At 42.8% G+C, this 125,438-nt stretch overlaps 1 protein-coding gene across 1 annotated transcript; it reads right to left on the minus strand.

Annotated features, from left to right (window-relative positions):
* Positions 1-22,621: 22,621 nt before the first annotated feature.
* Positions 22,622-113,911, minus strand: ATH9 (ABC2 homolog 9). Its single transcript, XM_087398510.1, has 12 exons — positions 113,600-113,911; positions 89,317-89,471; positions 35,703-35,828; positions 35,191-35,286; positions 34,965-35,065; positions 34,752-34,788; positions 28,926-29,144; positions 28,669-28,783; positions 27,653-27,747; positions 26,543-26,722; positions 23,650-23,763; positions 22,622-23,538 (listed from the first exon to the last, which is right to left on the minus strand). The coding sequence occupies exons 1-12, from the start codon at positions 113,895-113,897 to the stop codon at positions 23,287-23,289; spliced, it is 1,788 nt and encodes a 595-aa protein (XP_087254636.1). The 5' UTR covers positions 113,898-113,911; the 3' UTR covers positions 22,622-23,286.
* Positions 113,912-125,438: the final 11,527 nt, after the last annotated feature.

Raw genomic sequence — 125,438 nt, forward strand, 5'->3', positions numbered from 1 at the left:
ATGTACATATAAGAAATGGGTTGAAGATGCTATCTAGTTCATTCTTTTCTTGAAAAAGAAGAAGAATTCATAATCCATTAAACTAGTATTCTTGAAAAAGAAGAATCCATTATTGATTCTTCTTCCCTCTTGAAAAAGAAGAAGAATCCATAATCCATTGAAGAGTATGAATGCGGTGAGCATGAACCTCATGGTCTATTGGAGCAAGAATGAAATACATGATAGCTTATGATAGCATATACCCAATTTAATGCTATTATATATCGTATATCGCTTGTTATTTTTGTCCCATTGAGGTCCCACTTTACTTGTATACTTACTAGAGATATTTCAAACTTTATTTAAGCAAACTTGAATTTTGGTTAGAGATATTTGTCTAGCATAAGTTTTTTTTTAGGGTAGGAAAAGAGGGACAATCCTGCTTAAAATTATTTGGTAAGGGTGGTCCTACCACTAAAAAATGAATGGAATAAACAACAATTTCCAAATAGGAGCATATACCAAACAAAGAGCTTTAGTTACATCATTAAACTCACCATGTTGTTATTCTACTGCATCTAATGGAAACCCTACTCCCAACTAGCAGTAGTAGCTCCAAGGACTTAGGCTCCCAATCCTTGTACTCCATAGGGGAGGGAATAACTCATATGTTTAAGAAAAACACTTGAAATATGCCAAAACATACTAGCCATTCTGCCTTCCTTGTCTTGCAGTCTATCTACATCTTTGTTTTTTCTCCTCACACTTTATATATTTAAAGAAATGTGATGGGCATCCTCTACATACCAACCACCTCTACCTCCTTCTGAATCTAGCTCGCTTCAAACTCTAACTTTACCAACATGCATTATTCATATTGATGCATAATTTGTTGGCACCTATGGACCATACATGGTTTAAAATTATCAAGGATGCATGCCCCACCATAAAAACAACATTGTATCCACATGAAACTTTGGAGTATACTCAACATTGGATCCACATGAAATTTTGGGAGTGTACTCAATCATTGAACAAACATGTATCCAAGTGTAATCATGCTCGTGCAATTTCTTGACACTTTGTGTACCATGCATAGAAAATGACAAGCTTTGTACACCCCACCATTAGAATGGATGACACTTATGTAGATCCTTTGCATGATGCATTCAAGAAATCATCATCCCAACAGCAGGCAAGCACATGCACATCTTGTGAGTTAATTACTAAATTAGACATGGAACATGCATGTCTTTTGTCTGCAAAAGCTTGTAAACTTAGGCTATGACCCTACCTTCCACAATGAAAAATAGTGTTGCAATCGAAAATCTTGGCTTTTACATGAGCACTTAGGAAGATCATCAACTATAAAAGAGGGAAGCCCGCCTTAAAACCACACAATGAAGTCCTTATGCTCCCATTGTTGCATATTCTCTTATCAAAAGAGGACTTTAATAACTCTATTACTATGGAAGAGAAGCTTGACCTGATCTTCTACCAACTCCTCTTCATCACAGTTCTCTCATTGTCCTCTTTATTCATTTTGCTGCAATGTACTCGTCTAAGCTTTAACCCATTCATGACTCGCGTGGTTCTGAAGCCTGACTGCTTTCCACATGATAGAGCTCAGAAGGTATTAAGCACTTGGGTTTGTAGCAACCTATCTTAATACAACGAGTGGCATTGTATCGGAGTCCTTACTTTAGCATCATAATGGAAACATGGCACATGATGGTTATTTGTTTTACCGTATGGAATTGTATGAACTATCAACATTTCTCATACGAGTGTGTAAAAGGTATTAGCTACTGATCCAAAATGGTTTGTTCCATTGTTGATGAAATAAGTAGCTCATCAAATGATGATGCAAATAAAGATGTGCTTGGTGGATTATCAGCAGCAGTAGCAGTTAAAGACTTACATGGTGAACTGCGATTCGAACTTTGCAAAGTGTCCACTAAATGACACCTCCAATGGGTTATATGGGGCTTGTTGGGTTGATTACAGTGCATGTTGGGATCCTCATCAAATAAATTTCATCGCTTGGTGCACCCAGCATTAAAGATAACTCTCCAAATTTGCAAATCCAAAAAAAAGAAAACTCGCTTTAGTGAGCACACACTTTTCAAGAAATCTCAAACGTTAGGTTTATTGAATTTATATGCCTTGCTCAATTAAATTTACGATTCATGAAGAGAAGCCATTTTTGCAAATAAACTTGTATATGAAAATGATGGTGGTCCACTCTTTTTGCAAACATAGTTGAATTTATTAAATGATGTGACCCCTGTCAAAGAGTGGCAATTCCCCAACAAAAGGATTATATGCCCCTTACTGGTGTACTGAGACTTGCCAGTCTTTCACAAAATGGGGCATTGATTTCATTGGTTCAATAGTTTCAGTAGTAAAGGGTTCAAGAGCATGATATATAATCATTACTACCAACTATTTTACCAAGTGGGCCAAAGCTAATGCCACACTGAGAGATCTCAAAAATGGAAGCGGAAATCAATGGACTACTTCAGAATGATATTAAATATTTGGCTATCTTAAGCAAAATATAAAAATAAAAACTTACCAGAGTCCTATAAGGATGATCGTATCTATAACTTCTCCTTCCCTCTTCCTTAGTGCTACATTTGAGTAGCTACATCTGACCATGGGATCTAGGATGATTCGGAGCAAGCCCTCAGTCCTGCATGAGATAGTACAGGTAGAGTTCACCATGACAGTACTATAGATTGATGCAAGTCTGGGACTTACCCCATTGGAGACTACCAAGACTGGCTCTGGAATCATCTAGACAACTAGCTAAGGGTGGGGCAGACACATGGTATGCATGTATATCCACATGGTTTTCCAAAAATAGGGTCCAGATGGACAGGCTCCCCCCCTTTCAGTATAGTTTGGATGCACTTGCCATTTCTTTGACAAAATCTACACCCTGCATTAGTTGTGTGGTTTCCTCCATGTGATCAATTCTATTCATGCAATTCCCCTCTAGTTTCCTATTATAGTTCTATCAAATTGTTGTCACTATAGATTGTTCAATTGTTCAATGGGATATCTAAAGGACAGCATATCTCAATCCTAATATTCACACCTGCCAAACCCACCATGCTTTTGGGAGGATTCGCATATCAGCCTTGACAAGCTCATACTACCTACTTCTTTTCTCCATGCATGAAGATGTTGCATTGACCTTCGATACATCAACTCCTCACTCTTGTTAATGCTTTATAGCACCTTCAAAAGTAGGTGACTGTATTAACATATGCATAAAATATTAACCTATGCGTAAAATAAATTAATCCATAGACCAACATAGGTTAATTAGCCTCCACTAGAGTACATATCAGGATTCCATTGGACCTTCCTTGAGCCATATGTGGTAGTATTTTCCTAGTTGTTTTAAAAAAAAGAGGGGAAGAGAAACCACTATTAATATTTGAGCTGAGTAACTTTTCATTTGCATAAGAAGGACTCGCCAAGAGTCAAAGAAGAAGTGTTTGATATGATCTTAGAGCCTTAGTTTCATTATTTTCAAAAAATTCTCACTATTCTTTTTTGTGAAAAGTCTCGATGTATTTAGTACACGTCACTCACTCAATGCTATTTCATAGTAGGCATTCTTGTTGTAAGGGATTAAGCATCACCTTTCATCAAAAGGTAAGACCTTCTTAGAATTGTGTCTACTTCGAGAAAGATCAAGAAGATCAATCCCATGCATTTCACACTGGTAAACTCAGATTAAATTTACTCCTATGAGAAAAGGTTTGTTGAACATTGCCAACAGAAAAGAAACAAAGCCTTCAACTAGGGATTCCAAGCCAACATGGGTCCCTAAAGATGAGAAAGCCCTTGTTGTTATAGCATTGGGCTTAAGTGATGAATTAATCAATCATATAGATTGAAAATACACATCTTTTGAGGCTTGGTACGAATTGGATAAACTTTTTAGCACGAAAGCCAACAGTTTAAAGATTAGCCTCCTTATGCAATCCTTTGAGTTGAGAACCTGAACAAGGGAGAACCTCTTGCTACATATCTCAATGAGATTCATGAAGAATTTGACCACTCAAGGCTCACGTCTAAAAGTAAATATGGATGAAAATGAGCACATAGCAATTTTATCGAAGAGTTTTCCACAAGAAGACTAGGACAACATTGTTACAACACTTACTAATCTTTCTTCACTAAAGCTAGTGGATATTGTCAAATCACTCATGGAAGAAGAAAAGAAGATCAAGCAATGGCAAGGATACATTATAATGAAGATTATTTCACCAAGTAGATATCTAAGGAATCATCATCAATATCAGTTTTCAAGGAAGAAGGGAACCTAAAATGTCACTTTTGTGGAAAACCAAGACACTTTGAGAAGGAATCCTATACAAAGAAGAGACTCTTCAAACCTTCTCAAAGAAGCTAGAGATCAAGAAGAATCTAATGATGCTGAGATGTGTCAAACATGATAGGACCTTTTAGGCTGGAAGCCTCATCCTAGTAAATGTTGTCATCAACCCTAGGATTTATAAACCAATAGACCACATTTAGATTGAGATATTGTTGGGCTACAGTATCTGAATGAGTCTAATGCAACTAGATGACTTGTAGGTCAGGGTTATGTGTGTTGTCACTAGAGGTGGACAATCCAGGAAGCTTCTCATGGACTACTAATAGGGATGAGGTCATTTTTTTTAGGGGAATGTTGTACAATTTGATGTAATTGGGGATAGAGTGCTTAAAGTCTAGGGATTATATAAACATAGAAGTCTGAGTGTGACTACCATGGGTGTGAGTTGGTGTGACTTAGAAAATCAAGGAGTGATTCATGGGTGTGATTTAGAAAATCATGGAGAAAATGAAGGGTGATGGTGTCTATGGAGATCTCATCTTTGAGGTCAAGTACATTGCAAAACTTTCCTATTTAAGGCTCTCCTTCGAATAAACATAGTATAATTTTCTTGTGTCATCGAGCTCTCACTCGAATGTTGCCGTCCTTCATTTCTACACCCCTAGTTGAGCACTCTTACTACTTTGTGTCCTTTGATTTTCATATGGTCTTTCGGAACACCACACCCAATGCGATTTTTCACATGATCTTTAAGAACATCCAAGACATTTTTTAAATTATAAAACATTGGGCACTAAAAGGAATAGAAAGTTAGTTTGAGAGGGTGGGCCACTAATGGGTACTTGGGTAGTAGCAATGGCCTTAGGCACAACAATAGTATGTGATCCATTTTAACACTTGAGGGCATGACTTTGACATGGTTGCAGGTTGCTTATGCTATCCCGTTTAAAAGTTCATTCAAATTCTAGCCAGTTGTGTAGCTCACAATTGCCAGCTTGCATCAACCCATGAATTACACTACAAATCCCCACACGTGTAAAAAGCAATAATTTATAGACTTTAGGGATTGTCAAAATCAAAGAATTACTAGCAAACTGTTGGCTCTTTCCCACGGCTTTTGCAGCAGGAAGAGCAGGGTATTCTCAGTATGTAAGGTTTCGAGGCTTTTTGTCACGTACAGATATATCGGTGTTGTCGTTTGTAGTATAAGTGTAGCTTAGGACCTCGAGTCATATTCCAGTGAGAGACGTAGGCTTAAGTGTGGCAAGCAAACATAGTACATGCATGTGTGAAAGGAATGTGCATCATCATGGTTGGGGTAATGAAGGCTTTTGCCTTCATTAGGGGTTGAAGGGTTTAGGATGAGTTTAAGGGTTAGAGGGAGGTTTAGGGTTTAGAAGGAAGTTCTAAGATTAAGAGAGAGGTTCCAGAGTTTAGAAGAGGCTCAAGGGTTAGAAGAAGGATCCAAGGTTCATGGTAGAGTACATGGTAGAGAACTCATCTCCCTCGTAGATCATGGAGGTCAAGGGTTCAGGAACTAAGGGTTTAGGGGGAGCATAGGAGTGGGAGAGGAAGAAGGTGTAAGAGCATGGGGGGGAAGAAGAGAGAGAGAAGAAGGGAGGAGGAGGAGGGAGGAGGAGGGAGGAGGCGGAGGAGGAGGAGGAGGGGGGAGGAGGAGAGGGAGAGGATGGGTTGCAAGATTGGAGGATAGGGGAGAAGGAGTTGCAAGGTTAGGATATGCTTTTGGATGTGGAGTGCAAGGAAGCATGGACACTTGAGACAATTGCTTTTGGAATACCAAAGTAGAACTTAAGACAATGCCCCAAAGAGTGTGGTCTTCATTCCATTATGGGGTATTTATACAAGTTGGAGAGCTTCTCTCTCTGCATGTAGGAATTGTAAGATATTCTCTCTCTACATGTAGAACCTGCATATAGAAGTTGCATGTAGGAGTTGCATGTAGAACTTGCATGTTGCATGTAGGAGTTGCATGTAGAACTCGCATGTAGAATTTCTATGTAGAACATGGATGTAGGAGTTGCATGTTGCATATAGGAGTTGCATGTAGAACTTGCATGTTGCATGTAGGAGTTGCATGTAGAACTCGCATGTTGCATGTAGGAAATTACCCATCCTCAAGCTATGGCTTATTTTGACTTTGGAGTTGGGATGCCATGTGTGTAACCCAATGGCTCTTGAGCTTGTGGCATGCTAGTCGCTCCTGCTGTAATGATTTCACACCATACAATTTGTGGTATGCAGTTAAGAAGCTTATCTCCTCTTAAGGAGGGTTAGACGGCTGTGAATTTCGGAGGGGATCATGTTGCTGAGGCTGTAGACTCTTTCATCGAATCTTCTTGGGAAGAGGTTTGGCGGGGGTCTCATTGCTGAGGCTGGCATTTCTTGCTATTTTGCATATAGGTTGGATGCTATTGCACCCGTATCATTGAGCTTGTAGATCAGTTTATATGCAAGTCTGATATTTGTGCATTTAGGAGATGGCTGTGATGTTTGGCGAGGGTCTCGTTGTTACTGAGGTTGCAAACTCTTTTGCCAATTTATCTTGAGTTTTGGCATAGCTTCTTGTCCTGCATGTGAATTCATTGTATGCTTTGAGAGTATGGAATGAAAGTGTGTGATACTATTATTGATCAATCTATTATGTGCCTATGCAAAATTGTGTGAGTGCACGTGATCTGTCGATTAGGTAGGGACTAACTATATGCTTATTTGTGGGATTTCATAGGAAACTAAAACTCAATCATCCCTAAGTGGAAATTGATTAGGTCTTCCTAAATGTGACAAAATGTGCATGTGCCAGTGAGTGTGCATGTTGTTGAGAGTTGTGGTGCCATGAGCACATATTAGAGGAAAAGGTATGGTATAGGAAAGAATTAAAGTAGCCACCCTAGGATATGGACTACATGATGTGGAGATGTGGATCAAGGATATCCACAAGGAGAGATGTGGATCAGAGGATCCCACAAGTGTTGACTATTCTAAGGGCACTCTATATAAGAGGCCTATTATGTATTATTGATAGAGAGAAATGCACACTCACTCAAGATTATGTTTATGAGTCTAAGCTAATCTATCTTAGAACCTAATTGACTTGAGGTACATGTCATGAGCACTCACTTCATCATGTTTCCACACAGGCTCCATCCACCTTACAGTGCTCCATAGATCCTGAGGTTCACATGTTTTCTCATGTGTAACAATCTAGTGCAAACTATATGTACAAAAACGTGCATATGCTAGTGAGTGCGCGTGTAGCAATCTAGTGCTAACTATTGAAGACTTGGGGTTCCTAAAACTACATCATTATCGAGGATGGCTTGCGTGTTGATGTAGTATCGCTTCAATCAACTCTTGTTTATAGTTGTGTTAAATTGGACTCCATCCAATGTTTCTAGCAGCACAGCTCCGATGGGATTCATTTTTCTTACTCGATAGGGTCCTTGACCTAGATACTTGAGTTTTCCTTGTGTACTTTGGCATTGTTGGGGACACTACCACTTGTGTAATTCTTGAAGTACTCCAGTGCTTCTCGAAGATCAGTCTCTGATGGTGTTGAACTAGCCTGACATGTGCTATGCGTACTGAGTGGCATAGTATCATTAACCAATTTGTTAGGCTCTTGGGGACTTTCATTTTCTGAAGTCTCTTGATTGATCTTCATCCGCACATGTGGCTTATACTTCTGAAACTTCTTACGTTGGGAACTGTGGGGTAACTTTTCCACTAGTAAGGTGTTCCCAAGTAAGGGTTCATTTGCTATGCATACTCCTTCCAGTCCCTCAGGGGACCATTTAAGAGGAGGTGGCTCAGATTTTGAGGGTGCTAGCTTTGCAAGATACAATTCGATGATCCTTTTTTGGACTCGTTTGAATTCATTGAAGTATTCGGCCTTGGCTTTTCTGCGATTTCCTCCTTCAGCTTTCTTGTTGGATCTTCTGTTGTTATTCAACTTTGGAGGTTCAACTTTTGGAAGCTCGAGTGCCATTAGGGCATGCAGAATGGCTAAGTCATTGTCAAAGACTTGATCTTCAATTTCAGCATTCTCAGTCTCAGTTTCAAGGTCCCAAGGAAAATCTGAGTCATCATTGGTATGAGTACCTTCTTCAGGTTCATTATCCCACTCGAGGTCAGCCATAAAGAATGGCACCTCTAGATTGATTGGTTGTTCATGTGTGAGTGTTACCTACATGACCCTAGCATCTATCTGCGAGAAGATGGGGTCTAATGAATGGCAGTTGTCAATGATTGCCTATGTTTGTATCCAATTATTGACATTGCTTTGTCTATCGCCCACTATGGCATATTGTTGCAAGGGAACTGATTTGCTTGAGATCGTCATTGAAGAGGTTTCATCCAACACTCTAGGCACAATTGGTTTTATAGCTCCTGTCCACACATTCACCTTGACTACGGTGTTGCGATTTTGGATTGTTAGTCTATCAGTTCCCCAATCATGGAGGACTGATGCCTCCCACAACCAAGGATGTCCCACTAAGATTTGATAGGATCTCTTGGGGAGATCCAAGATTGTGAATTGTAGGGAAAAGCGGACTCCTGCGACTTTTGTTGACACACCATCCACTATTCCCAAGGGTTTTGCCTGTGAATCATCGGCAAGGCGTATGTTGAAATTAGCCTTTTACATTGGTGGGAGACCCCATTCATCGTAGAGCTCCTTTGATAAGACATTTACACCTACTCCACCATCCACTATGGCTTGGACTTCATTATATGCCTTGTGGATCAAAGGCACAGTAATGTTGCATATGTCATCTCTCTCACCCATTTGAACAGGGATATCTTCAATGTCTTCCATAGGTGGAGGGGGATTTTCCAATTCAATCCAGCCTTTGAAACTCTCCCAGAGATTGGGACAATTTCATAGTAGGATTCCAATGGGAATTGACATAGGGCAACTTAGGATGCTAAAGAGTGTGGCTCCTTCAAGTTGACGTGGTGGTACATTATGTTGCGGAGTTTGTTATTGGAACAGAGGCTCGAGTACAGTATCAATACTCTATGGGGCCAATTCATGGATTGGATCTTGAGCTTGCTTCTCAGCCTCAAATTGAGCTTGTTCCTTTTGTACCCATCGTTGAAGTGCCTAAAAACAAGCCTTCTCCACTTCTACATTTGCGTATGGAGCTTCTTTCATTTGAGGCTCGGGAGCTGATGTGGATGAGCTTGGCTCTGCTCATTGCTTGGCGGGGTAGAGGCACTTGTGCAGTCTTTTCAAGAAGTCGTCTTGGTTGGATTAGAATATTAGAGTCCTTGGTGGCCTCTTTTTACTGGCATGTAGTTACATCATGTAGTTACATCACAGGTTGTGATATTACATTTACCGACCCAAGACTTTGATGGTCCACCCCAATGATGCCGATTGGGACGTCAGGCTTAACCTCTGTTTGTTGTGGGATATTATTTTTTATGGAACAATCCATACAGGCATGTCCTATGCCACAATCTCTGCAGAGTGGTTGGAAAGTACCGGGGCTACCACGATGAGGGCACTCTGTGATCTGGGGATTTTCTTCACAACCGTAGCACTTGGCACTCGATATGTGTTGGATCGTACTTGATTTGCATAGACTGGTAATAAACCTTCTGCGCCTTCTACATAGTACACTGGGTACTCGGCTTCATACTTGAATGGCGAGTCTACTTTCTCGCTTGCAGTTGTTGTATTGGAACTGACTGAGAAGCAGGATTTGGCGCTCTTGGATATGGTCGTGGATTCGCATTCCTGAGTAATTGTAGGACGTGTCCGGACGAGAACAGGATTCAGCCTTGGAGATGGGAGCGCTTGTGCAAGTGCCAGTTGCATGTATACTGGCATGGGTGCCGGTTGGTATTGTTGAGGCCGAGGCGGGTTGTTGTGCATGTTGAAGATGCAACTATTTTCATCACGGCCACCGACTATGCACATATGGCACCACAACATTGGTGGTGGATTTGCTTGTGCAAATGTAGAACTCGCATATAGAAGTTGCATGTAGGAGTTGCATGTAGAACTTGCATGTTGTATGTAGGAGTTGCATGTTGCATGTTGCCTGTAGGAGTTGCATGTAGAACTCGCATGTAGAACTTGCATGTAGAACATGGATGTAGGAGTTGCATGTAGAACTCGCATGTTGCATGTAGGAGTTGCATGTAGAACTCACATGTTGCATGTAGCAATCGTATGTAGAACTTGCAGGTAGAACATGCAAGTTGGATTCCTAAGAGGGATTATTTGTAGCCTTATGCAAGTACAAGCGGAGCTTTGTTGCTACTCTACACACACATTCTGTACTACCTAAGTCCATGGTAGCACAGAGACAACACAAACTCCCAAGAATTATTAAATCCATGGATTATCAAAACTAAATGTCTTGAGGTTAATCAAGATGTGACTCAAAAAACAGGATTAATAACCTTAAGGACTATTAAGCATTAAGCATCAGAGTTAGACATACACAGCCTCTTGTAGAACTTGCAAGGGTCCTAAGGAATGACTTGGTTAGTGAGTTGCTAATCAGGGCCATAGTTTTAAAGTTAGTTCATTTGGTCAATTTGACCTTGCAAATTATGGTTAGTATGAAGCTTAAATATGGGTTAGTAGAAGTTTAACGGCTTTTAATGTGTTTAGGGTTTAAGGTTCTTGTTTGCTTGTGGAGGTCTTAAATGTTTTTGTCTTTTATCCTAAAGCTTTTGTCTTTCGTTAGGTATTTCTCTCTAAAGATGGAGGCTCTCTTTGTCTCTTATATGACACCATAGTTGTATTACTCTTGCCAAAAGAGGCATGTCCCCACTTTTATTTGATGGCCCATCTACCCCACACACACAGAGATACACCTTTTCACCTCTGTTCTCTCCCCTCTTTCACTCATCTTCCTTTCCCGATATTCCTTCACCTTCACTTGCTTTTTCTCTTTTCCTTTCCTTCTAATTTACACCTATCCTTTCCTTTCACAATTTATTCAAAATATGTATCGAGCTACTTACACTTGGACTTATAATGACAAGTCTCCAAAAGGCAAGGCCATAGTGGGATCCCCATCCTGTTTAGAATTCTTTTTTAGAATCCTTATAAGTCTTAAAAAGTGAAATGTTTTTTTACTTCTTTTAAATGGTTCTAGATACCCTAAATTAAGTATAAAAATTGTAAACTACTTTAGGCCTAAAAAACTGACTAGACCTCCAAAGAGGTCATCCTCTAGTTATGCAAGAAAAAACTAAAGCTACCACGTATCCCGTTGTCTCACTACATGGATTATGCCCTACCACATAGCCCCCTATATCACCATGCAGACCTTGCCATGTAGGATACCTTGTTCTCCACAAGGATTGGGCCTTGCGTCGTGCACCAATGACATCCCGACAAGCTCGGCCAACCTCCTCACAACACCGCCACTATGCCCTTGCTCCCTCATCGTTAGAAAAAAGCCTTAATGGCCTCTCAAGAAATCCTAACACAATCCTCTCCTCCAATGGTAGATATATTGAATTAAATTTACAAGGCTTGGTTAATATTTCTTTAACATTCCTACCCCAAATTGTTTTAGCATTCCCCTTCCAATTTTTTGTTGCGTCCACTATGGCCTACCCTCCTTCTATCTTATGATTTAATTCTAAACCCAAATCCCTATATCCTTAATGTGACTACAAACTAATTTCAAATTTGGATGAATAATAATCTTAAAAAAGTGTCTCTCATTTGTTGGAATTCAGCTATTGTATTATTCGATACAATTGTTAACACAATCAGAAGCTACAAACAAAAAAGCACCTAAAAAAGTGTCCCTTATCAAAATGAGGGCTTTGAAACTAATACATTAATACACAATTCAACTAGTGCAAAACAAGTGATTGATTTTAAAAGAGAAGCAAATTTTGTGTCTCTCTGTGAAAACCAAAAAACTCTCTAATAAAGAGCTAAACTTTCCAACGCTCTACTTTTGGTCAATAAGATCTAGATATTGTGACATGGGAGATAATGCATGTGTACTTAAAATTTGTTCATAATATACCAAATATATTTTTCAAATTAATAAAAGTGTTGATTCATGGATCCCTTTAAGAAAAGGAATGTTACAAAATAGAATGCTTATTGCTAAAGGTGTTATGAACAATACAAATATTGAGAGCATTTTGTAATCAAGAATGGATTACAGATATTTTGAATATTTGAGAGATTTCCTTGAACATAGAGAAAAATTTCATAAAGAAGCATTGCTACGATGTGACAATGGGGACCTCCTGCTTCTTCGTGACATAGCAAATGAAAGAAATCAATACTCAGACAAATTACTAAGATGGCTAATAAGAGAAAATCCCTCGGTACTATGTTCGCTAACTACAACACATGTTAAATATAATCCTAAAATATGAATCTCTGTTAGGAAACATTGTTGATTTTTTTATTATAACAAAATTTCTAAGTAGAGGAAGTTAACATGGAATTTTGTGGTTAAAGACAACAAAGAAGATGGAATTTTGTGGTTAAACATGCTCTCCGAAAAATGAATTCAACACAAACTTCTAAGTAGAGAAGTCAAACATGAACATGAAATTTGTGATTAAAGATGCTCTCCCAACAAAGAAGATAAAATAGTATTTTTATTGAAAAGCACATAACACGTGATAAAGATTCTTTAAATGATAATATGAAAGAGATTCTAACACACATCTATGTGCAAAATAAAATATCAAAATGTGTCATTTTCACAATCCAAAGCCTAGACTGAATGAAACTTTGATCATAGAATCCCCAAGGCAAGAGGAGTCTTCAGGAGAAGGAGGGAGTGATGAAGTAGTGCCATCTCATATGTGGCAGTGCTATGCAAATGATTTATGTTACAAGTCATCCTTGTTATGAGCTGGTCCTTGGTACTATTCATACGCTTTTCCTTCTCTTTATCCTTCTTGTCCTTGGGTTTTGTCTATTCCCTTATCGTTCTTCATTTCTCGAGCCATGTGAGGGGACCAAACTGGAAGGATAAAGTGGAAGGGATTGTGTCCACCTCTCCGATGCTCTGACATCTTAGCTCACCCTCTCTCGTACTTGGGGGGCCAAGGGGAAGGTGAGATTGGAAACTTCTCTACAAGGGGAGTGCTCCAAGAAGTGCGACTAGGGAATGCTACAGGGACGGCTATGAGGCAAGGGGAGAGTTATAGGTTGCAAGGGAGGACTCATACATGGAGGGAGCGAGCGAGAAAAAAGAAAGAAGAAATTTTATTAACATCTAAGATAGACCAAATGGTTTATGAGACTAAAAAGACCTAGATACAATGAAAGCTATGGATGGGGCCACTAAAGGGGTACCTCTTCCCCAGGATGATTTCTATGACAAGAAAAGTAATACAATGTACTATTGCTGCAAGAGAAACCCAAAAGGGGAGTCACCAAGCAGGAATCCCCTGGCCGTCTATAAATTGGTTAGTTGTCCGTCCAACTAGTTGGGCTATGTATGTTATCTATGGGACCAACTCCACCGAATGAATGATGAGAGATAAGAGGAGCTTATATGACTGAAGAGAGACAAGAGGAGCTGACATGACAATGGCTCAAGATCTGGGGAAGACTGCTGTCGAGAAAGAAAGTCAAGGATATATCAATACTGGCCCTTGACCTCTATAGGTTTATCCCTCGTACTCTATAGTTTCCATGATATGCTTGTTGTCTATCAAGTGCTATCATCACTCTAGTGGTTTGTTTCCCCATGTCAAAGAAAGAGAATATATTTGCGGTCCTCATAAGTATCTATCCAATATTGGATCTATCGAGTCATGCACTTTGACTTTTTACTACATTTGGTCCCTACTATCCTATCACCAGTGAAAAAATCTGTGATCGTGCTCTAGCTGGCTCATTCGGTCCCTTATGTGCCCTCCTTTGTGCTCGTATAAGCTAGTCTCTATGGCTTTGGGCCTCAATAAGTAAAGTGGCTACATGTTGCTCAAGATGTGCCAAGAACTCTCTAATTGGACAAAAACAGCTACTAAAAGATAATGATGTCATCCACATATAGTATACAGGGCATCTAAATATGAAGTGATCCTCTCTCTCGATCTATTGTACATCACATAAAGTGTTGATTCATGTCACATGGGATGCCCTCTATCCACCCTGTCTCACCCTCATAGCTTGTGTTGACACCCGGAACTAACCAATTGAGATCTTAGTGCATGTGGGAGATGAATTTGGATAGCCCGATAGTATGATAAAGCCCTCCACTGAGATCTGTAAGCAGTGATCTCTGTAGAAGCAGAGTTTAATCGAGAGCTCAAGTACTACTAACCAAGTCTTATCTATGATGAGCTACAAGAGAACCTCTTTGATGACCTGGAATGGATGGAGCCTCAAGGCTGTACTGAAACTATGGCAATCTATCAATCTGTAGACTCAAGCCTGCAAGCCATCTGTGTGCTCAAGCATAGCATCTCCTCTGACCCCCCTCTACCTCCAATGCCATAGATGAAGTCAAGGCTAGCCATGGCAATCTGCGTCATCCAAATGTCATGGCACCAAAATCATTGCATCAATCTGTAAACGAAGTAGCCCTACACTTTACTAGTACGACCTGATGTAGGATTGATGGCTTGCTACAAGTCTGAGCAAGAAGCAGAACCTAAACTCTCTATGCGGAACTACTATCTTTCCAGTAAGTCTAACCCCTAGAAGGGACCTGCTTGGCAAACAATTGAGTCAAAGAGGAGAGACTTGGTTCTGGGATTTTGAAAATGTGAGTGGAAGCACTAATGCTTGAGTCTGGCTCCTGCAGCATATCCCTTCTTAAGAAAACCCGTATAAAGGGTCACATCATAAGGATTGATCTTGAAAAGAGAACCCCTAGGTTTGTATTAAATGCATCAATCTCTATTGAAGCACCATCAAATGTAAATTGATCTATGTGTGCGGCCATTCAAGATGTGTTAAAAATGGCAGAAATACTAGAGCGCATCCAAATGCCGCTAGAGACCCTCAATTGAACAGAAGAGTAGAACCCCGTCATTTGCATATAATAGACTCAAGACCAAGGAGCCACCTAAGGGAGAACGTACACCCCCCAGAGTCATGATGGGTCCATGTAGAGGCCAAACAAGGTTGGTAATGGACAACCTTGCTTGACCCAATCACACTCATGATCTCCTCTGTCCACCCCATCAGAGTCTTGACTCTACCTGAACATATAATGTCTAAACTACCCAGATGATGTCCTAACTGTACCCTAGATCAAGGAGTCATTTGAATAGTTGAGCTCGTGATACAGTGTTGAAGGCTTTGATAAAATCTACAAAGCAACAATACACTCTGCTTCCATGCTCCGGCCTCCTCAATGATAGCTCTCAATATAAAAATGTGATCTAGTGTAGCATGATTTGTGTGAAAGCCCACCAGCCGCATTGCTCTGAATCTCACACACTCTGCCTCTCGGGTAACATGAGTGCCAAGTGATGCTACATAAATCTTAGACATAGCACATCCAATTGTGATGGTCCTGAAGCTTTTTGAGCTCATGGGGTCCCCTGTCTTGTGGATTGGAAAATGGTGTGAATGGTCTAGGTGTGAAGGAAACAGATGCAATGCTTTACCAAGATCGAGGCTTATATACTAATACGATGTGCAATGTACTCAATAAAAGTCCCTCATCATCTTTTGTTCAACCATTGTGTAGTTTGAGGGTTGTGTGTTTGATATCATCGGTATCAAAGGCTGAGCAAAAAGTTGGGTGCGATAGATGTGGGAGGCTTGGTGAAGGCTAATGAGGGATGTCATAGAGTGTGCGTGCGTAGGTGGTCAAATGGTCGGGTCAATGAGGGGCGATGCAGACATCCACTAGAGAAACTTCCTTCGAAAATCCTTGGAATTGTTATTAAACATAAAATTTAGTAGTTCTTCCTCACATTCTAGCAAATAAAGTCTCTCTTTTTTTAACAAAGTAGATTATGATACTCTCGTGTGGTCACTGTCTCAGTCAAAAGGTGATGCTTGGTCTCAAGTTTAAGCTGAAGGTGCAAGGCCTTACACTTGCCATTGTGCCAACTATTGCAAGGGACTGATCCAATGGGTGGTGGACAAGTGGATCTAGTGGTGTGAGGGAAGGACTAGATAACAACTTCATGTAGAAAACAGGTGATAAATGCGGCTCTGTCCTCTAGAAGAGGGATATTATCGAGGTCATCAAGCATAGTAAGGGAGGCAGATGGCATAGGCACAGACTAGTGTATGGTCGAAATGAATCTTGTCAAAAGTTGTATAAGTAGGTTGTGATGTGCCGGTGGTGGTAGTTGGATAGATAAACTAAAGAAGAGTTATGTATGATCGGCACTCGGAATAGAGAAATCGGTGATTTGGAAGGCAAAGAGAAGGGATCCCAAGATATTGTCAACTACACTGGTCCCTCCTCCATGTTGGAAACAAGTGAGCCCACCAAAAGATGGCCATCTCTCTACCATTGTTTATAATCAGGTCATGCATCTTGCCCATATCATTGAAGACACAATGTTGTAAATCCATGTTAGGCCATAATCAAGTTATGCTGAAAATAAATGATCAACACCTGGTGGTCAGAGGTCCTAACATTGAAGTCTCGAACAAGGGCTTCCCCGCAAGTCCATGATATCATGGTATAAGGCAAAGTATGGAGATGCCTCTCCCTCCCCTGAAGCTCCCTGGCAAAACGTGACGTCTTTGAAAAAAAGTAAGACTATAATAAAACTATCTAGTGATGATGTGCTCCTAGTCCGAATCCAAATGAATCTGACATTGGGGTTGTCTCTCTCAACACTGACCATCCCTATGAAGATGATTGCTACAAAACTACAACCTCACCAGATCCACGTAATCTCGACATTTTTTGAACTCCCATGTGTCTCCATAGACTTGTGTTAGCAAGCGCTCCCGACACTAATGCGTCTTTGCATATAAAACAATGTCTTGTCTTGTGTATGATTCCCATAAGTTCCATGGCTCTAACTATAGGTCTCAATTACAGTTCCAAATGGTACAAGCCAAGGTCTCGGTCCTAAGTGTCTCATAGGCCCTGCATCCTTATGCGGTTTTGTCAAAAAGCCCTCACCTAGATCCAATCAATAACTGACCCTCGCATACCAAAGCCTGCTTCCCCTCCTTCAACATCCCGCTGCAGTAAGATGACTCACCTCTCCTCTACCTATAGAGAAAGATCCTCATCCGTGTAAACATCCAAGTGGGCCCACACGGATGCGCACGTACGCGATGGTGTCAGGCAAGCCTGAGTGTCACTGAGATGTATCACAAGAGGTTGATCTCTACTAGGATCCCGTTTGACCCACCATGCTCACCTCAATACCATGCTCTAGTACTCCCAAGGTAGAGATAACAAAAGTGATAGTGCCTAAAGAGGTTGAGCCATAGTAGCTCTTGGCCACTTAGAGTGGCTGAAACAATTACCTTCAAAGGCCCCCATTTCACAGGTATTTTGTTTTCATGCTATGCATGATGTACTCTTGCCATGAAATTTTTCTCTTGCGGCTTTTTTAATTTCTTGAGACATCTGAAATGCTGAAATCAAGGGTCGAGGAAGAACATCCTGAAACCATGTGACGAACTTCGAACCATGCCCCGGAATGATCCTCTGTATGATGAAACGATGGTCCATCACCTCTTCCGAAGATCAACCACTGTTTGGGATTAAGACGTCATAATATAGGCTCTCTATCTTTCACTGCTGCTCGACCTCTCTACCCATGTGTATGTTCGTGAGGAGTTGCTATACTCTTATTGTAGCTGCTGCAAGATGTCTGAATCAACCATGGACTGTTTGTGGGGGATATGCATACTGGCTTGGGAGAGGAGAGGAGAGGAGAGGAGAGGAGGCACTGTGTGAGTAGGAAATGAGACAGGATTGAAGAATGGGATGGATCAAGAGAAGTTCTGAGTGGCCACAAGGCCAAGGAATTGCACATGGGTGGGTGAGCAAAGGTGGAGCCATACCAATATGTACTTTTACTATATGCCTCATTCACACTATGAATGTACCTCGCGTAAATTTGGTCCTTGATGTTGCCAGAAACAATAATTTTACCCTTTTCCTTCTCCTTTTCCTTTTTATCTCTGGCTTTAGTTTTCCTTTGTCCTTATCCATATCCCAAGCCATGGAAAGGAGCACGATAGTCCTAGATAAGAATAAAGTGAAGGGGAATAAAGCCCACCCATACGGGCTTTAGTTTTCTCAGCTTACCATCTAGAGCTTTGGCAAGAAAATGGCTAGAGAAGAGGCAAGAAACTCACTGAAATAGTCTAGAATCTAGGACAGGTACAATAGAGAATGGTGGAATGAGATGGAAAGGGAATAGTGAAGGACTTAACAAAGAAACAGTAGCCTGGAGCAGAGAATATCGAAGGCTAGTACTGAGGGCAGCAACGACAATCGCAAGCAATGGTGGACAGCCAACCGATGCATAGCACACAGGATGAGCACAAACAAAGGCACATTGAAGCAAATGGATGGCACACAGAGCAAAACTGGTTCAAGTGGTCGATCCAGGCTGGAGGACAAACAAATGGGAAGTCCTAGAGCACACTATAGCAAATTTAAACTCAAAGGTCGATGAAGCAATCACTAGACAAATATTGGAGAAGAGGTTGAATGGTACGGTTCTAAAACGCAGCTCAGCAGATCGACTAGAGATGGAGAGCGATGGTGCAACAAATCTTGAAGCAAACAAGCTAAGTTATAAGATGTAGCTGAAGCTTGGAATAGCTGCGTGCAACAATGACACACTAGGTCAGCTTGGGTGATGACACAAAAAACGTTAAAGCAGACGCGCAAGAGCAATGGGACTGGAGCAGGGCTGCTTGGCACGATGGACGAGGCACGACAATCAAGTAGGAGGGAGAGCTGCGAGAAGCGAGAAGGATAGCTACAATGAGAAAGAGCAAGCGCATGCACGAAAGGAGAGGGAAGCAAACGAGAAGAGCGACCCGCAAGGAGGAGGGGAAGCTACAAAAGTAGGGAGAGCAGGCAACAAGCTGTGAGCAAGGGAGCACCAAGGGGGACTGTAGGAGAGGGGGAAGAAGTGAGAAGCGGGAGCAAAGAGAGAGAGAGAGAGAGAGAGAGAGAGAAATAAAGTTTATTAAAGTCTTCGGAAGACCGATGGGTCTATGAGACTGCGAAAATCCTGATACAACAAGCTGTGGTAGTAGAACTACTAAACGAGCATCCATACCAATGCAAAATGCAAAAATGCAAAATGACAATACTAAGTCATAAGTACAACATAGTCATGTCCATGGTCGACTATATATCAATCTCAACATCATCATCATCAGCGACAGTAAGATATCAAGATGGATGAGGCAGTGGAGGCATGAAGTCGACAATAGAGTGCTATCAACCACTTAGAGGTATGATCCTGACACGTCTCTTGATCGTAGCTCTGCGTCCGACCAAGGCTACTGTGACTCGTCGGTCGGGCTCCGCGACTCGAAACAAGGAGGAGATATCCCCAAGTGTGATCTATGTGTCGACTCTCTGTCTGAGCTGTCTGGTCACAGACTCCGGGTCACGATCATATCGATGCCTCGTCTCGTAGAGGTCCATGTGATCTAGCTGAAAGAACTCCATGATAGAGCTCTGAGAGAGATCAGCCGAGGAAGAAGCCTGCTCTTGTCTCCATGCTCGAAGTATGCTCTCGCGATGTCTAAGTGCCTCATGCATGAAACCTGCCATGCGTCCGACCAGGGCTACTGTGACTCCCGTCGGTCGAACTCCGCGACTCGAAACAAGGAGGAGATATCGCCAAGTGTGATCTATGTGTCGATCCTCTGTCTGAGCTGTCCGATCACAGACTCCGGGTCATGGTCATATCGATGCCTCGTCTCGTGGAGGTCCATGTGATCTAGCTGAAAGAACTCCATGATAGAGCTCTGAGAGAGATCAGCCGAGGAAGAAGCCTGCTCCTGTCTCCATGCTCGAAGTATCCTCTCGCGATGTGCCTCATGAATGAAACCTGTCAAACATCGCTGGTTCAGGTAGGAGAGAAAACGAGCCAAAATCCCATAGCTATCCCTGAAAGACAGTGGAAACACCCTCATATCTCATAGTAAACAGGACACCTAAAGATGAAAAGCTCCTCTGTCTCAACCTCCTGCATGTCACACAGTGTGCATATGCGCCTCTCCCTGGGTAGTCGCTCTGCTCTACTGCTCTCGATGCGAAGTCTGTGTGAAGAGATCCAAAACTGCCCAAGAGAGACCCTCAACGAGGGGGGTAGGTGAATTTGCGTATATCCTGGTGGGTCAATGAAACCCTCCACTGTGATGTGTAAGAAGTGATCTCTGTAGAAGCTAAGCTTCACTGGGAATTCACTCGATCCCAACCAGGTCCGAAATATATGTAGCTATAATAGATCCTCACGAATAACTTGGTTGACCTCGTGTGATAAGAGAGAGAACGAACCATCCATGCTGTCCTGAAAGGGAGGTAGTTAATTCATGTAAAGCCCTAGTCGCTCAAACCATCTCTGTACGTGCATACCAGCACCTCTGGTCTCCTCTTGCTGCAAGTGCCATAGAAGAGGATAGAGCTATCCATGGTAGCCTGCTACGTCTGCAGGTGTAATCCCCATATTCCCTAACTCGATACAGGTACGTGATGACCTGAAATGTAGCATCTAGCTGTAAAGAGGGTGACTCAAACTCAACCTGAATGATCTGATGAGAAATGGATGACTTACCTCGAATCATCCATGATAACTTGAGAACCTGTAGCTGCTCCACACGGACCTACTCTGTATCCAACAAGTATGTTCCCAACAATGGCTACCGTACAATCTCGCTGAACGAACCAAGCAGTCAAAAAGCAAACCCTTGGTGCGTGGATCTTGAAAGTGCGAGCCAAAGCATTGCCTCTCTAGTCTCGCCAATCAAGTATACCCTCTACTCAAGCGTGCCTGCATCGTGTATCTCATAGTGAAGCTGGTCCAAAAAAGATAACCCAACATAAGTGTATGATGACACTATCTCAACATATGACCCCTCAAATGTAAACTACTCCTGACGCATGATGGCTCAAGATGTATTGAAGATCATGACCTTGATTTCACCCAGGTTACCCTTCAAATCATGAGACTCACAAAAGGACTGTAGTGCATCTAGGTGTCTCTAAAGCCCCTCTGCTGAGAAAGACGAGAGCCACGTCACCTGCGTAGAGCAAAATCTAGATCAACATGTCCGCAAGAGAGCAACCTACACCCCCCTGTGTCTTCATCTCACTGTCTCAAGCTCGTCAATGTAGAGGCCAAACAAGGTAGGCGACAAAGGACACCCTTGTTTGACCCCGATGGTGCTCATGATCTCGTCTGTCCACCCGGATCCTGTCCGAACTCTGACTGAAACTCTCTCGTGAAGTGCCATGAAAGCCCAAATGATTTCCTGATCATAACCCAAGTCCAGTAGGTACCGTATGAGACGAGCTCTCGGAACCGTGTCAAATGCCTTGCAAAAATTCACAAAGCAACAATAAACCCTCTGCTTCCGTGCCCTCGCCTCCTCGATGAAACATCTGAGCGTGAGAATGTGATCCATGGTTCCATGATCATGTCGGAATCTGACTTGTCCTGTTGTTCTAAGTCCCGGCCTGTCCTACTGCTCTAAGTCCTCGACACTCTGCAAATCTACTAACCTCATAGTCAAGTACTGATGCATAAATCTTGGAGATGACAAGTCCAATCATAATGGTCATGTAGTTCTCTGAGCTCATGGGATTCGTCGCCTTGTAGATGGGTGAGATAGTGTTAATGGTCCAAGTGTGGAAACCCCAAACAAGCAGCTTCATTAAAAAGCTTTGCTAAGATCGGGGTTAGGATGTTAATTCCATATGTAATGAACTCAGTGCATAACCTCTCATGATCCTTCGCTCAGCCATTATAAAGTTTCATTACGACATCCTTTATCCCTCCTCTTGAAGAGGGTGCAAGATGTGGGACGAGGCATGTGTGAGAGATTAGGGACTGGCTGATTTGGGATGTCATAAAGTATGCGTGTATAATCAAACCAAATCTGAGTGTCAGTGCTGACTACTCCTACATGGACACTGAACAAGGGGCATCAACTGCTACAAAAATGGATATCCTAACGCATGCATACATCCATTATCATTAGCACATAAGGTTGCAAATGGTTGATTCCTTGTAACACATACCTACTACTACACCAACTCTGAACAGTGCGTGTCATTGCTGCACAAATTCTCATACATGCACACAAACATACAATATACAAAGGTCTTGCAAGCTCCCCCATTGTGACCTTTATTAAAAATAGTATCATGAACAGTTCTGTAAAAACATTTCAAAAATAATTTTACACACATTGACCTAATGTCTACAACATCCCAGGGTCGTCAATATATTATCTATCCATTGACAAGACAGTTGAAAGTGCAACCTTATTGAAGGTTTAGTTTTGTTCTTGAGATCAGCCTTGTAAGATCTCCAAAGAACAAAGGCACCTCCACAAACCCGGCATTGATGATGCTGTAATGAGCAACTCATCAACACAGCTGTGTAAAATACACCTTGTAATGGTGACTTCAAGTCACAGAACCAAAGAGATAATCAACATCCGCAGAAGTACATGCTACAAAAACTGTTGGAGTACTCCCTTATATGTGAAAATGTACCCCATGTGTTTTATCAAAGGTGAAATGAATGTTGCAGGCTGAGTGTTGTTTTGCTTCCACGCAATCTAAGGCTATTACTGCTTTCTTCTGCATAATCTCAGGGGTTCCTGGTTCAGTGTTCTGTCAACTCAAACTCTGCATTATTGAAAGAATGGGGCTCTTCATACTGTTCCGACATTAAAGAAATCATTTTTCACCATGGCTACCTGCAAATGTCTCAGGACCCTGTCGCTCCAGATGAACTGAAATTTGTTTTAAAACTAAGTGCCACAGAACCCCCTGTCAAGGGACAGACTGCTTCCCATGCCAAAAGATTGATGCCTGTTTGATTTGCAGTCCCCATAAATGCATATTCTGCCGAATGCTTTGAAGCCATGCTACAAGTTGGAATGCAAATACACGGATCTCCACTTGAAGCATTTCCATCTCTACTCTCAGCCATGACAAGAATGTTGTGTGTTCAGAGAGCCTCAGCTCAGCCACAGCCCTAGATGATTCTCTTCCAATGATAACGAATGTATTGATAGATGAACCCTAAAAATGTCCAGGTTCGAAGCATGAATGAGAATCCTATCAGCAAATATTGTGTTTTTCTATTTGAGTATCTTGAGATTACCAAGAAAAAAATTAAAACAATGAGCGTACAAGAGCATGGTCCACAGCTCTTAGGCAGTCATTTGTCTTCAGCAGCAGCAGTATGACACGTGGTAGTCTTCTTAGCAACTCTGAAATCTCCAAAACATAATGTGAAGCGTACATCTGCAAATTTCCATGAACCCTCATCACAAATGCATTCGCCTATCTCTACAGTATGAGCAAATAGAGAGAAATCCATAAGATACTGTCACTATCAGGAAGATTATAACTTCAAATTTATTTCCAAACAATCACCATACCTGCAGATCCAGTTCCACATGCCTGCATTAATGGATCAAATATGAACAGCAAAGTAATTAATGACACTGAAAAGAAACAATAACTAATGCGTTTTTTCCTTAGGTGTGTTGCAGGTCTGCCCCCTCTTTCTCTACTCCTCTGCTCTGGTCCAACTACCCTCTCCCTCCATTGTGGGACCTTTTGGACGAATTTCTTTTGTCCTCTTGCCTACTGCAGGTCTACCCCCTTTCTCTGCTCCTCTGCTCTGGTCCAACTGCCCTCTCCCTCCATTGTGGGACATTTTGGACGAATTTCTTTTGTCCTCTAGCCTACTATAGGTCTGCCCCCTTTCTGTGCTCCTCTGCTCTGGTCCAACTTCCCTCTCCCTCCATTGTGGGACCTTTTGGATGAATTTCTTTTGTCCTCTAGCCTATTGCAAGCCTGCCCCCTCTCTCTCTTCTCCTTTGCTCTGATCCAGCTACTCTCTCCCTCCATTTTTCAAAATTTGGGTTGCAACACCTCCTACTGCTGGTCTTCTCTCTCCTGCTCTTCTCACTGTTTCTGTGCCTCCACAGTTGGATTGGACATGCTGTCCAAATATGGGATGACAGGCTGTAAGCCTATTTCAATTTCTTTGGAGCAGAATGTGAAGCTGAGCGCAGATGCAGGTGAGCTTCTGGAAGACCCTACTATGTACAGACGCATAGTAGAAAGTTTGATTTATATGACTATTGCCAGGCCAGATTTGAGCTAGCTTTTGGGTTGGTAAGTCAGTTTATGCAGCCTCCAAGGAAACCGCATTTGGATGCGGCTAGACGCATACTGAGGTATGTGAAGTCCACATTGCAGCATGGACTATTTTATGAGACTGGGGTTCAAATACAGTTGCATGGATACACTGATGCCTATTGGGCTGGTAGTATTTCTGATAGACGATCTACCAGTGAAATTTGCCTAGAGGAAGAGAGGAGGAAAAGCGCAAACAAAGATTATGCCACAAGGCACAAGCCCAATCTTGACAGCATACCTTTGCCCATTGATACAGAAAAAGTAATGGTCTATCATCAGGTTGTGAAAATCCAGGTTAAAAGCTAGAGACACTGTAGAAGAATGCTCGCAGTGTTTGAAACACAACTTTATGGAGAACCGAGAAAAGAAACATTGCATTTATGGGTTTGAACAAAAATCTTCAAAGGGGAATGTGTTAAGTACTCAATGACGCCTAAGCGTGAAAGTAGGCAATGCTGATAGAGTGTATCTGTTTACATCTAGCAGATACAAATGGACCTCATTCACACCCCATCCGGTGTACTATCCTCTCCAAAACTCTGCTCTGTGTGGATGATGTGAGTTATTCCTTTTTCTGATGTTGGACCTACCTGTTATTCTGCTCTCCTCTAACAGTAGCAAGCACCTTACCATGAGAAGAACAAATTTCTCTTGAACAAATTTTCATCTCACAAAGTTGCAGAACAGGATTGAATCACTCAAGAAAATGGCACAGTTAACCAAGCCCAAATATGGCTGCCTGCAATCGCTAATTCCTCAAATTATAGAGAACTGTAAAGAGTATTTAGAGTGGCCACCAGACACCAGCATGTGAGAGATGCACAAACACCACAATGCAAAGGAGAAGCCCACTTTCACATTCCACTGAAAAGGCAAGACAATAATGCCAAAAATATTGCCAGAGCTCCTCTGTACAGCGTAGCTAGAGTCCACCAGAAACCGTTATATGATATGCATATGCACCACAATGCAAAGAGGAAGCCTGTGTTCACATTCAATGGAAAGCAAGACAAGAATGCCCAAAATATCACCAGAACTAATCTAAAGAGGTGGATTTGCCTAACTGGACGCATAGGTTCCGATGCCCATGGTTATATATTAATAACCCCATGAACTCTAGATCTAGGCCAATGCAAGAAGGATAGGACGTTTCAATCCAAAACACTGAGAAGGAATTCTTGACATTCTCTGAGGAGTCGTCCATGAACTATTTTCGTGTCACTGGTGTTAGGGCCATTCCAGGCCAGGAGAAAGAGAGAGATTCAATCTTCTGTCACACTTGACCATTCCACTACGTTTTGTTTACCAAACACGCTAGTCAACAATCATAGGTACCGTAACTTATTGATGCTAGATGATCTCATGCCTACATTAAAAGTGACATTAGGTACATCCAAGGTGACCTAGAGTTGACTTATTAATGCTTACCCATTAGGCAATTGTCCTAACATTCTCTTGACAACACAAAATGGTTGAGACTCAGACTGAGAGCAACTCCATTCTTAGAGGCATCAAGCATTTCTTACGCACGTCATATGCTAATGCATGTGAGCTTCTACATATTCATTTCTAAATAGAGGTTGTCACTTTTTGCAGCATAGAAGGAGTAGCTAAGAACTCTTCATTTGCAGCTATTTGACCCTTGTATCCATCAGCCTATTTGGCAAATGAAAACAGGGGATTTGAAACACCAAAAGGCAGATCACACATCCTAACACCCAAAAATCACTGCAGGACTTACGCAGTAGGTAGCCTTCCAAAAACATGTTACCAAGTAGGCAAAAAAAAAAAAAGGGCGTTCAAAGTTTGCTACTGAAGAAATGACCCATGCAAAAAAGGAATGCACATAAAAGGCCAAGATGAAGAGTTTTACTTGGATTTCCGACTTATCCTCCTCGGTACCAGCCAGATGCAGATGGTTAATATCTTGTTTAATGATCCGGTCCCATGGGCGCATTGTCAGCATACCTGCAAATAGGACATACAAGTCTTCTCCGGCACCTAATCTCACACTTTGCTTCTTGATCTCATCTGCATCTGCAAAAACGAGAGCCTGCCCACACAAAATCATATCAGTACCTGAAGGCCTCTCATGACTTGAAGACAGATAAATCAGCTCCAGAATGGAAGGGAAACAAAGATTGTATTCATATCAACACCCAACCATCAGAATTTTGTAGCAAAATGAGCAATTGCACAAGTCTATCAAAAAAATTCAAGCCATACAAACTGTCTGATGATGCATATCAGGGCAGTACGCAAGTTAGCATGTCATTATATAATTACTCCAACACTGTCAAGCACACTGGATGAAAAAGAAGAAACACCCCAAAGCACTTTCTTGACAAATAGGCAGAACACAATAGTATTACCATGCCTTGAAATCAGGTTGCGATCCATAATTAAAGATCACAAAGGCAGGTCCAACATAAACATTATAGCTTTGCCTGGGGATATGAAAATAAGACTGTCTATTTGGAATTAGTTCCTCTGCAAACCTATATCTGTATGACTTCACCAACAAACTTATCTTGAAAATCAATGCTATACACTGCAGTAAAATCAAAACGTTTGGGGGATCCATACACCTGCTCATAACTTGAAACCCCCTTTTACTTTCTATACCAGTGCTATCTTCTTAAAGGATCATGTAGATCTCTTTGCAAACCCAGGGACGTGACATATGGAAATTGGGGTATACTCTCAAGAGAGTCTCCTGTGCAAATGTACATCTTAAAAGGGCTGGCAGCAACGCCAATAACTTGAACCCCCTTTTTTGCCTTCTATCAACAATCTTCTTACAAGATCAGGCAGATCTATTTGCAAAACAAGGGTACATGACAAATGGAAATAAGGGTACAGCTTCAAGCGGTATCTTGAAGGGGGCAAGCAACAAAAAATATTTGGTGGCATTCATCTTCACAAGCAGGACATCAAAGATGAAGGTGAATACTGGTGAGTGTTAAAAATGAACTATGCTTACCTTCCACAGTGCAGCATAATCTTGACGAAGTCTCAATGAAAGCTCTTTGTACAAACCATGGTCCAACAGCACCAATTGTGGACGCCTTCTCCTACCTATAATATGATACCCTTGTTGTCAAGCCGATCCGACTAAATGACAAGATTTGTACAATGCAAATGAAGTAGTTTGGAAGGGAATAAAATATGTGACCAAAAAAACTGGACAATCGAAAATAAATTAGGCAAGCAGCAAAATTATGTGACCAACAAGTATCGCACAAACTCTCAAAACCAATTCAATTATTACTTTCTGATCTCAAAAGGACTTTGGGTCAATGCTCCACATGAAATATTACCTGATTTCATATTGTCCAAGGATCTTGTAACTTATGGGATGACTGTCACGGGGACGTGAATTTCTAAGCTTTAGGAAATTACGGTGACTGCCCTAGCCTCCAATTGATTAAACACCTCAAAGGACACTTCAGTGCAATTAATTCCATGGGCCAAGGCAAGGGACTGAAGGTTAGAGAGGGAACTGCACTGTTTGTTTTGTTTTAGAGAATCAGTTTTGGCACCTTCCTCGATTCTTCTAGATATATAAACATTTAACCAACTAAACGCAGTAAAGGCTTTGCAGCAGGTACATTGGTACCAACTACATATGGACATGTTTTGCTCACTTGACTGATGTGGCAACTGGCTTCATCTGGTGCTAACAGGTGGCGTTTGAATGGTGTCTTGGACAGGGCATCTAATGTCTTGAGCATATGTTGAATTCCAGTGTCGTCTGCAGTTCTGAATGCTGTTCTTATTTGTCCAACCATTATAGATGTTGTGCTATCAAAAGCTCCTCCAAATCTTGATATCCCTCCCTTCCCTCAGCAAGTAGAGTCTTAGATTAACAAACGTCCTTGTGCAACGAACATTTAAAAAAACGTTAAGGTTGAGATTTTGTAAGGAGATCTCATTAACAACTAGCCTAATACTAAGACACATCTCCATGGCCAGAGAAAAAGGTTCAAACAAGCATACCAAAAAATGTACCATCGGTCAAGGACGTAGATGATTGCACCATCATATTAGCTGCATGAGGGTCACAGTGCACGAATCCATGTCGAAAAATCATCTCTGCAAATGCTTGGCTGATCTGTAAAAACCACATAATTTCTTATGTTGAATGGAAACTGAATGAGCCATCTTAAATATCAGTCATTGTCATTCCACGGGCTCAATTTACTCAAAAACAGAACTTATGCAACACCAGTCTTTTGTAGAGGCTCAAGGCTCACAAGTTTTGAGACATCATTTGGCTTCAGACCAAGCTGCTTGATTGATTTGACATCTGTAACCTTGACACCTTCCATGAACTCCATTGTTAGGAGCCTGGATGTGGTCAAATCCCAATAAACCTTTGGAACAATGATAAGAGGCGCTAGATGGGGTGACAAATTCTGGAAATTTCGGACGCACCTTTCTGCATTCTTTGCCTCAAGGATGAAGTCAAGTTCCTATCACTCATAACACAAGGTCAATGACTAGTGCATATACACATGAATAACTGTATACCATAATCAAGGGAAAATAGAATACAAGACTAAATGGCTTTGAAGCAGTAGCTTAGTCATTTAGAGACATTTATCAAAGTAGCCTTACAAGCAGCTGCAATAAATCTTGACTTTTTGGGGATTTTGTGAAACTTCCAAGCAGCACAAAGAAAAGGGATACTTGGATTGCAAACAAACCCTGAAGACTTGCAAAAACTTTGGTGTTTTCAGAACAGATCCCTTTGAGAAACTAAGGCAAGGGCGTAAGTTTTGGCAGACAAATTCACTTCTCTCAAAGACATTCTAAGTAAAACTTTCTGCAAATAAAAACAAAATTATTGGAACATTTATCCATACAAGATATGACAGCTTTCTTTTATATATATATATATATATATATATATATTATATATATATATATACCTAGATGAATCCAGGAACATTCCCAAACTCATTCTCTAAAAACACAACATAGTGCAATTTCAATCTCACGATAGTCAACTCATAAGATTGAAAACCATAAACTCCATCACGCATACCATATATATATATATATATATATATATATATACCTTCATAAGACTAGAATATATCCAATCTTACAAACTAAATAATAATAATAATAGAACAAGCAAATGAACAAAAGGAAAAAAAAATTGAAGAAATGAGTAAATGAGAAAAATAAAAGAGAAGAAAAAGAACTTAGTAACGAAAGCTACACTTATGCTCCCATCAGTACCCATCTGGGTTTCGAAAGATTCCGGAATCTCTTGGGTTTTTGAAGAAGAGTTTCATCTTTTTAAAAAGATAATTACTTTGCTTTGAGCAATTAACTAAAGAGACTTCTAGTTTCAAAGAAACTTTCAAGAAAGAAACTAGTAGAAAAATAGAAGGAGAAAAGCATAAAGAGAGAGAGAGAGAGAAAGAAAGAAAGAAATTTTATTAGAGTCTTCGGAAGACCGATGGGTCTATGAGACTGAAAGAAAACCTGATACAAATCACAGTAAGGGTGGAGCTACTGAAACGAGCATCATCACCCATGCTGAATCCTAAGTCTGATCATACATAATCAAATCAAATACATCTGGATGTAACAATGAAAAGAAAAGGACTGGAGCGGAGCGGAATCCTCTGTATGTCATGTCGCCCTCGTTGGTGCATAGTCGGTGATGGGACGCTGGTGCCCGTCAAGGGGTGCTGTACGTCTCAGTCTCTTGGACGAGACTCGACGCAAGACCAGAGCCACCGTGACTCCTGTGGGACGTATCCCGAGTCTAAACAATGACGGGAGATCCCCCAAAGTGATTTGTGTGTTCCCTTGATGTCTCGTGTGTCGTGTTGTGGTCGTCGGGTCGGAGTCTCTGTCACGTCTGCGGCTAGAGACTGGATGATCAATGTCACTCGATGAGAAGAACTCTGTGATCCTGTTGCTCTGAGAGATGTCTGATGATGTGGCCAAGCGAATTTGCCTGAGTAAGTACTCTCTGTGTCGGACCCCCTCGTGAATGAAGGCCGCGAGGCATCTCTGATCTGGGTAGGCGAGAAATCTGGAAAGGAGCCCGAAGCTGTCTCTGAAGAGGCAGTGGTAGCGACCTCAGATCTTGTAGTACACTAGGCACCTGAAAATAAAATGCTCCTCCGACTCGACCTCCTAACAGTTGCACAATATGCATAAGCGATGCTCCCTAGGAATCCCCTTTCCTTTGCCGCTCTCTATGCGGAGGCGCTGTGATGATACCTGAAACTGTCCGATGGAGATCCGTAGTGAGTGAGGCATATGAAGCTCACTGTACCCCGATCGTGTGATGAATCCGTCCTCCGAAATACGAAGACAGTAATCTCTGTAGAAACTCAACTTCACTGGAAGCTCCCTCGGCTCTAACCAGGTCCTAAAGGGGTGTAGCTACAGGAGATCTCACGAATGACCTGGTTGGTGTGTGGCCCGATCAGGATGGTGGGTGGGATTACCGAAGGAGCATCTAAACTGTACTGAAAAGGAGGTATCCTATCGATGTGAAACCCTAGTCTCACAAACCATCTGTGAGTCCGTGCATACCAGCATCGCTCGTCTCCCTCTGCTACCAACCTCATGGAGGAATCGAGAGCCAACCATAGCAACCTCTGTCTCCCTGATGTGCAGTCCCCATATGATCTAACCCGGTGTAGATATATAATGGTCTGAAAGGCTGCATCTAGCTGGAGTGAAGAAGCACCAAACTCGGCCTGAATGATATGATGTGGTACAGACAGTTTCCCCTGGATCATCCGTGAGAGCATGAGGATCTGCAGGCACTCCACCTGTGTCCACTCTATCTCTGACATGTCAGGCCCCCAACAAGAGCTGCCATACATACTGGCTGGTCGGACCAAGGAGTCGAAGAGAAGAGCCTTCGTCCGAGGGTCTTGGAAGTGGGAGTGGAAGCATTGTCTCTCTAGCCAAGCCAATGAGGCGTATCCCCTACTCAGTCTGGCCTGCATCGCTGGTCTCATCGTGAAGATCAGGCCGAAGAAGATGATCCCCAAGTAAGTGTATAAAGGATACGATCTCTAATGTGCTAACACAAGAAAACAAAGATAAACCAAAGTACATATAAGACAACAAATCAAACACCAACGTAAGCACAAGGAAACAATTATTACCCTTACTTTGTAATAAAAAACAAAATTATATTTACATTTATACACAAACACACATATAGCTAAACTAAACAGGTGCCTACGAGTACATGGACTCCAAAAATAGAACAAATCTAAGAATTAAAAAGAAAATGGGCTATGAAGCTCCCCACTTTGGATTTCGATAGTAAAATCAAGAGTTTCAAGCAAGATTGGGGTACACTGCTCTTCTGCACTCCGAGAGGAGTGGAAAAAATTTTATGACTGTAGAACTCCCACAAGTCTACTAGACAATCAGCTTTTCTCAATAAGTTCCTCCAAAGTTCATGGACAGTTGGTAAAATGTCTTGAAGCAATAACTCAACCACTTTGAGACATCCGTTAGAGAAGTCCTACAAGCCGTTGCAATGAATCTAGGTTACTTAGGATTTTTATGAAGCTTCCAGGCTGCACAAAGATAAGGAAGACTTGGGTTGCAAGTTAACCTAAAAGACTTACAAAAGTTTTGATGTTTCAAAATCAAATCCTTTTGAGATATAGAGCAACTAGCATGTGTCAAAAGACTTACAAAAGTTTTGATGTTTCAAAATCAAATCCTTTTGAGATATAGAGCAACTAGCATGTGTCTTTGCTGCAGAGTTAACTTCTCCACATAAGAAATCACAAACTTTTGCTGGAATTTACGCAAGGATATCTCATCCTCTCAAGAGAGAGAGCTACCACTATCAAAGGTGCAAACCAAAGGAACTTCTCTTAGTTTTGAAGCAACTAGATTTATTCAAAACTGTAGATTTCCAATGTAATAAGAGACCTTGGACCCCTAGTTTCTTCTACTTCAATAGCTAAATTGGAGACTCCTTTCTCTATGGCATTTAATAGGCATGAATCCTTAGAAGAGAAAGTCTACATTTTGTGCCTTTTAAGAAAAGTTCCCTTAGATAAATAGTATGAAGGACAAAAGTATCAGCAGTGTCAACATGTCCTAAAGAACTATCAATGAATGGCACAAACTTTTTACTAGTACAACAACAAGGGTTACTAAGAAGGGCTATCTTTCTATGCACGGTAAGGCTTCTACCAATTTTTGCATAATTGAAGGCCTTTTTCCTAGAGTTTTCACGTACTTCTAAGCAACCACACGATGCTTCCAAACTCCTCCAACCCAATGAGGAGAGCACTCCTAACTTGAGGTGACTTCAATATGGAACTTAAACCTATCTTATAGACTTGGGAGAAGTAAACATAGTAATCATAAGCTCTTTTCTTAGAGTGAGATCGCTTTTAAGGCCAAGAACTTGAGACTTGAAAAACTTCTCTAGCAATACTTTCAACTAAGAGTAATCAGATCAAGATCTTTACAAGAAGTTTTCTGCTATGTATGTTATGGACAACATAAATTACTAGTCACACTAGATCAATCTTCAGCACCCATCTAATACAAAAATAGTCACTTGAATAATTGTAAAGGATATCCTCCAATATGCAGAGAAAATTGACTAGTATTGCATCACTACCAATTGATCATTAGCACAAGGTACATGCATCCCATGCTATATCTCTATAATCACATATATGCACACAGACATACTTCTACACTCTTTAAGATCAACATCTATAAAGCTGTGTTATAAGGCGCTGGGAGTTGGAAAGGGGGGGGGGGGCGCGGGCGGGCGGGTTGGCGAGCGGGGAGGTGGGTGTTCCTTTGCGTAGTGGATCAGATATATAACACAACTCTCCATACAAAACATGACTGACTCGAAACAGAAGCCTAAAGCAACCATGTAGAATACCAACACTCTCAGATGAGCAACTGGACCCAAATACATTTCCCCTGGATAAAACTCTGAACACATGAACATATCATAATTAAACTTTAAAAACTATATACACTATCATGCAGAGCAAGAAATGCATGAACATATCGTAATTAGACAATACTAACTTTAAAAACTATATACACTATCATGAAACTCTTAACACATGAACCTATCATAATTAAACAATACTAACTTTAACACGTATATGCACTATCATGCAGAGCAAGAAATGGCTATTATCCAGCTTCATCAATGCCCCATATATGATGTCATTCACTTAAACCATGTATGCTCACACCTGTACACATTGACCTACTTCCACATTCTTGAGAATCGATGTGTACAACAGTCCCAATATGGAGGCATTTCTACTGATGGAACTCTACTGTGCATTACAGTACAAAGCTCTTCTAAGCTACACAACAAGATTGATTCCCATCCTTAACAACATCTAAATTTCCAAAACAAATACCATAAAGATGAAATCAGAAGGAACTGACTTGATGATAAAATTATCAATATTCAACAAGAAATATTATATGTGGTCCTCACCATGACTTTGACAATCAAAGGTATAGACTACCAAATGCAAATTGTACGTGTGATTCCATCTGCACATCCCATACAGCACGCACCAAACAAGACAGCCTTGTGGAAGAAATTTAGCTTCTCAATGAGTCTACAAGTCTTCCAAATCTTACAACAGCAAATATCCCAACTGGCAACAATAAGTACAATGATAAAGACTTATAGACGAGTCGAGTGATACAGCCTTTGGTGAAGAACAAAAGGGACAAATTGGTTGGTTGATAGCAGTTAATAATGGGACTCAATTTTCACTTTCATAACACCAGAATGCACTCACAAATATGCTTGCTAATGAAGATTACACAGCGAAATTCCAGAAGTAACAAAAGGATAGGACTTCCTACAATCCTTTTTCAGAGATACTTAGCCCAGCAATTTTCCACAATTAACTCCATTGCCTGGAATCAGGCTTGTACAGAAATTCGCATAGAAATGATTGATGATAATGCAAAAAACAACCAGAAGTTCCCTTCCACATCAGCTAAAAGGTAAAGGTTTTACTCTCTTTAGCGAAGTATAAGAGGCTGTCTTGTCAGAAAACTTTACTCACCTTGGGCAGACTCTCTTGCACTTCATCCACCAGCCACCTGCCATGCAGCAGCCAATGGGCACACTCGTCTAACATACCTGAACAAGTTGATGAGACCTTGTGACCCAAAAGAACCAAAATAAAATTTCTCCCTTTGCCTTCTACGCATCCTAGTACGATACACACATCTACCATCCCACTAATCTGATTGGAGGACTTGAGAGGGAGAAATACCGATAGTCAAAATTTGGAAATAACCAGTGCACTGCATTGACAACGAATTTCACAGTGGCTGTATCCACAGCTGCAGTGTTTGTAAGATGTGTGTGCTGAACCTGTTTCAGACACTTAATATCATTGCTGATCTGCTAAAATAAAACTTGCAGGTTTACAGAAAAGAAACAGAAAGGATCAAGAATTACCCTAACCGCGAGATTTAGGGTAAACGTTAAAAGAATACCTTTACAGCAACCTTGTTCCCATCAAAAGTGTGAGCGAGATGCACTTGGGCTAAAGAGGCACTTGCCAATGGAACAGGATCGAAGTCTTTGAAAACCTGGACACAGTAAGTAATACTAGGTTCTAAAACAGCTCCACAAGTCTTCTTGATTTTCTGGTGCAAGTATATGGGTGCAGACACATAGAGAAATGCGTGCACACACGTACGTATGTAGGGGTGTGTGTGTGTGTGTGCACGTGCGCACGCAAACATGTGTGCGTGTGTGAGGCCATGCATGCCCATGCCATTGCTATCAGTCTTCCCCGCATACAGAAAACTTTTCATAAACAGAAAGCCCAAATGTCCTTCGGATGAAAACTGCATTTAATGTGTGAACGAATTTGTGTGTAAATGTACATAAGTTGCCAAAAGGCCGTTGCCAAAAGGCCACAGCTTGAGCGAGATACCAGCTCTGCTTTGAATTTCAACCACTTAACAAGAGAATTTGATCTTTCCAGTATCTTCTCACATACCTCATGTGGAAGTTGTCCTAGCTCTGCTTTAAACAGATCACACACTTGATGATAGGAAGAAACTGGGCACTTATCCAGCATAGAATTTCTCATGGTTTCAACATACTCCTGGGGTAGCAGATATTCCTGAGATTAAAAATTACTTGTGTTAGCAACTGTCATATTAGCAACATCTGAAGTAGCACAAAGACAAAAAACGCCTATCAAGCCCAATGCCTATCCGTTCGCCCATGTTTCACTTTCTTCCAAGAAGATCGAAGAACTTTGAGGAGGTTTAAAGCCGCAGTCATGGAAACTAATTGAAGTATATCATGACGTCATGCAAGGCAGCCACCAAAGCTGGTTTGTCAATGGGACGCTCAGTACAGAGGCAATCACCACCATAACAGTAATTCAAAATGAATATAAATTATGTAAAGGAAATTGCAACTGTGAATTTGTACACCAATCCACAAGTGTATTCCTAGGTGCACAGTTCAATGATTTGAATTTGAGTCAATAAGTAGCAGAGTCAACTGACAAAGCTAAACTCAGGACCACACATATCAATTATCGCCAACAATGTTGAGTCGGCACAACTACCAAGAACGGTGAAAAGAACAGACCAAAACATCTCCCCTAAAGGAAAACAGTATGAAAAGACATCATTTTTACCAGGTATAACAGAATCTCAATCCTTCCTCCACATAGAACACATGGAGAAACAATGCAAGTAACTGCACTCTCGTCATTAGATGATGAAGATAAAGACACAAAATTAGTGTTCAGAAACTACTTGAATCAATGATTAAGGATTAAAAGAAGTAAAAACACAGAACAAAGCATGAGAAAAGAAGACAAGAACAGTATAAAAAAACTCGTTAAGAACTGGAAGAGACCTAATAAATCAATGGTACCCCCCCCTCCCCTCAAAAAAGGGAGAGGATAGCCTCAATGTCACTCCCAAAGAAATTATTTCAGATTCAAAAATTAAGAAATAGGACATCTTTGAACTATCTTAATAACAACACCTAGCAGATTGGATAAACCATCTAGTGTTAAATTGCATCACACTGAAGGAGATTCTGTTTTTGGCTGATGAAGCAAGGCCTCATTTGAAGACTGTAAGAGATCCACCATGCACATATGCATAAAGCAGCCCTAAGTAATCACAACTACCCACAAAAAATACTCTAGCTTAAGTACTGCTGCTTGAGTCTTACTAGAGGTCATTCATGATTTGTTTGGTGTTAATGTGACCTTGGTTTGACCAATGTTGACTTGTGTTGACTGAAGTGAAAGCATTTCCTTTACCTGGAGGTAAGCATTCCATCATGCAGGGGTTACTAATTAATCAATCTTAAAGGTTAATCTGCTTTTTCTTAATACTTGAATGCACTTCACATATTTCCTATTATGAAGGCCATCATTTTGCAACTTTTAAGATTACCATCTTGTCAACTAGGAATCACATTGCTTAGTATGACTCAACCATACAGAAGACTTATTACAGTAGTTTGCAACGGTTCCCTACCCCTTAAAAACAGTTAACCTCAACTGTTTAATGGGATCTGATGGCATGGAATGGTCATACTAAACCAAAACGATTGCATTCACTGCCACAATGATGGTCATAACCTTTTGGAAGGATATACCGAGTGCCAAAGGTAAGATAATTACAAAAAACAACAAATCTGTACTTCATAGCATAAGCATCATGTTAGAAATTTGGAGCTTACAAATAATATACCTAGATGAGTCCGGGCACATGCCCAAACTCATCCTCTAAAAACACATCGTAGTGCAGTTTCAATCTCATGATAGTCACTCATAAGGTTGAAAACCATAAACTCCATCACGCATAGCAGGGACTAGCTACTATGACATCCCCAGTAGCGTCATCAGCGCCCAACAGTGGGTGTAGACCATAGTATAAACATATGCTCTCACACATACATATCCACACACCCACACATACTTGAGCATCCATTTATACAAAGTCTTCGTACTGAGTTTCTGTCGGCACTTTGGAGGTGAAGGACAGACTCAACCATGACAAAGGCTAGCACTAAAGGAGAAGGCTAATCAAAAGATAGTCCGAAATCTCTTCATTCAAGCTACAACTCTTGTGAAGACTAAATGATTTCATTTTAGTCTCTCCCAAAGAATCTAGCCAATAGGGCAACGCACCACTTAAGATGGAAAGAATTATAAAAAAACCAACAGGCTGCAACATGGATGAAAACTTCACAAGGTGAAATTCATGTCCGCAAATACGGCAGAAGCATATACCTAGATGAGCCAAACTCATCCTCTAAAAACACAACATAGTGTAGTTTCAATCTCATGATAGTCACTCATAAGGTTGAAAACCATAAACTCCATCACACATAGCAGGGACTAGCTACTATGACATCCCCACTGACGTCATCAACGCCCAACACTGGGTGTAGACAATAGTATAAACATATGCTCTCACACATACAAATCCACACACTTACACATACTTGAGCATCCATTTATACAAAGTCTTCATACTGAGTTTCTATCGGCACTCCAGAGGTGGATGGCAGACTCAGCCATGATGAAGGCTAGCACTAAAGGAGAAGTCTAATCAAAAGGTAGTCCAAAATCTCTTCATTCAAGCTACAACTGCTTGTGAAGACTAAATGATTTCATTTTAGTCTCTCGAACATTTGAATCTGGCTGATATGGCAACGCACCACTTAAGATAGAAAGAATTATCGCAAAACCAGCAGGCCGCAACGTGGACGAAAACTTCACAAGGTGAAATTCGCATGTACGCTAATACGGCAGAAGCATATACCTAGAGGAATCCAGGCACATGCCCAAACTCATCCTCTAAAAACACAACATAGTGCAGTTTCAATCTCATGATGAGAATCACCAACAGTGGGTGTAGACCATAGTATAAACATATGCTCTCACACATACAAATCCACATCCCCACACATACTTGAGTATACAAAGTCTTTGTACAGAGTTTCTGTCGGCACTCCAAAGGTGAAGGAAAGACTCAGCCATGACAAAGGCTAGCACTAAAGGAGAAGAGGCTAATCAAAAGGTAGTCCAAAATCTCTTGATTATGAGAGAGAGAAAAAGCAAGAGAGCAAACCACACAAGTATATTGAAAGAGATAAGAAACAAGATACAAGACTAAGGTTTTGTCTTAGTAACAAAACCTTATCCTAACTACTAACTATAGTTAGGGGTCCTAACTGTGGTTAGGGGAGGAAAACCTCTAATGGCAGTGCCAATGTGATGATGTACAAGGAAAGGATCGATCACCAAAAGGAGAAGTTTATGGCACTCTGAAATGCCTCAAACTTCTCATGTGGAAGTGCTTTGTTAAAGATGTATGCAACATTGTCATGTGTGGAGACATAGATCATACTGATTTCCCCTGCATGCAACTTCTCTCTGACATAATGATAATGAACCTCAATGTGCTTCATGCGAGCATGAAACACAAGATTCTTTGTAACAACTATAGCACTCTATCAGTGAGAATTGGAGAAGGACCCTCCAATGATAGATGAAGATCAGCAAATAAGCATTGTAGCCACACACATTCAACTGTTGCTGTGAAAGCTCCCATGTACTCAGCTTCACATGAGAAAGTAGCCACAGTAGATTGTTTCTTACTTAGCCAAGGAATGCAAGCATGTCCCAAAAGGAAACAATTACCGCTTGTGGTCTACCTAGTGTCATAATCTCCAACCCAATCTGAGTCACTGTAAGCATGCATCTACAAGTCAAGACCCCCGCCCCAAGAAAGAGCCTGCCAATGTGCTATCTTTGGGCTGTGCATATATATGCTCACCTGTAATATTGCAAACTGAATATCCAGCCATGTATTGGACAAATAAATGACGCATCCTACAACCTCGCTGTAGAGTCTGGCGTCTACTCATTCACCTGCATCATACATAGTAAGCTTCAGCCCTTGCTCCATAGGAGTGGCTGTAGGCTTGCAATCTTGCATGTTGAACCGATCCAAGAGCTTTTGCACATACTTGGATTGAGACATAATGATGCCACATCTGTCTTGTATGAACTCGATCCCCAAATAGGTCTCGCCAGCGTGGCTACTCCCCCCCTTCTCACCATCCCCCTCAGTCGAGAGAGAATAGTGTCTGGGAGACGGTGGCCAGCATCACGGCCTGGAACATCTGGGTGGCCCGTTGCAACTAGGTCATGGGCCAACACCATGTTCCTCCGACGGCTACGCTGGTTGCCATTTGGCAAGATATCATTTATACGCTGCGATCCATTTGGGAGTGCGACGTTCCAAGTTCTCGAGCTACCGACGCTAGGCGGACACGTTTCTGCAAGGCTTGGCCTACAGGTGTATTCTATGATTTCACGCCGTGAGGGATTCGCTGGCTGTATAGTCCACCACCGTGGTTGTTAGCCCCTGTTATACAGAAACCCTAGGCAGTGAGCTGGGATCTCTGACACCAGGTGGGTTTTTGTTTTTTGTTTTTTGCCACGATTGGCATCTTTTCAATTTTGCCAATTTGTATGGTTGGATTTCAGCATTAATAGAAGTTCCTTTTCTCTATAAAAAGAAAAGGTACTTGTAGCTACAGTAGAGGTTCACGGCCTCTCTTGAGGACGAGGGTCCTTTCGACCAAGGTTGGGACTTTGGTTTGATGGTATTGACCGGCTAGTTCAAAGTAAGGGGGGGTGACGAGTGATGGTTTGCCCTTGCCAGACTGATGCTCGATGAGAAGCACACTGGCTTAGGGATCTGGAAGTGGTTGAATCAACTTATGCAGGTACTCTTCTTGATGAGGAAGAGCCTGATGCGTTTGAAGAAGCCAAAAACAATGTGCATTGGATGCATGCCATGCAAGATGAGTTGCAGTCTATTGAGAAAAATCAGACTTGGAATCTTGTCGATTTGCCACCGGGAAAGAATGCCATAGGTACCAGGTACCACATGGGTTTTCAAAGTAAATAGAAAGTCAGATGGGTCCATTGATAGGTACAAGGCACGGCTGGTTGCAAAAGGCTATGCTCAAAAGAAGGGCATCGATTATGAGGAGACATTTGCTTCTACTTTCAGGATGACCACTATCAGATTAGTTATTGCTATGGCTGCAAATTTTAATTGGAATGTTCATCAGTTGGACATAAAAACAGCCTTTCTTAATGGAGACTTGTTGGAAGAGGTTTATGTCAAGCAACCTCCTGGCTTTGAAATTTCGGGTAATGCATATAAAATTTGCAAGCTGAATAAAGCTTTGTACGGGCTGAAACAAGCCCCACGTGCATGGTACTCCAAGATTGATGCCTTTCTAACCAACAAGGGGCTTCATAACAGTCCAACTGAAAGTACCTTCTACATCAAGAAGAATGGGGGGGGATATTTTAGTCATCATTCTTTATGTAGATGACATGCTGTTCATAGGGTCATATGAATAAAAAATTGCAGATTTCAAAGCTGAATTGAAAGCTACATTTCACATGTCAGATTTGGGCATGTCACTCGTACACAAGTCCATCCAACGTAGCACTAGATGGCACCACCACCTTCAGCCGTGGTCCTGTCTATGAACTCGAGCAATCTAGATGCCACCATCTTCTAGCTGTTCCCGCATTATGAGTGAACAGCTTGGAGTCTTCCAAGCACCATGCTATCAGGTTCGTTTCAACCCCTCCTTCGTCTAGCAAGGTCTGCCACAAAAGAACCATCTCGAGAAATGATATCCCAAGAATATCTCAAAATAACCTGGTCCATGAGCTCCCGTTGAGCTCTCAAGCAAGTACTCTTTTGGCTTCAATACACCTTGTCCATGATCACCTCCCAACAATCTGCTTTCGAGATTTGAAGCAGCACCCACACTTCCCCTTCTGCCTTCCAGGAAGGCACATTCCTTCCAATCTCGCATTTCCTAAGACACATGAAGAGTAGATTCTCCCCACAGCATGACATAAAGGCTGAAATCAATGACATAAACCAAAAGGTCATCCTGTCTATGTGCTTGCTCTAAAAGCAAACCATGCACCTCATAGAGGCACACCTATAATGCCCCCGTCTGAACCACAGCATTGATTGACCCTAAAACCCTAGGGCACACTACATGGACTCCTTGTAGATCTAGATGAGCTCGTAGCATGGGAGAACAAGGATGCTCAGGCCCTTGCATTGATCATAGGGATGACAATACGTCCTGGATCTTAGCTCTGAATCATCAGTTGTTCAATATGAGCATGGATGAAAGAGATACGGTCCATGACCATCTCACTAAGGTGAAGGTGGTAAGAGATCACCGATTGGTCTTGTTGGTTCTTGGGATGTTACTACGGAGTTTCAAGGGCTTCATTACGACCATGACAGCAGGAGAGAGTAATAGATCTCTGACTTTTGACGAGCTGGGTCCCTTATGGCTACAGGAGGATAGGCTAAAAACCAAAGTCTTTAGTAAGTTTTAACATAGGAAAACCATAAACCATATCTCATAGCATCAAATAGGCAACTATCAAACTCAATTTCAAAACTTGACTTGGCAAATGGCACATGCTTACGTTGCATGTATGTGAGTTTCCTAGATTTAGATGTATCATGTGTGTGCTGTTACCTGACATTGTAAATCAAGAACATGGTCATATTTCCATATATACCTTCATAAGACTAGAATATATCCAATCATACAAATTAAGTTTTTTATAAAACAAGTGAAAGACCAAAGTATAAAAGGGAGTTTGTCAACGACTTTAAACAAAATTGTGAGTAAATGGGAAAAATAATAACTTAGTAAGCAAAGCTACAAGCTACCACGTAGGTTTCAAAAGATTTTCAGAAATCTCCAGTAAACCCAATGCTTACAAAGTTTCGAAATCCCAAGCTAAACAACAAAACCTTCAATAGCAAAAAGGAAGAAGCAAAGTAGAAAATAAGAAAAAGAAATTAGGAGAGAGAGAGAGAGAGAGAGAGAGAGAAAAGAAAGATGTATTAACGTCAACAAGAGGCAACACGGGTCTATGGGACAAAGTGCACAAAAAAGAAGACTCATACAAGCCTCAGTGTGCTAGAGAGAGAGAAAAAAAGAAAGAAAGAAAGAAAGTTTATTAAAGTCTTCGGAAGACCGATGGGTCTATGAGACTGAAAAACCTGATACAATGAGCTGTGGTAGTGGTGCTACTAAACGAGCATCCATACCAATGCAGAATGCAAAAAAATCCAAAATGGCAGTACTAAGTCCTAAGTACAACATAGTCATATCCTGACTATATATATATATATATATCCATCTCAGCATCATCGTCGGCATCACCATAACCATCATCATCATCATCATCTTCGTCAAGGCCATTGTGACCCCCATTGGTCGGGCTCTAACTCTAAACAAGGAGGGGATGTCCCCAAGTGATCTGTGAGTCAACCCTACAATCCAAATCCTTCTTGGAGTTTCAGTTTAGAAAAGACAATGAAAAACTTTGCAATACCAAGGGGAATGAAGTGTCTTATTTAAAGACAAGGTGGGATGCATGCTAGCCCATGGTATGGTTGGAGCGTTGGAGGGTTTTGTAGCACATTGTCCTAGGGTCTTGTGCATGGCTAGCTTGCGTTTGGAAAGTAGGCATTTGCATATGCATTTGCGTTTACAAATTCAAAAATATTTTATGCCTGCATTTTTCACTGCATATGTGTACATTTCTACAAACTTGATATAAAATTTTTTTGTAAACATGAGAACATAATAGCACTCTCTCTCTCTCTCTCTCTCTCTCTCTCTCTCTCTCTCTCTCTTCAGAGATAGTTATGGGATGTTGGCACATGTCCTCTCCTACCCACACCAGCGATGCTTGGCTGGTTTCATTCATGAGATGCTCAGACACCGCGATAGGATACTCCGAGCACGGAGATAGGAGCAGCCTTCTCCCTCGACTGATACCTCTCAGAGCTCTATCACGGAGTTCTTTCAGCCAGATCACATAGACTCCCTTGAGGCGAGACCCCTACACGATCGTGACCCGAAGCCTGTGACTCAACAGCTGTTATTTCAATTGATTGCTCACGATACCTTACACGTAACGATGATGGCTGTACTCATGTTTGAAGGGTACTGAAGGGGGAAGAAGAGCAAGAGGGAGAGAGTGAGAGAGAGAGAAGATTCAAGGTGTGCGGGTGTGAAGTGATGAGCCACACCACAAACTCAGGACGGAATGGAAAACTAGGATGCTTGACCACTCCATGACTCATATGTAGGAGTACTCAACCCGTGCTTTGCACTGGCAAAGATGCATGACCTGCATCCTCAGCCACTCCCATCTGAAGGTGAATCTTTGATTCTTAAATTTTGGCTGGGTTAAGCCATGGCTCTGAGACCTTCCATCTCCTCCTTTCATTCCATTAACCTTCCATCTCCTCCTTCCTCCCGAAGGTGACCTTCCATCTCCTCCATTCCATTGACCTTCTCTCTCCTTCTTGCCCCTAAAGCTACCTCTTGTCTTTCCACCTCCTCCCTAAAGCCTCCCTCTTGTCCTTCCACCTTCTCTAGCCTCCATCAAAGAGCTCCTTCTTTGTAACACGTGGCATGCTCTTCTCTTAGTTTTATTAGGATTAGGTTTACCCTATGACTGTCTTAAGACAGTCATAGGTGTCCTATCTTTAATGAAGGGTTGGCAATGTGCCTTTACCCCAACAACCTCCCACCTAAAGGCCAATGTGCCTAAAGGGGAGAAAAGAATAAAAATTACAGCAATATACAGTTACTGTATACAAGACCATAAAATAAGAATGGTCTCATCCTAATCCCATGATGTGGCGGCAATGTGCAAACCGCTCTGTAGGCAAGCTCTTAGTGAGCAAATCTGCAGGATTATCATCAGTATGCACTTTCACAAGCTCAAGTCGCTTGTCTTCCAGTACCTCCCTGATGAAATGATATTTCACTTCTATGTGCTTGGTCTTCTGATGAAAGACCGGATTCTTTGCCAACATGATAGCACTCTGACTATCACAATGCAAAACTGGCATATCTCCTGTAATGCCCAAATCTCCCACCAGCCGAGTAAGCCATATTGCTTCCTTGCAGGCCTCAATGGCTGCAACATATTCAGCTTCAGTGGTTGACAGTGCAACACATTTCTGCAACCGAGACACCCATGATATAGCACCTCCTGCAAATGTGAAAATATAACCGGTAGTAGACTTCCGGTTATCTGCATTCCCTGCATAGTCTGAATCTGTAAAACCATGCACCAATGCATCCTGCCTACCATAGCATATGCACAAGTCTTTGGTACCCTTGAGATACCTCAAGACACCTTTCACTGCTTCCCAATGCCGTTTGCCTGGATTTGCCATATACCTGCTGATGACTCCCACTGCAAAAGCAATATCCGGACGAGTGGCAACCATGGCATACATCAAAGATCCAACTGCAGATGCATACGGAACCTTGGCCATTTCAGCCTTATCATCATCTGATCTGGGGCTGTCCTTACTGCTGAGTTTTAAATGTGGAGGCAACGGGGTACTAATAGACTTCCCCCCCTCCATTTTAAACCTCTGCAGTACTTTGTCAATGTACTCCTTTTGTGACAGAAATAAAAGTCCCTTGGACCTGTCACGAGTAATCCGCATGCCAAGAATATGATTTGCATCACCCAAGTCTTTCATGTCAAAAGACTTATGCAGTTGTTTCTTCAAAGCACTAATCTCATGCTGAGATTTACTGGCAATAAGCATGTCATCCACATATAGAATGAGTAGCATCAAACTGCCATCCTTTGCCCGTTTGGTGTACAAGCAATGATCGGTCTCACACCTATGATACCCTTGGGACTGCATGAAGGCATCAAACTTCTTGTACCATTCTCTTGGCGCCTGCTTGAGTCCATACAAGCTTCTCTTGAGGTTACACACAAGCTGCTCTTTCCCTTTAACAGCATATCCCTCTGGCTGACTCATATAGATCTCATCATGGAGATCTCCGTGAAGAAAGGCTGTCTTCACATCCATCTGACATAAATCCATGTCGTCATGAGCAACAAGAGCTAACACTGCTCTCAAAGTAGTCATCTTGACTACAGGGGAAAAGATCTCATCAAAGTCAATGCCCTTCTCCTGCTTAAATCCCTTGGCAACCAATCTGGCCTTATACCTTGGTAAAGCATTTGAATCCACTTTGACTTTGTAAACCCACTTGCATGGCAAAACCTTTCTGCCTGCAGGTAGCTGCACCAAGTCCCATGTATCATTCTGAAGTAGGGAGTCCATTTCTGACTGCATGGCTTTCTCCCACTTCTTTTTCTCTGTTCTTCCCATAGCTTCCTTGAAGCTGGAAGGCTCACCACAATCTGTCAGCATGATAAAATCAGCCACATTATTGGCTCCTGGAACAAACCTGGCAGGAGGCCGTTGTGCACGGGTGCTCCTCCTAACAAAATGTTCCGGATTAGGCTGCTGTCCAGCCTGTTCTTCATGCATGACGGGTGGCTGTACCACTATATCTGGCTGTTCTACAGCCCCATCTGCTGGCATATCTAGTGGTGCATCATTGGCAAAATTATCTGGCTGATTTTCAGCCTGTATACCCTCTTGAACAGGGTTATCTGCAGCAGGCTGCTGCTGCATATAAATGGGCATTCTTTGCTGTCCAACTTCATCATAAATAACCCTCCTGTATTCCACAGGTTGCACGGGTTCCTTGTGTACACTATCCTCTTTAAAGATGACATCATTGCTGCGTATAATCTTCCGTTTAACGGGATCCCATAACCTATACCCCATTTCACCTTCGTCACCATAACCCATAAAGATGCATCTGATAGACTTTGGATCCAGTTTGGTGCGCAGTTCTTTGCGTACATGAGCAAAGCACTCGCAGCCAAATACACGTAAGTGCTTATATGAAGGTGGCTTGCCAGACCACACCTCCTCTGGCACTTTCAACTCCAAAGCCTTGTTTGGCGACCTGTTAATAATGTGAACTGCTGTTTGCACGGCTTCTGCCCAAAAGCCATGGGGTATTGCAGCATAAGACAACATACATCGAACCTTCTCCTGAATAGTTCGATTCATACGCTCACTTGCACCATTTTGAGATGCATTATGAGGGGCTGTGAGTTCCTGTTTGATGCCCTTAGCTTGGCAAAACTGCACAAAAGCATGTGACACATACTCACCCCCATTATCGGATCTGAGGCATTTCAGCTTGCGACCTGTTCGATTCTCAACTTGAGCGACAAACTTCTTGAAAGCATCTAAGGCATCGCCCTTATGCTTCAAGAAATAGACCCACACTTTGCGTGTGGCATCATCAATGAAAGTAATAAAATATTTTGCACCCCCTAGTGATAACTGTGGCATCTCACACAAATCAGTGTGCACTAGATCAAGTGGTGCTCTATTCTGGGGAGTTCTCCTCTTATGAGGAGTCACAGAATGCTTGCCAAATATACAATGATCACAAGTAGGCAAATCTGAAAAAGAAAGAGGCGGCAGATAACCCAAACGTGACAGTTCTTGCATTCCTTTAACAGACATGTGTCCCAACCGGCTATGTCACAATGAAACCTTTGGCAGCTCGGTTATGGCAACAACATGATTACCCACACTGGAAACATAAAGAGGGTACAAGGTATCACTCTTAAAACCCTCAGCCACTACAGTCTGGCCATCAGTAATCACCCATTTGGAATCCCCAAATGTGGTGTAGTAACCACTGTCATCCAATAAGCCAGTGCTAATCAGATTTTTCTTGATTTGCGGCACATGGCGGACACCATCAAGCATGAATATGCGTCCATCAGGAAATACTATCTGTATACTGCCAATCCCTGCAATCTGACATGCATAGTTGTTCCCAAGATGAACAACTCCATGAGTACCTGTGTAGGAAGTAAACCACTCCCTATGAGGAGTAACATGAAAAGAAGCACCTGAATCCAAGAGCCAGGTGTGCATGTCATGGCCATCAATAACCAAAGCATGTGCTATTACAGCAGAAGAGCATAAAACATCATGTATGTCACTGTCACTGTCCTCTGCTGCAACATTCACTGCATCCAAGTCATCTGCCTTTGCCTTTGCTTGCATTTCCTGCATCCTTTGTTTCAGCCTTCTTGGCTTTCTGATCCCGTATGAACTTGAAACACTTAGACTTCACATGTCCCTTCTTGCCACAATAAAAGCATTCAATATCCTTTTTGCCACGGGACTGACTACGGGATTTGGACTTACTAGCAGATCTCCCGTTCTGCTGAGTCCTGCCTCTATCCTGTACCTGCAAAGCATTTGAAGACTTGCTGCCCGCATTATTCTTCCTGCTCATCTCCTCCATAAGGAGAGAGCTCTCTACATCAGCATATATAAGAGTGACATTTGAATTAGACAGGGTGGTCTTGAAAGTGTCCCAACTCTCAGGGAGGGTACACAACAAGAAAGTAGCCTTGAACTCCTCATCAAGATTCAACCCCTGTGCAATCAGCTGTGTAAAGATGGCATTGAACTCACTCAAGTGTGAGGTCATAGCTGTACCTTCCTTCATGCGAAGATCAACCAGCTTCTTCAGCCAATAAACCTTACTGGCTGAGCTCTTTTGGGCATACAATTCTTCTAGTCTTTGCCATAGACCATAAGAGGTCTTTTCAGCCTGAACATTGAACACAAGAGTGTCTGAAATAGTGAGCATGATAGCTGCCCTTGCAGACAAATCAAGCTCTTCCCAGTCATCAGCTGCCATGTCAGATGGCTTGACACCCTTCACCCTTATGGGCTTAGCAATCTTCTTTAACAGAAGTACATTCAAGCACTGTTCTGCCCATAATGCATAGTTGTGTGCTCCTTCCAGTTTCTTTATGCCATATCAGATAAGGAAAGTACATGACTCCCTGGAAGTAAAAAGGACTGAATAAAAATTCTGATTTCTCAGAAAAAACCTGCTCTATTCAAGAGCCAGAAGCACTCTCAATGGTGCTGTTTTTTACTGTCAGAAAAATCTGCAGCAAAACAGTAAATGACCCTGCAAATACTGTACCTTCTGACACACTGTACCGTGCTCAAAGAGGCATAAAAACAGTAATTTCAGACTGCTGCAGCTGCTCAACAAGTGCTTAACAGTGCATAATCATCTGACAAAGCACAAACACTGCTGTAAACCCTGCTGTACTGACTGTACTGATCACTTCTCCCACCTCAGATGAGGTATTGCACTGAGTTAATATGCATAAACCACTTGGCAAACACCCCAAAAAGAAAAGACACTTCAGCCTGTCACACAACCTGCAACAGAAAATGGGATAAATCCCAAGCAATCACCCTTGTACCAAGGGGAGAAAATGCATCTGAAGATCTCTGTCGGTAACCCAAGTGCTATCAAACAAAGTCTGGGCAAAAGCCCCTTGATCTGACACCTGAATCAAGTGGAGAACACCTCAACACTGAGGTAGCATGCAATATGAAAATGTCTCTGACAAAATCATCCACCAGTGTAATGCATATACTGCCCTGTGTAGAAATGACATACACAGATCCCAACGTAGAAACACTCAATGAGGAACCTTTTGAGCACTGTCAACGATGGACAGTTAGGGACCGAGTAAACTCGATGCGCCCTGGCCAAGCGTGGCTCAACTGAGGTTCTCTGAGTGTTGCACAAGAAATGTGACCTGCAAGAAAATATCACCTCGACACTGCGGAAATCAAGACAAATGTGTGCTCTCTGGCACCACACTGCCTCAAGGCATACAATGCTTTTTATGAACAATACATAATTGACACAAAATGGCCATTTTCCTCAAACTTTGGCAACACAAGGTAATACTCCCCCCCAAAAAAAAGCCAACTCCTCCACCAATATCCACCACAACACACCCCCAAAAAAGTCTCTAAGCACAATGTTGGCTGAGTTTCTATTGCAACAATAAGGGCGAGAGAGACGTAGGTTAAATATCCACCACAACACACCTCCCAAAATAAATACAAATACATGTTACACCATTGGGTATAATATATAATAATGTTCAAATGTCTACTAATCACGGATTAGTGATTTCTCTTGTCATGACACCACATACAACACTTTGGATGTTACCGCACAGCTTTAAGGGATTCATCACCACATTGAAAGTAGGAGAAAGAACCAAGCCCTTGACATTCGAAGAGCTTGGGCCCTTATGAATGCAAGAGGAAACCTGGGAGAAGTTGTATAATAAGGACAATGATATAGTACTTCTGGCGAAGGACAAGCCCGGTAAGGGCAAGCCCAAGGACTCTAAACACAAGGCTGACGACTCAGAGTAGAAAAAGAAGGTTAAATGTTTCTATTGTGAAAAGCTTGGTCATTATATGAAAGATTGTCAGAAGAAGAAGGCGGGTCAAAAGGGTGGATCATCTAAGTAGGTAGGGCTAGTCAAGCTGGAGCCAGTGCTTCAGATGGCATCAAATTTGGACATGTGACACTAATTGTATTAATAAAGATGTGCGCCCATGTGTCTAAGGTCCTAGGGGCAATAGGAAGGGAAGGGTGCATTGAATGGTAGATGCACGGGTCATAGGATAAGGGTAGGTGTAAATGGGAAGATGGAGCTTGAGTGATCTCAAGGGACATTAATGAAAGGGTATCACCTTTGATTGTGAATCTCACGTACCATTCTCTATTCACATTGCATTCATCCACCATATCTCTCATACCTTGCATGTAGGTCAAAAACAGAAACAAGTACTCTCACGAGGGCACTCTTCCCCCATTGGAGGGTCAATTGGCATTCAAATTCTGCATTCATTGCACACATTTGCATTCTTGAGAAGTCCGTTCTTCACATTTGGTATCAGAGCAACAACAATCCTTGAGTATGATAACCCACGCATAGAATTACCTTCATCTCTCCTTCAAGAACCCCTTGATAGGGAAGGGAGAAACAAGTCCATCCCAAAGCAAGGCAGTGAGTTTACGCCTTTAACTCAATTTCCCGTACATATGGATTATAATCCTAATGCAAGAGGGAGAGAGGAGTCTCCCATTAATAAGCTGGTTTCTCAGCTTAGTAATATGATTGAACAGTCCATTATGACAAAATTTGGGACTAAGAGAGTATTGAATTTTAGGAATGAAGATTAAGTACCCCCTCGCAAAGAGCCAAATTCCAACCTCCAGAGAGAATAGAATTTCCAAAATATGATGGAGCAAGAAAGGTGGATAAAATCCTTAATTGGATTCGCCATTTTGAGCTATCTTTTGCCCATCAAGACAAGACAGATCACAAGAAGCTTGCTCTTGCCACACTGCATCTACAGAAGGATGCTTTGATGTGGTGGTCCTTATTACAAATGGGAAAAGTGTTAGAATTATTAATATATTCTAGGCAGTAGACAAGGTAATGTAATAAGTAGGTTAGGGCACTTTTTCCTCATTGAGGTTTTCTCTCCTAACCGCCGTCCAATCCCTAACTACGGTTAGTGGATAAGATAAGGGTTTTGTCACTTTGACAAAATCCCTCACTCTTTCTTGTACTACTCACTTCTTCTATTCAGTTATTCAATTCACTCTTGCTCTCGCTCTTGCATTCTGCTCCCATTGTTCTCACATTTGGTATCAAAGTAGGTTGCTCCTGCCCGTGCTTCTACTGCCCATTGCCCACAAGCTCGACCTCCTGCTCCTGCTTCTACCCGTCCGTGCAGATTTGACAACGTCCGTACACGCGTACAAATTCCGTACTTGCACGTCAGATCCGTACTCTTGCTGGAGCGCCGTATATCTGCTACCTCAACGCCGCCGTCTCATACAACGGCTGGAGCGCCGTACAATTATTGAAGTGTCATACGACAACCCAACATTTCCACGTCTTTACATCCCGTACAGCTCCGCACTGTACATTTTGTACCAACAGACAACTCGTCGTTCGTATATTCATAAGGCTCCCGTACAACCGACTATACTTTCGTTGTACAGCTCCCGTCAGCTGTCCGTACAACCGTACATTCCGTATTGTACGGACTGTTGCAGGTTTCTTGAGTAGGGTACTCTCGCAGGGTGGTTGTTTACAGGATCTTCTTGCAGGGTCCAATTTGCAGGCAATTTTTTTGTGCATTGTGCCATTACTTGGCTAGAGATTCGGAGCAAATCTGTGTGTGCTTTGCAAGCCACATTTTGTGAAATTGGGCATTTTGTCAATTTGGGGCTTTTTCATGAATTTGCCTCAATTTCTACTCAATTTCACTCCAAAATTTGGGGCTTTTGGTTTTGCACTGCAATTTATCGCATATTTGGGGCTTTCAATTAATTTGGCCTCTTTTGGATGCAATTTCCTGAAGAATTTGGGCTTTTGGCATTCGGATGCCATTTCCCTGAAGAATTGGAGCTTTTGACAGTTAAAAGATCATTTGGAAGATTTGCAAGTAGTTTTGGACTCAGTGTGATTCAAATTGTAGACTTTTGCCACTTTTTGCAGATATACGGTGCAGATTTTTGGGCATTTGTAGAGCATTGTGTGCATTTCAAGCCTTTGATAGGCTGTAGCAATAATTGTCACTATAAGAAGAATTTTTTGACAGACTCTAGTTGTGCATTTTACATCCTAGGAAGGGATTCTACTTGTCTATTTTGCTGCGTTTTTTTGCGTTTTCTGGCAGAAATGGCTCAGAACAACCCCAATGAGGTGTTTGGAGTCCTCACATAGGAGGATAAGTTGGATGACACCAACTACTCCTTGTGGAGTTTTATGGTTGGCAACATCTTGGTTGGCAGACATCTCTGGGATTATGTCAATGGAGATGAGGCAAGGCCAGAATCTAAGGTTACACGTTAGTGTATTTTTGTTGGGTATAGTGCACAAAGCAAAGGCTATCGTCTCTACAATCTTGCTTTTCGCAAGATTTTTGTAAGTAGAGATGTTATTTTTTCAGAGAATTCAGCACATACACATGCTGAATTTACTATTCCAGCTTCTTCAAATGATGTTTTTGAGGGGATGCTTCCTATAGCTTTTGGTTTCCCAGCTGAGTCTCATGCTGAAAATCAGAATTTACAGCAACCTCCTCCTGATCCACATGCCCCGATTCAGCCACATGCTGATTTTGTACCTCCACAGGGTGTGGATGAAGTTGTCTGGCAAGAGATTCAAGAGATACATGCAGCCAAAACAGTTCCGAATTGGTTGCTACAGACTCTCAGGGAGAGTAGGCTTGAGGCATCTTTGCCTGGCAGGGCTCATAGTGCAGTAAGGCACGCAAGGGGGGCTCTTTCTGTTGAGACAGCTTATGTAGGTACTCTTCTTGATGAAAAAGAACTTGACTCTTTTGAAGAAGCCAAGGACATGCCATGTACAATGAATTGCAGTCCATTGAGAAAAATCAGACTTGGGATGTTGTGGATTTGCCACCAGGAAAGCATGCCATTGGTACCAAATTGGTTTTCAAAGTGAAACGGAAGCCAAATGGGTCCATTGATAGGTACAAGGCAAGGCTGGTTGCCCAAGGCTATGCACAGAAGAAGTGCATAGATCATGAGGAGACTTTTGCTCCTACATTCCGGATGACCACCATAAGGTCAGTTATTGCCATGGCTGCAAACTTTGTTTGGAATGTCCATCAGTTGGACATAAAAACAGCTTTCCTTAATGGGGACTTGTAGGAAGAGGTTTATGTCAAACAATCTCCTGGATTTGAACTTTCTGGCAATGCACTTAAAGTTTGCAAGCTGAATAAAGCTTTATATGGGCTGAAACAAGCCCCACGTGCATGGTATGCCAAGATTGATGCATTCCTGGCAAGTAAGGGGTTACATAATAGTCCCACGGAAAGCACCCTCTATATCAAGAAGGATGGGGGGGATATTTTGGTCATCATTCTTTATGTAGATGACATGCTGCTCACAGGGTCAAATGAGGAAATAATTGCAGATTTCAAAGCTGAGTTGAAAGCTGAATTTGACATGACAGATTTGGGCATGTTTGGGGATCCAGTTCATACAAGACAAGCATGGCATCGTTTCGTCTCAATCCAAGTATGTGCAAAAGCTCTTGGATAGGTTCAACATGTATGATTGTAAGCCTATAGCCACTTCCATGGAGCCGGGGCTGAAGCTTACTATGTATGATGCACGTGAATCAATGGATGTCACACTTTACAGCCAGGCTGTTGGATGCCTCATCTATTTGTGCAATACAAGGCCCGATATTCAGTATGCAGTATCTCAGGTGAGCAAGTATATGCATAGTCCAAAGACTACACATTGGCAGGCTGTAAAACGCATCTTCTGTTATTTGCAAGGCACAAAGTCTTATGGCTTGATGTTTCCCAGGAGGGGTGACTTGCAGATGCATACTTACAGTGATTCAGATTGGGCTAGAGACTATGATACCACGCAGTCCACTAGTGGTAATTGTTTCTGTTACGAGAAAGTATTTCTCAAAGCTCTTGTTCGAAATGACGTAAAGTATTTATAGGATCGCACCAGACGTGGCGGGGGTTCTCTATAATGCTTAAGTTTAGTCAGGGACGCCTAACTAGACATGTGCCATTAATAAGTATCATGGGTGATGCCATTTAGAAATACTCACATTAATGTATTGTCGTTTGTAAAGACCATTACTTAGCATGATTGGTTAATCATATGATGTATATCATTGCGCTAAGTATTTGACTAATGGTGGATTGCTTTATTAAGTACAGGAAATGACATGGACGGATGGGAGTAAACACACTCGAGTAAATAAAGGCTAAATGCCATGGTTTTGTGCTAGTGCTATGTGATGTATTAAATGGCCAAGGGTCATTACATTTTGGATAAGGGAGAGTGCTTAAAAGCCTTCCACTTTTGACATGTAAATTTGGATGAGTACGTGAGAAAAGGAGTGACATACAGAAAAGTAAGGTAAAAGGATGCTCAAGAGAAAAGTATGGAAAAGGGATGATCAAGAGATGAATAAGTGACTTTGTATCTATGGCTCATGTGCTTATTGAAATATTATAAATACTCTTGGTGTGGGATCACAAGCCACACACCTCGAGGGGGAAGACTGTCATGCCTCTTGCCTTTCATGAGTTTCCGTGCATATTCGATTTTTAGTACTATTGTATGTGTTTGAATTGTATTTACGTTTCAGTGGTACCAGAGCTCTTGCTACGCTCCATAAGAACTGACATTGAGAGGTACTTCCTAAGAAATTGTTGGAAAGAGAGGTGAAGGATCTGTCAACTCGAAATGAGAGCTCCAAATGTACTTGGAAGATTGGTAGAGTGGTAAAATTGTGAAGTCAATCTTTGGGTGCCTTAGACTTTGATCAAAGTGTTCTTTCTTGAGAGAGAAAAAAAAAAAGAACTCTGTCTCTGATGTGTGATGCCACGCGATCTTCTTCTTCTCCTCTCCCTTCGCAACGTTCCTTCCATCTCCTCTCCTTATAGCATAAGCCTTCCAAAGCCTAATGCTAAGCCTCTCCAAACATCTTCCCAAGAAATTGTTGGAAAGAGAGGTGAAGGATCTGTCGACTCGAAATGAGAGCTCCAAATGTACTTTGGAAGATTGGGAGAGTGGTAAAATTGTGAAGTCAATTTTTGAGTCCTTAGACTTTGATCAAAGTGTTCTTTCTTGAGAGAAATAAAAAACAGAGAACTCTGTCTCTTATGTGTGACGCCGCGCGATCTTCTTATTCTCCTCTCCCTTTGCTGTTGAAAATGGGAAGAGGGTGAGAGATACTCATCACATGATTGGAGACAAGAGCTGAGGCACAATAGCTAATGTTGATAGATGGTTAAATCGTAGCAAGTACGTGACCTCATTTATAGGCTGGGCAAGCCTTATCTTCCCACACCGACACCTCATAGATGAGGTCACACACAAGAGAATCTAGATCCTATAATCTAGGGGAGAAATCACACCTACCACATGAGGTGGCACAAGTGGCCTCAAGACTCTTCACACTCACACAACTGTAGGACACTCTTAGGACTCTAGGACCACACACACTAGGACTCCAATAGTTCCAACAAACCGCCCTTCGGAGCTAGGGTGAGAAACTATGACATCATCCAGACTGTGCATCCCAGGCAATCTCAGAGGCTAATAGCTGAGCATAATTCAGAGGTTGAACCAAGCACTCTCATGGCTTAGGTATCAACGTGATCAGAGACTCAAATCTGAGCATGGATGCATGACCAACTCATAGGTCTAGGGAGTACACCAACATCTTGGAACTCGGCCAAGCCTGATAAAGGAAAGACATAACAACCCCCCTGTCTTCTAACTGGATACATGGAAATAAGTGAAGCCTTTTATAGGACAAGGCACACAAAATGACAAATTATTACATCATTTTAGGGGGACTTCCCAAGGCAGAGTACCTAACACACACATGAGTCTAGAAAGCCCACTCTTCATCTATCACCTCATGGAGGGATAGACGAGAAACAGCAACAGTGCAGGCTTGTTCCTCAGGTCTAGAAGGTGTAGCTTCATCGTCTTCGTCCTCGCTCTGCTCCGCAACCAGATTGGCATGTTCTTCGGCTTGTACCTTTGCCATCTTCTTGAAGCAACGATTCTCTGTATGGCCAAGCTTCTGACAGTATTTATATTTTAAGAGGTTTTCCTTTCTTCTTGGGCTTATTCTTGAGAAAGAATGCTTTGTCAGGTTCAAAGGAAGATTCTGCTTTCTCTGTAAGCCTACGGTCCTCATCAATGAGATGAGCTACCATATCCTTAAAGCTCATATTGCGGCTGACTCTTAGGACAGCAAGGATCTCACTGTACTTGGAAATGTCTTCAATACTTAGAGAAGTACAGCAACTTGATCATCATCTTCAACAATGGCTCGGAGAATTGACCCAAGATTGCTCAAGTGTTCATTGAGGGTTTCAGTTTCCTTCATCTTGAGCTTGAAGAGTTTTTGTTTGAGAAAGACTTTGGAATTATTGATCTTATTTCCAAACAAATTCTCTAATTTTTCCCAAACGTCATTTGCAGTCTTATCAAAATCCACATGGTGGATAAGGTTGTCAACTAAAGCTAGGCCTATGATAGCCATTGCTTTATCATTTTGGTTCTCCCACCGACTGATTCTAGCATCATCACTTTGGGGTTTTGGCTCCTTGCCATTGGTGATATTCCATATGCCTTCTCGCATAAGAAGAAGCCGGAGTTTCGTCTGCCAAGTTGGGAAATTGCTCCCTGAGAATTTCTCGATGAACGAGGAGATTTTTATGCTATCCATTGGTGGGAAGGTCTTAGCTGTTATTACAGCCAGTGTCTAAATCCCTTACAATGTTTACTCAAAAAAATAGGCACAGAGGAGACCTCAGACTATCAAGAAAGAATGCTGATTTCAGCCTTCAGAAGCATGACTTCAGGAATAGAATTGGAAGACATGGAGCTATACTAGATACATGCTCGACAGTAGCTTAAAAACAGAAAATTCACACTTCATAAATGCATCAGTAAATGTAATTCAGTCGTGTCTTCTTGCTGAGTATGAACAGCAGAACATAGGCAGCAGATCCTTGAAATTCAGAACTGAATATGGGCAGAAGCAAACCAGCCATGTATGGGTGGTATAAATCAGTAACTGGGGCAGCATAAAAACAGCAGCGTGGGGCAGATTTCCTCAGGCACTGCCTCCCAAACAGCAGGTCGGTGCAAGATTTCAGTTGTAGGCTAGTGCAGACATCAGAAATTCAGAGGCGGTGCTGCTCATAAAGTAGGTCAGCCAATAGAAGGAGATATCCTCAAGATATGGCAATGAAATACTCTGAAACAGCGAGGCTGGAGCAGGTAGCCAGTAGATAAGAAATTCTCAAAAATGTGGCGACAGAAATTGTCCAAAAGATGGCATGCAGAGGCACTTTGATGCAGTTTTGACGGCCGGGTGAGACGGTGACGTGCGAGTCGATGGCCATGGCCCTAGCAAGAACAGGCAATAGATTTGCTTAGTCTTCTCCCATGGTGGCGTGAAGAGCGAAAACGGGGGAGGAGCACGCAGCCTTCAGCAGAGACTTTTCCAGAAGTGATGGAGAAAATTGGCATCCTACAAAACAGTAGCTTTTCTCCAAGTCGGGGCAGAATTCCTGGCCGAGATAGATGCGTGAGCAGATTGTGAGGGAGGCCGACTGCTTCAATGTGGCTTCATCTCCACAAGACGCAGTTGCAGAAGCACGCGACAAACTGAGCGGGGGAGCGTGTAGAAATGCGCATGGGACTTTCTCCATGGCAAAAGAAGAAATCGTGACAGCGTGTTGCTCCTCCAGAATCATGGTGCAGGATACTCTCAAGGGCTGAGCGATGGCGGGCAGAAATAGTACGTGGAGCTACCCGAGCTCTGATACCATTTGTTGAAAATGGGAAGAGGGTGAGAGATACTCATCACATGATTGGAGACAAGAGCTGAGGCACAATAGCTGATGTTGATAGATGGTTAAATCGTAGCAAGTACGTGGCCTCATTTATAGGCTGGGCAAGCCTTATCTTCCCACACTGACACCTCATAGATGAGGTCACACACAAGAGAATCTACATCCTATAATCTAGGGGAGGAATCACACCTACCACATGAGGTGGCACAAGTGGCCTCAAGACTCTTCACACTCACACAACTGTAGGACACTCCTAGGACTCTAGGACCACACACACTAGGACTCCGATAGTTCCAACATTTGCAACGTTCCTTCCATCTCCTCTCCTTATAGCATAAGCCTTCCAAAGCCTAATGCTAAGCCTCTCCAAACATCAAGCATCGATTCGGAGCTCGAAAATTCATTTGGTTTCTCTTCCTACCTCGGACGGCCACGCGAGATGAAGAGGGAGCAGCCCATAAAGTTTTGGCAATGAAATTGCTTCTAAAGCTGGCTACAGGGTTTTTGGATCCTCCGAATCCATTCCTCCGGTCCGTTCGGGCTAATTTTGAGCACATCAACGGGTTCGAAAATGCTCTTCAAGGTAAAGACGTTGAAGAAGAAGATAAGAACAGTTTTTGAATGATAAGAGGATGGGAATTGCTTGATAAGTTATCAAAGTCTTTCAACAACTTATCAGAGCCCTCTACTCCTTTTCTACCCCTCTTATTTCTGCACTATTTCTCTCATATCTCCAGCATACGGATAGCTCTCCTCAAGCTAATTCTTGGAGGCTCCTCTACTCCAGCAACCTTATATGCGGTAACATCCACAAGCCATAAAAACTCTTGTCACTAAGCGTTGAGAAGGTTTTCTCACACTCTGATAGCATCATAAAATTGGTATTGCGGATCTTGGCAAAGACGATTGGCAGCGCGTGCGGAGGCTCTCAACTTGGGTAGTGAGCGCACAAGAGATAAGTATGAGGACTGATTAATGCACTTCACCTTCAACTTTTGCAAGAGAGAGATCAATGAGAGAAGTTAGAAAAAGATCTTGAGAGATCTAAGAGCAAGAAAAGAAAGAGACATGCGAGAGATGAGAGTTCATTGGGATCTGATTCAGAGGGAGTGATTCGTAGAGCTGTTAAATCTGCATTGAGAGAGAAAAAGGAAAATAAAATTAGTGGGAAATCTTTTACTTTTTAAAAATATGATGGGAAGAAAGATGCAAAAATTATTTTGACATGGATTAGTCAGCATGATGATTATTTTCAGGGTGAATGGTTTCCTAAAAAAATATAAAATTAAATGTGATGATAACCATCTTATTGACAATGTGGCACTATGGTGGAATGTGGTCAAAAATAATAAAAGACGACCAACTACTTAGAAGGAATTGAAGAAAAGATGGAAGAAAGATTTTCTTCCGACACAAGTCAAGTCAAAAGTCCGTCAACAATGGGATAATTTGCATCAACTTGAAAAAGAGATGTTGCTTTATATGTTGAGAGATTTTGGCTCTCTCTCATTCAACTTCAAACCATAGATAGGATTTCTGAGAAAGAGTAAAAGAAAAAATTTATATCTGGTCTTAGGGCTAAAATAAAAGCCGAGATCAACATGTTTCATCCTCATTCTTTGAGTTCGGCCAGATCACTTGCTACAAGTTATGAAAGAAAGAACGGGATACCCAAGGACAGAGAAAAGAGTAAACCTTTTGTTCCTTTTCATAAGAGGGACAAGAAGTTTAAGTTCAAACCGTATTCTCGCTTTACGCATTCGAACTACATCTTCGAAGGACCGCGACAAATCAAAAGAAGAAAAGAAGACCGACTTGAAGAAGGGAACTTGTTTCAATTGCCACAAAGAGACACATTATGCAAATAATTGTCCAAAAAAGAAGAAGACATCAACCACAAAGATTCATGTGATCAATGAAGTCAAGCAAGAGGGTAACACTTCCGACTCAGGTAAATCAGGACCATATTCTCGCTTTATGCCATCGAACTACATCTTCGAAGGACCGCGACAAATCAAAAGAAGAAAAGAAGGCCGACTTGAAGAAGGGAACTTCTTTCAATTGCCACAAAGAGACACATTATGCAAATAATTGTCCAGAAAAGAAGAAGACATCAACCGCAAAGATTCATGTGATCAATGAAGTCAAGCAAGAGGGTAACACTTCTGACTCAGGTAAATCAGGTAAGTTTTCTCCTTATGCATTACTTAAAATGAAGAGAAAAATAAAGGAGAAAGAAATTGTTATTCTACACGATGATGGAAGTACACACAATTTCATTTCTCAACGATTAGTAAAAGCAATGAATCTTAAAGTTTCACCAACACAGTACAAGGTTAAAACTGCTTTTACTAGAACTAGATATAATTGCTTGAATGAAGTGAAAGATTGGGAACTCGCGATTGATCCATATAAACAAAAGAGAAATTTCTTAGTGGCTCCTCTAAGTGGAAAAGATATAATTTTGGGAATGTCGTGGAGACATCAATTTAATCCTAATGTTGACTATAATACTCACCAAATGTGGATCACACACAAGGATAGTCGAGTTTGTTTAAAGGAACAAATAAAGAATGAAATGAATCCTTTGTTGAATCACACACAAGCTAAAAGGGCTTTTAGAAAAGGTGAAAAATCATTTCTAGTTTTGGTTAATTCAATTACGGCTACGCAAATTAAATCGAATGACAATTATAAAGATTTTATCTCGCAATTTTTGGATTGTTTCTTAGACGAATTACTCCCAGGTTTACCCAAGTCTAGACCTGAAGATCATCACATAGAGATTTTACTTGGAAATTCACCTCCTTGTAGAGCTCCATATCGAGTAAACATCTTAGAAAGAAAAGAGATTCAAAGACAAATTGAAGAATTGCTGGAAAGAAAATTGATTAGATCAAGTAGCTCCCCGTATGGTGCTCCAGTTCTTTTGGTGAAAAAGAAAAATGGCACATTTAGGATGTGCGTGGATTATAGAGCACTTAACAAACTTACAGTCAAGAATCGGTATCAAATTCCAAGAGTAGATGATTTACTTGACAAGTTGAGAGGAGCTAAAGTCTTTAGCAAGATTGATCTTAACTCTGGTTATCATCAAGTTAGAATGACGGAAGAAGATGTTTACAAAACTGCTTTCAAAACGCAAATGGATCATTATGAGTTTTTGGTTATGTCATTTAGTTTGACCAACGCTCCAGCTACTTTTAGTAGAATGATGATCCGAATCTTTCTAAAGCATTAAGATTGTGTCATAGTATTCTTTGATGACATATTGGTTTTTAGCAAAAATACTGAAGATCACAAGGAACATTGGAAATTGGCTTTTTCTCTTTTAAAAGAAAACCAATTATACATCAATTCTGAGAAGAGTTTATTCTTTCAAGATCGCATTGAATACTTAGATCATATCGTTTCAAGTAAAGGTATTCAAGTAAACCCAAAGAATGTAGAATATATAGAAACCTGACCAAAGCCTAAAGATATACATGAGTTAAGATAATTTTTAGGCTTATATAGTTACTACAGGAAATTCGTTAGGAACTTTGCTTTCTTAGCAAATCCACTGACCTATCTCCTAAAGAAAACTATTAAGTTCATTTGGACTTCCAGCCATGAAAAATCATTTCAAGCTTTAAAAGAAGCTTTAGTCAAATCCCCAGTACTTCAGTTATCGGACTTTTCATGACCTTTCTTTGTTGTCGTAACTAATGCTAGTGAAACTGGAATTGGAGCTATGCTTATGCAAGATAATCATCCGATACCATTTGAAAGTAGAAAGCTTAAGCCAGCAGAGTTCAATTATAGCACCTATACCAAAAAATTGATAGCAATTGTACATGCCCTAAGGATTTGGAAGCATTATTTAATGGGCTCAGAATTTTTGATCAAGACTAATCAACAAAGCATTAAGCACATCTTGACGCAACCATTGATTTCTAATAAAAATATCAAATGGGCTTCTTTTATTCAAAGTTTTCAGCCAATGATTCAATATCAACCGGAAAAGAAAATACGATTGCAAATGTGTTAAGTCAAAGACCGAAAATCAACAACATTTCAGTAATTGAAATACAGCCATTTGAGGCAATGAAAAATTCTTACCACGATGACTCTGATTTCTCTGATATATGGACTAAGCTTGAAGAAAACAATTGGAGTCCTATATCTAGCTATTCAATAAATGATGGATATTTCTTTTATGAGAAAAGACTTTGCGTCACCAGTCCATTTAGATTACAAGTAATGGAGAAATGCATCAACCTCTTTATGTGGGACATTGAGGGGTAGTATTGTCAAAGAATATCATTGGCCTTTAATGAAGAAAGACATCTCTAAGTATATTGTTGAATGTTCGATTTGCCAAAAGATTAAAAGTTTCAAGGGAAAAACACCAGGACTATTAATGCCTTTGCCTATTCCTTCACAGTCTTGGGAACAAATATCTATGGATTTTATTACTGGATTTTCTTTGACTTTTAATCAGAATAACATGATCTGGACTATTGTGGACCGCTTTAGAAAGCAAGCATATTTCTGGCCTTGCAAAAAGATATTATCCGCACCACAAGCGGCACACATGTATTTGAAGTACGTTTTTCCACATCATGAATTATCAAAGATTATAGTTTTAGATCAAGACTCCAAGTTTTGTAGTATATTGTGGAGAACTTTATTTGAAAATCTTGGCACCAAGGTGGACTTTACTTCAGCTTTCCATTCTGAAGCAAATGGACAAACGGAGGTAACCAACAATACTATCTTGGATATGCAGCGGATATATGTTGATGCTCAAGGTAGAAATTGGGATAAGTATTTGCATTTATTGTAATTTGCTTATAACAATATGATCCATTCTGCTACAGGAAGAGCTCCATTCGAAATAATCTATGGAAAGTTATTACCAATCCCTATCTCAAGGATTAGTCAAAAGATAGAAGCTGCAGATGATTTTACAAGAAACTATGATCAGATCATGAGAGAAGTGACTGAAGCCATTAAGAGAGCTCAAGAGAAGTATACTAAGCAAGCAAATAAGAAAAGACAACATATGATGTATGTTGTCCTTCTACGAATTGAAAAGAGGCGTTTGGACTTGCTAAATCATTGAAAGATTCATAATGACTTTCACATTACCAACGCATCCTGTATATGAAGAATCACCTTTGATTGTGGATGAAGTTGAAGTTCTTGAGCTTGATTGTATTCTAGATGATCAACAAAGAACAACGCGCAAAGAAAAGACTTATAACTCCTATTTATTGAAGTTTAAAAATCATCCAAAAGAGAATGCATAGTGATTCCCTGAGCAGTTTTTCCGAGACCATCCTGATATCCTTAACTCATATAAACAGAATCATAACTGAGGTCAATTGCACCTTAAGCAAGAGGGAATGTTATGAGAAATGTTCGAAATGACGTAAAGTATTTATAGGATCGCACCAGACGTGGCGGGGGTTCTCTATAATACTTGGGTTTAGTCAGGGACGCCTAACTAAACGTGTGCTATTAATAAGTATCATGGGTGATGCCATTTAGAAATACTCACATTAATGGATTGTCGTTTGTAAAGACCATTACTTCGCATGATTGGTTAATCATATGATGTATATCATTGCGCTAAGTATTTGACTAATGGTGGATTGGTTTATTGAGTACAGGAAATAACATGGACGGATGGGAGTAAACACGCTCGAGGGAATAAAGACTAAATGCCATGGTTTTATACTAGTGCTATGTGATGTATTAAATTGCCAAGGGTCATTACATTTTGGATAAGGGAGAGTGCTTAAAAGCCTTCCACTTTTGACATGTAAATTTAGATGAGTACGTGAGAAAAGGAGTGACATAGAGAAAAGTAAGGTAAAAGGATGCTCAAGAGAAAAATATGGAAAAGGGATGATCAAGAGATGAATACGTGAATTTGTATCATGGCTCATGTGCTTATTGAAATATTATAAATACTCTTGGTGTGGGATCACGAGCCATACATCTCGAGGGGGAAGATTGTACCTAGTAATTGCCTCGTCTTTCATGAGTTTCTGTGCATATTCGATTTTTGGTGCTATTGTATGTGTTTGAATTGTATTTACGTTTCAGTTTCTTTTTGGACAAAGCTTGCATTTCTTGGCTGAGTAAGAAGAAATCTACATCCTATGTGAAGCTGAGTACAAGGCAGCTTTCACAGCGACAATTGAATGTGTTTGGCTGCGTCATTTGTTTGCTGATCTTCATCTCTTATTAGATGGTCCTTCTCCAATTCTCACTGATGGTCAGAGTGCTATAGCGGGGGCAAAGAATCCTGTGTTTCATGCTCGCACGAAGCACATTGAGGTTCATTATCATTATGTCAAAGAGAAGTTGCATGCACAGGAGATCAGTATGATCTATGTGTCACCACATGACAATGTTGCATTTCGCAGTGCCCTAAACTTGGGGCACTTTTACCTCATTGAGGTTTTTCCTCCTAACCACAGTCCAATCCCTACAGGGATTTGCGTTGAACATAGAACTAAGAGTAGATGCTATCCATTCAGCCAACACTAGTGTATGGATGTGTGAAGTGGATAGAGAGTAGGTATATTCATTGTAGAGTATGAATAGAGAATAAAGAATTTTCTCCTCCATGTAAAGTGTCTTATAGGATGAATAGGGATGAAATAGAAGAGTGATGATCTATAGTTTCTATTGACTAAGCAGTTCTCCATCACACAATCATCTATAACCAAGGTCTACCTAGTTGAATGAAACATGTGGGTGAGAGAATCGTTTTAATACTGACCAACTTGTTGAGAATATGTTGAGCATGTTATTATGAAGAGATTTCAGCAGCTTGTTCAGAAAAGGATTATGAGCATGAAGAGATACTGAAGAATTCAGCAGCTTGTTCAGAAGAGGATTATGAGCATGAAGAGATATTGAAGAGGCACTGCAGTGGTACTTCTGCATTTTGGATATTCAGCATGAGGAGGACCCAGAACTTAAAGATGAGATTTAAGTTCTGATTCAAAAGAGATCGCACACTATCAAGAGAAGACTATTTGTAGATTATGTAGAGGAGATGCAAATTCAGAAGTAAAAGAGAAAAGCGTACGCAAGAGAAAGAGACAAGAGAAGATCCAAAAGAGGACTTATGCCCATTCAAGCAAAAGGGAGTGTCATGACAAGAGAGATCATTAATCCGTGATTAGTAGACATTACAACATTATTATATATTACACGTCAATGGTGTAGCATGTGTTTGTATTTATGATGGACATTGTTATGGCGGTAGATCATTTGAGTAGATAGGGCTAGTCGAGCTGGAGCCACTGCTTCAAACGGCATCAAATTTAGACATGTGACTAATTCTATTAGTACAGATGTGCACCCGCGTGTCTAGGTCCTAGGGGCAATAGGAAGGGAAGGGTGCATTGAATGGTAGATGCATAGGTCATAGGATAAGGGTAGGTGTAAATGGGAAGATGGATCTTGAGGATCTGAAGGGACATTAAGGAAAGGGTATCACCATTCATTGTGAATCTCACGTAGCATTCTCTATTCACATTGCATTCATAGGCCATCTCTCTCACACCTTGCATGTAGCTCGAAAAGAGAAACAAGCACTCTCACGAGGGCGCTTTTCTCCCATTAGAGGGCCATTGACATTCAAATTATGCATGCATTCCACATATTTGAATTCTTTATAAGTCTGGTTGATCTTTTTTCAGAGGTTGTTTTTTTAATGTGCTTTGGACCCAGGCGTGTATATCCATTCCATGAAGGGAGGGGAGGGACGGGCAACTCCCCCCTTGGACTGTCACCAGGGGGTTCTAAGGGGGGCCGGCAATGTTCATGAGGCCCTCCTTGGCAAGGGTTCGGGAAGCCAAAAATACATGAAAATTGGTGCATGAGTTGTATGGTTAAAATTGTAAGATAAGGGTGCGGCTCACATAGCAAAAGAGAAGTGGATATACTGCTTGTATCTTGTATCTTCTCACTAGGTGGATAAGAAAAGCGTAGGACTAGTTGTTTCTCAGTGGATGTAGCCCACACTGGGTGAACCACGTATAATGACATATATTGGTGTCTCCTTCCATTCTGTGCGCTTCTTGTATTGTGTATTTTACGCATTCCGCTTCTCGCATTGTTACTCCGTTGTCACGTTGCTCTTGACACCAAGTGTTAGCAATGCTAGCTCACTGGAGTCCACCTTCTGACCAACCAATGCCAGTTGATCTCTTACCACTTTGACTTTTGTCAAGTGGTCATGTATCGACTCTCCCTCACCCATGTGCATATTGAAGAGCTAGTGCTGCAGAGTCAAGATACAAGAAGTGTTATCTGTCTCGTACAAGTTTTTCAGAGTGGCCCATGCATCCACTGACGTGTCGACCATCTAGATATGAGGAATCACACAGCCCGCCGTCGTCCCTATGATTAAAGCCAGGGCATGTGCATCTCTATCCTCCCATGCTTCGAGTTTCTCTTTGTCCACCGGCATCGAAATCCTGCCCTTGTGATCTACAACATCCTCTGGCTTCGCGTCCACTCCCGCTGTGAGCTTCCACAATTTCAGGGCCACAAGGTGACTCCGGATCTTTACCTTCCAAAAACGGTAATTTGTCCCGTCCAGCTTCACAGACTCTCCAAAGTTAGGGATGGTGTAAGAGGGAGCATGACTAGTGGAGGGAGTATGAATAGTAGTGGCAAAGAAGGCTTCTCACTTCGACATGTCTGCTGCAAATTCCACACAGCAAAGAATCTCCAAATAGAGTGTGCGGTAGATGAAATAGAACTCTGCAAACCTAATTCAAATCGGAATCGCTTTCGAAGAACTCCTTCCTTCGATGTGAGAGCGTCTAAGCTGAGGACCGTGCTTCGATAGCATGTTGGAAATGAACGATAGAATCATTATAACCTCTCACCCTATGCAAAATAGGAACAGCTACGTCTCACACACTCAATGATCCAAACCACGCAAGAGAACCTCACTCAAAGGATAGAGTATACATAGCATATACAAAAGAGAATATGAGAGAAAGAAAGAAAGAAAGTTTATTAAAGTCTTCGGAAGACCAATGGGCCTATGAGAATGTGAAAATCCTAGTACAAACGAGCTGTGAGGGTGAAGCTACTAAAGGACCATCCACACCAATGCAGAATGGTAAGGTACAACATATCAATCTCAACATCATCATCATCAGGACATCACGGTGGATGAGGTAATGGAGGCATGAAATCGGCAAAAGAATGTTGTCGACCACTCGAGGGTGCAGCCCTGTGATGTCTCACGGTCATAGCTCTATGCCTAACTAGGGCTACAGTAACCCCTATCGGCCGGGCTCCAACGCTAAACATGAAGGGAATATCCCCAAGTGTAATCTGCGTGTCAACCCACTGTCTGAGCTGTCAAGTCATGTTGGAGATAAGTGCACACTAAGTGTACTATTTCCTAGTCTACATTTGTCTAAGTCTAAGTCTAGTCTTTATGTCTTGAGTGTGTGCCATGTGGCACTTCTACAATTATCCCATAAGCACTCTTGCTTTATGTCTTCTACTTTGGCCCATATATTCATGGGTCACATCATTGTAATCTATCAGTCTAGCTTGTGTCTTGTCTACACTCTTCTCAAGGTATTTCTTGTCTTTCAGTCTTGTTATTTCATTTTCAGTTTCTAGTTCTACTTCTTGCTTCCATATTCCAACATGGTTAGGTTGATCCCTCTTCTCCCTCTTCTCTCCCCTCAGTCTGCCTTTTCTCAGATCTCTCCCCCGCTGCAGATCTGCCCTCTTCTCATTTCTCCCTCTTTCTGCCCCGCCATTGCACTCCAGATCTGCGCGCCAGATCTGTGTGTTTCTGCGCCAGATCTGCGCAGTTCAGCCACAGATCTGAGCGCCATTTCTGCCAGATCTGAGCGCCAGATCTGCGCAGTCCTGCTGTCACTCCTGCACCCGCTCCTGCTGTCGCTCCTGCATCAACGTACCTGCTGTCCGTACAGATCAGCGCCGTCCGTACTCCGTACTCCACACATTGCCGTCCGTACTCCGCTGTCCGTACAGTCCGTACAGTCCGTACGACTGTACGGAATCCGTACCTGCATAGGCTGATTTCTCCAGCTGCTGTTCGAGATCTGCTCCATCTTCACGGAGATCTGCGCCCCTTTTTTTTTGCACCTCTTCCTCTGCCTGAGATTAAGGTACTGTGCTTTGCCTCTTTCAGTTTGCTGAGCAGTCTCTCTTTTTGCTGGTTCCTCCTGCTTCGATGGGCTGTCATATGCTATGGCCTTGACAAAGTGGTGAGAGAACCGGCTTCTTAAATCTCTCCTCTCATTTATTTCTGCAATATTGTAAGGGAATAGACACTGCCCTTGCATCCTAGCAAGAGGTAAGACCTTCCCACATGGCATCTTCCTCTCATTCTCTCATATCTATCGACAAATTCAATGGGTCCAACTTTCATACTTGGCAAATCAAAATCAAGTGCCATCTTATGAAAGAAGGTCTTTGGGACATTGTTCAACGTGCTGCTCCCGAAGGTCCTTCTGAGCAAGTTGTCACTGCCAAGAATGACAAAGCCTATGCTATCATATTGCTCGGCCTTGGAGATGATTACATTCATCACATCTCCGACATACAGTCTGCTCCTCAAGCATGGATCACTTTGGATACCCTTTTTGGAGCCCGATCTAAAAACTCTAAGATTGCACTTATGATCTCATTCTTTGATCTACATATGCAGGAAGGAGCTACTATAGCCTCTCATGTCAATTATCTTCGCAGTCTTATGGTTCAGCTTGCGTCAGTCAAGTCTCCCATCTCCGAAGATATTGCTATTGCTGTGCTTCTCAAAAGCTTACCTGACACCTATGCTACTCTTGTCACTACCTTCAAGTATCATAATAATCCTTCTCTTGAGGGTATCATCAATGCTCTCCAAGAGGAAGAAAGAACTCAACAACGAAAGGTAACTGACACTGCATTTTTAGCAAAGAAAGGAAGTTCTAAGGTAAGAAAGCCTTGCACCCATTGTGGTAAAACTAATCATATGGAGAAGGACTGTTTCAAGGCTCATCCATGCACCATTTGTGGCCGTGATAATCACAGGGAGAGGGACTGCTACTCCAAAACCTCTACATCAGCTCCTGCATCTACCTCAGCCCATGTTGTTGCAACATCTCCATCAGCTGATCCTGCTGTTCCTTCCTCACATGATGAGAAGAGGGCTTTCTGATTACTTCTATGTCTTGTCTACCACCTTGACCACCGATGATGTAGGTCAAGGGGTTCTAGTGTCTTGGTCTTTCTATTTGTCTACAGTCAGTCTTCTGTCTATCTCGTCTTGTCTGTCTGTCTATTTGTCTATCAATCTGACTGTGTTTTAGATCCATCTTGTCCCTACCCTTGTGGACCCATATGAGGATATCACTTGAGGAGGGGTGTCTCAGGATCTTTTGTCTGTCATGTTTTCTATCTTGTCTCTCAGTCTATCAGTCTTTACGCCTGTCTTCTAGTCTTGTCTTTCTGTCTTACTTCTAGTGTCCACTTAAGGAGGGTGTTGGAGATAAGTGCACACTAAGTGTACTATTTCCTAGTCTACATTTGTCTAAGTCTAAGTCTAGTCTTTATGTCTTGAGTGTGAGCCATGTGGCACTTCTACAATTATCCCATAAGCACTCTTGCTTTATGTCTTGTACTTTGGCCCATATATTCATGGGTCACATCATTGTAATCTATCAATCTAGCTTGTGTCTTGTCTACACTCTTCTCAAGGTATTTCTTGTCTTTCAGTCTTGTTATTTCATTTTCAGTTTCTAGTTCTACTTCTTGCTTCCATATTCCAACAAGTCACTAGCTCTGGGTCACGATCATGTTGAGGCCTCATCTCGTGGGGGTCCAAGTGATATGGCTGAAAGAACTCCGTAATAGAGCTCTGAGAGAGGTCTGTCAAGGAAGAAGAAGTCCGCTCTTGTCTCCGTGATCGAAGTATCCTCTTGCGGTACTTGACTACCTCATGAATGAAGCTTGTCAAGCATCTTTGATCTGGATAGGAGAGTAATCGGGACAAAACCCCATAGCTATCTCTGAAGAGGAAGAATAAACGCCCTCAGTAAACAGGAAACCTGAAGATGAAGTGCTTCTTCGTCTCAACCTCCTGCATGTCGCATAATGTGCATAAGCGTCTCTCCCTGGATAGGCGCTCTACTCTGCTGCTCTCGATACGAAGTCCATGTGAAGAGACCTGAAACTGCCCAATAGAGATCCTCAGTGAGTGGGGTAAGTGGATCCGCGTGTATCCTGGTGGGTCAATGAAACCCTCCTCTGTGATATGTAAGCAATGATCTCTATAGAAGCTAAGCTTCACTGGTCCCAACCAAGTCCGGAATGTGTGTAGTTGTAAGAGATCCTCACGGATTACTTGGTTGACCTCGTGTGATCGGAGGGGAGAAAACGGAGCGTCCATACTATACTAGAAGGGAGGGAGCTTATCCATGTGGAGCCCTAGTCGCTCAAACCATCTCTCTGTGCATGCATACCGGCATCTCTCATCATCTCATGCTGAGGGTGTCATAGAGGAGGACCATGCTAGCCATGGCAGCCTCCTACGTCCAAAAGAGTAATCCCCATACTCCCTGACTCGGTATAGATATGTGATGACCTGAACTGCAGCATCTAGCTATAATGGGGATGACCCAAACTTAGCCTCAATGATCTAGTGAGAAACAAATGGCTTACTGCAAATCATCTGTCAAAAGAGCCACGTCATCTGTATAAAGCAATATCCAAATCAGCGTACCAGCAAGAGAACCATCCCCTCCCTGTGTCTGCATCACTATCTCGATCTTGTCTGTGTAGAGGCCAAACAGGGTAGATGATAAAGGACACCCTTGTTTGACCCCAATAGTGCTCATGATCTCGTTTGTCCACCCAGATCCCGCTCATCTATGTAGAGACCAAACAGGGTAGGTGATAAAGGACACCCTTGTTTGACCCCAATAGTGCTCATGATCTCCTCTGTCCACCCAGATCCTACTCGGACCCTGCATGCAACTCTCTCGTAAAGTGTCATAACAGCCTAAATGATCTCCTGGTCATAACCCAAATCTTATAAGCATCATATGAGGCGGGCTCTCGCGACCTTGTCAAATGCCTTGCGGAAATCCACAAAGCAATAGTAAACCCTCTGTTTTCATGACGTCGCCTCCTCAATGATACACTTAAGGGTGAGGATGTGATCACGCTAGAATCCAACCTGTCATGCTGCTCTAAGTCCTCGACACTCCGCAAATCTGCTGATCTCGGAATGAAGTACTGATGCATAAATCTTGGACATGGCATGTCCAATCATAATGGTTCTGTAATTCTCCGGGCTCATGGGATCCCCTGTCTTGTGGATGGGTGAAATAATATTAATAGTCCAGGTGCACGGAAACCCCAAATAAACAGCTTCATTAAAGAGCTTTGTTAAGATTGGGGCTAGGAGATTAATCCCATATGCAATGAACTCAGTGCATAGCCCCTCATGATCTTCGCTCGGCCATTATGAAGTTTCATTACGGCATCCTTCACTCCCCCGTAGTGGAAAAGGGTGCAGGATGTGAGGCGTGGCATATGTAAGAGGTCAGGGGCTGGCTGGTTTTGGATGTCATAGTGTGTGCGTGCATAGTTATACCAGACCTGAGTGTCAATGAGTGGTGAGGGGGACCGTCCCTCTAGAAATCTCCACCAAAAGTCCTTAGAGTTGTTACTAAACAAAATGTTCACCAATTCCTCCTCGTTCTGGCGAACGAAGTCTAGTTTCTTTCTACGTACCAGTCGATGATACTCGCATAGTGTCTCTGGTTCGCTCGGAAGACTATTTTTTGTTTCAAATCTGAGCTGACGGTGTAAAGCCTTACACTCTTCATCGCACAAATTATTACAAGGTACGGTCCCAACAGGTGGTGGGCAGGTGGAGCGAGTGGTGTGAGGGAAAGCATGAAGGGCAGGCTTCGTGTAGTGAGTAGGTGATTAGGGCAGCACGGTCCTCTAATAGGGGTATGAAACCAATGTAAGCAAGGAGTATGTATAGACGGTCGGAGTAAATAGATGAGTGGTCACGGTTGAAGCGTTGTGAGGAGATAACTAGGCACCTAGAATAAGGTTAGTGAATAGTCACATGGGGGGATGTGAAGGGGTGTGAATGGACTTGAGGTTCCAACTGCCCATAACTTCCCTTAGTCTTCTATCCTGAGGTACTCAATCAGGGATTGCACATATGCAGAGTGACAATGATTCCTCTACTTGTATTTCTGAGTTTTCTGAAATTTTGTTCCAGTTCCGAAGTTCTGAATGAGGAAAGACTGTTTATTACATTTGAGTTCCCGTCTTGGGCTTGTGTTCCTTCATAAAATCTAGTTTGATTCGTGCTTTGACATTGAGGAGAATGGACGAAACTCATGCTTTTGCCTTTAGATTTCTAATAGAGAGAGCAGTGATGGTGACTTATAGCTACAATGGTGTGGATCTATTCTGATATTGAGAAGCATCATGTCACCTATGAAAAGGGAGAAATCTGACTTCCGAATATGAAGAAAAGAAGCCCGATTTTCTCAAAGAAACGTTTGCAAAGGAGTTTTCGTTCAAGAAAAGCTTGCACAAAAGAAAGAAGGCCCTGATACTTGGAACGAGAAGCGTGCAGCCCACAAGACTTTGAGATAGGAGTCTGGAAAGAGAGCATTGATTTGCTTCGTAATGCTTGTTCAAGTTTCCATTGCTCTATATCCTTTCTACAAACTTGGGTTCATGAAGAAATTGCCGGAGGAGATTCGCATGTGGAGCAACAACAATGAAAGTTTCTATCCAATAAATGTGCCAACTACCGGTTCAAATTGATGCTGTCTTGATTTGATTCAAATCACATATCTTCTTTGAAAATCGATCGCTTGTTTCTTTCAAATTTGTTCGGCAATGAAGCGTCATAACCCTTCTTACCAAATGCATTTGGGGCTCTTTTCGGCAATGCAAGTAGAGCTCACCTCTCTCTGCTTTTACAATGAAGCATCCTAACACTTCTTACAATGGAGGAAATGGATTGCAAGTAGAGCTCACCTTGGAGCACTGATATGGAGAAGCAACAGTAGAGGCAAAGGCACAACGTCAAATCTTCAGCCGTCTGAAATGGATCGCGGGAAGAGGGACGAGCACCTAAGCATAGAAGGCAAGCACCCAACAAAGAAAACAAACGAAGCACAAGCCAGTGCAAGGCAAACGATCATGACCGCAGCCAGCAGCTAGCTAGCAAAGACAAAGTGCTACAAGTAGCAACAAAACAGAACCATACGAAGGGACAGGGCAACAATTATAACTTCGCAAGAAATCAAGTGCAGAATAGAAATGAATCAGAGAAGCCAAGCAGAGCAAACAAACAAATTGTAGAAGCTGAAGTTGCAAAAGTGCAGCAACAAATGAACTTGGCTTCACAACCATGAAGAGCCTCAAAGGGTAACGACTATGGCAACCGAAGAAAGAGCTAAGTGGTTCAATTCAGAAAGGGATTTCGAGACAGTTCCAAATCGCGGGACGCGTAGAGTTTAAACAACAGAGGGAACTGTGCAAAAGAGGATCACATTTATAATCTTGGTGGACTTATGACAAGCATTTTGCGGCATCGTGCAATAGAAATTAAATCTCCCACTGCGAGAGGATTTCCAAGATTACGTCACCGGACTACCAAGGGAAGCGCAACTGTCTCGAAAGGATGATCAGTGAAAAAAAAGGATGAAGCGCTGCCATGATAGAAGAATTCACTTGGTAGTCGGCCTGCTGTGAAGCCTTGGGAAACCACCCTCTATCGGATTTTTCTCTGTTCGGATTTCCACAGCCATGTTTTACATGGTTTAGGCACAATTGTTGATCAGAAAGAAATTGCGAAGGCAAAGATGAGAGGAAACTTCAACACCACAATTACAATACAAACACCACAATTACAATACAATCGTCAAGATCAAGTAGATCAAATCCAGTTCTTGTGCTCCTCTTTGATTCTTGGTCTGATTCAGAGTTTGCTATGAAAGGAGGCTCGGTCTAGATGCATCATCAAATTATAGGATATACTAGAGAACTTTGAGCATGGTACATGATTTGGATTTGTGACCAAGCAGCAAGCAAGGCGCTGGAACTTCTACAATCATGAGAACGTTGCTCATCCAGGCTTCAAGTTCCAACGTGATTCTTTTGGGTGATCCGAATTGATTGGCAGTCACAATGCCTGATTGAAGACTTTTTCATAATTCTACTCAATCGAAAGTTCAGTAAGCATCACTAATACATCTATTCACTGAAAATGGTTTGGGGCAAAAGATTTATCCAATCATTATGAACTATTTCGTAGATGAGTAATTTGGATTCCTTGCTGTAAATCTGCCATGGTTTTCATCAAGAGACAGAGGTCCAACTTTTGTATTGGTTGAGCCCAGGAGGAGGATAAATGGTATGTTCCAGCAAAGGCTTTGAAGAAATCCGCTGTCACCACCAAATAGCAGCATGGCAAGCAAACAAGAGCTTATATCAACGCACTATTGGAGAGAAGATGGAGCAAATTAGCGTATGCTTTGTATGATAGTATCAAAAGTGAAGATCCAGTTCTAATTTCTGAATAAGATCACATTGTTGTTCTGAAGACAAAACTCAACCTGTCATGAGTGAAGCAATGATCCAAATTCCTAATTTTTTGGGCTATCAGAATTTTTATGTTCTACCAAGCTGAAGCATGAATCAAATGTAACTTTATCTCTATATTTTTCAATCTACATCGATAATAGATTTCTGATTTTCTTATCATCATGGCAAAGTCTAAGAATAAGAGTCAAAGCAAGCAATGTCATTTATGTGGAAGTGCTGATCATAGTCCGAAAGATTGCTATATGTATTTGTGCAAGCATTGCAAACAACCAGGTCATCGAAGGAAGTATTGCACTGATCTTTTAGAGCAAAAGTTCTATAAAATATTTCCAACTTTATATGAAGAAAAAGCAATCCGAAAAGTCATAAAGCTCTTGGATAAGCTTTCAGAATATTCAGTTTTGCTTGATAATGCAATGGTATACCAAATTTCATAAAGATGGTTGCAGATCTTTTCGATATATTACTAATATCTTGGAACTTCAAGAAAGAGTTCATATTTTGCAGTTCGAATATTCTCATAAGGAAGATGATGATTTTGATTCCAATTTAGATTCTGAAGATGATTCCAAAGATGAGCAACGTATTTACTATGTTTATTTAGATATTTCAGTTTCTAATCAAATTATAGATGTTTCAAATTAGATCAAATCAAAAAGTTATTCCAAACAGTCCGAAAGCAGTTTCAGACGTTCCGAAAGCAAGTACGGACAGCCATAGAAGTCAAGTATGTGTGAGAATTATCCAATGCCAATCAGTTCTGGATTTACAAATGGAGCAACATGATAAAGATGATTGCTTTTTGAGAAAGAATGATGAGAATATTGAAGATTCATCTGATGATTGTGCATGCTATGCATTTGCACCAACTTTTGCTATTGATGTGATGTGGAAGCAAGAGAAGATCAATCCGAATGCATTCTTTGAGGAGCCTAACTATAGAAGCGCTTACAACAAAGAAGGTTTGGGATATGTTTCTAATTCTAAAGCACGTCAAAGCAATGAAATTGATATTGTTTTTGATAGTTATGCGATTGATTATTTGAAGATCTCATCTTTCATGTGTGATGATGATGATGGAGCTCTTGAGGACTACGCAAAAAGCTCAAGTCTGAATCTTTTTTCTGTGTTCAATGGGAAAATGGATAAACAACCAAAGATAAAAGAGTACCAAAGGTTTGATGCCAATGTTCAAGATAATGGTTCACTCTCATGATGTGTTTGAGGTTGATGTTCCTATTGATGAGCATATGTGTCAAGAAGGTGCAGTTATTCAGCAATTTCTATTGTCCTTTAAGGATGAGTATGGATTTGTTCAAGCACAAAGACAACCGGAAGAAGTTGAGAAGGTAGTGATGTAAGGAGAAGAAGAAGAAGAGCAGCCCAAGAGCCAAAGAAGCCAAGAGGAGCCCTCTCTATCCCTAAACCTCACACCAAGAAGACCCGATGGTTTGCAAGATGCTGATGTACTTGAATCCATAAAAGGTATGACACAATGCATGATGCTAATGACTTTATTTGCAAATTGTCAAGTAGCTAATAAGGTTGAGCTGAAGCAAAAGAATCCTAACATACAGCAACATGATGTCATGGATGAGGTCTTATGTTTCAATGATAAGAATATGAATGAAGAGGATGAAGTGGTGGATCAGTTCCTACTTTCTCTTGAACTTGAAGATGAAGATGATGTATCTAATCAGATTCATGCTTTAATGGATACACACACTATGCAAGAAAGACAAGAATCATGCACTCCATGTCTATGTCAAGAGGAAGATTCAGCTTTCATTTTGAGTGACCTAAAGATGGATTATTCTCAAGTGGTATTATGTATTCTAAGACAAATGTATGGATAGAAATCTCATCAACTTGGATCGTATTTTGAATATCAATTGGGTGTGTTTCAGTCTATGCCAAAATGCAGACCTAGTTGGGAGTAACAGTGCAGTCTACCAGTTGGCAGTTTTGAGGAACTTCAAAAATCAAGTCAAATGGACTGATTTGACTGATGTTAGATGGTTGAGAGTTAGTCATCTATATGGTTTATACCCACCTAAAACAGTTTTTGATTTGGATAAGTCTAACCCATTCATCCAAGTGTGTTTTTCCAGCAAGAAAATTGATTTTCTGCAGTCCACAAGTGACAATGCATGGCAAAGTGATGATACAATTGAGGTTGAGGTAAACAAAGAAAAGAAGTCAGATGAAGATAAATCTGAAGACCAACTCTTTCAAGATTTCAAAATGCAAATAAGTTCAGTTTAATCATTGGGTGAAGAGAATAGTAAGGACAATGTTCCAGAGGGATCACTCATTGAAGTGGTTTCCCAAACAGAAATTTCAGCTTTGAAGAATGATATATATGAAATGTTTTATGATGCTTTTACTGAGTTTGAGGATGAATTTTATGATGCAAAAGATGATATTATGCAATCAGAATTTGGTTTACATTCAGATTTGAATGATGGTACAGTTTTCAACCTTTGGCAAGATGCAAGTGCAAGAGCACAATGTGAAAAATCAAATGCAAATGCAACAAAAACAAAATCAAAAAATGAGAATGCTGATGTTGATGTTGATGTTGATGATGAAGAAATGCAAAAGGTGAAAGATGAGGGTAAGTGGAAGAGCCCAAACTGGATCCAAAAGAACCCAAAAAGAAGCCAAAAGAGACCGGAGGAGTTCCAAAATCACCTCTACTTCATACCACAAATATGCAGATACTTAGCAAGTGTTCAAGCTCAAAATATACAACAAATGAAAGCTTGCAATCATGAAAAACAGCAAACAGAAATTCCGCAAACAGTTTGGAAGTATGTCCGACAACAGAAAGCAGTTTTTGCACGTTTCGGACAGTCCGAAAGTCCGAAACCCTGGAACCTCTTCTAAACTCTGGAACCTCTCTCTAAACCCTGGAACCTCCTTCTAAACCTTGGAACCTCCTTCTAACCCTGGACTCCTTCTAAACCTTGGAACCTCCTTCTAGACCCTAGAACTTCTTCTAACCCTGGAACCTCCTTCTGAAACTTGGATCTTCCTTCTAACCCTGGACTCCTTCTAAACCCTGGAACCTCCTTCTAAACCCTGGAACCTCCTTCTGAACCCTCGAACCTCCTTCTAACCCTTAAACTCCTCCTAAACCCTACAACCCCCAATGAAGGTGAAAGCCTTCATTACCTCAATCATGATGATACACGTTCCTTTTACACATGCATGCACTTTGTTTGCTTACCACACTTAAGCCTACATCTCTCACCGAAACACGACTCGAGGTCCTAAGCTACACATATACTACAATCGACAACTCTAATATATCTGTAGGTGACAAAAAGCCTCGGAACCCTGCATACTGAGAGAACCTTGCTCTTCCTACGAAAGCAGTAGGAAAGAGCCAACACCAACACACAAGGGTGTAGGGCCTGTCGTGGGTGGAGCAGCTGGGGTAAGATCCCTGTAAGGGTAGTCCTTTAAGAAATGTGGCCCCTGGCACTTGAAGCATGACACCAGAGGGTTTGTGGTGCCCTTATAGGGGTACTCACTTACCTTGTGCGGGCCCTGACAGGTATAACATTAGATGGGGGCCTTTAGGCAACAGAGTTCATGCCTCTTGCCCTTGCAGTCAAGGGGGCGGTCTGGAACATTAGGACTTGCTGATCCTCTTGCAGAAGGTAGTGACTTAGGGTTCCACTTCCTTGTAAGGGTAATAGTCGAGTTGCCGGATACGATTCCTCCCAATCACTAGGCATGTCCTCTACCAATACTTGATTGACGGGAGTTATACGGGGTGGGGGAGGTTGGAGACCCACTATGGGCGATGGCAAGGGAGCCTGTTGTGCTCTGTACTACCTTGGACTATAGCCAAAGGGTTAGGCGGGGCCGCCAAGGCTAGTGGGGGTCTCGCTTGATATATAGGTTGGGGAAGGGCCCTTGGGAATCGGCATTGGGAGGTATCATGGTTTCCCCATCTACGACAGTGTGCACAGTAGAGGACTAGCCTTACCCTAAGGCAGGGACACTCATTGGAGGGATGGTTGCCATTACATATCATGCACCACACGTTGTCTCTCTATGGAAACTGTTAGAATTATAGATATAATTCAGCAGTGACCAATGTAATATAATAAGTTAGTTAGGGGCACTTTTCCCTCTTTTAGAGGTTTTTCCCCCTAACTGCAGTTAGTTCACTAACTATGGTTAGTGACTACTAAGGTTTTGTCACTAGGACAAAACCTTATCCTTCTCACTTTGTGTTGTACTCTTTTCACTCTATTCTATTGCAACTACGTCTTCAGCTTCCAAGCTTCCTACTCTCTCACTCTCTCTTACTCTCACTCTCTCCCTATCCTTCATTTGGTATCAGAGCAGGTTCTAGGCCTTTGAGCCCTCTGCTCCTTTTCGTACCAGCGCCTTGCCTCCAGCTCCAGCCCGCTCCAATCTGTCCGTACAGTCCGTACGACTGTACGGCATCCTGACGCACGTGGCCGTACAGTTCTTCTCATCGTCGGCCGTACATACCTGCTGACCGTACCGTTTCGCCATTCAGATCCGTACGACGACCGCCATTCAGATCCGTACAATGTCGCTGTACAGATCCGTACCAGCGCCGTACACTTTGGAAGACGTGTCCGTACATCGACTGCCGTACATCGCAACAGCATCCGTACCTGTCGTCGTACAGTGCCAGCCGTACAGTGCCGTACAAACTGTACGGCATTTCCGTACTGTTCACACTGTCTGTACTGAATCCGCTTCAGTACAACAGGTAGCTGCTTTGTTTCGAAAAGAACCAGCAGGTGTTTTGTTTTTTGACAGACAAATTGTGCAGACAGCCATTGTTTGGCCTGCATTCTGGGAGCACATTTGGGGCTTTTGCAGTTTTTGCAGAGAATTGCAGAAATTTGGGGCTTTTAGTTGATTTGCCCCTTTCAGGTGCAATTTCTTGCAGAAATTTGGGGCTTTTGCAGTTTGGATGTAATTTGGCAGTTGAAAGATCATTTGGGAGTTTTGCAGGCAGTTTTGGACTCAGTATTTGGGGCTTTTAGCATTGTTACCCCTTTCTGGCTGCAATTTCTAGCCACAAATTGGGGCTTTTGTGTTGGGAGAGCATTTTTTGGAGTATTCAGTACATACTGCCTTTCTTGGAGTGTTTGGAACACTTTTGGCAGATTTTGGAGAGTGTTTGATGCTTGGACAGATTTCTGACAGCTCAAGTACAGAAATCTAAGTTGCACATACAGCCTGTGCTTGGCTGTGTTTTTGGGAGTTGTGCATTTTATTCCCAGTAAGGGAATTCAGCTAAGTATCTGCTTCAATCTCTTTCTCAGATATGGCCCATCAAAATCAGAATGAGTTCCAGTTCGGTCTTTCACAGGAAGACAAATTGGATGGTACCAACTACTCCCTCTGGAGTTTCATGGTACGTAATATTCTGATTTCTCGCAATTTATGGGATTATGTCAATGGGGATGAAATCCGACCAGCAGATATTGCACCTGCTACCCCTCCTCAGCAAGGAGGTGGAAGAGGTCGTGCACAAGGTGCAGCTGCAGGGCAAGTTGTTGGTGCAGCTACAGTCAATACTCCAGAGCAAAAGAGATGGGATTCACGGGATGCCTTAGCCTTGTCATGCATCTCTCTTTCAGTGAAAAGATCAATCATTCCGCATATCCGGTCGTGTAAGACCTCCAGGGCAGCGTGGGATATTTTGGAAAGCATGTATGCAGCACGGAATGATGCCAGGGTATCTTTTTTAAAAAGAGAGTTGAGCAATACACATATGGAGGAGGGTGACTCCATGTCAGTCCACCTCACAAAGCTACAGGATCTCAGAGAGCAATTGTTAAACATAGATGAAATTATTCCTGATTCAGAGATGATTACAACCACTCTGAATTCTCTTCCTGAGTCTTATCTCAGCTTTCACACTTCGCTGAATTTATCATTGAGGGGGGGTGCAAATCCTCTCTCTTTTCATGAGTTGATAGGACTTCTGCCTCAGGAAGAGCAGACCAGGAAAAATTTGGCTTCACGTGCAGGTGAACAAGCTATGCTCTCAAAATTTAAATCAAAAACAAAGGGACAGGCAAAGACAACAGCAAATCAGCCTTCCAGTGGGTCAGGACAGCCTTCACAAAAGGCTAAAAGTGATGCAAGCAAGCCCAAAAAGAAGGGTTTTTGTCACTACTGCAAAAAGCCAGGTCATCACATAGCAGAATGCAGGAAAAGGATTGCAAAAGAAAAGAAAAACAGCTCAGGAATGGCTGTTTCAGATTCAGCCCCTTGTGCATCTGACAGTGGGGATGCTGCAGCCAACTTTGTTGGTCAAGATTATGCCTTTTTATCTTGCATTTCTGATTCTAGGTTGGCTGTTCCAGATGCTCGGGATAGTACAGCCTCTTGCAGTGATGATACATATGCTTTTTTGACTTGCAGTTTTGACTCTTCTACAGATGCATCTGCTTTCAGTGTTGATGAAACACTGAACACATGGTATTTTGACAGCGGTGCATCCAAGCACATCACTTCGAGGAAGTGTCTTTTTACTTCCTTGCATCCACCTCCTGTTGGTAAGAAAGTCACTTGTGCCAACAACTCCTCATATTCAGTACGTGGCACAGGAGAAGTTGAGCTCACTGCAATTGATGGCTCAATTTTCAGACTTTCTGATGTCTTATATGTGCCTGGCATAACCAAAAATCTCCTTTCAGTGTCCACTCTTAACAGAGGGGGATTTCAGGTCATCTTTGAGGATGACAAATGTGCTGTCCAAGACAGGGAAGCTAACTATGCCTTAATGTTATCTGGTACTCTGCTGCGTGGGCTTTTTCAGCTTGATATTTTTGAGAAAAGAGCAGCTCATGCTTTGGCAATTTCTACCCCTACAGTTGCCATGCAAAATGCAGAATTATGGCATGCCAGATATGGCCACATGCATTACAACAGCTTAATGACACTTCAGAAATTTTCAATGGTTGATGCATTGCCACCTCTTGAGATACCTCCTCCACATGCCTGTGAAGGGTGCATTTTAGGTAAAATGCATAGATTTCCCTTCAAGAAGGATGGTTCAGTTCAAGCTGTTCGCAAATTGCAGCTTATACACAGTGATGTCTGTGGTCCCATGAGGACTCCGTCGTTGGGTGGTCATCTCTACTTTGTCACATTTATTGATGACTACTCCAATTTTACTTGGGTTTATGGGCTGAAAAAGAAATCTGAAGTGTTCACAGTGTTTAAACACTTTTCAGCCATGGTTGAAAATGAAACCGGGCTCAAGATACAGACATTACGCACGGATAGAGGTGGGGAATACCTATCTGCAGAATTTGATGCTTTCCTCAAACAGAAGGGTATTGTGCATCAGCTCACAGTCAGGCTGACTCCTCAGCAAAATGGCAAAGCTGAGAGGAAAAATAGAACCCTCATGGAGATGGACAGATGTATGCTGAAAAGCAAACACATGCCTCATAAATTCTGGTTAGAGGGTTTGATGTGTGCCAATTACATTTTGAACAAGGCTCCCACTAAGGCTTTAAAAACAAAAACTCCTTTTGAGGTCTGAAATGACAGGAAGCCTTCAGTGGATCACTTCCGAGTATTTGGATGCCTTGCCTATGCACATGTGCCAGTTGAATTTAGGCACAAATTGTAAGATAAAGCCATCAAATGCATATTTGTTGGATACAGTGCAGAAAGCAAGGGGTATCGTCTCTACAATCCTGCTACACGCAAAATCATTGTAAGTAGAGATGTGATATTTTCTGAAAATTCAGCTCACACTCAGGCTGATTTTCAAATGCCTTCATCTTCAGAAGATGTCTTTCAAGGGTTGCTACCCATTGCTTTGGGTTCCCCTGCTGATTTTTCTGATCCAAATCAGAATTTACAGCAACCTTCAAATGCTTCAGTTCCGCCACAAGATGTCTTGCCTCCTCCACAGGCAGTGGAACAAGTGGTGCAGCAAGAAATTGCAGACATACATGCAGCAAAAACAGTCCCAAACTGGCTGTTACAGACTCTCCGGGAGAGTAAACTTGATGCTCCGTTACCTGGCAGGACTCGCAGTGCAGCAAGGCACATGGAAGGTGCTAATTCAGTGGAATCAGCATATGCAGGTACTCTCCTTGATGAGGAGGAGCCTGCCACATTTGAAGAAGCAAAAGGTAATGTGCATTGGATGAATGCCATGCACGATGAGTTGCAGTCCATTGCAAAAAATCAGACTTGGGATGTTGTGGACTTGCCACAGGGTAAACATGCTATTGGCACACGATGGGTGTTTAAAGTCAAACGGAAGCCAGATGGCTCCATTGACAGATATAAAGCCAGGCTGGTTGCTAAAGGCTATGCTCAGAAAAAGGGCATAGATTATGAGGAGACTTTTGCTCCTACATCCCCGATGACCACCATCCGATCAGTAATTGCAATGGCTGCACATTTTGAGTGGAATGTTCATCAGTTGGACATAAAAACAGCCTTCTTAAATGGGGACTTGCTGGAAGAGGTGTATGTCAAACCACCTCCGGGTTTTGAAATTACAGCAAATGCACTTCAAGTCTGCAAGCTTAATAAAGCTTTATATGGGCTAAAACAGGCCCCTCGTGCATGGTATGCCAAGATACATGCCTTTTTGACCAGCAAGGGGCTACACAATAGTCCTACTGAGAGCACCCTCTACATCAAGATGGATGGGGGGGAAATCTTAGTCATCCTTCTTTATGTTGATGACTTACTGCTCACAGGGTCCAATGAAGAAAAAATTGCAGATTTCAAAGCTGATTTGCAGACCCACTTTGATATGTCAGATTTGGGGCTGCTTCACTTTTATTTGGGGATCCAGTTCTCTCATGAGAGACGTGGCACTGTTATGTCTCAGTCCAAGTATGTTCAGAAACTCTTGGACAGATTTAACATGCAAGAGTGTAAGCCCATATCTACTCCTATGGAACCGGGGCTGAAACTCACAATGCATGATGCAGGAGAATCAGTTGATGCCACACTTTACAGTCAAGCTGTTGGATGCCTCATATATCTCTGCAATACTAGGCCTGATATTCAGTTTGCAGTATCTCAGGTGAGCAGGTACATGCACAGCCCCAAAACTATGCATTGGTAGGCAGTTAAGCGCATCTTCCGTTATTTGCAGGGCACCAAGTCTTTTGGCTTACTATTTCCCAGGGGGGGTGACTTGCAGATGCATGCCTACAGTGATTCAGATTGGGCTGGTGATTATGACACTAGGCAGTCCACTAGTGGCAATTGTTTCTTTTTGGGCAAATCTTGCATTTCATGGCTGAGCAAGAAACAATCTACAGTGGCTACCTCATCATGTGAAGCTGAGTACAGGGCAGCTTTCACAGCAACAGTTGAATGTGTCTGGCTGAGACGCTTATTTGCTGATCTTCATCTGTCTTTGGAGGGTCCTTCTCCAATTCTCACTGATAGTCAGAGTGCCATTGCAGTGGCAAAGAATCCCGTGTTTCATGCTCGCACGAAGCACATTGAGGTTCACTATCACTACGTCAGAGAGAAGTTGCATGCAGGAGAGATCAGTATGATCTTTGTGTCCACACATGACAACGTTGCAGATATTTTCACCAAAGCGCTACCACGTGAGAAGTTTGAGGCATTTCGCAGTGCCCTGAACTTATATCCGTTTGGTGATTGATCAGCCTTGTACATGACATTGGCACTGCAGGGGGGTGTTAGAATTATAGATATAATTCAGCAGTGACCAATGTAATATAATAAGTTAGTTAGGGGCACTTTTCCCTCTTTTAGAGGTTTTTTCCCCTAACTACAGTTAGTTCACTAACTATGGTTAGTGACTACTAAGGTTTTGTCACTAGGACAAAACCTTATCCTTCTCACTTTGTGTTGTACTCTTTTCACTCTATTCTATTGCAACTACGTCTTCAGCTTCCAAGCTTCCTACTCTCTCACTCTCTCTTACTCTCACTCTCTCCCTATCCTTCAGAAACAAGTGGGGGTTACTCGGCACCTCCGTGGAGGTCTGTGACCTTCACTATTGGCCAAGCTGATTTAGCAAATTTGAGGCCATCTCACTCATATCCAAGCCTTTGGGCTCGTTGTTTTCCTTCTTGGTCGGCTCCACACTGAGGTGATACTTCTGATGGGGTCGCGATTTTGGGTCGCAGTTTTGTCCGATGTAATCTTGTCCATCATATTATCACTTATATGGATAGCCACCTTGCTGCATAGTTCAAAGGAGGTAGGATTCATAACCATCAGGTGGTCATGCAGCTTTAGGTCTACCAATCCGGTGAGGAAGCGGGGCAACAATTGTTTGTCACTCATCCGCTCTTATGGTTTGCAATGGGAGTTCAGGTTCTTGATTCTAGCTATGTAATCTCGAAGGGATTCCTTGTCATTCTACTTCACCTGATGTAATTGATTAATCGGGCTCCATTTATGTCCATTGGGGGCGACGAACCCTACAATGAATGCTTTCCTTAGCGTCCCGAGAGTTACTCCTATACAGGCTACTTGGGCACCACGCCTGAAGCAAGAGGTTGCAATTGCAGAGGAGCAGTTTTCCTACGCTTGCAATATTCCCTTCAATGTTGCAAGGACTCCTGCCTACAAGCAGTTTTATCATGCACTTGTAGTTGCTGGTAGAGCAGGAGCATCATCCCTTACACCTGCTAGTTCTGAGACTCTCCGCACCACACGTTTGAAGAAGCAGGTGGGATTAATCAAGAAAGACATAGAGGGACTCAAGGAAGCTTGGAGTCGCTATGGATGCACCATAGTCTCCGATGGATGGAGTGACACAAAGAGGAGACGCATGATTAATATCTTGGTCACTAGTTGTGTGGGAAGCATATTCTTGAGGGTGGTTGATGCCTCACATGCCGGCCTTCACATCACAGGAGAGTGGATATGAGGACATATTGAGGCAGCCATCAAGGAGGTTGGTGAGGACAATGTGGTGCAAGTCATCACCAATAATGGCTCCAACTGCAAGAGAATGGGAAGTCTTCTTGAGGAGAAGTATCCCAAGATAGTATGGACATCTTGTGCCTCACATTCTCTTGATTTGATAATGGAGGATATTGGAAAGCTGCTTTGGGTGTCTAGTGTGGTCGAAAAAGCAATGCAGCTAGTGACTTATATCACTCGTAAGCCACATGCACTGGCCCTATTCACAAGGGAGTGTAAGTGGGAGCTATTGAGACCCTCAAAGACACGCTTTGGCTACATCTTCCTGGTTCTTAGCAGGTATGATTCATGAATCATGATTCAATTTTCATCATTCAAAGATCAATTCCTCAAATTATTCATTGTCTAAATTTGTTTATTTAAACTTTATCATTTGTAGGCTGGTTAAGACCAAAGAGAGCCTTCGTTGCATGATGACCAGTTCAGATTGGTTGGATTGAAATGACTCGAGATTGCCTGCTGGACAGAATGTCAAGGGGATTATCTTTGACAATCAGTTTTGGTAGGAAGCCCTTTGCATTCAGATGTCCATAGAGCCCTTGTACTTCGTGCTTCGACTCTTTGACCATGAGGGTTGTACTATGGGCTTGCTATACGAGTTCATGCTGAGGCTTCGAAAAGCAACGGAGGATTGTCCTATTGAGATCCTCAACCAGAGCAAGTATCAACGTCGAGCACGATCCTCACGAGGTGGATCACAGGTATCTGTTCTTGCATTGTCATCCCAAGGACGTCCAGACAGAGATGAGCCAGAGGAGGAGGAGGCATTGGTAGACAATGCGGACTCAGAGGACTCAGATCAGTTGCGAGCCCCTACTTGGTTCGAGAGTGGCACTTCCTCTTCCTCCACAAAGGATGTAGATCCATCTGCTGATTCCAGTGCTGATGATGACAGTGATGAGGCAGCAGATCTTGGAGAGGGGAGCGGTCCCTAGCTCTAGAGAGTCGAGACTAGACTCTAGAGTGTAGTGTGTACACTGCAATTGTTAGCAACTGGCTTTCAGGCGACGGGCTTTGATTATGTATACAATTTACACCATACAGTTACCAGTATATCATTATGGCATGTTACATGTATGATGTAAACAGTAATACATAATACATTTTGTTATATTTTGAATCTTGAATCTTGAATCTTGAAATTTGATTCTGAAATTTGAATTATAAAGTTAAAAGTTTATGTTTGAACTATGGGCCATGGCATATGCTAGTAGCCATATGCACTTGCAACTAATTAGTTAATAGTAATTTGTAAACTGGAAGATCTGTATCTTTGTAAACCTCAATCTATAGGCTATGTGACGCATCTATTTACTCTTTCAACTGTGTAATATGTGTATGCAATGTGCATTGTGTGCACAATATGGATATCTGAGAGCTCTTTTGAGAGGAGTCAGAGAGCTCTTTTGAGAGAGAGAGAGAGAGAGAAAGAATCTGAAGACAATTATTTACGAAGTATATTATATATATAACTTCTATAAAATAAGTATTTTTAGGCGTTTCTAGTCGAAACGCCTGTAAAAATCTAGAAATGTTTCTTGTGACCAGGGATGTAATCAACAACGCTAGAGCCTCCCCCATGTGGGAAGCATGTGAAACCACCCGAGGCAGGCCATCTGTCAAGACCATTATAAATGATGAGATCATGCATCCTGCCAAGGTCTAATAGGGCATGCCCATAAGATGTGATCAGACCTCGTCTGTCAGCCGAAATCCATAGCATACCTGTGTCCTCAAGGTCAATGTATGGCAATAGAATGGAATCATCCCTGAAGTCAAGGAGTGGTACTTGACGGGCGCCTGCCCTCGTGTAGAAGTCTCCAACTAGGAGGACTTCTCCGCGGCTCGATAAGTCAACAATGGACTGATAAAGGGCTGCAAATGAAGATGCCTCGGCCTCATCTCGAATATCTCTCGCAAAGTGGGAGGTCTCGGGAGGGAAATAGCAAACTGCAACAAACAGATCTCGGCTGTCCATGTGTCAAATCTAGATCCAAAGAAACCTGGACTGTATATTGCTCTACTGAGATGGTCCCCAAAAGGGTGGATCTGTAGAAAACTACTACTCCCCCTGATCCTCGTACTCCCCCTATGTCCCTAGTCTCATCTCTGTAAGCAGACTCCCATGTGTACCCGCTGACTACTGGTAGTGGCTCTGGGCTCTGATGTGTCTATGTAAAAGACTATGTCGCAACCTGTATAGGATTCCAAGAAGTTCCCTGGTTCCGACCATATGTATTCCTCCACCAGATAGTGAGCAAAACCAAGCTCAAAGTGAGCACAAGATATCCAGCAAGGGGCTGGCCAAGATCTGGAACTCTCCTAGTAGACTGCTCCTGCTCCGCGTTGCCTCTCTGTAGGCTTCTTGGAATTGTGGCTGATGCTGAAATGAGGAGGAGAAGGGCCATTTACATAGGGGGCTGGAGGCCCCTTGGGCTGGCCAACTTTTGGGTCGGTTGGCAGGCTGACTGGCCGACTTGCCAGTCGGCCTAATTTGTCCCCAACCAAACCCCTCTAGGCAATTTGTCCCCAACCAACCCCCTCTAGGCAGCCTATATAAAGGGCTGCCAGGGGTCCAGTAGAGCTCCCTGCTCCTGCCCTTTGTGGCCTTCTCCCAGCCTTCTCTGCTGCTGTCCTGCAGCCCAAAACTGTCCCTTATCCCCCTCACAATCATATGTTCCTATGATCCAATGCCCCTTTGTCCCCACAAATCGGGGGCTCAAAGGTGGGTGCATTGATCGCTAACAGCTTCTCCATATGACAAAACCAAGGAGCATAAGGATGTCATACCAGTATCCTCTCTACCTCATAACAGGCGAATGTCAAGCCAAGGCTGATCTGTGCCGACAGCATGCGAGCTGCTGAAACTGACTATCACCAGCAAATCTGTTCATATGCAAGAGATGATCACTCACCCTGCCCAAAGACCTATCATGAACAAGCTTGACAGCAGATCACTGTAACTTGCCATAGCCAGCAGCATATACTAGCTGGTTTGCTTGTCCAAAGTGAACATCTAGAGAGCTCCTAAGCCATGAACTCAGCATTGAAGTCAAGCTATCTGCTCTGCTCACATCATCTATTCATGTATCTCTGATGTGACTGCACAGGGCCCTCAGAAAATGAATCGGTAAACCAGAAAGCATATCCTTGAGAACCACACAAGAGCTCCACTCATGTTGTTGATCCTTACCACTATATTGATATTCCTACAATATCTACGTCCTAATTGTCACTGCAAGCACATAGCCTAAGTAAACAAGTAGGCAATCCTAAGCTATAGAATTACCAAATGAGACTCCCCTACTTTTTCTCAGCTAACATCGAGGTACAAGATATCTATCCTCGAGCTATTTACAAGACCATCATAGGTTAAAACACAAATACAGGGGTATGCTTGGGCGTCACCACCGAACCGTAGATCCTCACAAGAATCGCCCCCAAGCTAAAGGTCAGACAATATCACAAAGCCCCATATAAGCATAGATTTCTTTAGAGAGAGAAATTGGACAGGCTACATCCTAGCTTGGTATTCTCAAAAGGTCCCGCCCCCACGAATGCCATTATTTCCAATCGTGGACATAACATTAAGGGCCTCATATACATCGTATTTAAGCCTCCTTTTACTTTTATTAAGAAAATCTCATAATTGTGGATAAAAGCACACCCATGTCTTTTTAAAACGAATCAAAATCAGCAATCCACAAAGAGTATTACCAATTGACCAACATGTTGTCCCAATTTGATATAGATGCCTCCATTCTTGAAGCACAAATCTTTAAGTCTATTTGCACAACGCAAATGTGCCTCATGTTTTGCTTTTGCTTTCTCTAGACTTTCATCTTCCATCCCCCACAATGCATATTTGTAATCTGGCAGCACGAACAAAATTCGTTTTAGAAACCGATATAACTTTGACATTCACATTTTGCTATACCAGCATGAAACTTAAATCTTAACAGAAATATCAAAATAGGCAATCTTTTATGAGCACCGGAAGGGACAGAATTAGGAAAATGTGCACTCAAATGATGACAACTTCACATAAACGATTCCACAAAAAACATTAAGTATCTAATTGGCTTACAATCAACACAACCGAAGTCCCAAAACAAGATATGACATCATTTACTTTGATGCACATTTATAACTAGCAAGGGCTCCATTTTAATAGATATACCCATCATACTTTTGGAATGAGACTTTTTTGGTTAACATACATGACAATATTAATTCATCCTATGAAGGTATCATAGCATAGGACCAAAAAAAAATACATGTGGAATCTATCATTTTGTTGAAGCATCTCCAAATTCTAGACCTTTTGTTTCCTAGATCCAAGGCTAGTCACTCCCCATAACTTTTTCGCCACCAATTTGCATGTGAGTGAATACCTCATAAAGGCTTAGGCAATGCCTCTCACAAAAATTTGGTACCAAAATGTGCACAAAGCAAAAGCAATCTTTTAACCAAGAAATGCACGCAGATGAGAGTGTAACAACCTACACTTTTTCTCAACTACACTTACGGAGTATTCTCGGATATCTTATTTTCATTTATTTAATTTAATATTTTATGTGCACGTTTACAAACCACATGTGTGAGTTCTTGTGGTGGCAAGACCTCACACCACAACCGGCTATTTTCTACAAATAGTTATTTTCCAATCCAAATCTTACCTCTCATCATGGCTGATCGCCATGCATGCTATCTTCAATATAGCTTTGTCACATTCAATGTAACCATGTCATCTTCATTGTGCCCGCCTTTAGTGTGAGTCTTATCATGTTCAATATGACTTTATCGTTGTCAACATGGTCTATTCTGTAGGCTCACGGAAGCAAAAGGATGCACAAGAGTGGAGCAAGAAGTGAAAGCCATCACATCAACTAGTTGAATGAAAATGAAAGTACAAAGTACTATAAAAGAGAACCCTAGGACCCAGTGTCCTAGTGGTACCACTAGTACTAGGCGTCATAAGACACTAAAAGTACTAGGTGACCTAAGTGCCAATAACTAAAGCTACATGGCACATACCAGGGCCCAGAGGGCATCAATACGATCAGGAGAAGATGGCCTACAAAACCCCCTCTATGGTATGGGCTGAAGTATTCTGAAAACGTCTCAAAATACCTGGTAGTTTCTGGTCATGGTGGCACATGCTCATCCAAAAGGATATAGCCACCCTATGAATGTACAAGGTATGCCAGATCATGTAACAAAGGGAACCAAGCGTAAAGCCTGTCGAAAGACTTCGAACTTGGGACGAGGAAGTGCCTTTGTAAACATATATGCTATGTTGTCCTCTATGGGAAGATAGGACAACTCTCTGTCTCCTGCTGACAACTGCTCTTGAACATAATGATAGTGAACTTCAATGTGCTTGGTACGCGCATGAAACACTGGATTACGCGCAATGGCCAAAGCACTCTAGCTGTCAGTGTAGACCATAGTGGAGGATGTCTGGTGAATACCAAGATCTGTAAGTAACTATCAAAGCCAAACACACTCTACCGTAGCGGTGAAGGCTGCCCTGTACTCAGCCTCACAGCTGGATGTGGCAACTGTTGGTTGCTTCTTGCTAAGCCAAGAGATACATGAACTGCCAAGCAAAAAACAGTTGCCGATATGTGACACTCTGGTGTCGGAACAACCTCCCAGTCACTATCCGTGTAAGCATGCATGGTGAGTCAACCCTGATCACCATAGAAGAGGGCTAAGTCCTGAGTGCCTCTGAGATATCTGAAGACTCTCTTCACTGCATGCCAATGTTGTGAACTGGGCATGTGCATGAACCTGCTGAGCTGGGATACTGCATACTGTAAATGAGACATCCAACAGCCTACTGGTAAAGAGTGATATCACATGGTGGGCTCCCATCATGAGCTAAAAATTTGAAGCCAGGGTCCACTCGAGTAGAGATTGGCTTGCAATCCTCAAACTGAAAACGATCAAAGAGCTGTCCATTATACTTGGACTGTGACATCATGATACCCCCCTCAACATGAGCAAACTGAATGCCCAAATAATAGTGCAGCTGTCCCATGTCCCATGTCTGACATTTCAAAAGCTTGCTGCAAATCAGCCTTGAAAGCTGCAATATGCTGAGTATCAGGGCCCGTGATCAACATGTCATCCACATAAAATCAACACTAAAAAATTAGATCCACTCCCACGGACATAAAGAGTGGGCTCTGTGGGGCTATTCTGAAAACCAAGGGACAGTAAGTGTGCATGAATTTTAGAATACCATGCCCGGGGTGCCTGCTTCAAACCATGAAGGGCTTTTCTCAGCCGGCATACCTTGTTTTCAGAGCCAACAACCTCAAAGCTAGGAGGTTGTGTCACATAAACTTCTTCCTACAGATTCCCATGAAGAAAGGAAGTCTTGATGTCAAGCTGGTGCACTTGCCAATGGTGATGGGCTGCAATGGCAATGACACATCTATTAGTAGTAATCCTGGAAGTGGGAGCAAAGGTCTCCTCAAAGTCAATGCCTTGTTGTTGGGCATACCCTTTTGCAACAAGACGGGCTTTGTGTCGATCTATGCTGCCATCAGATTTTCTTTTTAATTTGTAGACCCACCGGGTACCAATGGCATGCTTGCCAGGAGGGACATCTACTGATTGCCATGTGTCATTTTTGCCAATAGATTGTAGCTCAGCTCTCATTGCATCCATCCACTCTTTGCTGTCAAAAGCATCTTTATGGTACAAAGGCTCTTCATTGCAAGCTGTAGCAAGGAGTGCAAACTCAAGAAAGTGACCATGCATCTGTCTATTCCCTGATCTTGTCCGGGCAGCAAGAGGTTGATCTTGTTTACTGTCCCTCAATGTGTCAAGAAGCCATCTGGGAACTTGCCTTCGCTGTCTATTGACAGCTCTTTCTTCAATCACTGCATCATGAATAGTGGGATCATTTTGTGCTGGAAGAGGAACCTGCAAATCAGCATGGGGTGCTGGCTGATCATTGCTTGTTGGAGGGCCTGCAGGAGGTTCATGTTGCTGGTCAAAGTCTCCCTCTAAGGGAAGCAGAGGTAACCAAGAGTCAAAGGCATCAAACATGTCCACTTCTGGCTTAGCTTTGCAGTCCACAAGAGGAGAAGCCGAATGTTCAGCAAAGATCACATCTCTACTGACAATAATCTTCCCAGTATTTGGTTGATACAACCGATACCCTCTGCTCTCCTGGCTGTAACCAATAAATATGCATTTGATTGCCTTGTCATCAAGCTTATGTCTCAGCTGAGATGGTACATGAACATATGCAAGAGACCCAAAAACTCTCAGGTGTGAAAGTGAAGGCTTCCTGCCTTTCCCTGCTTCATAAGGTGTAACAGTCCTCAATACCCTTGTAGGTGCTCTAATCAACACATAGTTGGCACGCATCACTGCATCAAACCAAAATTTATTGGGCAAGGACTTGGCCTTAAGCATGCATCTGGCCATCTCCATAGTGGACCTGTTCTTCCCTTCAGGAACAGGATTATGCTGAGAAGTGTAAGGAGTAGTGCATGAGTGAACAATGCCTCGTGAAGACAAAAATGCATCAAACTCCTTTGACATATACTCTCCCCCCCTATCTGTGTTGAGGGTGACAAGCTTGCATCCTGATTCATTCTCAACCATATTCAGCCACCTCTGAAAGCATGAGAACACTTCAGATTTGGCTTTTAAAGCATATACCCAGCAATATCTTGTGAAGTCATCAATTAGAATCATGAAATATTTGTACCCCCCAATGGCATTTGTCCTCATTGGGCCACATACATCACTGTGCACTAGCAACAATTTCCATTGTGAGAATTTTGGACAATTATTTTGAAAAGGAAACCGACGCATCTTACCCAAAAGACAACCCTCACACATGTTTGGAAACTGTGTGAGTTTGAGGTACATCATTTGCCATGCCCTATGAATGTAACTTGCTATAATTGAGATGACCCATTCTCTCATGCCAAAGATGAGTTTCTTTTTTCTTTTCTTTTTTTCAAAAAAGAGACTTCTATTAAGTAAGAAAGAAACCTGCTAGAGCAAGCTCTGTGCGGAAATACACCATGCTAAGCATGTAATAAAAAACACCTCAGAGGAATGAGGTAGAAAGAAACCAAGGCTGAGGCTGAAAAAGCCATCTCAACCCTGTAGAAGTCTCAGCAAAGAAGGGAGAGTCTCTCCAATCTCCGAGAAAAGTAACTCTCCAGAAGGAGGCTGCTCCAGATGATCCCTGCATGGTCGCCCAAATGGCCATCAGAGTGTCCAAGTACTGGCCAACATCTGAGAAGGGTGAACCTGAGAACCCTCCAAAGCCTCAGTGCATCTGGCTCTCCAAATGTGCCATGCTGCAATGCTAGCTAGGATCTCCTATGGAGAGTCGACCGAGGAGTGAGGAGCCCTGAAAAAGAGAACCTGAGAACCCTCCAAAGCCTCAGTGCATCTGGCTCTCCAAATGTGCCATGCTGCAATGCTAGCTAGGATCTCCTATGGAGAGTCGACCGAGGAGTGAGGAGCCCTGAAAAAGAGTGGTCGGAACATCCTCTAGAGAGCACGACTCCACAAGGTGTCGTCGGATGTGAAGAGCCCAAGAGGAATCAAGTCTCTCAAAAAATAAATGGGGCCCTGAAAGAGTAAGCCAAGCCACTGATCCCCAGGTCATATAGAAAGGTAGGCGAACAAAAGTGCTGAAAAGTCTTGCAATCCCCTTCCATATGATTCTCGCCTGTCTGCAATCCCAAAGGCAGTGCTGTATTGTCTTCAAAGCAAAAAGGCAGCGAGGGCAAGAAGGGTCAGCTCCGAATCTGAAAGATGAGTTTCAGCAAGCTGTGAATCTGAAATAGCAAATGCTTCAATAGAAAGTGCAGCTGAGTGATGATCAACGTGATAAAGCCCCTTTTGCAAAGTGCCAATGAGAAAGAAAGAAAGAAAGAAAGAAAGTTTATTAAAGTCTTCGCAAGACCGATGGGTCTATGAGACTGTGAAAATCCTGATACAACGAGCTGTGGTAGTGAAGCTACTAAACGAGCGTCCATACCAATGCAAAATGCAAAATGCCAAAAACGCAGAGTGGCAGTACTAAGTCCTAAGTACAACATAGTGATGTCGGTGGTCGACTATATATCAATCTCAGCATCATCATCATCATCATCCCCAGCAACAGCAAGATATCAGGATGGATGAGGCAGTGGAGGCATGAAGTCGGCAATAGAGTGTTGTCGGCCACTCGGAGGTGCGGTCCTGGCACGTCTCTTGGTCGTAGCTCTACGTCTAACCAGGGCTACTGTGACCCCCGTCGGTCGAGCTCCAACTCAAGGAGAGGATGTCTCCAAGTGTGATCTGTGTATCGACCCTCTGTCTGAGCTGTCGGGTCACGGGTTCCGGGTCACGGTCATGTCGAGGCCTCGTCTCGTTGGGATCCATGTGATCTAGCTGAAGGAACTCTGTGATAGAGCTCTGAGAGGGATCAACTGAGAAAGAAGTCTGCTCCTGTCTCCGTGCTCGGAGTATCCTCTCGCGGTGTCTAAGTGCCTCATGAATGAAACCTGCCAAACACCGCTGGTCTGGGTAGGAGAGGAAATGGGCTAAAATCCCATAACTATCTCTGAAGAGACAGTGGAAACGTCCTCAGATCTCATAGTACACAGGACACCTGAAGATGAAATGCTCCTCTGTCTCAACCTCCTGTATGTCACATAGTGAGCATATGCGCCGCTCCCTGGGTATTCGCTCTGTATTCGCTCTGCTCTGCCGCTCTCGATGCGAAGTCTGTGTGAAGAGACCCGGAACTGCCTAAGAGAGATCCTCATCGAGTGGGGTAGGTGAATCTGTGTGTATCCTGGTGGGTCAATGAAACCCTCCGCTGTGATATGTAAGAAGTGATCTCTGTAGAAGCTAAGCTTCACTGGGAGTTCACTCGGTTCCAACCAGGTCCGAAAAGTGTGTAGCTATAGTAGATCCTCACGGATAACCTGGTTGACCTCGTGTGATAAGAGGGGAGAGAACAGAGCATCCATGCTATACTGGAAGGGAGGTAGTCTATCCATGTGGAGCCCCAGTCGCTCAAACCATCTCTCTGTACGTGCATACCAGCACCTCTGATCTCCTCCTGTTGCAAGTGCCATAGAAGAGGATAAAGCTATCCATGCTCACTATGGCATTGTCATCACGAAGATCATATACTAAGCATCTATATCCATCAAATATCACTCTGAAACCTGAAGTGGCAATTGCTGAAATTGAAATCAAGTTGACTTCAATTCCAGGCACAAAAAGAATATTTGTCAAAGTGACAGGATGGCTTGAAATGGATGTGAGCTGCACATCTCCAATTTCTTTTACAGCATAGGAAGCATTATTAGCACATGTGACAGTCCCCCCTCGAGGTGCATTAGCTAAGGAATGAAACAACTATCTGTAAGAAGTGACGTGCTTAGAAGCACCACTATCAAAATACCAAGACTGAGCATCATTAGCAGTAAAGAATGCATCAACTTTGGAGGGATCAAAAGAGCAATGGACAGCCCATGCCCAATCATCCTGGAGAGCATGTGCATGTGGTGAGGCGTGAGGCATCTGCTGGCTCAGGGGATTCAATTGCATGTGAGGCATTGATTGTCAATCTTGCTTTCTTTTTCTCTGAAGCAATGCGCTTCTTGCATTCTGAAATTTCATGCCCTAGCTTGCGACAATAGCTGCATCTTTTCTTCTTTGACTTATCTGCTGTATTTTGAGATGCATTGGAGGAATTGCCACTATTAGGCGCATATTTAGGCTTGCCCATAGGCTTTGAAGCCTTGCCTTTTCCTGTCTGCTGTGAAGCAAATGCATGATCAAGAATAGTAGCTTGCCTATTAGCACTACTTTGCTCTTCTTGCAAAAGCAAAGTAGTGGTCTGGATTACCCATGGCCACTAACTAATCAAAGTAGTGGTCTGGATTACCCATGGCCACTAGTCGAAGGGTTGTAGCAAACCCATGTATTTGGCAACCCATTCAATGTGGTGCTGACAAGCTGAGAATTGGGCACCACCTCATCAATATTGGCAAGTTGTTCCATGAGGTCTTGACCTTTGTCAAGTATGCATCCATAGTCACCTTCATTCATGCTGACTTCCTGCAATTGCCTTCTTAAATATGCAACACGTACCTCATTGCGAATCTAATAAAGAGAAGCCAATTTGTCCCAAGCATCCTTTGTTGTCCTGCATGACCGGATGTGTGGAATAATGATTCTCTTGCATGATAAAGCAATACAGAAATGTGCATTTGCATCTCTTGCATCCCATCTTGTTTGTTCCTGAGTTGGAGGAGCAGCAACAAGGGTGCTAGAGGATAAAGCATCAGGAGGAGTACCCTCTGCAGAGGGACCAGTAGTAGGGGCAGCCACTGTAGCATTGGCTGGCCTCCCAGAAACAATGTTCCAAAAATGCCTTGCAACAAGAATATGTTTCATGAGATAAGACCACATCGGATAGTTGGTGCCATCCAACTTATCATCTTCACGAAGAATGCCAAATAAAATCATGATTGTTGCCAGCCATTGCAAATGGGACAAGTCAAAAAGCACTGACAAAGTGACCCAAAAGATAGCCTCAAGGCTTGCAACTGCAAAAAAAAATAGGACTTGCTGTCCAAATCTGGAAAAGCCCCAAAATAAGCTGTAATTTGCAAATGTGATCAAATGGCCTGCAATTTCTTGCCAAATTCACTGCAAATCTGAAAGTTTTGTGCAATCTGCCTGCAATACACCCAAAAGCCCCAATTTGTAGAGCAAAACTGAGCCAAAAATGGAGCAAATTCAGGAATGCCCCAAATTGTCTGCAAATCTGCAATCTACCTGCAAAATCGTAGCCCGAATGCAAAAGCCCCAAATGTCGCCAAAAATTTGCAGATCTACTGCAATGCAATGTCTGCTCCCAAAATCGAAGCCAAACGATGGCTGGTGCACAACTTAGCCTGCAAATGAAGGACACCGAACACCTTCAGCCTGCAGTACAAAACCTTACGGAATCCATACAATGTGCAGACGACTGTCCAAAGGATCTCTTCAACCTTACTGTCTGGATACCAGCCTAGGTGGGCTACCACTCTAGCTCAGTCTGCAGCTTCTTCTGGGTCACCTTCTCCTCCTGAATGTAGGACCAAGGCTGCCCCTTTGCTGCTCCTGTCCGCTGTCCTAAGTGCTGCTCCAAGTGATGTGATATAATGCCCTCAAGGAGCCTCCCTTTTATAGGGCTCTAGGCCCTCCAAAATAACCAACAGGTAGGGGGGCAATGGCCGACCCAAACAGCCCCCCCCACCAAGTTTTCCTGGTCTTTGACTCCAGCCCCAGGTGGGGCACATATGTAGAGGGCTGGCTGGCCCACCCTAGCCACGTGGCAGGCTGCCACTGGCCCTAGGCTGGCCTGCCCATCCCCGACCTGTTCCAAGGCCTATATGGCTCCCAAACCTGCTGCAAACAGTGCGCATGTTGGAAAGGTCACCTCCCCATCTGTAAGCCCCCATATGAGGAGAGCATGGGGGAGGTGGACCTGGGTCCTGAGGGATGGCCACAAGGGCAGCAAGATGGCTGCCATGGGGGCAGAGATCAGAGAGAAAAAAAGATCATGTACCTAGAGGCATCAAAGTGGCTGCAACAGATGTTGCCTTTGTGCAGGAGAGATGGCGGGGGCAGCATGCCTTTTCTTTGCCCTGGCAAGAGGATTCTGATGAGCAGAAAGATGATGGGGTATCCTGGGGTACAAAAGCTTGTATGGCGAGCCATGTGGCAGTGGGTGTGGGCAGGAAAACGACCTGGAGCAGGCCCTGTATGTGGCGCAACATGGCAGGAGTACAGCAGGAGGATTGGCCTGGGTAGACAGGCTGGTTGGGCTGGTTATAGCCAGCCAACCAGGTCTGGTTGAAGGCTGGACCAAGGGCTGATCCCTGCACAAAAGAATGGGGCCAGGCAGCAGCCCAAAAGGGCCTGGCATAGGCCCTTATATAGGGCTGGGAAGGCAGCCAACCAGTCGGTTGGTTAGGGCTGCAACCAACCAGGCCAGTCGGCCCACTTAAGGCTGGCTGGTCGGTCAGTTTAAGGGGCTCTTGGAGCCTATAAAAGGAGAGGCCCCGGGCCTCATTACTCATCCAGCACTTCAGCAAGAGTGGGCAGACAGGAGCAGCCAGCAAGCCTCTCCCTTGGCCTCAACATTGGAGGTGAAGGTAAGCTAGAGGTGTGCTGCAGACTGAGTTCACAGGGCTGAACCTTAGGCTGCCTATCAGGGCAGCAAGAAGCTGAGATCTGGACGAAGAGTCTACATACGCTCGAGGTGGAGCACGCAGGCTCAAGTCTAGAGATATCCGGCAAATAGTAGAAGTACCTTGTGGTAAGATCAAAGGACCACGCTCTAGTGGGACTTTGGATCTCTCTCTTTTGTATTGTATCCATAGCCTTGGACGGAAATATATTGTTTTGGTGGTTTCTATATCTGGCTGGATTATTGTCTATTGATGAGTCTGCACATCTATTTGATGCACATTAAGTAAAGAAATTTGTGATTCCAAACCCCACACACATTGTGTGAGCTCCTCGGTGGAAGACTCGGTCTTCCGCTGTGCGTACCCTCTGTTGGTCGATTTCTAACATGGTAACAAAACCCAAGTAGCAGGCTCACAAGTGTGGGAGCCTAAAGGCAAGGACCTTGCTAAAGGACGACCCTGATTCAAAACAGTGCCCTTGCAAGAAGGAGGGTGACTCGGGTTCAGTCAGGTGCGTACGGAGTTCTGGTCTACAGAAGGTTGAGTTTGTTCGACTTTGCTGTATGGTTTCGCAGCAGAGATGTCGATGTCATAAGCCTCTTCAACCCCTTCTCTCCCTTCCTCCTCCCCCAAATTTCTTTCTTTCACCATCCCTAACTTTAAAGAGTCTGGAAAACTGTGTAGGCCATTCTATGGGCTATCCATAGGTGCCACTTATTCCTCGGTATATGCCTTGTAGGGCTAGTTATAGTCAGTTGGGACTATTGGTACAGTTAGTACATGTACCACCTAGGTCAGTTAGGACACTTAGTCTAGTTAGGGCAGTTAGCCCTAGGGTTTTGTTATGTTGGCTCTCCCTTGAGCCTCCACTCTTAGTTTTTGCAGCAATCTATCACAACATCTCGTTTTTCTCCTTCTTGCTTCCATTTTTGAGCTTCCATTGCTTGTCATAGCCAACAATGGTTCAGAGTAGGCCGGGAATCCATTCGCTCAGCCATTAGAGCTTTCCCAAGCTGTTTGGCAACCCCTGGAGCCCTCATTCCTACTGGTCTTGCTGGTTTTCACACTCCCACGAGTGTTTGAGGCCTCTCCAAGCTTTTCCATCGCGAGAACTTTGCTTTTGGAATGAGGAATTTGCATTTTGGAGCCCTTACTGCGAAGGAGACGCATTTTGGAGCAATTTCGAGCTCTTTTCTGCAACATACCTAGCTGTACGGATTCCGTACACTCTGTACGATTGCGTGCTGGCTGTTGGAGCCCTTTGGAGCGATTTTCTTGCTGCCTCGAGTTGTGTGCCGGTTGTTGAAGCTCTTTGGAGCTTGTTGAAGTGATTTGGAGTCCACTCCTTGATCCCATTCTTCCTCTTTTGGCGGGCTGCGAGTTCTCCTCTATTGGATCTCTTTCCTTCCTTTTGTAAGTGCTCTCCTCCTCGTGGGAGCACTTTCTCTTGCTGTAATTCTCATTTCCAGCCCTCATTTGCTCGCATTCAGAGCCCTACACTGCTGTCCTTTCGGGCCACATCATTGGGTAAGCCGTTGTTGCATTGGTTCTTTCCAATTTCTGCTTCATTTGCATTTTGGAAAAGGTCCCGTGTGTTAGATTTTGATCTTCATGGGAGGAGTCTTCAACATTGGTGATGACTTGGCTGCATCTGGTTGGACCTACAACGTTGTGTTGAGGTGGCCATGATGTGGTGGCCACGTGTGTTCATCACATGTGGATTCTTCCCTTCGTGATTGGTCCATGCAAGAGGTCTTCATTGCCATTGGATAATCAACGTGGAGTGGCTGGCTGCTGCATGCAAGGGACGTGCCCATTCCGGAGACTTCTCAAAGGCCGTGCCGTTTCGAAGCTGGAGGCGGGATCTACATATACTATGATGATGAGGTCTTCATTGCCATTGGATAATCAACGTGGAGTGGCTGGCTGCTGCATGCAAGGGATGTGCCCATTCCGGAGACTTCTCAGAGGCGGTGCGGTTTCAAAGCCGGAGGCGGGATCTACATATACTATGATGATCTCTGAGCCTCTTCTCTTTCTCGGAGTCCTCGCGACTCATTCCCTATGTCACACAACTGTGTTAGGGTTGTTAGTCGAGTCAGTAAAAGATTGTAGAAGGCAACAAGCCCCATCGGGATGCACCTGTAGTAATAGGTCTTTTGTGATCAATACAATTACGAAATTTTCAACTATCTCTTCTACATTATGTTGTTTTCAATATTCCGAATTATCTAAAGCACTCAGAGTTCACGTTGTGACAATTATTGCAATCCTATCTCGTCTTTGTGTTACAAACTCAAATATCCATCACCGTGTTGCCTTGGAAGGCCAATGTTGCCTTTTGGAAGTTTTTCTTGCAACAAGTACACCTTGGGACAGCAAAGTCTCTTGCAGGCATAAGCTTTGAAGCTTGAGCAGAATTTTGTCACTTGTTTCTTGAGAGGTTGCCTTTCTCTCATTTGCTTTGCCAATTGGTGCGTTTGTTTTGAATTTCAGCACCATGTCTACCGGCAAAGATGATTTGTTTGGGATGCTTAGGGCTGATGACAAGCTTGATGGCACCAATTATCCCATGTGGTCATACATGATGGGACATATTTTGGTTGCCAAGAATCTATGGCATATTGTTTCAAGTTCCGAGGCTAGGCCTACACGTACTGCCACTTCTGGTGCTGCACCTGCTACCTCTGGTTCTTCTTCAGGTGATGGTTCTAATGCTACTTCCAAAACACATGCACCTCCTGCTACAGGTACTTTGCCTCCTACACAAGAGCAGATTCAGTGGGATGGTCGTGATGCCAAAGCACATGCCTTGATTGCTCTTACAGTGAAACCGGTTATTATCCCTCATATCCAGTCTTGGAAGATAGCTAAGCAAGCATGGGATCATGCTTGCATCTTTGTATCAAGTGCGGAATGGCCTATCTCCACAAGCAGTTGAAAAATTTGAACCTTGATGGATGCCTATCTCACTAATGTGAAGGATTTGAAACAGCAGTTGGCCAACATTGATGAGATTATGCCTGATTCTTAACTTGTTTCTAATACCCTTGATGGGTTGCCTGATTCTTATCAAGGCTTTGCTACTACATTGAGGTTGGTTGCAGGGGGTGATGCCAATCATTTCTCATTTGACCAGCTGGTTGCTCTTCTTCTTCAGGAAGAGCAAAGTCGTGCAAATCGCAATGCTTCTATGGCTAGTGATCAAGCATTTGCTGCCCATCACAAACACAAAGGCTTCCGCACCGAAAGAGGGAGAGAGTTCACTTCTACCGAGTTCAATGGATTCTACAAGAAGCACGAGATTAAGAGACAGCTCACTACAGCTCGCACATCTGAGCAGAATGGAGTTGCTGAGAGGAAGCACAGGACCGTCGCAAAGACAGGGTTGACCATGTTGCGAGGAAGAAATCTCTCGAAAGCCTACTGGGGTGAAGCCGTGAATACTGCCGTTCACATCCTCAACAGAACCAAGACCAAGGCTGTTGATGACAAGACTCCATATGAAGCTTATTATGGTAAGAAGCCCATCATATCTCATTTTAGGGTTTTCGGCTCTAAAGCATTTGTGCATGTACATAAAGATGAGCGTACAAAGCTGGATCCCCATAGCCGGAGCTGTATCTTTGTGGGATACAGTGAAGAATCCAAGGCCTATCACCTATTCGACCTAGACAAGAACAAGATCCTTATCAATAGGGATGTGATCTTTGAGAAGACCGAGCCACAACTTGCAAAAGAGGTTCCAGAACTTCCGGCATTACCCCCACCCAAGGTTGCCATCCGAGAGGTGCAGCCGACTGAAGACCCCGAGGAGGAGGAGAAGGAGGAGCATGCCATTCCAGAGCCAGCTCCCAAGTCAAGTCCATCAAAAGCACCTCCATCTGAGAAGAAGCTACCTCAATGGTATTTGAAGACGTTAGCAAACTCACGATTCACAAACATTTCCAAAAGTAGTTTCGAAGCACGGCGGTCTCAACGAAACATGAAGACTCCCTCCATGAACTACGCTTTGGTAGCTCAGCTTGCGGAGCCCCGTTCCTTCCAAGAGGCGAAGGGTATTCCAGAATGGCAAGAAGCCATGCAGGCAGAGATGGATGTCATTTTGAAAAATGGCACCTGGGATTTAGTGCCCAAACATTCCCGAAAGCAGTTTCGGAGCACAGCGGTCTCAACGAAACATGAAGACTCCCTCCATGAACTACGCTTTGGTAGCTCAGCTTGCGGAGCCCCGTTCCTTCCAAGAGGTGAAGGGTATTCCAGAATGGCAAGAAGCCATGCAGGCAGAGATGGATGTCATTTTGAAAAATGACACCTGGGATTTAGTGCCCAAACCAACCAAGCGGAAGGTCATCGGGACTAAATGGGTGTACAAGCTTAAGTTCAAGTCAGATGGGAGTTTGAACAAGTACAAAGCAAGATTGGTGGTGAAAGGCTATGCACAGTCAGAAGAACTTGACTTCGACGAGACCTTCGCCCCCACAACTAGGATGGTAATCCAGACCACTATTCTTTTGATCAGCTAGTTACTTTGCTTTTGCAGGAAGAGCAAAGTAGAGCTAACAGACAAGCCATTATTCCTGATCATGCATTTGCTTCATAGCAGACAGGAAGAGGCAAGGCTTCCAAGCCTATGGGCAAGCCAAAATCTGCGCATAGCAGCTGCAATTCCTCCCATGCATCTAAAAATACAGCAGATAAGGCAAAGCAGAAAAGATGCAACTATTGTCGCAAGCCTGGACATGACATTTCAGAATGCAGGAAGCGCATTGCTTCGGAGAAAAAGAAAGCAGGATTGACATTTAATGCCTCACATGCTATTGAATCCCATGAGCCAGCAGATGCTTCACATGCACATGCTCTTCAGGATGATTGGGCATGGGCTGTCCATGGCTCATTTGATCCCTCCAAAGCTGATGCACTCTTTACTGCTAATGATACTCGGTCCTGGTACTTTGATAGTGGTGCTTCCAAGCATGTCACATCTTGCAGACAGTTGTTTCATTCTTTAGCTGATGCACCTCGAGGGGGGACTGTTACATGTGCTAATAATGCTTCATATGCTGTAAAAGGAGTTGGAGATGTGCAGCTCACATCCATTTCAAGCCATCCTGTCACTCTGACAAATGTTCTTTTTGTGCCTGGCATTGAAGTCAACTTGATTTCAATTTCAGCAATTGCTACTTCAGGTTTCAGAGTAATTTTTTATCGCTACAGATGTCTAGTTTATGATCTTCGTGATGACAATGCCATAGTTCTCACTGGCACTTTGCAAAAAGGGCTTTATCACCTTGATCATCATTCAGCTGCACTTTCTATTGAAGCATTAACTATTTCAGATTCACAGCTTGCTGAAACTCATCTTTGGCATGAGAGAATGGGCCATCTCAATTATAGAGCTCTTGCAAAGCTACATTCACAACAGATGGCAAATGATGTACCTCAGACTCACACAGTTTCCAAACATGTGTGTGAGGGTTGTCTTTTGGGTAAGATGCATCGATTTCCTTTTCAAAAGAATTGTCCAAAACTCTCACAAAGGAAATTGCAGCTAGTACACAATGATGTCTGTGGCCCAATGAGGCCAAATGCCATTGGGGGGTATAAGTATTTCATGACTCTCATTGATGATTTCACAAGATATTGCTGGGTATATCCTTTAAAGGCCAAATCTGAAGTTTTCTTATGCTTTCAGAGATGGCTGAATATGGTTGAGAATGAATCAGGATGCAAGCTTGTCACCCTCAACACAGATAGGGGGGGAGAGTATATGTCAAAGGAGTTTGATGCATTTCTGTCTTCACGGGGCATTATTCACTCATGCAGTACTCCTTACACTCCTCAGCAGAATCCTGTTTCTAAAAGGAAAAACAGGTCCACAATGGAGATGGCCAGATGCATGCTTAAGGCCAAGTCTTTGTCCAATAAATTTTGGCTTGATGCAGTAATGTGTGCCAACTATGTGCTGAATAGATCACCTACACGGGCATTGAAGACTATTACACCTTATGAAGCATGGAACGGCAAGAGGCCTTCACTTTCACACATGAGAGTTTTTGGGTCTCTTGCATATGTTCATGTACCATCTCAGCTGAGACATAAGCTTGATGACAAGGCAATCAAATGCATATTTATTGGTTACAGCCAGGAGAGCAGAGGGTATTGGTTATATCAACCAAATACTGGGAAGATTATTGTCAGTAGAGATGTGATCTTTGCTGAACATTCAGCTTCTCCTCTTGTGGACTGCAAAGCAAAGCCAGATGTTGACATGTTTGATGCCTTTGAATCTTGGTTACCTCTGCCATCATCAGAAGAGGATTTTGACCAGCAACATGAGCCTCCTGCAGGCCCTCCACTAAGCAATAATCAGCCACAACCTCATGCTGATTTACAGGTTTCTCTTCCGGCACAAAAAGATCCCACTTCTCATGATGCAGTCATTGAAGAAAGAGCTGTCAATAGACAGCAAAGACAAGTTCCCAGATGGCTTCTTGATACATTGAGGGACAGCAAACAAGATCAGCCTTTTACTGCCCGGACAAGACCAGGGAACAAACAGCATGGTCACTTTCTTGAGTTTGCACTCCTTGCTACAGCTTGCAATGAAGAGCCTTTGTGCCATAAGCATGCTTTTGACAGCAAAGAGTGGATGGATGCAATGAAAGCTGAGTTACAATCTATTGCCAAAAATGACACATGGGAATTAGTAGATCTCCCTCCCGGCAAGCATGCCATTGGAACTCGGTGGGTCTACAAATTAAAAAGGAAATCTGATGGCAGCATAGATCGATACAAAGCCCGTCTTGTTGCAAAAGGGTATGCCCAACAACAAGGCATTGACTTTGAGGAGACATTTGCTCCCACATCCAAGATTACTACCATTAGATGTGTCATTGCCATTGCAGCCCATCGTCATTGGGCACCAACTTGACATCAAGACTGCTTTTCTTCATGGGGATCTGCAGGAAGAAGTCTATGTCACACAACCTCCTGGCTTTGAGGTTGTTCATTCTAAAAATAAGGTATGCCGGCTTAGAAAAGCCCTTTATGGTTTGAAGCAGGCACCCAGCGCATGGTATGCCAAAATTCATGCACACTTACTATCCCTTGGTTTTCAGAATAGTCCCACAGAACCCACTCTTTATGTCCGTGGGAGTGGATCTGATTTTTTAGTGCTGATTTTATATGTGGATGATATGCTCATCACGGGCCTAGATACTCAGCAAATTGCAGCTTTCAAGGCTGATTTGCAGCAGATTTTTGACATGTCAGACATGGGACGGCTCCATTATTATTTGGGCATTCAATTTGCTCATGTTGAGGGGGGTATCATGATGTCTCAGTCCAAGTATATTGAACAGCTCCTTGATCGTTTTCAGTTTGAGGATTGCAAGCCAATCTCTACTCCAGTGGACCCTGGCTTCAAATTCTCAGCTCGTGATGGGAGCCCACCATGTGATATCACTCTTTATCAGCAGGCTGTTGGATGCCTTATTTATTTATGTCACACCAAACCTTACTTGCAGTATGCAGTATCTCAGCTCCGCAGATTCATGCACATGCCCAATTCACACCTTGATCGTTTTCAGTTTGAGGATTGCAAGCCAATCTCTACTCCAGTGGACCCTGGCATCAAATTCTCAGCTCGTGATGGGAGCCCACCATGTGATATCACTCTTTATCAGCAGGCTGTTGGATGCCTTATTTATTTATGTCACACCAGACCTTACTTGCAGTATGCAGTATCTCAGCTCCGCAGATTCATGCACATGCCCAATTCACAGCATTGGCAAGCAGTGAAGAGAGTCTTCAGATATCTCAGAGGCACTCAAGATTTGGCCCTCTTCTATGGTGATCAGGGTTCACTTACCATGCATGCTTACACGGATAGTGACTGGGCAGGATGTTCCGACACGAGTCATTGTAGGCATGCATCAGCAAGTCACCCCCCCTGGGAAACATCAAGCCAAAAGACTTGGTACCTTGCAAATAACGGAAGATGCGTTTTACAGCCTGCCAATGCATAGTCTTTGGGCTGTGCATATATCTGCTCACCTGAGAAACTGCAAACTGAATGTCAGGTCGTGTATTGCAGAGATAAATGAGGCATCCAACAGCGTGACTGTAGAGTGTGACATCAAATGATTCACCTGCTTCATGCATTGTAAGCTTCAGCCCCGGCTCCATGGGAGTAGCTATGGGCTTACAATCCTGCATGTTTTGAGCATCAATTTTACTCTCCCTGAGAGTCTGTAACAACCAATTTGGGACAGCTTTTGCTGCATGTATATCTACAATTTCTTGTTGAACAACCTCTTCCACGGCTTGTGGAGGTGGTATGACATCCTGTGGTTGAATCGAAGCATCCGGAAGAAGAAGGCATATCAAATTCAGCTTGAGTGTGAGCTGAATTCTATGAAAATATTACATCTCTACTGACAATGATCTTGCGTGTGACAGGATTGTAGAGACGGTAGCCCTTGCTCTTTGCACTGTACCCAACAAAAATGCATTTGATTGCCTTATCAGACAACTTATGCCGAAACTCAACAGGCACATGAGCATAAGCAAGGCATCCAAAGACACGGAAATGATCCACAGAGGGCTTTCTCCCTTGCCAAACTTCATAGGGAGTCTTGGTCTTCAAAGCTTTTGTGGGTGCCCGATTCAAAACATAATTGGCACACATGAGACCTTCAAGCCAAAATTTGTGAGGCAATTTTTTGCTTTTCAGCATACATCTATCCATCTCCATAAGAGTACAATTTTTTCTCTCAGCTTTCCCATTTTGCTGAGGAGTTAGCCTCACTGTAAGCTGATGTACAATGCCCTTGTCTTTCAAAAAAGCATCAAAATCTGCAGACAGGTACTCCCCTCCTCTATCTGTGCGTAATGTCTGTATCTTGAGTCTGGATTCATTCTAAACCATGCCTGCAAAGTGTTTGAAGACCATAAACACTTCTGATTTGCGTTTCAGCCCATAAACCCAAGTGTAGTTGGAGTAGTCATCTATAAAAGTGACAAAGTAAAGATGACCACCCAATGATGGAGTCCTCATGGGACCACAGACATCACTATGTATAAGCTGTAATTTTCGAACAGCTATAACTGATCCATCCTTCTTAAAAGGAGATCTGTGCATTTTACCAAAAATGCACCCTTCACAAGCATGTGGAGGAGGTGTTTCAAGAGGAGGCAATGCATCAACCATGGCATGTTTTTGAAGCGTCATCAAGCTGCCATAATGCATGTGTCCATATCTCGTGTGCCATAACTCCGCATTCTGCATAGCCGCAGTAGGAGTGGAAACTGCAAGAGCATGTGCTCGTCTTTTCTCATATATGTCAAGCTGAAAAAGACCACGCAACAGAGTGCCAGATAATCTCAAGGCATAGTCATGCTCTCTATCATGGACTGCACACTTGTCATCTTCAAAAATGACCTGAAATCCAGCTCTGTTAAGAGAGGACACTGAAAGTAGATTTTTTGTGATACCAGGCACATACAAGACATCAGAAATTCTGAATGTTGAGCCATCAATGGCTGTAAGTTCAACTTCTCCTGTACCACGAACTGAATAGGAGGAGTTGTTGGCACATGTGACCTTTTTACCAACAGGTGGTGGATGCAGAGATGTGAAGAAACACTTCCTGGAAGTGATATGCTTTGAGGCAACGCTGTCAAAATACCATGTATTATGTGTCTCATTGACACTGAAAGCTGATGCATCCTTGGAAGAATCATAACTGCATGTCAGAAAAGCATAAGTGTCATCATTACAAGTGGCTGTACTATCCCGAGCAGCCAACTGAGAAATGCAAGACAAGAAGGCATAGTCGTGCTCCACAAAGTTGGCTGTAGCTTGCTCGTTGTCAGATGCATGAGGAGCTGAATCTCAGCCAGCCATACCGGAGCTGTTTTTCTTTTCTTTTGCAAGCCTTTTCTTGCATTCTCCAATGTAGTGACCTGGCTTTTTGCAATAATGACATATTCCCTTCTTCTTAAGCTTACCTGCATCACCCTTAGCCTTTTGAGAAGGCTGTCCTGAACCACTGGAAGGCTGATTTGTTGAAGTCTTTGCCTATCCCTTACTTTAGGCTTGAATTTTGAGAGCATGGCATGTTCACCTGCTTGTGAAGCCATGTTTTTCCTGGTCTGCTCTTCCTGCAGCAGAAGTCCTATCAACTCGTGAAAAGTGAGAAGATTTGCACCCCCCTCAAAGACAAATTCAGCGAGGTATGAAAGCTGAGATAAGACTCAGGAAGAGAATTCATAGTAGTGGTAATCATCTCTGAATCAGGAATGATCTCATCAATATTCAGCAACTGCTCTCGTAAATCCTGTAGCTTTGTGAGGTGCACTGACATGGAGTCACCCTCTTCCATATGTGTATGAGACAATTCTCTTTTCAAAAAAGACACCCTGGCATCATTCCGAGCTGCATACATGCTCTCCAAAATATCCCATGCTGCCTTTGAGGTCTTACACAACCGGATATGCGGAATGATGAGTCTTTTCACTAAAAGAGAAATACACGACAAAGCTAAAGCATCACGTGAATCCCATCTCTTCCGCTCTGGAGTGGTAGGTATAGCTGCACCAATAACTTGTGTTGCAGCTGTCCCCTGTGCACGACCTCTGCCTCCTCCTTGTTGGGGAGGGGTATTAGGTGCCACATTTGCTGGCCAGAACTCATCCCCACTTACATAGTCCCACAAATTACGAGAAATCAGAATATTGCATACCATAAAACTCCAGAGGGAGTAGTTGGTACCATCCAGCCAAACACTGGCTAAAAATGCAACTCAAATCTCTATAATGTCTCTGTCAAAAATCTGCCAAAGCATCCAATCTCTCCCAAAACCTGCCAAGAGTGCTTCAAAACACTCGCAGAAAGGCAGTGTGAACTGAAATCTGTCAAATTGCTCTCCCAACACAAAAGCCCCAATTTGTGGCTTGAAATTGCAACCAGAAAGGGGCAAATTTACTAAAAGCCCCAAATCTGCAATTTCTGAACAAAAGCCCCAAATTTCGAGTTGAAATTGAGCCAAATTTCACCCAAATAGCTAATCTCCTGCAAAACCCCAAATTTCTTGGCCAATCTTTGTAATTTGCTTGCAATGTGTGCCAAAAAATGGACAAAAGCCCCAAAGCTAGCAAAATGCCCAATTCACAGAATGTGCTCAAATCTGTCCAAAGAATTGCTCTGCCAATCAATGGCTTCCTACAAAGTGTACCTGCCAAACGACCAACTTCAAGAGTGCATGTACAGATGGGCTACACGCAGAAAGTACGTATGTCCGTACTGTACGGACGAAGTCTCTACTGCAGGTTGTACGAAATGTACGGACAAGTGCGGTAGGTACGGCGCCACACATGCGGGTTGTACAGACGAAGGTTGGCGACAATGTACGGAATCTGGTGCAGGAGCCGTACGGTCTGTACGGCAAAGATACCTGCGGGGCGGGTAGTACGACGCAGGTACGTACGACAGACTCTATCGACTCTTTGCAACCTGCACTCTCTCTTTGCCTATCGATTCTACAATCGAAAGTCTGCAAACTGAAGGCGGCCTTATACGGGCTAAAACAAGCCCCCATAGCTTGGTATCAGCGGATAGATGTTTTCTTTCAAAGATCGGGCTTCAACGGAGTCCATCAGAGGCAAACCTTTATCTCAACACAGAGGGGGATTTGCGGCTGGTATTGATTCTATATGTGGATGACCTCATCATTACTGGGGATCATACGAAGAAGATTGCTGAAGTAAATAGACTTCTTATGGAGGAGTTCAAGATGATTGACTTAGGCATACTTCACCACTTTCTTGAGATTGAGGTGAAGCAAGGAAAGAGGAGTATCTTTATTTCACAGGAGAAATATTGCAGGAAACTGCTCAAACGCTTTGAGATGGAAAATTGCAAAGCAACAGTGACTCCCATGGAAACTGATATGAAGCTGAGTGTGCGTGATCCATCTCAGCCGGTTGATTCATATACCTAGATGAATCCAGGAACATTCCCAAACTCATCCTTTAAAAACACAAAATAGTGCAGTTTCAATCTCATGATAGTCACTCACAAGGTTGAAAACCATAAACTCCATCATGCATAGCAGGGACTAGCTACTATGACATCCCCACTGATGTCATCAGCGCCTAACAATGGGTGTAGACCATAGTATAAAAATATGCTCTCATACATACAAATCCACACACCCACACATACTTGAGCATCCATTTATACAAAGTCTTCGTACTGAGTTTCTGTCGGCACTCCAGAGGTGAAGGGCAGACTCAGCCATGACAAAGGCTAGCACTAAAGGAGAAGGCCATAGTCCAAAACCTCTTCAATCAAGCTACAACTACTTGTGAAGTCTAAATGTTTTCATTTTAGTCTCTCCCCAACAAGCATCTAAATCTAAATCTAGCTGCTTGATTCATTGCTATAACGACGCTTGGTGGGGAGTTTGCTTTACCTCACCAATACCCGACCAAATATTTCCTCCGCAGTTGGATTGCTTTGTCAGTTCTCCGCCACACCCAAGAAGACTCATTGGGATGCAAATATGAGGGTGCTAAGGTACTTGAAGGGTACCTACACCTACGGCATCACTTATACCAAAGGCATTGAGTTGGGAGGTTTCTGTGATAGTGATTGGGCAGGTGACATTGATAACTGGAGATCGACCTCTGCATATTATTTCTTACTCTCATCAGGAGCTGCATCATGGCTGAGTAAGAAACAACCTGCTGTCGCCCTTTCATCTACAGAGACGGAGTACAAGGCTGCCTATACAGCGGCATGTGAAGCATTATGACTCAGGTGGATCTTGGAGGACATGAATGTGGCCCAAGAAGATGCGACTGTGGTTATGTGTGACAACCAAAGTTGCATAGCGATTGCTAACAACCTCGTGTTTCACGCACGGACGAATCACATCGAGGTCCACTACCACTTTGTTCGAGAACTCATCGACAAAGAAGTCATAGAGTTGATATATTGCCCGACCAACGACGACATTTCAGATGTCTTCACGAAGGCGCTTCCCAAGGAGCAAATGGAACACCTCATTCGACGCATGGCAATTGGCCCACAATTGTGTCATTGAGAGAGGGTGTTAGAAAAGTCATTGCCCCACCTGTGAACCCCCATTTTGAGGGGACAAGGGGGCAGGTGACTATAGGGGGAAAGAGGCTACCTGGCTGCATGGAGGACTGCGCCAGTAAGAGGACTGCGCCAAATGGAACAGGGGCACTTGGAGCAGTACAAGGACCAGCCAGCAGCAGTAGCAAAAGGCCTCCAAAGGGAGCCTACTTATAGGCCAAACCAGCCAAGTCTGGTCGGCCCAGGTTCAACCCCAATAAGGGCCCTGACCAAGTCGGTCCAATCGACTACAGCAGACTAGCCTGGTAGGTCAACTTTCAGGGCTCCATGCCCTCCTATAAAAGGGCTTCCATTCCTCCCTTATTCTCCATCACCTGCACTTATAGCCTTGCACACAAGCAAGTGCGCAGAGGGAGAGAAGTGGCTCAGCACTTGACAACATTCTTTGGCTGTTTGTACATGCTCACCTATAGCTTTTGTCTGCCTACGATTGTGGAAGAATATATCTGAGTTTGCTATCTCTTTCTCCGTCTCTCTGAGTGTTGTATGAGCTAGATCGGGAGTGAGGTGTTAGTGATTCTATCCTCTATTTCCAACGAGAGCATGCTAGTTTTGTTGCTTGTGCTTTGGTTGCTACAGAATGCAATGAAGAACTATTATGTCATCAAAATGACTTTCCGAATGATTGTTGGATGAAGGCCATGCAAACTGAATTGGATTCCATCTAACTTCTAAAAACTATTCTAACATAGAATAACAAATCAAATACTATAATTAGAAAATAAACTTTTAGGAATCGTTTTTTCAACTTTCACAGCTTTTTCATCCTGCTTTTAGTGCTTTCTCAGCTTTTATTAGCTTTCTGCTTTCACCCAAGGTCTAGGGCTCAGTTCTAAGGAGTCACAATTGCTCTCTCTGCAAATTTGTACCCTTTCCCTATTGCTCTCTTTGCAAATTCGCCCTCTTTCTAGCCATCCTCATGCTGTCCAACTTTATGATTGCTGGAATTTCTGCTTCAACCTACCTTTCTTCCTTTCCAGAGCCCAAGATAAGTCACGGGGCAAGTATTCTTCACATATTTCACTTTTATCAATCAGCCACTCTTTCCTACTCCCCATTAAACAAAGCATGTCTCTTTGAAAGGTCATCATGGAAGCACATATGAAGCAATTTTGTCTCCAAAAACGTCAGGACGGATTGGTCCCTTGAAATCTTTACAATAACCACAATGTAGCTAGATGGCCGCAACAAATCAAAAAACTGTTGTACCCAGTACAACTGCCGGTGAAAGCACTCGCAAGGAATTTTGAAATTTTACAAGCACATCTAAAAGACTGCATGTAGCAAGACCTTCGCATCTAGACCATGCTATAAATTGTCGCACACCTTTCTGAAAAAAATTACGAGACAGCGCGCCTGTAGAGTATCGAAAGTAGTACAGGTCCGCGATTCAGATACGATAAGAAGACAATGGAATGCGTTGTCAATTTCCTACACGAAACACCAGAGCATCCCGGACTGAAATGCATCAATGCGGTAAAGCAGCGAGCAGCGCTGAGATTGGGAGACGCAATTCTCAGAGAACGCAACGAGAGTCTTCTTTTTGGTCTTCTCTAGTGCGGCCTGGACAAGGGGGAAGAAGACAAGGTGCAAGAAGGTATACCGGCGACGATGATGGCGGCAGTAGCAAGGTCGCGACCAAGGCGAAGGGGCACGGCCCAGAGCAAGTGGAGACGTTGACGGGGCTCTGGGGGAAGGGAGAAGAAGCCGAGGGAGGCGAGGCCAAGGCCAAAGCCAATGGCACCGGCAAACTTGAGTGTGGGGAGCCATGGGGGGGGGGTGGAGGTGTGGGGAGGGGACGAGAGAGACGACAAGGCAGCAGCAACAGAAGAGGAATTGGGAGTGGGAGGGCGAGGGGCCAGTAGCCCATGCGCAACCTTGAAAGCCCCTGCCTTCCTCATTTCGCTTGCTCATCTCTCACCCTCCCCACATTTTATAACGCCTCCTCCTCACTTCAAACCCAGAGGGCTTTAGAACACGTTCCCCTTTGGAGAATGCTCCAATGCCCTCAAATTTGCCAGCCTCCCCGCTCAACCTAGCAATCCTCCCCACAATTGCTTGCTGGAGATCACTGCCATCGATAGGCCCCATTCTTGCATCGTGCATGCAATTGATTAAGGCTATGAATTGATCAATGCAAGAAAGCTCTCCAAATCAGGAGATTTGCCTCGCAATGCCAAGGTAGAAACCCGTTCCAGCTGTCTCCAATGGGGCTAAGATTTTCTTGCATTCGGCATCGACATTCGCAAGGCCAAGCATGGGAATAGGTAGAGCATGGCAAAAATCGACATTTTTGCTAAGCTAGTAAAGCGTGGGAACAAGCTGTTATCTTAGTCTTGGTCACCCCATATGGTACAACACAAAAAAAACAAAAAAAAAAAGTTGAAAAAAACCTCCCAGTAGGATTTTTTTTCCTTTACACAAGCTATCTCAATCAATTGTGAGCCAAGTGTAAAACTCATAACATTAGAATTGCATTCAAAGGGCTATTGATAGGAAAAGCAATACACTATCGTTGTTGTCGTACCGCTTGGTCTCCTTGACTTTGTTCAAATTGGAAAGCTTTCTTCGCTCCATCTACTGATGAATGTGGTTTTTCAAGCTACAACACCTTTGTCATTTTTGTGGTGTCAATAGAAAGCAAAGATTGTGCGGCAAGTTGGGTGATGGTTGAAGTCTCCTAGAACCTGTGGTCATTTAAGTTTAGAAGTATCCACGATGGTTTAAGAGTGAGGCAAATATGAATAGATGGAGCTTTGTCAAAAGTTGTTTCTTTACATAATCACATGCATAGCAACAAAGAGCACGACGGAAAAACTATTGGACTTCCACATTTAAAAGCTCTCGGCGGCCTCGGTTATGGCCACTCGCACACGAGAGCTATGCCCATACGGATTTGCCTAAATTAGCTTTGCATGCTCAAGATTGGGACATTTCCATATCAAAAAAATTCATAGATCGATTGTGAGGAAAGCCCACCTCATAGAAGCACTCTTTCAGGTAAGGATGTTACGGTTTCACATCAATATGAACGTTGAATGTCGTGACTGGAAGTTTGTAAGAGAGTTCAGTTCTGGGTTTCGAAAATCTTGATTTAAATTGCAACCATCTTTTTTACCGTTGGCATCTACAGTTGCCAATTGGGTATCGCTGATGCTCTCTACGGTATAATCCTTTGCGATGCTATTCGTTTCAATGTCCACTATTATTCTTCCAATTGCCTCATGCTCTTGCCTTTGTTGCATCAGGATTTATGCCTCCCTTCAAAGATCTTGCTGCCACTTCTTTGGCTATGGCGACCGCATTTGTCAAAAGCTTTGAAACCCATGTCTATTACTATCAGCTACCTCTCTCTCATGTATCATGTTTTTTGTTTCATCTCGGGAGGATCAATTCAGGAGCTCCCTCTCTGATGATCAATTCCTCTCATTTCAAAAGGATTTTTGGTCCTCCCGCAATTCCTTTTTCGATGATGCTGGTGTGTCCACAAGAAGCTCCCTCCTCCGCTGATTACAAAAGTGCCGAGGAGGATGTCTTATATTCCTAGCCTTCTATGCCTTGTGCTCAAGGTTGCTCGTAGATTTTGCTACACGGAAGGCAAGGAGCGGTTGGCTAATGATAGGGCAGAGCCGGTCGGTGAGGCTGGCGGTTCAGGACAGGGGTACATGCTGTAGAGTTAGTGCAAGACGAATCGCTAGGGGCCAGTAAAGAAGTTGGGTGGACAGATTGTAGTCAAATATTTAGAACATATGCAATCGGAGGGTGTTGCACGATACACTATCAAATTTCTTTCTACCTTGAAAGCTTGTGGTAGCATAGAATGAATAGACAAGGGCCGAGCAACACATTCTCAGATTGCAGAGAAGGGATTGGAAACAGATAAATTTCTTGGCAGCACTTTGGTTGGTACGTATGCCAAATGCAACTTCGTTGAGGAGTAACCCAAACAAGGTTACTTGCTTATGCTGAAGAGCCATCTTTACTTGCAAGAAACTTATCAGAATATGTCAACACCACTTGAAAGTGTTATCGTGTGCATAGCAAGAAAAGAACATGAACAGCTAAATGATCACACATCTCAACGGACCACCTTACAATCAAATCTATATTCTACTATGCAAGTATCTAGCTCCAAATTATTTTTGGCCTTCTCTTGTAATTGGCTTTGGGAAGCCACTCGAAACATGGGCTACCCTTGAAAAGAAAGCATTCACTAATGAATTGGAAAATCACAGCTCGATATCAACTTATAAGTGCAGCGGTATGTTTTTATGTACTCAGTGCTGCATAAACTTGTGAATTGATTTGATTAATGTGCAAGGACCCAAGAATAGTCTCACTTATGTAATCAGTGCTGCATAAACTTGTGAATCGATTTGATTAATGTGCAAGGGCCCAAGAAAAGTCTCACTGCAAAGACCTCACTTTTCCTAGTTGAAATCTGAGCTACATTTAGTTTTAATTTTTTGGGAACGAGGCTAAGATCATGTAGTACAGCAACCCCAGCAACAATGACATAGTAGGTAAGATCCTAGATGGTAAGGAGAGACCATTTGTTAGACCATCTGTATGAGAGATGTCTGATGACGATTAGGGCTGGTAAAAGATTATTCAACTATGAAAGTAGGATAGACAAGATGGAGCATTGCAGATGTAAAATTAGAGCCTTGGGTGGATAAGATTATCTAGTCTCAACGGTGACTCACGTGTCGTGGGGATCTTGGAAGTGTGCCGAGGGAGTCTCCTCCTCCAAGCCACTCCTTGTGGGAGCTATGCCCGGGCTATGCAAGCATGAATGGTCCTTGTGGGAGCTATGCTCGGGCTATGCAAGCATGAATGGTCCGTAGGTGTCACTCAAAAATGGCTCTCGAAGTTGTTGCAAGTGTGAATCCAAATGAGAAGAAGGGAAAAGGAAGGGGAGAAGGGGGAGGAAGAGGGAGAGGGGATGGGAAGCAAGAAGCAAGAGAAGGGAAAGGGGGATGAGTGGCATTCACAAAAGGCAAGAAGCAAGAAGAACACAAGACACAGCTCTTGGAAAAAGAGAGAGCTTCTATTCCTCAAAACTTGCATCTAACAACTAAAGACTAAAGTTAAACTTTTGGCCTTTTATACATGTCACCTTTTGAAGGGAGGGCCAACCCTATGCTCTCATTCTCTTCCTATCCTTTCTACTCTATTGTTCCTAGTATTTTACAATTCTCTTGGGCGGCCCTACAACTTTGAGGCAACTCCACAAAATCCATAAATGCATTGCACATATCTACAAGAATATGTGGGAAGGCACAAAATGTGACAATGTTAACCAAGGTCGTTAACATGCCCCCCTTCCTACTATTGATCCATCCTTGGATCAAGAGTGCATGAGAAATGCTGAAGATTGGGTGGCTTGGATAACGGAGTGGCGGTCGAACAGTTGTTGCGAGATCCCAAAAAATGGGAAATGTGACTCCCCAAAAGTATCGTGCATGTCCTCAAATGTCTTGATGTGATGAGCATGGAGATTTCGGACTTGGAGGCTCATGCGTATCATCTGTTGATAAGAAGGCCCCTCGTTTGGATCAAAGATTAGCTTGTGCCGTATATTCAGATGTCGCTCTTTGACCATGAGAGCTCTTTTGAGAATATCTCGGAGCAAAATAATCAACGATAGTCGAAAAAAGCACATGGAGGCGAAGATTGCAAGATCCGAGACTTCAGCATATGTATTGATGAAGTTTTGCATATGATAGGTCAAAGCACATGTGGTAGCCACCTAAGCAAGGAAAACTATAAAGGACATTCGGGTCGCTCGCTTGCATCTTTCGAAAAAGGCTCCATTTCCATCTTCAACACAGTGGCATATGGAGGATGGGAGCGGTGGTCCCTACTAGCATTGCAATACATTTGTGAGTACTTTGGATGCTTCAAAAAGGGAATCCTCCAAGCTAGTTGAACTCCTGGATTTGTGTTGTTGATGGGCACAGCTTGGGGATTGGGGTCTGCATATCCGCCTCAGGTCTCTTTTTTACTGGCGGCTTGCCATCATCGAAAAGTTTTTTCCATGGAGGTGGTCAAAGCTTGTACTTCCATTATATCCACAACCTTTAAATAAAAACTCTGTAGCTTTCATATCCATAGACTAAGATTGGTTATATCTTTAAAAGGTTTGCATTTATGCAGCACACGGTACCACTTGGGGTCTTTGATAGGGATATCTTCAACTTGGTCCTCCTGTTCTAATGAAAAGTGGTATGTTTCAGTAGGAAGTGACTGTTGTGGACAAGGATCAGTTGAGAACAAGGTTGGCTAGAGTATATTTTGGACTTGATCAGGGGTGAACTCAGCGGCAGGTTGATCAAAATGTTGTCCTGTAGGGGTCGCCATTAACCCTACGTGAGTGCTTGTGGAAGGTTGTGAGGCGGAAGACTATGTGAAGGTGGAAGAAGTTTGTGGAGTGGGGTGAGTGGGAAAATTAAGATTAGTTTTTAGGGGAGAGAAGGTGGTTGATGGTTAATATTAGTGGAGGGGTGTGGTAAGTGTGACATGTCAGCTTTATTGGACTCTTTCTAGGCAAGTTGTGTGCGGCAGTAGGCGACATGCTCGGTCTCAAAATGGCTGAAGCCTTCATTGAGCCTACACTGCATTACCTCCCACACTTTATTATATAAGATTGTAAAAGATAGTTTTGAGCTCTTTCAGCTTTCTCTTGGTTGCGTTCTTACAGCCACTGAGGTCTTTTGGCCATGGAATGTGGATTGCAAGCCCATGATGGGAGGTTTCTAGGTTTAGTCAACTCTAGTATCTCTACTTCAGTAGGAAAAATTCAAGAGTTTAATAAGGTCTACGTGATATTGGGTAGAGGCTATTTTCAAGATGTTGAAGTGGAAGTGGAAGGTGTCTTCCATCGTGGAGGTTAGAGGTCATGTGTGCTAAGGTCATCAAAGGCCTGTAGGACATGATCATACCCCTCCTGCCACTAGCTCTCTATACCTTCCTATGGAAGTGGAAGGTGTCTTCCTATGGCAACGTGATTAGTACCTAGCTGCTTCCAACTGATGGTAAAGCTGGTTGACTTCTCTGTTTGGGCACAAAGTTCTATGTGCAAGGCTTCAATCTACTTCTGTTGAGTGGCATGGGACTTCTTAGCATTGGTTTGATATTGTTCAAAAGTTTCGTCGGTCTCTACACTCCTTTCTAGCCCATTTGCACGTGCCTTTCCTGCTAACAGCTCACCTTCCAAGGCTGTGAGCTGCTCCTTCAGGGCCAAGGCTAATAATTGATTATTTTGCTTTTGCTTCAAAGGTCTCTCCCATTGCCCAAAGTGTAGCGACCTTGGTTTTTTTTATGTTGAGCTCCTGTTTGAGCTGAATGATCCTTGTGCTAGACAAGATCGGGCAATATTGTCTCTGAAGGTCTCTTGGCGCCTCTTATAGATGTTAAGGGCCATTTGTGTATCATGTACAAAAAAATCTATGAACCGGTCCTCCATCAAGCTGACCTTCTTCGAAGCCAGCTCCCTAAGTTGTCTGCATTATGTGGGCAAGCTATAGGCTAGAGATGTGCAATGGCCTAGTGCCTCTTCTACATTGATCCAATTTGCGTTGGAGAGACCTATTGGTGGTGTCACAGGGGTCTTGCCCTTGAAATTAATCTGCAAGGTCTCCATCTGCCTTGAGATATCTGGGATATTACTTTGAGTGCTCTGGCATAGTAGTGTCAACAAAGGAGAAGAAAGGATCATTATAGAGCCAATCCTTGAGCGGTTTCTAATGTCATTGCTAGTGTCCTGTCCCAAAATTTTGGTGGTCGTGATAGGAGAGGTGACCACTTTGATGGTTAGTGGTACCGGCCTAAGAAGTAGAGAGAGAGAGATGTGCAGGCCTATTTTAGCTGCTGCTGCTACCTCCTTTTCCTTAGCCCATTTGGCTGTGAGCTCTGTCCACTTCACTATAGCTTTCGCTATTTCGTGCTACCTTCTGGCTTCTGCATGCTCTTCGACTATAGAGACAAGAGGGACTATGGTTGGAGCTATGCTGGTTGAAGGTGACGGATGCAATCTTTGGCTCCATATTGGTTTATAGTCCATTTGGCATATAGGATATGCTTGATCAAAGGCATGAAGATCATGGGATTTCCAATCTTTTGCATGGGTTTGTGGCATTGCAAGTGGAGTTCCTTGTAGAAGTAGTCGGCCTAGCTAGTTTGATACTATATGAGGTTTATAGTTTTTTAAATTTAGTATGTGCCGAATTAGATAATTCAACACACACTGAATTAGCTAATTTAGCACACGCTGAATTAGTTGGAACGCCGAGTTACTAACCCCATTAGATGCTGGATTATTAGTCTTAAGTGGCATTGGGTTGTTAACCCTATGTGCTGCTGGGTTATTAAAGCAACGCACACTGAATTAGCTAAGCTAGCATGCACTGAGTTGCTAATTCATTGAATTAGACTTATCTTAGTGTGATTTCAAGTTTGGCATTTTTTGGACATTTTGTTGGACACTTTGGACTTTGACTTAGCCTGATTTGACCCTTGGGAGTGCAAGTGGGGTGTGGTAGGAAGAAGGGTTCACCCTGAAAATGAGATTGTGATGGACTTCTATCTTATGGCTTCATGCCTAAAAATTTGTGTGGAATGTCATGCATGTGTTAACTACTAGAGTATTGATTGAAAGTACCCTACTCACCTAGTTTTGTGACCTTATGTCGACTATTGAATGATTTATGAGTATGAACTCCTGCCAATGTACAGTGAGATGCGTAACCTTGAGACTCACCTAAACCTACATAGTGATGCATGTGCTAGTCCATCTGGTAGTTGATGAGGTAACACCATGTCCTGCCCAAGACGACTTCTTCCTCACTAGTTCCAGTAGGCATGATGAAGAACTTAGTATCATCTGCATGATTATTCACAGATAGTATAATGGTCACATAACCCATAACCTGCATCATTTCTTTGCTTATAGATCTAATGATAGCAGGTGAGGGGTACCTCTAGTAAGTGCTTCTATACTTCTTGAGTGAGGAAGTTGTGACTAGCCTTGGATCCACTTCATCAAAAGTATTATAATATTCAAGGGTAGCCTTATAAATGGTCATTAGGCCCTTTTGTTTAAGTTTAGCATTCCAAGCTCGAGCCTCTTCGAATGCTTGTCTTTTGATGCGAGTGACCTCCTTTTTAAGCTCTTTCTCCTATAGATAGCTTGAAGGGTTTTTTGAGTCAAGGGACATTAGTAGCATTTAATCTTACCACTATTGATACATCCATCCAATGTTGCAATTTGGCATGTTCCTTTTTGCGAAGTGATCTCCACAACCCGTTATGGACACCTACTACAATACTTCAACTTTGGTTTAGTATTCCTTATGTTATATAATAATCCAAGGTCACTTTTGCTAAGGTCCTTACTTTTAAGTTTGCAATCAAACCCGTGTTTTCGTCTTAACTTCTCAACCTTCATGCCGTATGTGGCCCCCCTTAGCCTAGTCTCACCAATCTTTTCAAGCTCGAATAACCTTTTAGGAATGGCCTCTTCAAATAATATTTCTTTAACTACCACCGATAAGCTAGGCACTACAAACTCCATGGGTATCACCGCTTCTAACCCGAAATCAAGACTAAATAGGGTGCAATTAGTTGCGACGTTATAAGTGGTACGATACACCCACAAGGCAGCGGTGAGCTTATGCTCCAAGTCATTTCAACTTGCCTTACTGTGCACATCATGGTGTCATATCGGGTTTGTGTCTCTCTGCCTATTGGACTTATGGGTCTTATAAAATCAATACCCCACTTTTCAAAGGGTTGATTTGAAAGAATTCCCATTAGGGTCATATGTGAAGATGCTTCCATGCATGCAACTAATCTAAGAGAAAATTAACACAGAGGGCATTGAGGAGATTGAGAGAACAATGAAAACAAAGGATGATTATTCATAAGCAAGAAGAGACTACATCTTGTCAAGATCGTATCTACTCACAACATCGAGCCATGACACTGAAATAGACAAACTCAAGGGACTTGGTGGAGCAAGTAACTCCGATCATCACACGACGCATATCTGCACGAAGTTGGCCTCCACAAATCTGCCATGATCACAACAAAAGACCATGGGCTTCCAATTGAGACGTCTTCAAGCATATTAGCCATGCATAATGCCACTTGGCATATTACTCACCAACCCCTCTTAAGCTAAACCTAACTAACCTAGGACACTAACTTGAGGCTTGTTTCCAACATACCCCCTCTCAAGCTAAGAGTAGGAGATTCAAAAAAACAAGTCACCTGTGACAACAATGCCTTCAACACCTTCAAGAGACTTATAAGTGCTCAAAACAAAGAGCCTTGTACCAAAGGTTATGCGGCTCTCACCAAGTGAATACAAAACATTCCCACAAAACAAAGTGGAAATTCCAAAAGTACTCATAAGTGACCAAACTTAAAGAACAGACCTCAACATTACACGACAATAGCCTCAACCCTACGGGGTTTGTTGGCTTTATTACATTTTATTCTAGTTTATTTAAACTATGCTGTTATCACAGCATATTTCAAAAGAAAAAGTTGTGTATATATGCATCCTCTTGGGATATGTAGAGTCCTGCAAAGTCTTCCACGACTGCATGTGCCCCTGCATGTTTCTCTTCCTTGTTTTTCTGTTCCATCTTGTCCCGCTTCTTGAAACAATACTCTTCACGATGCCCGAGCTTCCCACAGAATCCACACTACATATTTTTCTTTGCTTTGACATTCTTGTATGCTGAATATGCCTTGTCATCTTCATTTGCAGGTTGTTGATGACGTTCTTCATCAAGTAATGCCGTGATCATTCCTTCCAGTGACAAGTTGGTGCTGACCCTCAATATCTTGACTAGTTCTCCATAGGTAGGAGGCAGACTAGTTAGCAAAACTGCTTTTGTATCATCGCTTCAACCCGAACTCCCAGATCAACCTCTTGATGAATAATAATGCGCATGCAATTAAGGTGTTCTCCCAGAGAGACTCCTTCTTTCATTCTCAGGCTAAACAGTCCTTGCTTCAACAAGACTTTCGAATTTTTCAGATGTGTTCCAAACAAAGTCTCAATTGCAACATGTCGCGAAGTTTACTCCTGTAAACACAAGAAGTTTTGATGCCGCTGCTGATTCGGACTTCGACTCCATAATTTTGTTGATGAGATCTGAGGATATGATAATCAACACTCTATGAATCTCCTCTTCCTCACAAAAAAACTTGTGCACCTACCGCACTCTGATACCAAATGAAGATGCTTGCATGCATGCAACTAATCTAAGAGAAAATTAACACAAAGAGCATTGAGGAGATTGAGAGAACAATGAAAACAAAGGGCGATTATTCATAAGCAAGAAGAGACTACATCTTGTCAAGATCATATCTACTCATAGCATCAAGCCATGACATTGAAATAGACAAACTCAAGGGACTCGGTGGAGCAAGAACTCCGACCATCACAGCGCATATCTGCACAAAGTTGGCCTCCATAAATCTGCCATGATCACATCAAAAGACCATGGGCTTCCAATTGAGACGTCTTCAAGCATATTAAACATGCATAGTGCCACTTGGCATATTACTCACTAACCCCTCTTAAGCTAAACCTAGCTAACCTAGGACACTAACTTGAGGCTTATTTCCAACAATATAATCTTTCTTATGAGGGATGGATGCTCTTTAGTATGGGTCGCAGCGTTTATCAAATTTTAATCATAAAAAATTAACCCTTAAACCTCCCACATCCTATAAAAGCAACACCCCCCCACTTCTTTCCCCTCACTTTTCCAAGCAACTTCCATCTCCAAATTCCATCAAGCCTCCATATTTTCTGTCCACCTCCATTTTTCATCCTCCACCTTTTCGTCCATCTCCACCACCATCACCACCACTTTTCTGTCTAGCTCCTCCCCTATCTCCTCCTGTTTCCTTCCACCTTCTCCCACCCCTCCACTACCACTTTTTTCGTCACCCCTCCACTACCACTTTTCCCATCCAACATTCTCCCTCCACCATCACCTCCATCATCCATCCCCTCCACCACTCACCATCTCCACCCTTCCACCACCACTATTTCCATCAAGGCCCCCCCCTTCATCTCCACTCCCTCCATCCCCCTTTCTCCTACCATTCCCTCCATCTCTCTAGCTCTCTCTAAATCCATCTCTCCCACAATCTCTCTACGTCTCTACCTCTTTGTACACCGCCATCTCCCTCCACCCCACCATCCCTCTTCCTCCTACATCTCTCTACCTCTCTCTATACCCCCATCTCTCTCCACCCCACCATCCCCCTTCCCCCCTCCACCCCACCATCCCCCTCCTCTCACCATCTCTCTACATCCCTCTACACCCCCTTCCTCTCCTTACTCCCCACCTCTCTCTCCTCCCCCACCCCTAACGTCTCTCCACCCCCACCCCCACCCCCCCAACAAAAGCGCCCCCACTGCCATACCCCCCCCCCTCTCCACCCCTCCCCCTCCCCCTCCCCCTCTTCACCCCCCACCTCCTCCGTCCCTCCACCCCGTTCCTCTCTTCACCCCCCCCCCTCCACCCCCCCCTTTCCCACTCTCCACCCCCACCTCCTCCGTCCCTCCACCCCCTTCCTCTCTTCACCACCCCCACCACCTCTCTCTACCCTTCCCCCTCTCTCTAACTCCTTTCTCCTGTAACCCCCCTCTAACCATCCCCTAACCCCACTCTCTCCATGGTGATATGTATGCATTAGAGAGGTGATTCTAATGATCTTGATGAATCTTTTGCTATGTCAATCACAAGAAGGGATTGAGTGAGTACTAACATAGTAGTAAATGATCAATGTCCATGCCCTATGAATGGAACCATCTGGATACATGTGCATAACATCACTAATCATCTCCTTCTAGTGCAAGATGCATAGGTGATGAGAAGTCCCACCATGGTAGTCTTTGTTGGCCTACATTAAATACAACCAAGCTACCTGACTTGGTCTAGATAGGTGATGATCTAGAATGAGGCATCTATGTGAAGAGGTATACTAAATAAAAAACACCTGCATATAGGGTGGCTAATTGCACTAAACAATCAAACAAGAGTGACTTCGTGTTCATTGCTAGAAGTGCGAGTAAAAGCACTATCTCTCCAATCTTGCTAGAGAAGCGATCTCTAGTTAGGTATGTATATGTTGCTAGTTTTATTGTGAACTTGGGACCTATGAATGTGTATGTTGATTATACATAGGACCGCCCCCTCTCAACCACAACTCCCTTTCACATGTAAAGATGCATCCCAAACATAGGATCTGAATATCTCATCAAACTCCATAAAAAATGTGAATATCACGCAAATCTCACGACCTTGGCTTTACCCAAGTTGACATTCATGCCTTGGCTCCTAAAAAAGGTCCACAGTGCTATCAAATGCATCTATAGCCACTCTATTACATTAAAGATCAGAGCACATCAA

This window comes from Dipteris shenzhenensis, chromosome 27 (assembly GCF_047967505.1).
Source record: "Dipteris shenzhenensis isolate YYH24624 ecotype China chromosome 27, Dip_SZ_1.0, whole genome shotgun sequence".
Classification (NCBI taxonomy): Eukaryota; Viridiplantae; Streptophyta; class Polypodiopsida; order Gleicheniales; family Dipteridaceae; genus Dipteris; species Dipteris shenzhenensis.

Excerpts from the sequence above, each read along its gene's own strand:
- ATH9 (XM_087398510.1), bottom strand. The coding sequence starts at position 113,897 with ATGAGGAAGGCAGGGGCTTTCAAGGTTGCGCATGGGCTACTGGCCCCT. Across the intron at positions 35,287-35,702 it reads TAGGACAACTTCCACATGAG|GTTTTCAAAGACTTCGATCC; the intron begins GTATGTGAGAAG and ends TACTGTGTCCAG. Across the intron at positions 26,723-27,652 it reads ATTATGCTGCACTGTGGAAG|GCTCTCGTTTTTGCAGATGC; the intron begins GTAAGCATAGTT and ends TTGTGTGGGCAG.